The sequence below is a fragment of the Martes martes genome, assembly GCF_963455335.1.
Source record: "Martes martes genome assembly, chromosome: 3".
NCBI classification, from domain to species: Eukaryota; Metazoa; Chordata; class Mammalia; order Carnivora; family Mustelidae; genus Martes; species Martes martes.
In genome coordinates, this window is record NC_137890.1 from 156,023,703 (window position 1) to 156,166,263 (window position 142,561).

Genomic DNA, 142,561 nt, shown 5'->3' on the forward strand with positions numbered 1-142,561 from the left:
CATATGGAATGGGATTGGTCTCTGTTGCTTACCTTTTCTTTTGAAATGGGTCACATGTTGCAGATTCCTCTATATAAAGCAATTTTGAAAAGGGTCCTGAACATTGTGAATGATGTATCCTGGCTATTGTGAGTGATAAATTGTGGCCTCTCAGAATTCTGTTCTGTTTCTCTGAGGAGTAGGATTGTCTGGGCTAGCTAGTTTGTTGGGGGGGCGGGGCAGGTGGTGTGGGTCAACTCACATGGCAAATCCAGTCCCTCCTGAGGTGTTGAACAGCTTGCCCAAGGTAATGCAGCTAACAGATGCTGCCTTTAGATACCTTAAGAGTGAAATATAACTCTGACAGGGACTATTTACTTCTCTAAATTTTTTAAAAAGATTTTATTTATTTATTTATTTATGAGAGAAAGAGAACAAGCATAAGCAGGGGGGAGCATCAGACTCCCACCGAACAAGCCCAATGCAGGACTCGATCCTAGGACCTTGGGATCATGACCTGAGCCAAAGGCAGACACTTAACTGACTCAGCTACCCAGACGTCCCACTTCTCTAAATTTTCCCCTAAGCTTAAAACTTCTACCCTGAAACAAACACTCCATTAGCTTCAATTTTTTTTGTTTTTTGACAGGAAACCAGAACTTACAGGCAGGTCCACAATGAGTGTTATTCATTATTACTGCTTTTTGCTTGCTACAGGCTTGTACCTTACAGATTTGAGATGCCTTCTACCAGCTGTGGGAGCGCGGTAGTCCTGCTCCTGGTGGAGTCCCCACCTGGGTCCCTGGATAGATGGAGCAGCCTTACCATTGCCAGATGAAATTCAGGACACCCCGTTAAATTTTAACATCAGATTTTAAAAACCCATGCCTTTCTAGTGTAAGTTATTTGAGACAGACTCACTGCAGACATAAGTGAAGACAGAGCGAATGAGAAAAGGCAGGGCTATCTTTTCAGAGCTGATAGCGGTCACTTGCTTTATAGCAAACCCTCAGAGGCAGGCGGAAGAGTGGGGGAGCTTAGGGGGAACACGGGGAGGCTTCAGGGGTGCCCTGATGGGAGCCTGGGGAAGCATGAGGCGGGCTAACTAGAAGTGGGGTGTCCCTATGACTGGGTGGTGGGACATATCTGGCTCTCTCTGGTTGGTCCGAAGTTGGAAGCAGGGACAAAAATTAGGGAAGCTGGGGCACCTGGGTGGCTCAATCATTAAGCGTCTGCCTTCGGCCCAGGTCATGATCCCAGGGTCCTGGGATCGAGCCCCACGTGTGTCTCCTTGCTTGGCAAGAAGTCTGCTTCTCCCTTTCCTACTCCTCCTGCTTGTGTTGCCTCTCTTGCTGTGTCTCTCTCTGTCAAATAAATGAATAAAATCTTAAAAAAAAAAAAAATTGGGGAAGCTCTCAGGTATTAGTTAAGTCCTGAATGTTTGGGGCTAGTCCTTAGAGTGGTTGGCGTCTGGCTGCCTGGACGGTTGGAGGAAACAGCAGGGTGCCTTCCTGGGCCGGTTGCTGTGGATGAGAGCTTGGTTTCCTGGCAGGCTACGGGTCAGACTTCTCCTTCTATATATGGTCTGACCACTGTCTGGGTCTTCAGTCTCTCATTTTATTACTTGGGACATACTTACACTAAGTGACTCTTCAGAGATGTTTCTCTAAGCACCCAGGAATGTCAGGCCAAAAGCGCAGAGTAAAAACGGGAGAGACCAGTGGCCGCTGGGGGGCTGGATTCTGGCACTTTGCCCTTGATGTTGACCCTACGGACTGGTGGGGCGGGCACGTTGGTGCCTGCCCCCGTCATGTCATGCTCTCTCTGGCTGCTGGAGTTGTCTTTGCTGATGGGCCAGAAGAGCCGAGGAGTTAACATGCCTGGGTTTGGGCAAGCTGGTGTGTCAGCCCCCAGCTCCCTCTTTTTCAGAGACAGTTTAAGCCCCAGTTGGCACCAATGGCTACCTGCTCTTGGAGCATCCTTTATTGGCTCCCTTCTCTTCTCAATTCCCGACTTTGTCATGGAGCCTGTTTCTGGGGAGTCCAACTAATGACAGTGGAGATCAGCTAACCCCAAATTGAGGTCCCTGGAGTTTTAAACGTAGGCCATCCTGAGCGAGGGCTAGGACTGTGGACTAAGCAGAGACGAGAAGCAGCGGGGTGGTGAGCGTGGGGGCTGCCCTCTCATGGGACCCCAGGGCTGAACCTGGATGCACATGGGGCTTGTTCCCCAACTGCTGAGGGGCTCGATTCCCATTCCCCAAGGAACAACTGTGAAACTTCCTCCCTTCCCAAGCGGCTTGGTGACAGACCCCATCCCCTGAGGTGACCCCCACCTCTTTGTCCCTTGAAATGGAAGGAGCCTGACTGGCCCGGTGATATTTTTACAGATTTGCGGGGGGAGCCTCCTTCCTGGTTTCCTGCTTTTGGCTGTTGTTGGTAGGTGTCACAATCAGCATCCTTATCTTCTTCAAAACGAATAACTCTTTCCCAGGGGAAGTGTGCAATGACAGTTTTTCACTTCTGGGGTTGATTTTGCCCCTCCCCCCCCCCACTTTTGGCGGGTTGGGGGGTTAGGGTCAGGGTTAGGGGGCGGGGAGTCCCAGCATCCAGTGGGCAGAGGTCAGGGTTGTGGCACAGGATGGCCCCACAACAAAGAAGGACTCCAAATGAGCCCCAAACTGCCCTCTGGGCGAGCAGCCTTTGTTTCTTTCTGGTTCCAGATGTCTCAGTTCCCCCAGGAGCTAACCTGCAAGTGGGGGCTGGTTCGGGCCAGGGCTGTTCTTGCTTTGTCTGCGTTATCCATGGCTGAAGGGGGCTGGGGAGAGCGGAGGAGGACGGGGGGGGGGGGCGGGGGGAGAGAACTTGCGGGGCTGGTGTGGATGGAGCCTGGAGGCCCCCTGCCACTCCTGACAGTTTCAGGCCACTGTTCTCCTGTCCTGGGTGTCATGGGTGTGGCCCGTGGGACCCACGAGGCCAAAGTCATGCAGGTTGTCAGATCTGGAGCCAAGACAGTCCCCAGGACCTCGGGAAGGAAGGAGTCACCTGGGAGAAGGTGTCGTGAGTGGCAAGGACTCAGCAGCTTCCACACAAGTAGATCCTCCAGCAGCGGAAGTTGAAATGGAAACATGAACTGTGTGTTTTTTTCGGATCCTCACCGTGGCTCCCACTGACGTTTGTTGAGAGTGTGTTCATGGCCAAGGTTTTATATCCCCTGTGGGTCTTCCAGTCCTCACAAAGACCCCCTAAGGCTCATGCCAATATTCTCCTCTTTTTACAGATGGGGAAACTGAGGCAAAGCCAGGTGAAGTGCTTGGCCAAAGTCATATGGTGGGTCAACGGGGCAACTGGGGGCTAAACCCAAGCGGTCTGACCCCAGACCTCGAGATCCACACCACCACGGTTATGGACTTACTAGATGCTGTCATGAAATGTTTCCCCAGCTAACTCCTAAAGGAGATTCATGACACAGGCCTGTCGTCCATGCACCTCTTATCCCACGGCAACATAGCTGTTAGCCAGCGTGTATGCTTCTTCTTGAAGCCAGGACTATTACCTTATTCTTCAGGGGGCCTCACAGCCTGGCATGGAGCCTGGCCCCTTTTGGCCCCATTTCGGCCCTGTGGGCTCTGAGCTGCTACCCATACTGAATGCTATTTTAAAATAACCGAAGCAAGACAAACGCTTTTTGGGGATATGCTCAAAACTAGACAGGAAAATTCTGTTGACATCCTGTGAAGTAAAATATGACTATATACATAATCCCAAGGACGCCCTCTCCTGCCTGCCCCTCCCCCACTTCCCTCTCCTTCCCAGGGTCCCCGCCAGCGCTACCATTGGGAGCATGGCTGTCACTCCTCCTGGCATCTAGTGGCAGTGCTCACCGCACCCGCCCCCCCGCAGGCTCTGGCCAGGGAGAGGCAAGGGAGGCACAGAGGGAGGGGCGTGGGGGGGGGCTTACGTTCAAGGTTGCAAGTTCCGATGAGCTCCTGAGAGGGAATGCCCCTTACCTTTTGCTCCAGGCCCCTGCTGTATTCTTGACCTGCCTAAACACATGAGCAGCACGTCACTGTCTGCTTGAGTCCCTGTCCCCCCACCGCCCCCCTCCCCGCCGCCCAGTGCCTGCAGAAGGAAGCAGGGGCTGTGAGTCATTTTCCTTGGTTAGGAAAGGAGGAAGAAGCCAACTGGGGAAGAAACAGAAGTGCCGGAGCCGAGTCTTACTTTGGACAGGGCGATCCAGAACTTCCTTGGGGCCCAGGCTGCTGGGTGGTGACCAGGATGGCCAAGAGGTCCTGGATGGAAAGGAGGGCCGGCCAGGGCTGCCCTGGGAGCTGTGGCCAGCTGTCTGCGCAAGGACTTCCTCGTGTCCCTGAGCCCTGCTCCACCAGCTTAGGCAGTCCGAGTAGCTCAGGTCCGTGTAGCTAAAGCAATCCAGCTAGGTCCCTGGCCTCAGCTGATTACCCCCAGCCTCACCTAGTTCCTCTGGCCTCAACTAGTCCCTCCTCCTCCCAAACTCCACAAGCCCCCTGGCCTCAACTAGCCATTCGTTGGCTTCATCTAGCCCAACTGGCCTCAGCCAGATCCCTGTTGGCAAGGCTTTCCCATCCGCACCTGCCCCTCATTCCCGTCCTTGTTCAGTCATTTTCTGGCCCACAATTGGGGGGTTGGGGGGAGGGGTGCTTTTTACCCACCACCTTCCAGGACATTCCTACAGTCCCAGAAGGCTCAACTCAGCACCCTCCTTCATCCAGGCCTGGACCTTTTCCCTCCAGCTTCCTCAGGGTGATCTCCCCAGGGCCCTCCCACACCCTCTGGGCTCCCGCAGAATGGGAGAGGCTCCTGCCAATGTTCAGGGAAGCCTACACCAGGCCAGGCCGAGTCTCTGCGAGCTGAGCTCATGAACCTGCTCAACCACACCACCACACGGAAGGCGTCCTTCTCCCCATTTTAGAGACAAGGAGACCAAGGTTCAGAAAAGCTGAGTGCAAAAAAAAAAAAAAAAAAAAAGCTGAGTGCCCAGTATGAGATTATATTTTTAGGACATGACAGACAAGATGTTTAAGCTCCATTCCGTCCGACCCCATAACTCAGGATAGGCCAGCCCTTCCCCTTGAGGTCCCCCTTAACAAGCGTGCTGGTCCCCAAGGCCCAGCACATGCCATCAACACCTGTGCGGCTGAGGGAAGGACTGAGCTGGGCACACCTGGGGCACAAGCGCTCAGCCAAGCCCCCCGGGACTGGTCTGCGGTGACCTGAGAGAAGGGGTCAGTGCAGACCAGCCACCGAATCAGCAAAGAACAGGAAACAACCTGTCAGCTCTGTTCTGGAGCAGCGTGGATTTCCCAAAATGGGACCTTTTTGGGTGGGAGATGTCCTTCTTGGACGGTGGGTGGGGGCGTCTGTGGGAGTGAGACCAGGCATTTGCATTATAAAGGTCTCTTTCCACTGGAGTGCAGGCTGGGACCTGCTGTTTGCTGCCTTGCAGGAAGCTTCAAGGCCCTCAGATGGCTGGATCTCCATGGAAATTCGTTTGCAGAGAGAAAGGAGCTATTTTGAGGACAAGCGAAGATGAGAACCTGTGGGCTAGGGTTAGGGAAGGTAGCTGTGGGAGAGAGCTTTTCTGAATGACTCACTAACTTCCCTCCGATAGAGATGGGGGAAAAATGGCATGGCAAAAAACCCCGGAAACCCAGGAAAAAGAAGGAGCGGCAGGGCTGACCCCTTCCCTGGGGGAATGGAGCTGTGGCAGCAGGTGTCCCCGCCACCCCCACCCCTGCTGGGCTGTTGGGGAAGCTGCTGGGGATGAACCGCCATTAGGGAACGTCCCATCCAGGATTACACCTCCCCGTCAGCATAACATCTGCTGTTTTAGCCCGTGTTCCTATAACCGTGCGAAGGAGGAAAAAATTAAGGAAAAAACAGCTCAGAGGGCGAGGGAATTCCCCTTTGGGGCAGGGGGCACTTTTCTAGGAAAGTGTGTTAATCAATCCGCTGCCTCCTCGTTAGGGAGCCTGGGGCAGACTAGCCGAAACAAAACAGAGGAAAATTACCTGAGTGATAAAGAGGTGGGGGTTTCTGGGTCCCCATGTCGTCCCGCCATGGGGTGGGGCAGCTGTTTGGCAGGCCAGGACTGCGAGCACAGCAGACGCAGGGGAGAAAGCTGGCTGGAGTGGTCCCCAACAGTGCTGGCAGGCCGGGGCCCAGGGAGAAGGTGGTCAAGGACCTCAAGGTGGGGAAGGGGGTGCGGGGCTCAGCAGTTGAAAGGATGGTCTGTGGGAAACCCATGAGGGGCACAACATTTGCTCAGGCCACTAGAACTCACTGCTGATGGGGAGTCCAAGGTGCACCTCACAGTGTTGGTCCTCACCTCACTTCTGGGAACCCTCCAAAATGGTAGGGAGGGTCCGGACATCCATTCCAGGTGGGGGCCTTAGCTCCAGCTTTATATTCTTCCTGGCAGCGGGCCGCTGCAGGTAGCCCCCCCCGCCCCCCACCGTCCTGGCAGCCAGTGGGTTCCCCAGGAGCCCCAGGTATCATGCCCAGGTCTTCAGCCATGGGGTGATGGTTACAGGGTGGGGGGTTTTACCAAAAGGCTGTCTGGGTGTCTCCAACTGTCCTTCCACCCCAGCCCCTGGCCTAGCGAGTCAGCAGGCGGGTAGCTGGTGTTTCTGTGAGGAGCAGGAAGTGTGCCTGTGGGGTGAGGGGGTCCCATCTGAGTGCAGTGAGGAGCTGCAGTCGCAGCAAGGCCCCTGCTGCAGGGCTTCGACTAGCTCGTTCCGTGGCTGCTAAGAACACCGCTCCCTTGAGCTCTCCCTCGAGTCCAGGCCTGGCGCCCGTGAAGCCGAGCAGAAGCTGAGTGGGCTGAGGTGGTGGGGACAGCAGCCCGGGCCAAAGCGCCCTGGAGGTGGGGCTTAGCAGCCCCCACACTGGCCCTCTGGGTGCGGGCTGCTCCTGGGCCCACGGGCAGTACAAGTCACTCCTGAATGCTGGGAGCTGGAGACCCACAACGTGGGTGTTGTTTACATGTGTTTATTGTCTCCAGAGCAAAGCAGCGAACACTTTATAAACGCCAGGAGGAATGTGCGCTGAGGACAGCAGGTGGTGATGGTGGTGCGTGCGTGGGAGGGGCGTGATGACATCATCGGAAGTTGGCTGGCCACATGGTGCCTTAGAGTCCACGAAGCTATGTGGCCTTTACTGCTGTTCCGGGTCTATGCCAACCGCCCCCCCTTTTTTTAAAGATTATATTTATTTGGGGCACCTGGGTGGCTTAGTGGGTCATGATCTCGGGGTCCTGGGATAGAGCCCTACAAGGGGCTCTCTGCTCAGCAGGGAGTCTGCCTGCCTGCTTGTGATCTCTCTCTGTCAAATAAATGACTGGAATCTTAAAAAAAAAAATTTTTTTTTTATTTATTTGACAGAGAGAGAGAGAGAGCAAGAGAGGGAACATAGCAGGGGGAGTGGGAAAGGGAGAAGCAGGCCTGAGCAGGGAGCCCAATTCCGGGCTTGATCCCAGGACCCTGGGATCATGACCTGAGCCAAGAGCAAACGCTTAAGGACTGAGCTACCCAGGCACCCCCTATGCCAACTCCTAACTGGCTCTACGAAGTCCCGTCTAGTCAGGAGACCAATCAGCCCATCACCACCACGAACCCCAGCAACCTTTTCCTCCCCTGCCTGCTTCTGCAGGCCCAACAGCCTAAACGTCTATGGCTGAATGTCAGGGAAAAAATGACACACAGCTGGGAGCTGAGTGAGAAAGGCACATTTATTGTTCACGCAGACAGACACACACGGGGATGTGGGGTGCGTACCCATTTTCCTGCACTCACACTTCTGGATTTGGTTTCCTATGCTAATTCTGTATGTCAAAAAGCAACATGAGAAAAGACATCGCCAATCTACTCTCCTAGTAACCAAGGAAGCGGGGCCAAAAGCCACGGAGTTTGGAAAGAAATGCCTGCACTGTTCTGAGAGCCAGAACCGAGAGGCCTACCTCCCTGGCAGCCGGGCGGGAGAGCTCGGCTTTCAGGAGCGACAGCAGAGACTTTTCTATGAGCACAGTAAGTGTTGGGGGGTTTGGCTCCAACCGTGGCCTGGTGATGGCTGCCCACCTCGAGGAGGGCCCGAGAGCCTCTAGCACAAGTCAAAGCCTCATCTCTCCCCTGGAGCAGGAACTGATTTTCCTTCTCCTTCCAACTAAAGAACTGAGAAGACGGAGAGAGCCCTTTTCTCTGCACCAGCTCTGCTACAGCCCTGGGGCTTTAGTTAAAGCAGTTGGCGTCACTGAAGCTAGACAAGGCCAGGTTTGTTGTACCCTAAGTTAACCACTCACTCAGCTCCCTAGAGCCCGAGCCCTGTTTCACTCCAGGAAGGCACTGGCCTTCATTTTTAATGCTTTGTCCAAACCGCTCAGGACACACACGTTCTGAACTGGGCGTCCGGAAAGTGGTTTTGATGGGCTGAAGAAGATCCAGCTTGTGTTTGTAAAGCACTTAACACAGTACCTGGCACGTGGTGAGCGTTCCAGACACATAGCAGTTATTATTATTAATATTATTATTATTGTTTTATATCTCCACCTGCGAATCAGCGCTTTAGTTCCGTTCTTCAAAATGATGACCGGAACAAGGCTCATGGGTCCCAAGTACCAAGATCAAACTGGGGGCCCAGGTCCACTTTCCCTTCCACTCTTAGCACTTGGTGCCAAGTTTCGCAGTCAGGGCACTCTGTTGGCCACACAGAAGCTAGGCCCTCTCCTGAAAATTAGGAAGCCCTGCACCGGAAGCTAGGTAGGAGGAGCCAACAGGGGGTCCTAGGAGAAGGTCCGAGTGGCTTCACGCTGTTCCTCTGGGCTCCGGTCTTAGTGGCAGCTCACCAGGGTCTTTACTGTGGGACAAGAACAGAAGACCGTCAGTGCCAAATTCTCCACCAGGCCAGACTGAACTAAAGGTGCCCACGTCCCTACACCCGTGGGCTAGATCAGGCTTCCTTCCACATGGTGGAGGGAAGAGCCAACCCACTGTTCTAAGTGCTTTCCATATATTTCAGTACATACGCACATACATCATATGCATATGTGGTAATTACAGTATATGGGAGAAATAAAATATGCGATGTAAAACATAATAGTTTATATGTAGGTTATAACATAGTAATAATATATGAAATTTCATCCTCCCTATAGACCTATGAGGCAGATTCCATGAATAACCCCCTTTTTACAGATGAGTAAACCGAGGCTCAAGGCACAGAGCCAGGAGGTGGGAGAGCTGGGATTCAAAACAAGACAGTCTGGCTCCAGTGGGAGTTTGTAAGCACTCTCAGTTTTCCTCAAAAAGAAATCTATTTTATAGGAAGGAAGGGGATGGTGCATCTGAAGTCTCTAAAACATTGGGAAAATTTTAAGTATTAATGGTGATGATGATAATGCAAGGTAAATGATCTGGGCTGTTTACTTAGGGAGCCCCGAGTTCCTATAGGGCAGACACGGGAGGGATCAGAGAGTTTACCCCAGCGCCTCATTTAAGTCTTTCACTGTAAAAACAGGGCCTTCGGGGACAGACAGGCTTGGGTTCAAATCCTGGGATCTGAACAGGGACCTGGCTGTCATATCACAACGCATGCACGCGCCCAGTGCAAGCCCCCGGGCCTGCGGGGGTCTCCCATGCACGCGCTCACACGCACGTGCCCCCAGCGCACCTGCATGGCCGCCCGGCCGAGTGGGGCGTCCTCGGGCCGGTGCTTGCCGTGGTGGGGCAGCTCTGCATTCTCGCGGTAGTCCCGGCCCTTGGAGTGCTGCAGGTGCAGGACGGCGGGGCTCTTGACCGGGAGGGGCGGCCGCTGCGCCGTCGGGGGCGGGGGCGGGGCCTGCGGGCTCAGTTCCGACCTGGAGGGCTTGATGGGCCTCTTGGCGGGCACCTGGGCGTGGAGGCTGGCGGGGGCCTTGGCTTTCCCCTGGCTCTTGTCCCCGCCCGCCAGCCGGCCCTCGGCAGAGGACGAGCAGGTGAAGGAGCGGAGCCGGGGTGTGGGGCTGAGGAAGGGCGTGGGCGTCGGCTTGCCTGTCCCCTTGGTGCCCTCGGCCTCCTGAGCTTTGGGGAGCAGGATGCTGGGTGACGCGATTCCTGGGTCCGGGCAGGGCAGGACCTCCTTCCTCAGCATTTTGGGCGATTCCTGCTCTTTCCTGGGAAGCGGCTTAGGGAAAGAACTCACGGACCCATACAGCGGGTTCTCAAACATCTCTGGCTTGGTCAGCTGCGTGTCCTCTTGAGGGGAAGGTTCTGCGGAGTTCTTGCCCATGTCGCAGGACCTGAGGGTGGCAGAGGGGAGACACGGAGAAGCAGCACATTTGACGAAAGGCTGCTTCATCCAGAGGGGGTTTTCTTTTGGGGTGATCAGAACGTGTGGAGCCAGAGGGAGGTGGGGGTTGCCCAACTTTGTGATTGTACTGAGTGCCACCGAACTGTTCACTTTAAAATGGTTCCTCGGGGCACCTGGGTGGCTCAGTGGATTAAGCCGCTGCCTTCGGCTCAGGTCATGATCTCAGGGTCCTGGGATCGAGCCCCGCATCTGCCTCAGCATCCCTGCTGAGCAGAGAGCCTGCTTCCCCCTCTCTCTTTGCCTGACTCTATGCCTACTTGTGATCTCTCTCTGTCAAGTAAATAAATAAAAAAAATCTTTAAAATGGTTCCTCTTGGGGCGGGGGACAGGCCAGATTGGTGACGGTTATTAAGGAAGGCACTTGTGTTGAGCACTGGGTGTTACAGGTAAGGGGTGAATCACTAAATGCGACTGCCTGAAACCAATTACACTGTCAACTAACTAGAATTTAAATAAAATTTGGAAGAAAAAAAAGCACCTAACAGTGATTTTCTTGGAGTTTCATATAAAAGACTTCTTTCAATTTTGTTACAGGAATTTCACTTCAACTAAACAAAAATAAAAAATGAGAGGAGCAGGTACTATGTGGCTGAAATGTTGATGATCTCACAGGTAAGCCCACTTCTTGCCTTGACCGTCTCCACCGTAAAAACTGTTGACACCAGAGCACTAGTTAGCAAGGGGGACGTCACTGAAGATTTCGCAGGAGAAAGGGGCAAAGGAGTTCACTAACGTGCCCAGTACCAAAACCACCTCTTCTGTCCTTGTCAGAGAAGCCTGCCCTCCACAGCCCCTGCCCCTCACGGCTGCCAAAAGACCTCCTCTCCTGGACTCCCCCCTCCCTGTGGAAGGAATCCACAGCTTCTATGTTGTCTCTAGCAAATTCTATCCTGATTCCCAGGAGAACAGAAGCCTGCAGGGGACCAGACCCCCTCAGTGACCATCTGTGCTCTGTGAGGGCCCCAGCTCAAGGAGCCCCACTTAACAGACAATATCTGTGCTCAGGGGCCCCGTGCTCCCAATTCACACGGTGTTCTTCACATAGTCCTCTCCCTGGAGAGCTCCTGGGGACTGTGCTTTCCTTCCTGTCCTCACACAGACTGGGAAAGAAAAAATGGTGGTCGTGCTGAAAATCCAAGGGAGCCTGGAGAGAAATGAGCCAGCACCAGGAAGAGAAGCCCACGGCGAGCCAACAGGCCTGCCTGACGCTGGCGGCGCAGGATTTCCAGGCTGCAGCTCAGAGGAGGTAAGAGCTGCTTTGTTTATGTGGTTCCGGAATTACTGCTGCTCTGATGCGAGGCGATTTCCTGCTGAGTGGCTTATAACCAGGAATGGGAACACGTTTTACTTTCTGGCCAACAGCACAGTCTCCTGGGGGGGTGTTCTGGGTTCTGCTTTCTGCAGAAAAAAGGGAAGCAGGTCCCTGGGAACCCACCGCAGTGTTCCGGCAGTGACGCCTCTTACTGATGGAATGTGCGCTGAAACACTGTTGCAAGTTGCTGACCAGCCAAGGCTAATAGACTCTTTGGGGACTAGGCGTGGGCTCAGGGGACAGAGGCGTGATGTCATCCTCACCCAGGTGCCAGTGAGACGAGAGGACGTGGGTGTGGGGGAGGCGAGCCTCAGGGACATGCCAAAGGGAGCTTGACTGTAGACTTGGTGTTTTTGCTCATTACTCTTTGGAAAAACCTAGAAGCAGCTATATAACCAGAAATGTTGGGGCCTTTGAACGAAGACTTTGGAAAGCTATCCCTCCACGTCAGGCCACCCTCTGCATCCCTGTCTGGATCCTCAGAGACCTTTGCTATGAATTAGTGTAGGGAGGAAAGTGCAAGAAAGTCTAAGTAGCACTGATTAGAAGTTTCTGATGAAGAGGCAAGAAGTAGGAAAGGAAAATGCATGGCCTGATTCCTGGCAGCCCAGTGAATGAGACCAGAGGATCAGGGGCAGTGCCAGGAAGAGGTCCCGTGGTATAAGCATTTTGGTGATTCCCAAACTCCTTCTCTAGGAAAAGAGCAGGGAGATGGAAGCAAGTTATCTCTTCTGTCTGAGAGGGGAACTTCTGTCGCTGAGGGAAGTCTTGGTGGGGGTGGGGGAGAGCGGGGGCGGGGGGAACCACACAAAATTTAAAAAGTTCCTGACCACAGGTAATAAGAACCAAGTCCCATAGGAGGCCATGGCTGGGGAATGAGTGTACCAATATCCAGGACAGAGTTAATTTTTCTGGTAAAATAGCCCCACTTCTCAGATTCCAGAGTCTTCCTTTTGAAAGCTTCTAACCCCTCTGGGGCCTCTTGCCTAAGAATGTCCCCGTTCTAAAGCTGTCACCTGTGGAACCAGAGGGGACTCATTTCCACCCAGTTCCATGCCATGTGCTTGCCGTGTGCAAGTCATTCAGCACAAAGATACACTGACTTTGGGAAGTTACAAACATTTCACTTCAAGAATCTCCTTGTTCTGGGACACCTGGGTGGCTCAGTGGGTTAAGCGTCTGCCTTCAGCTCAGATCATGATCCCAGGGTCCTGGGATCGAGTCCCACATCGGGCTCCTTGCTCAGCAAGAAGCCTGCTTCTCCCTCTGCCTGCCATTCCCTCTGCTTGTGCTCTGTCTCTCTCTCTTTCAAATAAACAAATAAAATCTTAAAAAAAGAAAAGAAAAAAAAGGTGCTCTTGTATACACTCTCTTTCAAATGAATAAGTAAAAAAATCTTAAAAAAAAAAAAAAAGATGTTTGACAGTGCTTCCTTCCCTCACTCCTCAGACAAGACCAGCACTGAGGAACACAGTGACCTCACAGGAAGCAAGGTCTGGAGCAGTCCCCCTTCAGTCATTCCAAAGACAGAGACCAAGGAATGATGAAGCTAGTGATACCTGGTCCATCTCCCATCACTGTTCATTGGGATCTGCACTTTTAATTTCCCAGTTACGCGGTGCTTACTGGAAAACTCACAGGGCTCCCTCTCTGGCATTTCCATGAGGTGCTCACAGATGGGTTCACTTAGGATGTGGCCCCTGTAAGAAGGGGCTATGGCACTGGCTGCCTGGCCTACCCCCCTACCCCGCCGGCTCCGTCCTCCTAGCTCATGCTGCCCTGACTGGTTCTAGGTACAGGTCAGCTTTCTCTGGGTTCCTGGCCTTTCCCCAAGTTTCTCGGCCAAACCCCTCCTCCTGCAGGCCAGCTGCTCTCCTGCCCTTTGCACTCCCCCATGGCGGCCATGTTTTCTGATTGGCCCCACAAGGAGGGATGGAAAGGTTGTGAATGGGAACAGGAACCTTGCAGCTGAAAAGGCAGAGGAAGGAGGAAATCCCCACCTGTTCCTTGAGAGACTGCATGAAGTTTCACTAGTTACAGAAATGTATTTTCCAATAAATATAGTTTTTATGGGAAGCTGTTTTGTGGCGGTGGGCGGTGGGCAATATCTTTAAAATTTTATATTTTTTAAAAAGTCTTTCAAATTTATACTAATAGGGTAGGACATGGAGATTCCCTAGGCATTTCTCAAGTACCTGCTGTGTTCCAGGCCCTGAAGAGGAGTCGATGGTCACAGTGGACACACAACCCTACTACCCTCATGCAGCTTCTAGTCTAGAGTCGGGTTCTCCGGTGGTGAAAACCCAGAGAAGGGAGAGGGCTTGATAAAGAGGACACTTACCTTGACTCCTGTGTCCTGGGGCAAGGGACCCGCGTTGCTGTCGAGGATGAAAACTTCTTCGGGGATACGGGTGGCTGGGAGGGTGGCGTCGGGGGGCTGTCTCCCCTCCCGGGCCCCAGGGAGGAGTCCTTGAGCGGCTGGTCATAGCTCCAGGCTGTGGGCTGCTGGTCAGGGGACAGGGACTGCTTCATGTGCCCAAAGGGTACCACCCCAATGTAGTTGGGGTTGATGATTTCAGTGATGCTGGAGCTACCACTTGGAGGGACCCTGGTGGGGAGAGACACCCGAAGTCACACCCCAAAGATCCCTTTCCTCCTCCAGGTCAGCACCATGATGACAGTGTCCTCTGAGGTCCCTTGGGGCACCCCAGGCCCTCTGCTACTCCTTCACTTTTTGGACACTTTTGACTGATTGATTTATACAACAGAATAGTTACTGAGTGTCTAATAAGCAGCAGGCCTCAGGCTGGAAGGGAATATGGGCGTTACCAAGGCAGGCCTGGTCTCTGTTCTCATGGGATGCTTGATGGATAGAGGCTGGTGAGGCCAGGCTGAGTGGAAGTGGGGAGGGCAGGGCAGGGCTGGGGGGTAAATGAAGGGCTCCATCTGGGATATGTCAGGTTGCACATCTATGTGAGCATCAGAATGGAGATGGCCATGCAGGCATTTGGAGAGGTGAGTGGGAGGTCACAGAAGTTAAGGCTTGAACCTCAAATGTGGGGGGGGGGGTTCAGCCTAACGCCGTGGAGGGGATGGGCCGGCCCCGGCGGAGGTGACAGGAGTTTGGGTGCAAGGGGTGGGGCAGGCATGAGGGAGAGGGCTGGCAGGACAGGTGGTCTGGGGACCCAAAGGATGGGATGAAGTTGGGCTCTACACCAGTGTTAGGGATTTCGCTTCGGCCAACTGGCACCAGTTGCCCCGGTGCCCCCTCAGCAGGCAAATTGCCATGGAGCCCGTGACCCCACCATCTGGCTTGATTCTAGGGCTTGGGACCACATCGGTGAGCCAAGGTGACCCTGCTGTTGGGGACTGCTGTCCCCTAGGCATAGACACTTTAATGTCTGCATTATTTCCAGTGCAGGCTCTGTCAAGAGCAACCTGGGTGCATTTTCCTCAATGATTTTTTTCATTGTAACAGGATGGGGCTCCTTGACCACAGAGCCATGCCTGCTGCTGTCCCTGGTCCCCAGGAGACATGGAAGCCATTCCCTCCCTTCAGTGTCTTTCTGCTAGGCTGAGGGTGCTTAAGTCAGGGCTGCACCAACTTTGCCTCAGTTTCTCCAGAATCTGACACACACCAAGGGTTCAGCCAATGTCAGTGAACTGTTCTTTTTTTTTAAAGAGACAGCGAGAGCAGGGGAGGGGCAGAGGGAGAGAGAGAATCTCAAGCAGATGCCACGCCCAGCGCAGAGGCCGTCGTGGGGCTCTATCTCCTGACCTCGGGATCATGACCTGAGCCGAAATCAAGAGTCAGACGCTCAACTGACTGAGCCACGCCACATGGGCGCCCCCCGAACTCCTTTCTGACATGGAAGCATCTCCCAGGCCTCGCACAGGCACACCCACATCCCTGGAGCTGGGCGTCCTAGGCCTGAGCTTCCGTTCCCTCTTCGTCCTTGGTTTCTCTGCGCTCCATTCACCCTCTCCTGGGTCCTGGGTCCGCAAAACCATGCTAGTTTGTAGGGAAAACCTGGCCGCTCCCCCTGCTCTACCTGTTGGCAGGTTCCCACTGCTTCATGGGATCGTGGCTGGTGAGGCTTTTCAGGGACTTGGGGCCACTGGATTCATCTCGCTCAGTCTTCACAAAGTCTGCAAAGAAAGAGCCAGGAAAGACCCCGTGAGGCCTGGTGCCTAGTTTGGGCAGGATGGCAGCCGAAGCTGGACAGTGACTAACGGCTGGCAGGGCAGTGGGCTAAGCAAGATCCTGAGGCCTCACGCTCATTCGGTGATTGACTTGTTATGTCTACCATAGTTGCAGAGGGAGGAGAGCTAGCATGTGCGACCCAGAGTTATCATTTCATGGGACATTTTCAACTTGTTGGTGTCATAAGGGATAGGCAAATATTTCTTTGTGGATCCGAATAAAACCAAGAGAAGCAGGGGCTCCAGCAGAGCATTTGATACCAAAGCCCACCCAGTTGAAAGGAGGGGCAAGGAATCTGGAGCAGACTCCTTACAGAGCATGAAGCCCGACGCGAGGCTTGATCTAATGACAACCCTGAGATCGTGACCTAAGCTGCAACCAAGGGTTGGATGCTTAACCGACTGTGCCCCCCCAGGTGCCCCTCAAGCAGAGAGGTTTTAATTCACGGATACAACTGCAGACAGCATGTTCCTTTCCGAGTCTTAAAATTTTAGGCAGGATGCTGAGAAAATTAAATTTGAGTCTAAACACTTCCTCATGTTCCCTATTAGTAGGGTCTCTGGGCCGTTTTAAGACTCCCCAGAGGATCCGTAATGGTTCTTATCTAAGAGATGAGGCCTCTACACCTGCCTACTGGGAATCAGCAGGGTCTCCCCTGGGGACAGACAGGAGCTGACTTCCCCAAGGCTGGAATTTCACAGGGGGTAAGGAAACATCTCCAATGAGTATTTATTCCCGAGTGTGGCTGCACCGGTGTCATTTCTGAGAGTCACGACAGACACCTCCTAATGGCTAGCAGAAGGAAGCAGGTATTGTTTTGTAGGACACAGAGATTTGAGGTCAAGTCAGAAGAGGTGCTGGGGGGCTGGTTGGTGTGTTTGATGTGTCAACCAGCCTAGAAGGCCCAGAAGCCCTGGGAAGCACCATGAGGGCAGGGTGTGCACAAGTATGTACGTGTGTGAGCTGCACAGCACAAGGGCATGAGGAAGAACAGGGGCCACACAGGAAATTCTGGAAATTCTCAATCTCAGCTGTAGCCAGTGCCTTCGCCTATAGCCTAGAAAGAGCTATTTGGGATCGGGCAGGTTTCCTGTGTCATCTTATCCTTCGATGGAGGCACTAACAGGGAATGACAAAGCCTAAGAGTCTAATCAAAGACAAGAGAGAGCCCCTGGAACATTCACAAACTTCACATCCTTACAGATGGAAGGTGACTGGGGTCTAGGAAGGATGATGTGCAGATTGTGGGCCGGTGTGGTTCTACAGGGAAATTCTGGAGTAAACCCAGAATTGGGCCAGATCGCCTCTCATACCCCTTCCGATGCTAGATCTCTATTCTGAGGCCACAGCAGAGAGAACAGTCCATGGCTGGGCTGAGAGACAACTCATTTCACCCCAGCAGCACTGAAGAGGGAGCTGGGGAGTGGTTGTGCCTACTTACCGTACAGCTTCTCCCTCATCTTGCCTTGGGAGGTCTGCAGCTTAATCTCCCCCCGGAAGTGGCCCGTCATCTCTCCATGGTGGGTGAGGGGTGTGTAGATGGGGAGCTGAGTTTCCGTGGCCTCTAACCGTAGAGCGATGCAGCCCTCGCCTGGGGAGGTGGGCACAAGGGTCACGTCAAGAGCCCGCCTTTTCATAGGAGAACCTGCATTCAGCCTGTAAATTTAACTCCCTCACCCCAAGATGATCCTTCGAAACAATGTCCAAGGCAGGGATTATCGAATTAACCTCTTGGAGCAACTCGGGAAAACATTTCAAACCTTACAGTGAAATGAACTACATGTGGATTAGTTGATGTAAAAAAAAAAAATTAATCATAGAAAATCCAGCAGAAAAGCAGACTTAGCTACTAATCTGATTGCGGGAGGGGAATGATAACTTCCCAGGGTTTGAAGCAATGTAAGAAATGGCAAAACAGACTGACAGATAAGAAGATACAAAAGCTTAAAACTTCGGCACAAAGGAAAAAAGGAAAATGGGAGAGACTGACGGCTTCACAAAGAGGGTGTTTTACCTGAAGCCCATGAGGAACGTCTCAAAATCAAATCCCAGCAGATAACTGGGCACGTAACCCAAGCAGGTATTTCACACAAAAACAATTCTAGGTTGATTTCAAGACACGGAAATGAATTCAGTCTTCCCAGCCATCCAAAATGCAAATGAAGGCATTTCATCAGGGACTCTCTCACAGATAGGAAATTAGCAAAAAGTGGAAGGAAGGGAGATACCCAGTGCCAGCAAGGATCTGGGGACCCCTAACCACTTGGACATGGCAAGGTCACCACGGCAGGACACAGCCTTTGCGGCAATCAGTTGGATACTGAGTGTCAAGAATCACCAGCCTCTTTATACCCTTTGACCCAGCACACATGGGAACTTATCCTCAAGCAACACTCCAAAAGAACTAAAGCTGTAGCTGAAGGAGGATAACAAACGCTCACAAAGTTCCATCTCAGCTTTACTGATAACATGAACAGAAACAGCCGGAAAGAAGCCCATGGAATATTAGGGAGCCATTAAATGCCGCCATCATGGAGGCTGTGTGGGAAGAAGATCCTGGAAAATGTGTCTCACCCAACCTGTCTCTCACTGGGTGAGGGAAGCAGAATAGAAAACGGGATCCCTAAGATGGTTATAAATATAGAAATCTACGTATGCCTTTGTATGAGGAAGTATGAGATCAAAATAAAAATGGTGGCTGTAAGTAGGGGATGAGACTGTGGGTTGATCTTTTTTCTGCTATTATTAGGATATGCTGTTTATATGAACAACAGGACAAAAAAACAGAGGAAGAGAGTTTTTGAACAAGAAAATGGAACCATCCTTCCTGTGTGCCTGTGGCCTGCCACCAAAGGTTTAAACACCTTGACTCCAAACAGATCCCTTCTCTGGGGTGCCTGGGTGACTCAGTGGGTTAAAGCCTCTGCCTTCGGCTCAGGTCATGATCCCAGGGTCCTGGGATCAAGTCCCGCATCGGGCTCTCCGCTCAGCGGGGAGCCTGCTTCCCCCACCCCCACCCCGCCTGCCTCTCTGCCTACTTGTGATCTGTCTGTCAAGTAAATAAATAAAATCTTAAAAAAGAAGGAACAAGTATATCTACATATAGAATAATCTGGGAACACATTGTTCCAGATCCCTTCTCTGCCCGGGTACAACGGACAGACCCTCCCCAGCCAAGGCCAGTGCAATCCCTAGGTTCTGGCCCCCCCTGCCCAGGCTCAGAGACCCTGTTCCTTGTGCTGACCAGGAAAGGGTAGAGGGCAGGATTCTGGAGCTGGGTTGCCTGGGTTCCAGTTCAAGGCCACGTCAGTGGCCATATGATCTTGGCCAAGTCACTTCATTTCCTCACCTGTGCAATGAGTATAGCAACCGTACTTGTATCCCAGGGCTTTTGGCAGAGCCTAAACAGTGGGCAGCCAACATACATGGGCACCTTTTGTGTCTACAGCCTCTTCCCATGTCCTGGCTTCCCTGAATCAGCATTAAGCACCTTCAAATTCTTCCACCAAAAACGAACACCCTCCCTGGACCCAGATTCACATTCTTGCCTGTCTTATGCAAGGAGCTGCTCCACCTGGCACCTGCCTCCAGCCACTCTCTGGCCACCTGCTCCTCTCACCCTCGTGTTCTAGTCACACTTAGACCGGCTGAAGACAATGTCACAAAAGATGATGTCTCTCTAGTAGGATGGCTGGTGTCTGCCCAGTAGGGGCCCTAAGCAATGGCAGACAGACCTGGGTTCAAACTAGGGCTCAGCCAATTACTCCCTGTGGCCTTGAGCAAGTCCCTTAACCTCTCTGAGCCTCAGTTTACCCACCTACTGATGGGGAGACTAGTATCTGCTTTACAAGACCTTGTCAGGATCAAATAATCCTCAGTAAAGCACCTGGCCCAGAATCTGACACAGGAAAGACCCAATAAACAAGAGGTGTCGTGGCTGCTGGCTCTTCCTCCCAGAAGCCCACGGGGCAGGAAGGGTGACTGACCAGTATCTGTTCCTCTGGCAGTGGAAGAGGAGAGGATGGTGGGCTTCCCTCGATGGAGATGCCACTGCCTCCCTACATCACAGGCCGCCAGCTGAGAGTAGGTGTGGCGCCGGCGGCGGCCGACAGCACCTGTCCGGGGACCCTTACCGTAGGATTCGTCGCTGTCGGAAGACTTAATGCTAATCAGGATATGCTGGTCCAGCAGGTACTCGGGGTCAGAGATGATGGGCTTCAGCTGCACAGGGAAGGCCGCAGGGTTAGAGCTGCCTGCTGGGGGACGGGAAGGGAGAGGCTGCCAGCCCAGATGAGGGACATGCCTGAGCAAACAGGACTGCAGGTGTGCTTAGTAATCAAATTTGAATTTCTGCTTTCCATGTCCAAGATAGTAGGAAGGAACCACACATCCACCCTCCCCAGGATGCAGGGTTCACTTCTTCCCTGTGTCCCTCCAATCATACTGCACCCCAGGAGAGAGCTGGACCCCAAGTGTGCCCCACCCCCACTACTTCCCTCTCCTCCTTTCCCCTCCTTTGCATACCACAGCATCATGGGGGCGGGGGCCAGGCTGACAAGAAAGAGGTAATGGGACCAGGAAGTGGTTCCAAATGCACTCCCCACCCCAGGTGGCATTATAGGCGGTACACAAGGCCTGCCCAGTAAACGGCAGGCACAGATCCCGGGTTCCAACCCTGTCCCCCTCCTCCTGCGGCAGCAAGGGACAGCTGGCTCCCAGTTGCCCTGCCGGTCTGGCTCAGGGCACATTTGTGTCAGGTTTTGCACAGGGGAGAACCTGAACCTCAGCAGTGTAGGGCCACACCCGTGCAAGCACAGGGAGGAGCTTCATGTGTGCGCTATCCCCTAAGGCTGGTCCTCTCACTGACAGGGATGCTGAGGGGCCTGATGAAGAGGCCATACACTGCCTCAGGCTGGCCTTTCCTTCCCATCCAGATGCCAAGAGACCCCTTGTGCCAGCCTCTGGGTGCCCTGTTGCTGGACAGGACGGACTCTATCTCCATTCCGAAAGTTCCAGAACAAATGACTGGAAATCACCGTGGGCGCTTGCAGGCACTCTCGGGTACCTGAGCCACAGCAAACGCTCAGTTCACTGACTTGTCATGATGACTGGCTCAAAGTTAGACCCGGGCTGGGCACTGCAGAGGCAGGAAAGGCTGCCCTCTCAGGCAGCAGCAGGAGCAGGCTGGCGGATATCTGACCAGAGAAGGTGTGTGAGGGACGCAATCACCATAGTGGGGGTGAGGGTAGAGGGCAGGGAGCCTTGGTGGGACTAGAGAGGGCACTGAGAGGGCGCCGTCAAGAGACAGACGTGTGGAGGATCAGGGAGCAGTGGGGGTGAAGACCTCGCGGCACATGAAGCGGGAGTGAGGAGGGGGCCTGGATGCTGAGGAGCCTGGGCTTGTTTCATGTTAACAGCTGGGAGTTGACCAGATAAAGAGGGGGATGCCAGGATCAGACGGGCATACTAGAAAGATCCATCAGGCCTCAGCAAGAAGGCAGGTGGGATGGAGACCCCCTGGGAGAAAGCACTGGGGTGGAGAGGAGGGACAGATGCAAAAGGAGTAGCAGGGGTAGGCAGCGGTGAGGCTGTGGGTCAGAGGTTCCTTAGAGTCCCCGGAACCAGACCGGGATACATGCGCGATGTGGACAGGGAGGCTGCCATCTTTCCCAAATTGACCCAAGGAGCAAACAAGCCATTTGGTTGCTGCGTGGGGCTGCTGAGAGAGGAGGAACAGAAGGGTTGAGTGGGTGGGTGGGTGGGTGAGGCGGGATGTCACCCTGGAGCCCAAAGCCTCCAGGTTGCAGGTAACCTAAAAACCCCAAGGATGGGAACTTCTGACCTAGGCCCTGGCCTTGTGGAAGACCCGAATTAGAAGTGTTCCCACATTAGGAGACTCTGCAATGTGGGTATCTGCCTTCTCATGTGTGGCCCAAGCCTGGGTTCCAATCAACAGTGCCACAGTGGGTAGCCCAGCCCCCAAAACTGCCCATGTCCCACCCCAGCCTTGGGAGAGGACGGGTCCTTCTACCTGTTTAAGGCCATTTTTAAAGCTCCCCTTGGAGCTCCCCTCTGAGGGAACCTTCCAGGAGAGCCCCTGGGGCCCCTGGATATGTGACATATTTGCCTGGCCGTGTCCTTTCATCTGCGAACCCCTCCCTCGCTGTGCGACCGAGAAACAAGGTCCTACTCCACCGCGCACCGAGCACAAACACTCGGGGAGGCCCCCCATCAGTTCAACATCACAAAAGCTGTTCGGGATCCCGGGGGGAAACCATTTTTTCTTTTTGGCAAGAAAGATGAATGTGTTCCCACTAAGGTCTGTCTGTGCGTTTTCGATTCCACCCCCTACCATCATGGGGTCATGGACACATCAAGTTCTTTCTGAATCCAGTGTTTGGATAGGAGCCAGTGGACTCCCACCTTTGCGCCTTCACTTGATCCTCCAAGTTGGGGCTCAGCAGGTAAAAGGACACTGCAAGGTGGCGGGGAGGGGCCAGGGTTGCAGAGCCCAGGGCCTGTGTCTGTCACTGCAGCTGTGTGATGGTGAACCAGCCTCTCTGGGATCTGCCTCAGTTTCCTTCTTTGAAAAGTCACATGGTCGGACAAGCCCAGCTCTAGATCCCTTCTGTGATCTATTATGGGTACCGAAATCCATTTAGGAATATTGGGGCCCCTGGGGCCAAGCTCTGCCTGGCTACGTCCTGTTCTTGATTTACCTTTGGAAGGGTCTCGCCAAACTTCACCACCAACTCCCCTTCACTTCCTTCTTCATTTTCTCCTTCTTGACTCTTGACAAAACCTGTCAGAGGACAAGAAGGCTGGTTTTCAGAAAACAGAACAAGAGCCAGACAGAAAAGCCTCCTGGGGTCGCCCCATCCAGACCAGTGGAGATAGTCCTCCCTCTTCTATCTGTAGGGGCCACTCCTGTTTGGGAGTCAGGCTTGCGGGGGACTCTGTTTTGGTGCAGGGGATGGTCATTTGCCAATATGGTTGAATTATTTTTAGGAAAATCTAAGAGATTCCCCTCCTTTTCAGCTCTTTTTTTTGCAACAAACCAGGCAACAAAGAAATCATCACATCACAGGCAAAGAGATTAGGAAACATGACAGCTCGTCCCACGCCACTCAAGATAGCAGCCTTTTGAAATGCTAATTTGAGCTTCCTAATATGCTGTTTCCATAGAAATGTATGCAAATGTCTTGATAGTTTATTAAAAACACCCGCATGAAAATCCATCATTTTTGGAAGTGCCTTGCCCCTGCTTGGTGACCGGGGCCCTAGAAACTTCATGGAAAATGTGGGTCTGTCGCCAAGACTGAGCCCGGGTTGGGTGGGAGGAGCCAGGGGAGGGGAGGGGGGCAATACATCTGGATTTCTGGAAGCAGTCGTCATCCCATCACAAAATGCCTCCTTCGGTGGCGCTGATTCGGCCCTGCACCCCCACCTCCAGACCATTCAGCAAAGGGAGCTGGAAACCACACAGATCTCGCCATGGAACAGCTTTAGACAATATGCCTACAAATGTCACCCAGAAAGGGTGTTTGCTAAACACAGTTTGTGCTAACTGCTGCTGGCTGGGAGGAGGCTGTCCATCTCGAGCTCGTCTGGGGACACCCCAGACAAACAGAGAAAGCTGCCCTGTCCCACAGAAAAGAGCACAGGACCCCAGGGGAAGAACAGGCCCCCCACTGGCCTCCTCGTGCTCTGGACCTTCGCCCAGGATCCTCTGGTTGGGTCAGAGCCCCAGTTGTGGCAGAGGGACCCCCAAGTGGGTTACACTCTGCCCTGAGGGGCAAGGAGAGGATCCAGTGGCTCAGTCACCTAGACGGGTCCACACGACAGTGGCTGTCCCTGTCTCTGAGGCTGCAAGGGCAGCATCACGGGCCAAGGGGGATGCCCCCTGGTAACTGAACCCCTGAGCACTTCCCCCCAGGCCCCCCACAAGCCCATCTGTAAATCCTTCCCAGAGAGAGAGAGAGAGAGGGACATGGTGCAATGCACCGTCGATGAAAAGGCACTTACGAGAGAGTCCTTTCTGCCCGGCCAACGGCAGCTCAAGGCCCACTTACTCTCTAAGCAGCTCGAGTGGAACTCCAGGTAGAATTTGGTCTGGGACTTGGTCTTCAGCGTGGCGAAGCACCTGAGAAACTCAATCTGCCCTTGGCTGTCGACAGTGCCGGGGCCTGGAGTGGGTGACAAAGGGATTTGTCTCCACGATATGCCCAGACACGGAGCATTTCCAATCAGCCCTCAACACCAGGCTCCAAGGAAGGCGAGGTCTGGGTGAAGGCGAGGTTTTCCCTGAATCCCACTACCCACCCTGAGCATCCCTGATGATGGGAACGTCCAGGCCGCGGAGATCTGGGTGGGGAGAGCGAAGTCTTCAGGGAGCCAGGAGCCCGACTCTCAGCTTTGCCGCTGAACAGCGGGGGCCCTGGCAATGCCCGTAACCTCCGTGCCTCAGTGTCCCCATTCGTTCTGCCTGAGAGAACCTGTATAAAGGCTCAGTGCCTCGATACCTAAATCTGTCTCGTTTCTAAGTTCAGGTAGCAAGGGATACCAGCTCTTCCCTCCTCAGGCCGACTTCCCGCCACTGCTCATTTACCCCCGTTCCCACCCTTGTGTCTGGCCCGTCGTGGGATTCGCTGACAGGATGCATTGGCGAGCGTGCTCAGGCTGGCCCTGAGCACGTCCCGGCCTTCCAGGTAAACTCCAAGCCACGCGACAGCCAAGACAGACGTTCCCGTCCTCTCTTCCACCCAGACTTTCCTTCTTCCCTTCCTTCTCCTTTCCCCAGCTTTATTGAGGAGGAGCTGGCAAATGTAATTGTACATATTTAAAGTGTACAACGTGACGATTGACACGTACACTGTGAAATGCTTACCAAGATCAAGATAATTAACACATCCGTCACCCACATAATTAACTGGGGTTTTTTTTTTTTTTTGGCCTTTTTTTGGTGTGGTGAGAAAGCTTAAGATCTGCTCCCAGCAAATCTCAAGTGTACGATATTGTATTACTATTATTATTACCCAGGGTCATCATGTGGACTATTAGCTCCCCAGAACTGATTCATCTTAGAACTGAATGTCTGTACCCTTTGACCTACATCTCCCCATTTCCGGCCCCACCTCAGCCCTTGGCAACCGCCATTCTCTCCTGTTTCTATGAAATTGGCAGTTTTTTCCAAGATTCCCCATATAAACATACACCTATGGTATGTTTTGTGTCTGGCTTATTTCACTCAGCTTTCCTCCATTTCCTTAAACCCCACAGCACCGAGGCTGGGTTCCACTTAGGACGATGTTCAACCAACGCTCGATCCAGGTAATGGGTGTTTGTGAGCACCGTCTGGCACTGAGTCCCAGTGGAGGGTGGGCAAGCCTGATGTGCTGAAGGTCCTCACTGAGGGTGTGATGACATGAGCCACCCCATTCATGCTGCAGGAGCTCAGAGAAAGGGGAGATGGGTGGGAGCCCAGAGAGAGATGGAAGGTTCTAGAAAGACAGTGCCCAGAGCTAGCACCAGGTGGTAGACTAGGGGTTATGTGGAGAGGAGAGGTCACACTGCCAGAGCAGACATTAGACCCAACAGCATGGGGAAGAGTGTGCTAGAAGACAGTATTCTAGCCTCCCCTCTAACCCTCAGGGCATGAAAGAAACAGCAATACAGGCTTTTCCTGCCTCCATTGCCCACCCCCCTGCACTGCCCCTCAACCTTCCTCAATTAGCCTGGACTATCTGCTGAGCACAGAAGTGTGGGGTGATCAGAGCAGGTGACAACATGGCTCCCCAGTCACCTAGATCCAGGCTGGGCATGGCACAGAGAACACCAGGCCCTTGCTGGGACGAGCAGGGCCTGGTGAGCAGGGCTGAGCTAGGTTATTTGAAAACATACCTACAAATCTAAGTATTATTTACTCCAGCATTTCTCAGACTCAGTCATCACATCCCATCCTTACAATGTTTACCGTCTCCACCTACCACGCACCCACACTAATACTGACTTAATATTTTCTTTAAATAGACTTTTTGAACTTAAGTAAACATATTTAAATAAGAAAGTACCTCACAAGACTAAGTGGAAAACCAGCCCTGCTCGCCTTACACAGAAGAGACAAATGTGAAACGTATTACCAATAAATGCATTATTACCGATAAAGGTTCATCCATATCCCACCCAGAACTGTCTTTGGTGGCAGACACACCACACCCTGGACAAACACTCATTTACTCAATTTTAAAGACTGAATTAAAACCGAGGCTTAAAGGCCGACATATTTGCCAAAGAGCCCAAGAACACGCTCTGCTCTGAAATTGTGATAGGGCTTAGAGGCGAGGAGGGCTCCTGGTTGGAGTGTGGACGTGCCTGGAATGATGAGCCTCCATCTACCGGAGACAATGGCCTGCTGCAACAAGAAGGCGGGAGCGCAAGAACCAAGGGATAGATGCTGCCTCCCACTTACCATTCTTGGAGACAAACTGGGAGGTGACTCCTGCCTCAAATGTGGCGAAAACAGGGCTGTGGTCACTGGTCATGATGTCACTGGTGCTACCTGCAGGGGAGGGAAGGCATTTCTAAGCAGGGAAGGAGAAACCCTTCTGGTCAAACCATGGATGGCAAACTCATGGCAGAAATCAACCTCTATTGATGGAAGCTTCCAGAATTTTCACGGTTTTGCATGTTCCCCTGACCTTCCACAACCCCGCTTAAAAGTCTCAGTGGAAGTGTGTGGCACTCTCTCCTCCACAGCAAAAATGTGCCTGAGCTAGTTTTTCTTAGAGACACATGAGTTTTTAAATAGATCATGGGATGTGAACCGTGGAGACTTTTCTGGTCTTGGCACTTTGTTGCACAGCTCATGGCCCAAAGCAGGATAGAGATTTAGGTCACCACAGTGCTTCCTAGGACTGGGAGAGAGTAGAAGGTGAGAAAGGGTAGACATGGAGTGTAGACACTTCTTTTAAGGAACATGTGGCTTGGAGAGAAGGCAGCAGGGCATGTTTGGAGGGTGTATGGGAAGGAACGTTCTAGAGATACTGAGATCTTATAATAGAGCTTATGAAGGAGCCATGTGCTTATAATAGAGCCATGTGAAGATGTCTGGCTGGGTACTCAGGGCTGGAGATTTCTCTTTGTGTTTGGAGTCACGATGTTAGATGGAAGCAAAAGCCACGAGGGTGTCTGGGCTCCCCAAGGGAGGCACACGGGATGCAAGGCCAGGCCACACTGACCAGTAAGGGCCAAAGAGAAACAGCAGAGGAGACCAAGAAGGCAGTAAGACAATTGAGATCATTTTCTATAAACCTCCTATTGATCATCAAGAAAAAGATAAACAACATCCTGGCTTTCAACCAACCAAAGGAGATAGGAAGAAAATTCTAAAAGGAATACAGATGGCTAAGAAACAGGAAAAAATGCTCACTGGCTCATGACCATCAGAGAGACAACTGAAACATCGAGTCAGAATGAAGGAGAAGAAGAAGGAGAAAAGCGGGGGAGGAGCTGGGGCTGGAGCAGAGGACCCTCACTTCAGAGGGTAAAACAAGGTTAGCCGGGAGAGGAGGGGGAGGACATCCCTTCTCTGAGACAGGAGGGCAAAAGGTAGGAGAGGCACCAGCCTAAGTCACGTTTGGATGTGGGCAGGAAGAAGTCAGGGAGGGTCCAGTGGTGCGTGAAACAGGAGAGGATTGGGGTGGAGGGAGTCTACTGAGAGCTATGCGGTGATGGAAGAGGGGGGGTTCCGGTGAGAAGTTAACAGGTGGACAAGCAGGGTTTTAAAATGTTCTTAACCATATTTTATGTCAAACATAAAGCACTAGCACTATGGTGCCTGTGCCCTAAAAACTAGGAGGGCGACAGGGACCTTGAGGTAACCTCTGTAACCATAGCTTGTACGACCCCTCCCACAGTGAGTCTGGGCCTAGCTATGTGACTTCCTTTGGCCAACAGGACATTAGCAAATGTGAGACAAGCAGAGACTCAAGAAGCTCTTCCACATCTGGGACTTGCAGATGTGGGATCCCTGGGACCCGGAAGAAGCCTGGACTAGTCTGCTGGATGATGAACAACACGGCCAAGTTACTACCAACACCCCTGCTGACAGCCAGCCAACCAGCCGGCCAGCCCCTCATCTTGGTGGCGGGGGTGGGGGCTCCTGGCCTGACTGTGCCCAGCCAACACCAAGCAGAACGGAGATGAACAGACCCAAGTTCGACCCAGAGAACTGTAAGATGTCAAGTTTCAGGATTATTTGTTACGCAGCCATAGGTAACTGATATACACTATTTATGCCAATCACCGTTAAGACCCAAGCTCCTAGTTTACCCCGCTTCCTGAGCTTTGGACATTCATTCCCTTCTTTCCCAATTTCTTGCTCACCCCCAACTCATTAAACCCTTCCACTGCATCTTCTAGCATCCAGGGAAATATCACTGGCAAAATTCCCTACATTTTCAGCTTTGCTTTCATGTTCTATACCCAGTCTTTCCTGGAAGATATTGCAGCCTCTCGAGGGAGGGCTGATTTTCTGCTCCCTCCCTCCTAGGTGGGTCCAGAGCAGGAAGGTGTGTCCTCCCTGCTCCTCAATGCCACTTCCAGAGCAATCTCCCTCTGTTTTCTTAAAAACCTTCACTGGGGGGGCGCCTGGATGGCTCAGTGGGTTAAGCCTCTGCCTTCGGCTCAGGTCATGATCTCAGGGTCCTGGGATCGAGCCCCGCATTGGGCTCTCTGCTCAGCGGGAAGCCTGCTTCCTCCTCTCTCTCTGCCTGACTCTCTGCCTACTTGTAATCTCTATCAAATAAATAAATAAAATCTTTAAAAAAAAAAAAAACCTTCACTGGGGAGCTTTTGTGAATGCCAAGTTTAGGTTCAAAAGGCAGTAATGGTACAAGCCAGCATTTTCCCCTGAATCTCTGCAGAATGCCTGCTGCAGAAGGCATCTGGTGGAATCTTCCAGAGATGAGAACTGGTAGGACTCATGGAGTTGCAGGATATGGGAAAGAAAAGCATCGCTGAGAAATGGGATGGTTAACGGTGGGAGGGATATGGGCCTTTGTAGGTCCAAAGGCTGTGACTAGGGATTTGGGATACCTTTCTGCCTATCTAAAGATGTGACATTTGTCTTGGGAAGTCACTTCTGGGAGATAGAGCTCAGGTGCTAGGAGAGGGCACGTGCATGCCTTCCCAGGGCTCTCGTGCTGGTCCCTTCTGAGCAGCAGGAGGCATGCACACACAAAAAAGGAATGGACATCAGTTCAACTTGGTGGGACCATGGTCACCTCCAGGTCACCTGACTGGGGTCACTGGGACTTCTCCCATTTTACAGACAGACAGACTGGAGCCCATTAGTTCCAGGCACCCGAACCTCCCAAACTGCTCCTCACCGTAGGACTGACACACCACGTGCACCAGCGGGTAAGATTTCCAGAGGACTCGGTCACACCAGGAAGGCAGGTTGTACTTCATCTGGAAATCAAAGTCATGAGCTTTGTAAATGCCTGTTAATTCTCTGTATCTAGAAATCAGTGTAAGAAGAGGTTGACTTGTAAACTCTGTAATCCTTGAATTCATGTGCTGTTGGGTCATTAGAGATTTGCCCTATAGGTGGCCTTCAACCCGTTTCATTTGCCTTAAATCCTCAGTCCTGAGAGATTGGGTTGAAAGTGCAAGTTGTGGGCTTCACCTGGGTCAGTCTGCCCGCCCACCCACCCACCTACCTGCTGATCCACCATCCATCCATCCACCTACCTGCCCATCCACCATCCATCCATCCATCATCCATCCACCTACCTGCCAATCCACCATCCATCCATCCATCCACCATCCATCCACCTATCTGCCCATCTACCATCCATCCATCCAACCACCATTCATCCACCCATCTGCATATCCACCTATACCCATCCAACCACTCAAACAATATGTATTAAGACAAGCCCTCTCCAGGGGTGCCTGGGTGGCTCAGTGGGTTAAAGCCTCTGCCTTCAGCTCAGGTCATGATCTCAGGGTCCTGGGATTGAGCCCTGCATTGGGCTCTCTGCACAGCAGGGAGCCTGCTTCCCTACCCCTTCTCTGCCTACTTGTGATATCTGTCAAATAAATAAATAAAATCTTAAAAAAAAAAAAAAAAAAGACAAGCCCTCTCCAGGCTACAATGGAGAGCAAGATGCTCATTGGGGTGATAGACAAGGCAAACTGACAATATCCTTTATCCCTTTAAGTTCTAGCTCTTTCTCTTCTGCCTATAAATATAAAGGTACTCATTCTAACAGAGCCTACTCCTCCCATCTCCTGCAGTTACTTTTCTCTTTTTCCCAATTTTCTTTCCAGAATGTTCTACTTTCATTGCTTCTACTTTGGGACCACCCATTTCATTTTTTAAACTTGAGGTGCAACTTACATATAAGTATATAGCTCGAGTTTTGATATTTGTACACACTCATTTAACCCCAACAGAGAGAAAAATCTCCCTCACCTCAAAGGTTCCCTCATGGTCCTGTGTCCATACTACCACCTTGCAGAGGTGAACATGATCATGCCTAATGCCTCTCCTGACGCATTGTCTAACCTTGAACTTACAAATGGACTCGCTTGGTATATATTGTTTGATATCTGGTTTCTTTCACCCATGTTGTTCCCTGAAGTTCACTCGCCATCTGGCTGTGGTTGTATTCCACTGGATGTACACACTGCATTTATCTAGTCTACTGTGGACATTAGTAGGGCTCTTCCCAGTTTTTGGACGTTGTGCACGAAGCAGCAATAAACATACTCATTTCTCCCTTATGGTGAACATAAGTACTAATGCCTCTGGGGCTCCCCCAAAGTGGAATTCCTGGGTCCCAGGGTAAGCACACACTGTTGCCAGCCTGTTTCTCTTAACACTGCAGTTCTCAGCACTGGCTGCCCCAGGAAATTACGGGAGGAGCTTTGCAGATACGAAAACCACGGCCCATCCTGGGTCTCTTGCATCAGAGCCTTGGGGGATGAGGCCCGGACATCCGTATTTCTGGAAAGCTTCTCCTGGCTCACCTGCACACACTTGGTAAAGAGCCAGTCTCATCCACCCCCAGGCTGGATTTCACCCAAGACTATGCAAACTGCTCTTTTAAAGTCCACCCAACCTTCTGGACCACATATCCAGCTCTTTGTGCAGGGCTCACGCACAGGGAACATGTTCTCCTAGACTCACATTCCACACAGGTGACCGCTAATCCTGACGGTCTCTCACCCCTGGCTTCTGTGATGCCCAGCTGCCTGGTTGGTCTGCCCACCACCTACGATAGCACTCCTGGCCTGCCTCCTTTGTCATGTCTGCCTCCTCCTCTCACCTCTGAACAGGGATGGCCCCCAAATCTGCCCACATCCCTTCCCTTTGCCTCTTCCACTCACTTCCTGACAACGTCATCTATGCCGGGTGGGGGGGCAGGGTGTCCGTGTTCTCGGTGCACACGATTCCCAAATCTATGACCCAGTCCTGGTGTCTCTCTCTAGCATCACATAATATTTTCAATTGCCTTCTGAATGTTTCCTGAGGTCTTCCTCCAATATTATACGGTAAGTCTGAAGACACGCTCTATGTTCTGATTTGCGCTTTGGTCCACGGCAATCAGATCTATTAACACGTCCTGCTTTCCTTTGCTTCTGCTTTATGTGCTCCCAGTTTTGACTCAGGCCCTTCTCAGCAGGACCCAGCACACGGCCTCCTCAGGGGTCCCCGGCACCCTCCTCACCCTCTCCACAGACGCAGACCCACCTTCTCTGCCTATCGCTGCTGTGCTGCCAGCCCCCAGTAGAACTTTCAGTGGCTTCCCTGTTTTCCAGCCAACAGGTCAAAACCTCACCCTGGCATCTAGGGCCTCCCTCCCTTCAGCTCAGCCTCTATGTCCCCTGATACTCAAGTCAACCTGGACATGCTCTCAGGGTCCCCACATGTCCCCATGGATCTGCCCAGATGGTGCCAGAGGACCATAGCCACACAGCAGCCTGTGGACGCCCCGCAAGCAGGTATCTTGCCCTGGAGGTCTCTCAGTCTCCTTCCTCTACAGCAGACCTGGATCTTCTCTCCTCCTCTGTCTGGTTTTCTCTGTGAGTCCCTGCCTTGTCCTGGCACCACCCCCTCATGTGGCCTGACCCTCCCTCCTGCACTTCTCTGCTTGCCCTGAGTCCTCAGGCAACTTTCTGAACTTGGGCCTCCAGCAGCCCCAGAAGCTCACCATTCCACACCTCTAAGCCTCAGGGCTTCCTGAGAGTCCCCTAGAATTTCCTACCTCCGTATCTGTCCCAGCAATTCTTCCAACTAGATCCGCCCCCCTCAGCCCTCATCCTGTCCTCTTATTGATAGCCAAGCTGTCCCTCACAGCACCACAAGTGGGCCCTCTTTGAGAAGACTCTCCTCATCTTTCCTTGCCCTAATGGTCAAATCCTCATTAGGCTCCTCAGTGCATCTGGAGACCTCATATTCCATCTCTGATTAGTTAGCTGTGTGTTTGTCTCATCTTTCCTTCTATAAACTCCTTGGGGCTCCTCTTTGATCTCCTACCACTAGGAGAACATCTAGCTCATCACAGGTCATCAGTAAGTACCTGTTGAACAAGAATGAATGAAAGCTTTATTGCAGCTTCCCCCCCAAACACTGTTCCATGGAACCCAAGGAACTTCATAAGGTAATAATTAGTGTTCCATGACTAACTGAGTTTGGCACAGAAATTTCCTTGTGGAGAACTATAATGCTCATAAACCTGTAAAGGCTCTGATAAGTCCTGCAGTCAGGGAGCTTGTTTAATGATGATTTACTTGGCAGATTAGCAAATAGATTTCATCACAGGACTTAAAAAAAAAGCTTCAGAACCCAGTTAAAGAAATCCTTTAAATCCTCTCAGACTCTTAGACTCTCTGGACAGAAGGGAAATTCTGTATCAGAGTCTAGTGTCTTGCAGTGGGCAAGTGTGGTTGCCTACCCTCTCCTTCGAAGAGGTCTTTTGCTCAGTGATGCAAATCGACACGTGATCTCTAATTCCCCTTCTTTTTTTCCTGTGGCCTAGTGGATCAAGATGCCCTTCACATCCCGTTCACCGTCATGGGAACGGACGCAAGAGGGGTGATGTGCAGGGGGCTGGAGATGGAGGGCCAAGGTGATGCCTGTGAGGAGAACTCACCCCTGTGGCCTTCTGCTTAGTGTAGGCGTACTTGTCCCGAGTCAGTCTTTCAAAACGGTAGGTGGGCGCGAACGTGATTTCTTCCTCCTCTGAAAACCAAACAAAACGCTGGTTTCTGCTTTGACTCCCCAAGTTCCACATGGGCGACATTTCTGTCTTCTTCAGGCATAGTCCTTCCCCTCTCCACTGAGGATATTCAGGGAAAAAAGGAGACAGCAATGGCTGGAGGGGGCCCAGGAGCAGAGGGACACATAGTTCTTACCAAAATGCAGGAAGACCTTTTGCTCCTTCCTCTCCATGAGTAGCTGGTCGTGGGACAGGAGGTCTGCATACTGCTGCTGCTTGATCTTCTGGACGATGGCTTCCGCCTCCTGGAGCAAGGACATGGCCAGGCCCCCAGTGAGACTCCCCACCCCTGCCGACATTCAGGAGGCCCATTACCACCTGCTGGCCCATCGCCTGGGACCCAGAGCCCCAGAAGCTGCACCAGACCCTGGTCCCGGGGCTGCCCGGCTGGGACGTCTTAGCACTTAACTGTTTTATAAGGAAAACCCTGCAAAAGTCATCAAACATCAAACTTGTACCTGATAGTACAAGTTTTGGCTGGTTTAGATTTGCAGAGGACCCTTTAACTTTTTCTCTGACCTCTAGTATTATTCTTATGAACACTCCACGAGCAGGTAGCTATTTCTATTGTTCTCTGTGGGAACTGAGGCAGCTTGCTGTGAGGCCAGGGAAGGATCTGAAATCCCAGCCCCCTGAATCCGTGGGCATCGGCAGGGAGGCGCCAGTCCCCTGGACCCCGCGGTCCGCCCTCTGCTCTGGTAAATGCCCTTGGCAGACCTCCTGCTGAGGGAACAGCCACCACAGCCCCACAGCCCGTGAAAGGTTGGGATTTGTGGGGTCCCTGTCCAGCTCTCTCCCATACACTGCAGGGAGCCTCTAGTGAGGGAGGGAGTGGTGGGGAGGCAGGAGGGGCACAAATGGCCCTAAGCCCTTCTTCCTCGGTCTCTGCATAGCAGCTGAGGCAGCAGGAGTGAGTGGCAGGCTGCTCGGAGGAACAGGAGGGAAGGGGAATGAGAAGGTCTGGGTTCCAGCCCAACTGTCTGTGATCGGCAACCGACCCCAGGCCATTCCTTAGCCTGTCTGTGTCCCAGGGTTCTCGGCCCTCGGTTTCTGCCGTCCTCCTTTCTCCCCACACAGGACGCAGAGTGAAGGTTCTACACCCCGGTTAGGGATGTACAACCTGTGACCAAGGTCTCTGCGCAGACTGCACGGCTCTGCTCCCAGGTCTGTCCACCCTCCCTTCCTAGGAACCCTCTGCTCTCCCTGAGAGAGCAAGGCTGTGTCTGTCACATGGGCCTTTGGACTGCTGCTCGGCGGACCATGCCTGGGCACCTGACGAAAGCAACGTCTTCCTTAGCTGCCCAGGAACCCGCCATCAAGACAGAAAATTGGGCCGGTCTCCTCGAGTACGTGGGGACCAGGTGTGAGCAGAGGTTAACTCTAAAGGCAGGGGTTCTACAACAGAGCGGCATCAGGTCCCAGAGGGGGCATAGTGGCCTCGGCCCAGCTCGGTTTGGGCCCCCGTGTCCCCGTGTCCCGAGCTAACTTGAGGGAGCCTCTGTCCCGTGCAGCCCTTGTCCTGGGCAGGCGGCCCCTTACCCAGGTGGGCAGCTCCACGCGGTAGTTCAGGTCCCCGAGCCAGAAGAGGTGGGTGAAGCGGTGAGTGATGTTGAAAGGGCTCAGCTTCTTGTCCCCCAGAGCCAGAAATCGGAGAATGCTCATATAGTTCTGGTTTCGCCTATTTCAATGAAGAAGTAGCCGCCTAGCATGGGGTGGCTGGTTCCCTACTTCGCCACCATGGTGGGAAGGCGAAGGGAGTCGGCAGCGGGGAGAGGGGGTGGTGGAGATGTAACTCTGGGCCCCTGGCTGCAGCAGACTCCTTCCGTGTGCAGGTGGTGCAAAGGGACTTTCAGGTGGAAATGAGAGCACAGGACAGGGGCCCCCAGAGCTTCCATTCAGCAGGGAACAGGCATCACAATTATTCTAGAAAGAGGTCTTTGTGACCAGGCCCAAGGGGCTTTCATCTGTAAAGGGTGCCTGGAAGGGATGATTTCCCTTTAGAAATCATCTAGCAGATCAATGACATAAGAAAGCATGTGTCCTGTCCTCCCAACAAGATTCACCCACATGAGCGGTGGCTCTTGTGCCATAGGTGCGGGTAAAGCCAGGGCTGCACGTGGCTGTGGCATTTGGGGAGGTGAGGTATCTCTGGGCAGATGAACCTGTTACGTGCTCTCGGGCAGGGAGCTCCATTACCTGAGTTTCTTCTCGCTTCCGGAAGTCAAGTGGCTGTTAACAAATCCCAAGGAGGTTCCGTTGAACATAAACGACACCCCCACGGCTCCCTTGTTCCCTAAAGGGAGAGGAGAAGGAAGAAGTGAGCACAATAGGCAACCTTGGCCAGGGGCGGGAGATCAAGGTAGAGCACGGTTATTCCTTAAGAGGAGATCGAGAGAAGCGCAACAGCTTCGTCTGGAGCGAGACTCAGCAGTGGCAGGGACTCGGGGGGTGGGGGACATTCCTCCAGGACCAGAAGAAAATGGGGTAAATGGCCTGCATCCTTGGGAGTCCTCCACGGGGAAAGGATGGAGGCTGCTGGTCTAAGTCATCCTGTTGTCCCCGTCTTGGGGTCTCATCAGTTACCTCACAGGCCAAGCAGGCAAGACCACCGAAAGCAGCCAGAAGCTTGGGGAAGATTTAGACAAGGGAGCCCAGGGCTAGGTGGGCTAAAGTCCCCCCAGCTAACCAGGCTCCTGGTGGGACCAAAAGCCCCACCGAGACCACCTCTCAGATTCTGAGTTTCAACCTATTCTAGACTAGTGGTTCTCCAAGTGTGTTCCCCAAACAGCCACAGCAGCACCTGGGAACGGTTGGGAGGGCAAATTCTCAGGCCCTACCCTGGACTTGCCGAATCAGAAATTTTGGAGGCGGAGCCCAGGAATGTGGGTGAAACAAGCCCTCCAGGTCAGGGGTAGGCAAACGGTGGCCCAATGCCAGGTGAAGATGATTTTTACATTTTTAAATAGCTGGGGGGAAAAAATCAAAAGAAGGTTTTGTGACACATTACAACGGTATGAAATTCAAAGAGGAGCCCATAAATAACATTTTATTGGATCACAACTATGCCCAGAGTTAAGTAGTTGCAAGAGAGGCTGCATGACCTGTAGAGCCTGAACTATTTCCTGGCTGGCCTTCTAGAGACAAAATTTGGCAAGCCCTGCTCGAGGACATTCTGACACACAGAAGTCTGAGAGCCTGCTCTGGTCAACAGCTTGAGCATATGCACTGGGCACTTGAAACATGGCTGGTCCAAACAGAGGAGGGCTCTAAGCATACAGATGCACCAGAGTTATGCCTCAGTAAGAAAAACACAATGTAAAATAGTTAATAATTTTTATATTGAACACCTACTGAAACTGTAATCTTGAATAAATGATGTTTGATTAAATGTTAGGAAAGGACCTCAAAGATCATCCATTCTCCCTCCTCTGTCATCCACCCTCCCTCCTCGGGACTGGGGCCCCTAGCAATGATGGCTGGTCCTGCTCCCCTGTCCTGGGGCGGGGCGAGGGGGCCTTACCTTCTGGCTTTCTCCCCATCCTGCGATATGACCTCAATTTAAATCCCTGCCCACCACTTTGCCACCGGGCCTGGGACAAGTTAAGGAACACCACTGATGCCTCCAGCATCTTGTCTGTGAGTGGGTCCAACAATGGTCCTTGTCCTCCCCACCCCCACGGGGCATTTCTAGTAAATGGGATAATCTCACAGAACATTTAGCTCTCAGTTTTACACATGTATGTTCTCAAGGTCTTGGCTCTTCTAGGGATTATGTCTGCCAGCATGAGCCAACCAGCGTTCACTGGGCTCTGTCCCATGTTAACCATGGCTGGGAGCCATTTGGAGGGAGAAGAGGGGAAAACGGCAGCCCCAGGGTTGGGGGAAGGGAGGAGCAGGTACATGGGATGTGAGCAGGCTGCTGTCTGCATAGTCACTTGTCCAGTGCCTAGCACCGTGTGGGGGTGGGGGGGGGGTACACATGGTCAGCTCGGTCACAATGTCACGATGAATGAGAGTTGGGGGAGCAGCCAAAGGTGAGGTCTGGCTGTGGGGTGGTTTTGTCTTGTACTGGGAGGTCTGAGTACCTTCCATGCTGTTGGAAAGGGGCTGGTGGCAGGCAGGCGGGCAGCCCAGGCAGGCTACAGCAAGGACAGACAGAGGTTCCTGGGCAGCAGAAGGGCGTGGGCTTTGACAGGGCAGCTCCCGAGAAGGAAGGAAGGGGGCAAGTGGGTGTGGACGCGGGCAGTTTGCAGTTTGTCAGCAGAAAAGCTGAGAGTTCTTCACATCTGACTGCAGCAAGTCTTCTGTTTCCTGTTGTCTTGGGGACTCTGTCCTGTCCCCGACTTCAACCACCAGAAACCACTGGCCTCGCCGTCAACCCCGCCCATGGCCTGCGTGGTGCACCTGCCCACACACACTCACAGCCTTGCACACGCACTCACAGACTCACACATGTGCTCACAGACAGACCTGCACATGCACTCACACACTCACATATATGCTCAGAGACCTGCACAGGCACTCAGACTCACACATGTGCTCAGACAGACCTGCACACCACTCACAGACCCACACGTGCTCACAGACCAGTACATGCACTCACACGTGCGCTCAGACATACCTGCACATGCACTCACACACATACCCACACACGTGCTCACAGACCTACACATGCACTCACACTCACACATGCCCTCAGACAGACCTGCACACACACTCACACACAGACCCACACACGGGCTCAGACAGACCTGAACACGCACTCACACAGATGCACATGTACTCGGACTCGAACACAGACTCGCATGTACACTCAGAAGCAGAGCCACACGCACACTCACGCCCAGACAGGCTTACACAGAGACCTGCATGTACACAGACACATGTACTTGGATTTGCATATGTAGACTCACACACACACACACACACTCACAGAGTCACACATACAGACACACAAGCATTTCCACCCACACCCACACAGGCTCACACTCAAGGCACTCTTGCCGTCCTCTGCTCTGAGTTCAATTCTCGGAGGTGCCATGATGGGTCCCCCAGCTCCCCGCTAATGCCAGGATTTCCGCATCCAACCTGAGTCGCTCTTGATCTACACCAGGGTTCCCACGGGCCAGATGGAGCCCCCACCTGTGTCTGTAAGCAAAGCTTTCTGGAACACAGCCACTCGCATTCCCGTTCATACTCTCTGAAGTTCCTTTTGTGTCGTGGCACGTGGCCCACAAGCCTAGAATATTTACTGTGTGGCCCTTTACAGAGTGTCTGTCAACTCCTGTCCTTAGTCCTTGATTCTCCCGGTGGGAGCCTGCAGGCCAGCAGTGCTGGTGTGGACCCTGGGTGGGTTGAGGCTGGGGGAGCCCACCATCTGGGTCACCTAGGACTGAGGGGAGCCCAGGAAGTGAAACCCAGGAACGTCGCGGTGCACAGGAGTGTAGCCCCCTCCCTGCTCACCCAGCGTGTTGGCGATGCCCGTCTTCACGTTGTCAGTGCAGATATGACTGATACGGTTCTCATGCTCAGGCTTGGCCAGCACCACAATTCGGATATTCCAGAGGGTGTGGATGGCAATCTGGTGGGGTTGACAACACAGTCACCCTTGGCCAGGGCACAGTGCTTGACCACAGGGCAAGAGATCTCCCCCAACTCTGACCCCCAAGATGGAGGACCCCATTTGTAATCCCTAAACTTCAGGGGAGCTTCTAAGGATACCCCGCAGATCAAACAAAGTATCTTAAAGATGAGAGCCAGGACAGGCCACATTTCAATGAAGGGTGATCTACAAGCAGGGGCAAGGACAGTGATTTTCAGCAACACCCACGGACCCCCATCAATTTCAGAAGCCCCAGGCGCTCCCCTCCAGCCCTGGAAGGTAGTGGTGGTGGTGCTGGGGAATGACCACAGAGCACCCTGGGCCTCTCTAGAAGGTGAGAGCTCACAGGCTGGGCCCACCCTTGCCCCTGAGATGCTCCTGGCCGGCCTCACAGAGGCCCACTGCCCCGGGGTCCCACCCTGCGCCCTGGCCAGCTGCTCACTGTTTTAAAAGTCATGCTGGTGATTTCCTGCAGGGAGTGTTTGAGTATCTCCAGCCACTCCTTCTCTCCCAGGGGGTCCTCCTGGGTACCGATCACATAGATGTCATGGGGGATGTAATCCGCGGAGTCATCCCGTGTCTTTCCCTGCCCCTTGGAGAGAAACCAGGACGTGATCTTCTTGGGAGGGGGTGCGTTACCTTCAACAGCAAAACCCAACACCAAGTGAGTCAAAGGTACATCAGGAGAATTCAAAACACAGGTGGGGGTAAAGCGTGTGGGGCAGGAGGGCCACCCCGTCACGGAAAATCATTTGGGCCACCCCACGAAATGCCAGAGATGGAGAATTAGGTACTATTATTCCCAGGATGTCAGGAAGGGTCAGAGCACAGTTAAGTTTCTCTTTAAAGAGAACGTGAAGTTTCAGAGACTTGAAGTACCCGAAGAGTCCATATGGTGACTTGAACTAGTTGCATGAGACCATGAGACGTCAAACACCGTCCTAGCCTTTGCGACTGACTGAGTGACTGAGACCCTCCTCCAGGAGTTTACAGCCCGTTGGCAAGGACAGCCCAGCAGGCCGACAGGTTTGGGAGACAACGGGGCTTCCTTGCAAAACAGAGAGATCTCAGCCGCAAACTGAGAGCCGAAGAGACAGGAAGAGTGTGGACACCTCCTCCATTCTCATTTCGAAAAATGAGTCAAAGCAGCTTAATGAAGATAGAGTGAAGGATTTACTTCTCCTCAGAACACCCCTTCAAGGTTGAGTAAACCTCTCCCCCAGAGAGAAAACCACCTTGGCCAAGAACCCAAGTAACCTGACGGCAGCCGCTCTGCTCCCCGCTATGGTTCACAGTGGGAGCGAACGCCCTAGGGGCTGGTGGTCTCTGCTTGGGGAGACCCTCCCAGCCACCCAGTGTCTTCCGCACTGTCTTCTGTGTGAAGGGCGCCCCCTCCAGGATGGACTTCACTAGGTCCAGCCAACTCTAAGACCCCCATGCTCACAGAGGGAAAAACAAGGGCAGTGTACCCCCGGGCATGAACCCCTGAGAGTGACAGTTGATGAAATCAGGTGGCCAGCAAGAAACACGAGAGGACAGAACAGGATACGGGACCCCAGGAACACCTGGGCATGAGTGCCTGGGGAGGGCTAGTGGCTTGCGGAATCGGGCTCAGGTGCTCTGGTTCACTCTCCAAGAGTAGCAAATTACGTTCTCACTTCCAGACCACTCCTTGTCCCCCCCTTGAAGGGCTGCTGCTCACCCTCTGCCTTGCTGCTGGCTGGCTATCTGCTCTGTGAGAGGATGGGTGGGTCTGACTCTGATCTGGACAATGTGAGGTCAGAGGGACACCCAGTTAAAGTCAAGTTTCGTATGAATAACACACAACTATTAGAAAAGGTATGTCCCGTGCTGTATCCGTTGAACTAAAATTCAAATGAACTAGACATCCTGTATCTACTTATTTTTTTTCTAGTTGAATACTTCCATGAAATAATTATTTAGTATAATTTATATTTAGTGTGATATATCTGATATGTAAATATATATTAGTATATAAGTATACAGTATACGGTGGGTCCAATATATATTTGGTGTATATTTAGTACTTATTTCTAGCTGAATTGTTACACTATTTGCTACAACTTATATTCAGTACATTTATTAGCATAATACAGATCAGTATATAAATACATGTAGTATATATTTAGCATTATCATTTCTAGCTAGATACCAATCCTCAAAAAACTCCACTGTTTACATGAAATTCAAATGTAATTGGGCATCATCTCTCTCTCTTTCTCTCTCAATACATCGGGCAACCCCACCCAGGGAGGGAGTTCTTTCTTCCAGGCCTGAGGCCCCTTGGAGACCTGCCTAAGGCTGGAAGGTACCCAAGAGTCTCTTCACCTATATATCCAGACTGTACCTAGAACTTTCCAGTTTAGACAGGCAAAGTAACCCAGCCCAGCTGCTACTGGGGTATGAGAATCCCAGAGCTCACTTCTCTTAATCATTGTGTCAGCAAAAGTATAGAATTCCCTAGAAAGGAGGCTGTATAGATACGCTGGGAGAGGGGTGTTGGGAGGAAGACAGACGCCCCCACCCACCCATTTGCAGATGTCGGAGGCAGCAAAGCAGAACCCAAGAGGTAGTGGTGGGAGGGAGAGGGGGGTGGGGCACATATGGACCTACCCATGTTCCAGGTGCCAATGAAGATGGTGATCATGTCTGGCTCTGGCTGCTCCGAATGTTTATTCTTCATCTGCTGGAGAAGCTGGCAGAAGCCTTCTCTCTTCTAGGGATTGAAGGGCAGACAGACTCAGAAAGGCCTCTGCCTCCCTGCACATTACACTTTCAAAGGGCTTGGTCAGCTTCAAGAAAACTGAGAGCAGCGCAAATCAGTACGAACTTGCAGGAGCGCAATCTGGAAAGAGGGTCCGAAGTCTTAAGGAAGTGGCTTCTCTTTGACCTTGCCACTCCTCTGAGGATCTGAGGCTAAGAACCACCAGCAACCACACAAAGGCCCAACCATTTTCATGGGGACTGTCGCATGCACTTCAATACCGAAAAAAAACTAGAAACAACCTTAATGTCCAATCCGAGGAAGCAAGTTAATAATTGTAGCACGGGTCACCGACGTGCCAGAATATTACAGGGTTCACAAGTTTTGATTCAGAAATACCTTCTCAACAAGGACAGATGCCCAAACTATATTGTTAGGAGCAGGAAGCCGGTTGACAAAACAGTATAAATAGAATTATTGCTTTTTTATTAAAAACACAAACAAGGGGCGCACCTGGGTGGCTCAGTAGGTTAAGCGTCTGACTTTGGCTCAGGTCATGATCTTGGGGTCCTGGGATTGAGCCCCATGTTGGGCACCCTGCTCAGCATGGAGTCTGCTTCTTCCTCTCCCTCTACCCCTCCCCTCCACTCATGCTCCCTCGCTCTCTCTCAACTAAATAAAATCTTAAAAAAAAAAACAAAAACCCACTTTTTGCTTATTTGTATTTGTTACTTTTTCACCAATGAGAACAGGTTACTTATTTAACTAAAGAAAATTTAGATCAAAGAAACCAAAAAGAAGAGAATACAGGGGGGTGCCTGGGTGGCTCAGAGGGTTAAGCTTCTGCCTTCGGCTCAGGTCATGATCTCAGGGTCCTGGGATCGAGCCCCACATCGGGCTCTCTGCTCAGCAGGGAGCCTGCTTCCTCCTCTCTCTCTGCCTGCCTCTCTGTCTACTTGTGCGCTCTCTCTCTGTCAAATAAATAAATAAAATCTTAAAATTTAAAAAAAAAGGAAGAAGAGAATACATGAAGGCTATCAGTCTCCTGAATGGTCTTCACCGGCCACTGGTGACCATTCAGCCACTGAATGGTCCTGGCTACCTGGGCATATGGGGCGGGGGATTAGGGGGCTGAAGCAGAGCAGCCCTCTCCGAGATGACAGTCAAGGGCAGACTGACCGAACAAGCACACACACATTTTAGGTTGTAACATATGAAATTAACAAAGTTTTACATCTACAGAGATGGCAATTTCATACCCTTCAACCTAAAAATTGCAAACCTCAGTTAATCAATCCCCTCTGAAGAAACCTACTCACAAAGATGTTACAATGACTGTCACTGCTGACACGTGGATGGCTCAAAATGCAGTGCCTCAGTTTACTGCCGTGTCTCAATCTTTCTGAGCTGGTAGCAATGGGCAGAATTGGTTTTTAGATCTATGTCCATGTACCCAGAATGTCTGTCCAGAGGTTCCTTCTCTCCACATCCCCCACCACCAGCATCTTTGTTTCTCCCAGCCTCTTCTCTGTCATTCCTCCGAGTCCTGCCCACCCCCAGCCCCGGCCAGTTCTGGGCACCACCTGGCCTCCTGCTGGCCTCCCAACAGCCTCCATTCCCCCACCCCTGCCACATCATCCATGGTACAGGTGAAAGAAGGAAGGTTCTGGCACTTGATGGGGGCTGTCCCTGTAAGTCTGAACTGGGAGCCCTTGTCCCTCAGCCTTGCCATGGAGCTATGCCTGACCAGCTAACACCTGATGTGATGAGAGCCCCTTGTGCACTTCCTGGTGTGAGCCACTTATTAAAGGATAAAGAGTAAGGCCAAGATGGAGGGTCTCAGGCCCTGGTTGGCATGTCAGAGGGGAGTGATCAGATCACAGAGAACACGGCCTCTGGCTATACAGAGACCCAGTGCAATGTCCAAAGACCCCAAGTATTTCTATTGGCCCACACCACTTCCTGCTTCAAGAGCCACTCCTGGTGGGGCATCTCACTCCTGCAGAGTGGGGCAAAAGGTAGCCATGGAAGGAGTGCTGGCTGGTATTCAGATTTAAATCTGAGGTGCCCCAGAGGGCTTGTGTCCAGCCCAGAGAGGCTAAAAAGTCTTCCAGTGGGGATCAGGGCCGGATAAGACACAAGTGATAAAGGATGGACCTTCTCGGGGGCGGACAACGTGGCAGAGGCGGCAGCGGATGGAACCACAGCTGTTCAAATCCCCACTGACCCAGAACGTGTCCCCTAACTTCCCTGAGACTGGTTTTCCCAGGTGGGAAATGGATGGCGAGAATTGAGCAAGCCAATGGTACAAATTTCGAGGCACAAGCAAGCCTCCAAAGACATGTGCCCCTTACTCCTCTCCTGGCCCATTTAAGTAGTTTTCCTCACTTACTTTGGAGTCAGCAAAAACATATTCTTTCCGCAGGGTCTTCTCCTTCTCTGTTTCCACCAAAATCACCAACTTGTTCAGGAACTTCTGAGACTTGATGAGCTGTAGGACTTAAGAGCAATGAAAGTTCATTTACTCATTCATCGACTTATCACCCAATATGTAGTCTATGCTATATTCTGGCACCTGATCATCAACAATCCGGACTTCTCACCCCCAGGAGAGGACCCAATTTGTGCCTAGTATCCTAGATCCCTTTGCTCCTGGCTGTATTTCCAGATAAGGGCTCGTGCTTGGGAAGGGTGGTGCCTGGAAAAAGTCTGGCCAGAGCAGCGTGAATTTCATTTTCCTGTCTCTGCTTTCTTTCTCTCCTCCTCCCCCCTACCTCCATTCCTTCCTTTTTCTTCCTTCCTTCTTTTGCTTTGCTTTTAGTTCATATCTAAATCAAAATTGTTTACTTCTACCAACAATCAAGACTCAAGCTGTTCTACAAGATTTTTTTTTTTTTTACAAATAGTATCGCCCCAGTTCCACCTCTCTCCAATGTCCTTCTACCTACAGGCAATTACATTTAACTCCTGTCTCCCCTCTCATCACCCTCTCCTCCTACCAATATATAATTTCGGTCTCCCTATCATCTTCCAGTAATAATATCATTTTGGTCAGGTAATTATTCAGCGTGCTATGATTATGGAAATGCTACTGACAGATAAGCCTCAACTGCTTCTCTTTTCCTACACAACTTTCGTTTTTTCCTGGAGTTAATAATTGCCATGCTTTTTCATTGGTCCTAACTATCTTAGTTTATAACTCTCTTTTCTGTGTAATCAAGCACTTTCATCAGTTTTACCATCCTGAGGAAGCCTCTCCCAGAGCCTCTGGGTCCTCTCTTCTCTGGACTGGTGACCCTTAAGTCTCATGCACAGCCCTTATCTTAAGTCCTTCCCTCCTCATCATTCAAGAATTCACCTCTCTTGTACTGGATCCAATTTCTCAGATATCATGTCTTCTTCTTTCTTGTTTAATGCCCACATTTTGGTGAAGCAATATCTCTAGTAGTTTTCCAAGAAAGGGAAATGGATAACAAATTTTGGAGGCCTTGCAGGCTTGAAAATCCTACCCATACACCTCACGGACAGTTTGAAATAATTTTCCTCAGGACCTTTCCTTAGGAAAACTTGCCCCATCTCTACTTTTTGGCACTGCGCTGAGAAACTCAATGTCATTTTGATCTACCTGTCTGCATAAGAGTTAACCTGGAAAGTCTGACTGCCATCCTTGGAAAAGATGCTTGTAAGGTGGTTGTTGGTTAGCATCTGGGAATTTGGATTTGGGGAGGGTCCCCAGCATCTCCTGAACTGATAAGAGCAGCTCAATATCCCTAAAACTGTCTATACAAACAGTGTGGTTTATGTTGAACATCCACTTTCCTCCTGGAAGTCTGAATTTCAGTACGTACCAGGTAGAGGGTGCCTGTGTGACCAGTCCCCATGAAGAATGCTGGGTGCCAACTCTCTAATGAGCCTCCCTGGTAGATAACATTTCACATGTACTGTCACAACTCATTGGGGGAGCAATTAGGCATGCCCCGTGTGACTTCACTGGGAGAGGTCTCCTGGAAGCCTGTGCTTGATTTCCCCATGGAATTCCTCCCATGGGCCTTTCCTTTTTGCTGATTTTGCTTCGCATCCTTTCACTGTAAACATCATAGCTGCATACTTTATGCCGAGTCCTGGGAGTTCTTGGTGAATCGCTGAGATAGTCTTGGGGAGCCCTGACACAGTCTGTAATCTATCTTTTGAAGATCTTAGGATCTTTTCTTTGACTCCAGTGTTGTAAGACTTTCCAGTGTTGTGTGTGCCTCATAGTGGAACAATTTTCTTCTGTCATGCTGGGCACTTTGTGGGCCAGTTTCAACTTGGAAACTGGTGTTTGGTTCTGAGTTTCTCTCATTGTTTCCATTTTCTCTTACTGCCTTATTTTGGTATTGGATGTCTTAGACTGGTCTAATTTTAAATAATCTCTTCTCTCCTATTTTCCCTCTCTTTATCCTTTTGTTGTACCATCTGGAACCTTTCCTCAACTTTATCTTGTCACCCTTCCATTCTGTTTTTATTTTTAAAAAATTTCTGCTGTAATGTTTTAATTTCCCCCTTCCCTACCTTCTTCCTCCCCTTTCTTCCTTCCTCCTTCTTCATTTTTATTTTGTTCTCTGAATGCTCCTTTTAAAATAGCATTCTGTTCTTGTTTCATGGTCCAATTTCTTTTAACCTGCATAATTTGCTCCCTCCATTTTTTTTGGTCTGTTTCTTTTTTTTGCCTTGAGCCTCACTACCCCTCCCAGGCTTCCCTTCAATGTCTGGTGATCCTTGGCTATGTGTTCCAATGGTGACAGTGGGGGTCTGTCAAGCGAGGCTTCTGCCGATGGGTGGTCTCATGGGCTGACTCACAGGGAAACCCCTGGGCTGGTCACGTGCTCCAGAGACTTTTCCAACCTCCTGCCTGCAGGGTGTAGGCCTGGCTGGCAGCATCCTGGCTGGGCAGGAATGAAGGTTATGGTATGAACCTTCAGAAGTAACCGTTATTTAGTCCTGTTTCCAGTGGGTTCCTCTGTCCTTACCAGCCCTGGTGTCCCCCTAGCCCTTTACCTTCTCCAGAAAACTAACATCCTTGAGTCTAATGAGTGAGGGGAAGCAGAGGGCAGGCTGTGAGGAGTGAGAAAGATCTGGTGGGTCTCTTTTAAAACAGATTTTCATCCAATCCTGATGTTTATAATCTCACCTTCGCCACTTCTGGGGGCCCCTGACAGTATCAATTCCTGTACCCTTTGTGGGTTCTGCGGTATGAGTCAGGTGTCTCAATTTTTCCTACTACATACTTAACATTGAGCCTTTTGGGTTCCTTTAAGTTGGTTATCATTATCCATCTGCTTTTCAGCACTTAGAATTTTGCTGCCACCTCACTCTCTTGGTTCCTGTGAGTTTTGCTTTTAGGAGGGGAACTGACAAGCATGTATGTTCAACCGCCATCTTGACTGGAAATCTTACCCAAGGGAAATTGGGGATGTCTTCTGTGCTCAGTAATCCCATCAGCCTTGTCAGCAGCAGTAAATAACCCAGGGGGTGATTCCTACTGCTGCCAACCGGATGCCCTGAGACTCCCTAGTCTGCTACTAGGAGACCACGTCTCCTTCCTTCTGAACTTCTGTTTTTAGCTTGACCCCCATTTGTAGGATTGTGAGGCTGCTTCCAAGATGTGATATCGTGCTTGGTCAGGATTAGTATTCTATCAGGGCTGGTTAGGGGCCCACTGGCCCCCACACCGAGCTAAATTAAACTAGAAGCTCTTTGTGGCTCTTTTTCTTGCAACTCTCCACCTCACCCACGAGCAGGTATGAGCCGTCAAACCTTCAAGATGTTCCCAATGCCCAACGTTCCCCATCTCAAGCCACTACCACCTCTTGCCTGGTGACTGCAAAGGCCTCCTAATTGATCTGTCTCCCCACTCCCTGCCATAATTTTTTCTCAGCACAGTGGCCAGAGTTCATTTTAAAGTGGGATCATACCACTGCCTTGTTTAAAATCTCCTAACAGGGTTCACTGCACTTAGAACATCCTCGGGACTCACCAAGCCCAGGACAGGTGCCCAATCTCTACATCATCCGTGCTTCGGCCACTCGAGGCTCACTCACATGACAAGCCTGCCCCCATCTCGGAACCTCTGCCCAAGGGTTTTTCTGTGGTTTTTGTGTGGCTAGCATCTTCCTGACAGGCAGATGCCGGCTCCAATGGCCGTCCTCCATCACTGTCCTAACATCCTCTCTACATTCCCAGCCTAGAGCTCCTCACTCCCTGACACTTTCCTGGCTCACGTTATCTGTGTACTTGGTTATTTTCTCCTTGACTCTTACTTGCATGGAACCTCCCCGAGAGCCAGGACCCCTTTGCATCCCCAGGGCCTGGCATGTTGTGACCGCTCAGTGAGTGAATACGTTATGATTTCCTCATACAGCTGCTGGCTTTTCCTCCGCATAGAAGACCTCAATGCCAAGCTATTCAAGAACATGGGGACAGGAGCAGGGAAAGGAACTCCCAACACCTGCCATCAAAGATTTCCTCCAGATGATCAGCACTTACAATAACCATGATTGGAAACTGATTGTGCCAGGATGGGCTAACGGCGTGCCTTATGCCACCAGTGCTCGTGAGGACCCTATAGGAATCCGTCTGATGGATGTGGACACAGAGGCTCTGAATAGGTAAGCCACTAATTCAAGGTCACACCATGATCAAGCTGCGAAGGAAGTGCGGGAATCCAGTCTACCCAGAGCCCCTCACTGCAGAAGCACACTGCCTCCAAGGCTGGCTATAAAGAAGACACCCTGCTCAGTTGGTTAGGCGACTGCCTTTGGCTCAGGTCATGATCCCGGAGTCCTGGGATCAAGTCCTGCTCAGTGGGGAGTCTGCTTCTCCCTCTGACCCTCTCCCTTTTCATGTTCTCTCTCTCATTCATTCTCTCAAATAAATAAATAAAATCTTTAAAAAAAAAAAAAAAGAAGGCACCCAAACACATGGCCACTTGGACTGTGTTTCTGCATTGGCCTTGAATTCATTTGTTCATTCATTCATTCATGGATTCACTCAGTATATACTGACCGGTCACATACTGTGCCCAAGTGCTGTTCTAGACTCTGGGGACTGATTTAGCAGATAACAAAAAAGATCCACCTCCTGGCCTCTGTGGAGGCCCCATGTTTTTGGTGGGGGGAGCTGGGGATTTATGAGCAACGCTGCAAGCACCTTAGTCCATTGGCAGTCCTTGAGTATGCACCTGCTGAATACCAGGTCCCGTGCTAGGTCTACAGATTGCAGAGCATGAGAGATCAAAACCCGGTCCTCGTGAGGGAGGGGACTTGGGGACAAGTAATCATGTCCTGATGTGACAGAGGCCATGGCAGAGGGTGAGCTGGGCTCCACAGCCTGGAGGGAGGACAGGAAGCAGGCGGGTGTCGCCCGCAGTCTGGGTTGGCAGGATCTGGGCATCCACTCTCCTCTTTTTAAGGGCTTGTGAACCCCCACTGTACAGTGTATCTCGACTCGAGCTGGGGTCTCTCAGGGCACCTTTTCTCCAGCTTGGCTCTTTCACCCGTCCCTGTTCTGATAGCAACTTTCACACCATCCAGAATTCCACAAAGGAATATATTCACCCTCCAGGCAGTCAACCCATCATCATTGCTGTCCATTCCATAGAACATCTCCAACTTTTACTTTGGCATTCAGGGCCCTGTCCACATCTGGGACACCATGCCCCACTGCTCCTCCCTTTAGGGCCACAAGGGACATGGGATTTCCCTAACAACTCTACTCCAGCACAGGCCATTCTCAGTCCCAAGGCCCTCCCCTATTTTATGCTTGATGAACTCCTATTCACCCTTCAAAGCCCTAGACAGAGCCATCTGTGGTATAAAGCCTTCCTACACACCCCACAACAGAGCTAATTCCGGGCCAACCTCCCATCTGACACACAGTCTAATACATGCTCACAGGTCGACTCTCCCTTCTACAACACTACATCTCTGGAGGGCTCTAACTTAGGGTTGGTCCATGGAAAATACTCCAAAGAGAAAATGTCCATTGAATTAAACTGGCAAGGATTCACAGTGCTTCCCAGTACCCAGGAGGGATTTCTTGCAGTTCAGAAACCTTGAGCTGGTTAGAGCAGTCAGGCGCTCTGGCACTCTCTCTCCTCATCCTCGGCTTTGGTTTCCTCTTCCACCCCTTTCAGCTGTAACTCATTCTGTGTGTGACGGGTGAGAGGAAAGCATGGCTCTAAGTGGATCACTCTCAACACATCATCTCTTGCCCCATTGCGGCAGTGGATGAGGCAGCTGTCTCAACACTGACCTCAACTATGCATCAACAGGACAGCTGGTCACTCTCCAGGGTCTACGGACTTCATTTCCTGGTCTCTCCTCGCTGCTCTGTGCTGCCTTACCTTGGAAGGATCATTACAGCAATGATGGTGTTTAATTGAGCACCTACTACCTACTGTGAAGTTTATCTATTTAAGACTCAGGGCTGCCATGACAAGAGTCAACAACACCCTTTTGACAAGAGTACACTGAGCATCAGAGACATTTGGGCTCTAGACCAGGGTCACAAGCAGCAAAGCTGGGATACGAGGCTAGACTCTTAACTGCCTCCCTGTGCTATCTATGCTCCTCCCCTCCCTGCATCCCACCTCCTGCATGGGGCTGGTCCCCAGACTCCCTCTCCACCTGCTGCCCTGAGAGCATCCCTCAGACTCTGGGGCCACCGCCCAGATGGGACTTGGCAGCAAGAGGCTGCAAGATGGGCCAGGTCCCTGAGGGTAGACCTCCAGTCCCTGGCCTCTGCCTGGCACTCTGCCAGGGGTCAGTGCTACGGTGGGACACAGAGGGGGTGCTCTCATATGGACTAGCTCATCTACTTCTCATGACAAGCCTAGGAGAAATCCATTATGATGATGATGATGATTCCCATTTCACAGATGAGGAAAATGAGGCCCAGAGAGCTTAAGTAACCAGGCCAACATGATCCTGCCAGCCAGTGGCACAGCCTACCTCTAAACCCAGGCAGCCCAGCCGCCAGGGCTACCTGCACGCTTATCCCTGTCTTGTGAGGCCCCAAGCTGGCACTGAGTATCTGGTCTCCCTTCCCGCCCCTCTGGAGGTCCAGCCATACTGGACATTATTTGCAGGGCTCGGCTGTCAAGCCAGTAGCTGCCATCTGAATAGACAGCCCAGGTCTGGCGTTCCTGATGGGGTGAGGCTGGGGCACATGAATCCGGGGACTGTGGGGGGGGCTCCTAGTGGGGAGGTGTATAGTCACAGAGAACAGCCCCCCAGGGCCAGGCCTTTAAGCTCACTTCCCCAGGGTCTGGTAGAAGGAGGCGAAACGTACAGGAAGGCCTCGAGAAGGAGGGGTGTGTGAGGTGGGCCTCAGAGCTGGCTCGGGGTTCCATAGACAGGGTGAGGGGAGGCGGTGAGAGCCTAGCGCAGCGGTGCATGTGGCTGGCAGGACTCCTCCTCCGGCTGTTCTGTGACGAGCCGGTCCACGAGAAGCAGCACAGCAGGATGAGAGCGCCATGGGGGCAGGGGTCTTACTCTTGTTGTGGGGGTAGAACTTGTCCTCGGAACCGTCCTTGCCCTTCTTCATTATCAGCTTCCCAGACTCAACATCAACTTTGAGCTGCAGTTTCTGAGGGATCCCCAGAGACTCCGACTTGACCTGCAAGGAAGAGCGGGGTGGGGTGATGTGGTCATCCTCGCTCTGGGCAGGCTCAAGAGGCCGGCCTGGGAGCCCCTTGCCTGTGTGGCCGGGAGGCCCCTGGCCAGTCCAGCCCTGGCATCCCAGGTGGTGCCATTGGACTTCAACCTCTGAGCGTCCCTCGCCCTAGAGCCCAAGTCCACCTATCTACGGGCATTCCCCCGAGAACCACGATACTGTGCGAAAGACCCCGGCTATGCCTAGTACGCCCATCGGCTGTTCTACCAACAGGTTTGGTGCAGGGAGCAGGTGAACTACTGGAGAATAAGTCAGTCTCACCTCCATGTGACAACACTCATTCATCTGATGTGCCATCGACTTCCCAGAAAGGATGTTAGTAACAGATTTCGGTTCCTGGGCATTGTTACAACTAACCATTGAACGTTTACTGATAATAATTAGGAAAAAGACAATTGTCTAGCAGGTACACTCAGAAGCTCGAGACATAAATGTGGAATTATCATCAGGGCCAGAAAGGCCTTTGGGTGGGGGGCATCTTGTCCCATGTTTCTGAATGTGGGACCAGGGCTGGGCTGCCTACCTACACCAGGATCTCTGTGGATTATTAAGAAAAACAAATTTCTGGGCCTGAGCTAGGAGGCTCTAACTCAGTCACTCTCAGGGAATTCATGGGAATTATATATTTTTCCTACTTCTCCCTTGAGGCACTACTTTGCAGCCAGTTTCAGTGCGGGGGGCGGGGGGTGAGGGGGTGCTGTCTGATGTCACTCACTGGGCCCATTTAGAGAAGGACACAGTGTGCAGCGTCTTGAGCTGAGAAGCCCTTCTCTGGGGAGCCTCTCCTGAAGGTTGCACAGACCTGTCTGGGTGCCCATTCTCCACAGGTGGCTCTGCTAGCCACCACCCTCAGTGTTGGGCTCCTTGCCCTTGGACAGCTGAGCCAAAATCTGTCCTTCCACAGGGACAAGAATGGTCCCCAGCCTCCAACTGTGGAATACAAGGACACAGACACTTACCTCAAAGGTGACCGGAGGGATGAGGGAACGCCGGTGGGGAGACTCGGCTCCTTCGTGCAGCAAGGCCTTGACCTGTGGATGTAAACACACAGGGCCCTTCAGGCGGGGAGAGGCAGGGAAGGCAGATTCCTTTGGAGGACAGGGTCAAAGGGAGCCTACAGCCTGTACACTTGGGCATTGTCTAAGCAAAGAGAGGGCCAAAAAGAAGCCAAGAGAAGCTGCAGGATCCCCCAGTACCTTATCTTCAATGGAGGACAGTAGACTTGTCAGTTGGCTGAGCTTGGCCACCATGTTGACTGGATTGGCCTCACCAGGCACCTGGGGAAAAGGACAAGTAAGGACAGCAGTCACAGAGTGTCAGCCACGGACAGGCACTCTGCTGGGCCCTTTCCACACTCCAGCTCATTTCGCCCTCTCCGTACTATGATAATTCCCCTTCGCAGACAAGGAAATCAGAGCTATCTATAATCACCTCAAGATTATAATGGCCAAAAAGCAAACCTTCATTTCATCTCCCCTCTTAAACCTGCTTCTCCAACTGTTTCATACCTCATCCACTCAGGTGCTTAAACAAAGTTCGAGGATTGGCCTTGATCGTGACCTTTGCTCCCCCTTACCTCAATTCTAGTGCTGCTTCTCCTCTACTTCTAAAATACAGCCGTCTCACTGCTGGAACCCATCACTGGGAGAAAATTATCCAGACTCCTTGCCCTGCCCTCTAAGACTCTGTATGATAACCCGTCATCCCCAGCCACTCCCATCCTCACCTCTGACCTGCCTGTGGCCTTGACCTTACACTCCCTGAGCAATTCCCAGAGACACAGAGGTCACCTGGGGAGACCACACTAGCAAAAGCAGCCATGAGGGCATCTCTATCAAAGCATCCTGCTTTGTTTCTTATTAGTCACCTTGGTCATGCATTTGTTAATTGTGTCTTTCCTGCTGGAACATGAGCCCTGTGAGAACTGGGACTGTGGGGATGGTGTTCAGTGCTGTGACCTGGGTGCTCATAATAGCGCCTGGCCAAGAAGGTGCTCAGTCAAGTTCAACCCATACAGGAGTCCAGAGAGCCGAAGTTACTTGTCTGAGGACACATAGCTGGTGAACGGCAGAGCAGGACTTGAATCCGTGACCGTCTGGAGACCCAGTCCACAGTCTCAAGCATTCACTCCCAGAACCAATATTTACAAAGCATCTACTCTGTGCCAGGTGAGTGGTCACACATGTGGAATTAAGGACACCATCCCTGCCTTTCAGAAGTTGGAGGATAAAATCAGACACGTGTATGGAACAGAGTGAGGGTTATCGCCAACCCCATGAAGTCCCTTTACCCCAGCCCTTGCTTACTTAGTAAGTCAGCCAGGCTACACTTGCTTCTGACCTCAAATTTCCACGCCTTCCCCCACCACTTGAAAGTACTACGGGTACTAGCCCCACCAGCTACGACCACCCCCAACCACCACCCATCACCCCTCGCAACTGTCCTAGCTTCGTCAACACTTCAAACACATCAGATTTGCCAACACTTTCTCCAATTATTTTGGTTTTGCCCTGCTGCTCAACAAAGCTCACAATCAGCCTGTGCTTATTATCATCGCTTATCATCCATGAGTGAAAAGCCTCGAGGTATGGAAAGGAAGGAGATATGGAACGGAGGGAGAGACAAGGGTTGGGGGGGGCGGGTGGAACAGACTGGCTGGTCAGCGGTGGGGCAATTCAGGATCCCTTTGCTTTGGGTGGTTTTTCTCATAAAGAATTGAAGAGATCACAGATTCAACCTCTTCTTTTCCCTCTCAGACACTTGGAATTAGTGACCCACTTGCCACCTGGGGCAGTCACCCGACAGTTCGAGGCTGGTATCTTGCCCTCTCCTCTAAGTCTGTGTCTTATGAAGAAGGTTTGGCAAAAACTTAACCAAGTGTAAATGAAGTTATTGACAAAGAGGGAGCCTGTTCTTGAAACAAAAGTTATTAGCATGATGGTGAAGCTTTGCCTGCCGGTCTGTCTCCCAGTGGGAAGAACATACAGAACCGGATGTGTTCTTCCATGATGCCAAGCACGTTTTAAATGCATCCATTCATCTAATCCTCGCGGGAATGGATTCTTCTAACCCTTGCTTTGCGGAGGGGAAACTGAGTCAGAGTGGTGCATCAACGTGTCCAAGGTCACACAGGTCACACAGCTACTGTAGACCTGAGACCTGAATGTAGATGTAGCCCCGTGGTTCTCAGCTGATGGCAATTTTGCCCACCAAAGGGCATTTGACAATGTCTGGAGACATTTCGGGTTGTCACAGCTGAGGGGACGCTAGTGGCATCTAGCCAGTAGAGACAAGAAGCTGTTAACATGCTACGATGCACAGGATAGTCCCCCACAACCAAGAAAAATCTGGCCCCAAATGTCACTCAGGTCAAGGCTGAGGATGTAATTCACAGCTTAGCCTAGAAGTGAGTGAACTGGCCTGAATGTATGATACCTGTGAGTTCCCATAACCGGTCCAGTTATTTTACTTCGGTTTTTAGTTGCCCTTTGAAAGGGAGGATGTGGGTTCCAAGGTTAACGACTCTTTCTCACATGGGGCAGAGCCATGTCTCCCAGCCCTTGAGGTCCGCAGTCATGGTTGATAACGTTGCATTTGCCCCTCCCCTCAGTTCTCAAATTCCACAAGGGGGCCCGGGGGTCACCAGCCTGTGTCGCCGACCAGACGGGAAGGGCCACATGTCAGTGGAGTAGGGCAGTCAGTTGTCTCATACAAGCGATTTCACTCACTCTTTCACAGAACCCTGCGGTGGCAGACACGCTCTGCCCATTCCACAGATGCAGAAAACAAGCACCAGTGGGGGGTGGGGCCATTACTGCACTCAGCTGTTTCTCATCTAGGGGACAGTGTTCTTTCCTCGACCTCAAGCAGCCTTCCCACTTCCTTCTCAATCTGTGAATTTCTGAAGGCATCAAGAACGACCTCTCTGCGTTTTCTTTATGAGTCAGGGTCTCATAAGGGAGAGTGGGAACGAGAACCCTTTCTCTCCATCCATGTCTGATGCCACCCTCCATCTCGTCCCTGCTCGGTCTTGTCACTGAAAGTAAACACCAGCTGGCGGACTGGCTTAACTCTCTGGGGGCCTCACCCTCTTCTGATCTGTTTCAAAGATGTGGGTGTGTGGTCTTCTGTTCAAACTATTTAAATGTTAGTGTCTGGCAGGGCCCCTGATTTGCCTAGATTTGCTTTTACTTTCCCAGAAATTAACGTCTCATGGTTCACGTCAAGGAAAGCAAAATTACCTTTCCAATTTCTGGGTGAATTTTTAAGTTGTACAAATAGCACATAGACCTTTTCTCAGTTGAAAATCCTTTAGCAAACAGTCTGGTCAAGCCTGAAGTCTCTCTCGGCCTAGCCTCTTCTCCCTCATCCTATTCCCCCCACCTGGTGACCAGAGGAGCCCTTTGGGTTCCAATCTTTCTGGTCCGATTTCCACACATGTATCATTTATTGACTGTTCTGCCATTTGTTTTTTTCTGCCCCCCCCCCCCAAGTATGCCTTGGGGAATCTGTCCACATCAGTGTGCCCACCTTAGAACAGAATTCTGTGGCATACTTTAACCAACTCCGCATTTGGGTGGTTTCCAAGGTTTTTTGTGTTTTTAGAGATAAAGTCACAATAAACATCTCTGCCCCGTAGACAGCTGCCTACATATAGAACTGCTTGCTTGAAGGATGTGTGCGTTTAACATTGCCACTGCAGGTGGACAAATGGCCTTTCAGAAAACCCCCCTTTTTAATCTACTCCCAGCCACAGAGCAGAACGGTGACCCTATATGAGTCCCTGACCCCAGAACCCGAGTCATAAGGTTGAACTTCTTTTCATGTATATATATTGGTCATTCCTATCCCTCTTCAGTAACACAGCCTTTCTTTATAACCTCTCCCCATTTTAAAACTTGGGTTTTTCCTTCATCATTTGGAGGAGGCTTTGTTGCTGTTAATATCTTCATCCTTTGTCCCTTATATCTGTTGCATGTACTCTCTCTGGAGATACCGCTTTTGCTTTTTTTACCTCTCCTGGTGACAATCTTTGGATGCACACAGCTTTGCTCAGTGGATGACTTGGCCTTGGCCCCTGCCAGACTGTGAGCCTGTTGGGGGAGGGGCAAGGAGCACTTTCGCCCTGCTCTTTTTGGAACAAAAGGTGGGATCAAGCATTTAGGCACCTCACGTTCTTCTTTCCCAATAGTTTCCCATGAGCAGTGATTTTAAAAAAAGGCCCTTCCCGGCTTCCCTATTTAGCACCTATTAGTTTCTGCTGATCGGTGTGTAATTTGAAAATTTTTTTCCTTAAATCAAAATCAGGCAGCGGGGAAATGCCTTACTGGAGGAACAGAGTTTTGAGGCTCCCAGCCCCCCTCCCATGTTCTGGTGGTCTAGCCAACTCTGCGCAGGAGTGCACAGCAGAGGGCGGGGGCTCCCTTCTGAGCCCTCGGGACTCCTGCTACCTTATCCCCCACCCCTCACCCCCACCCCAGGTTTATCAGTCTCGTCTTTCCAACCCCGAAGCCTTTACCTGAGGCCGTGGACGGAGACCAGGGGAAAGCTGCTGGTCAAACAACCTTTGCAGAGACTCCAAGGAGGGGAGGGTCCGGAGGACTTCGCTGGGAGCAGGGGACAAGGTGAAGGTCAAGGATTAGTCAGGATCCAGATGAGGCATCGCAGGCTTTAGCTGGAGGCACGGTCACACCCGATCTGGCGAAGGCAGAGATCCTCCCCAGAAGGACAAGCCCAGGCAAAGATCCCAGGCCTGCCAGTGCTGGCCCACCCCCACCCCAGCCCCCCGCCCCAGCCCCCCACTTCTTCCCGTCCCCCACCCCGGACCGAACTGGAGTCGTGATGCGTAGACCTGATTTACCCCTGGTTAGCCAGACTCGGAGCCTGCAGGTAATTGGGACCTAGAGTCAAGAAACTACTTTGAAATCACTGAGTAAGCCACGGTTCCCGACCTTTGGTGTTTATAAGAATCGCAAACACGTCGGAGTGTTAAAAATGCAAATTTCTGGGCCCCAACCAGATTTGGTCTGGAATCTGCATTTTAAATGCGTGCCCCAGGGGCTTCCTGTGCCGGTGGTCTGAGCATTCTGGTTCAAATCCCCTGCTCCATACTGAGGTGGACACCTGGAGAGATTTTTCAATGTCTAATTCATCCACGACTCCCACACCAGAGCTACCCATTCTTTGTTCCCTTCAGTCTTTCTCTATTGTTTTCACATTGGTTTATGCTCAGCAGCAGACAATTTTGAGTTCTATTTCTCACTTAGGATTTCACCCAAAACTTCATGTCTTTACCTGTTTAACATTCTGTCGGTTTCCAAATATTCTATCGAGAAAATGTCCCAAAATGAATTGCTAGATATCTGGGTTATTTTGAGATCTTGGTGATTACAAATAAAGACTGCTCTGAACAGATTGTCCCTACGGCTTTTCTTATTTTCAATTACAATTTTATGATGAGTGATGGTGCCCAGTCATGGGCCTCAGGTACTGTTTGAGCCTGCTCATTCGAGGTAATGTCTTCCTTCTTTCTATGATCTTCTCCTCTCTCTTTTAGTGGGTGTAACAGTGCATTTCAGTATTGATACATTGACAGAATGTCTTTAATTTATTGTCTTTAAACATTTTTCTACATGGTTGGTTTCTACTATATTTCTCTATGTGTAAACTGCTTGTGTCCTTTGTCATTGCCCTGTTGGAAATTTTGTTAGAATTTTTAGACATTGGTATAAACTTGGCACACTGCTTTGCTTTATATTTAATCTAGATGTTGTAAGGATTTTTTTTTCCACTCTGTTATTGTCATCCTAGGCAGGCTGGATCTCATTGTAAAATACCTGGTACCTTTTTATTGTTCAATTTTTCATCTTTTCCTTAGTAATTCTTTGCTTACCTTTGTTAAGAATGTTATCATCAGCAATTATTTGCTCATTTTAAGTTGGTTTCTCACTTGCTTTTTTAGAGTTATATATGGGTTTTTCTTGTTGATATTATACATTCATTCTTAATTTCTCATCTAGAATTTTTTTTTATATATATGTAGTGGAATTAAGTTCATCTTTCTCTGTATTGCTATTCAATCCCATTTAACAGTGCTCACTCTTTTTTCCATCATTCCCTTGGACTAGTCCATTGCATAAACTCTTCTTGAATATGGAAGAATTTGTTTTTAGGCTCCATACCATTCATTTAACGAAAAATCCAGAGCTCCTAGCATGCACCAGGCAATGTCACTGATTTCAGATTTAGGATGTCTCACAGCTTGGGGGGTGGGGGGATGGTGTTATAGCCTTCTGACTTTGAAGGAGGTCACACATGGCTTTCCTTTGGGGACCAAGGATGGGGGGCAGGGAGCTGACTTGCAGGGCAGGGGGAGTGTGGGGCAGACTGGGTTCTGGGTTTCCCCACCCCCTCCGCCAGAGCTCCAACATCGGTGCACAGTGACACTCCCTTTAAACTGTCATTGTCAGAAAAGAATTCTGGGTTAAAAACAAAAAACCAAAAAATTCCAAGGCACTAATTCAGAATACACTCTAACATCAAATAGATCTCCCTCGCTGTTCTCCTTTTACAAAATGTTATCCTAAAAACACAAATAGACATACAGAAGCTGAATCCTTAGGGCTAACAGTGACGCTGGCTTTCCTTGTATTTTTAAGCTTTGTAAACATTTAAGAAAACTGACTGGCTCCCAGATGTGTCTAGGGGTGTTGGTTAGGGTCAGAATGACAAGTGACATATTGTGACTTCAGCTGGAAGGCTTCAGAAGAACTGGCCTTGTCATACAGAAAGGATTTGTCTGGGGACATGGAAACCATGAGCAGGGTCCCTGGAAAACCTGTCCAGTATCAGGTCATCAGCACAAAGGAAGCCAGGGGACCAAGACTGAGAAGGCTGTGGTCCTGGGGTAGGTCACACCCCAGAGACAGCTCATTAGGGGCTCAGACCCACTGTCCCAGCCTTCCTAGAGTGAGCATCCCGTCTCTGTCCTATTCTCAGCAAGTTGGCGCATTTCCCCAAGCTTCCCATTCAATATCCAGCCAGAACATCCAGCGCGCCCCAACCCAGAGCTCCAGACTCAGAAGGACTGCTCTGACTAGATGTGGTTTTCTTAACTTTTGCCTTCTCTACTCTTTGCTTCCTTTTCTCATCTTTCTTTGGCAAAAAATTTCCACACAGTGTGAAATTAGGTGATAAAGGGCATCTCTTTTTCTTTTGTTCAAATGTTTAATGGAATGACTGTATTGTTTCCCTACCAGGTGTAACTGGTTTTACATTGACATCTACTACATTAGTAAGAAGGTACCCTTTTATCCTTTTTTTTTTTTAAGGTTTTTTTAAAAATTAGAAATGACTTTTTTGGGGAGGCCCATGGGTGACTCGGTCAGTTAAGCATCTGACTCTTGATCTTGATCTTGACTCAAGTCATGATCTCAGGGTGGTGGGATAGAGCCTCGGGTCAGGTTCTGCGCTCAGTGGGGAGTCTGCTGGAGATTCTCCCTTTCCCTCTTCCCCTCTCTCCCTTCTCTAAAAAAAACAAAAATGCTTCTTTTTTCTTTTTAAATCACAAATCTGTCAGGATGCCTAGGCAAATGGTTCTTTCATTTTTTTTTTTAAGATTTTATTTATTTATTTATTTGACAGAGATCACAAGTAGGCAGAGAGAGAGAGAGAGAGAGAGAGAGAGAGAGAGAGAGAGAGAAAGGAGGAAGCAGGCTCCCTGCTGAGCAGAGAGCCCGATGCAAGGCTCTATCTCAGGACCCTGAGATCAAGACCTGAGCCGAAGGCAGAGGCTTTAACCCACTGAGTCACACAGGCGCCCCAATTCTTTCATTTTTTAATCTACTAAATTATGGTGTTTTCTTTACATTGACTCTTCTTTGAAGTGAGTTCTTAGATAAAGGCTTAGATAAAGCCTCTATTTTTCTTTCTTTTTTAAGAATGCTCCATGCCCAAGGTGGAGCCCAACACGAGGCTTCAACTCAGGACACTGAGATCAAGCCCTGAGCAAAGATGAAGAGGCAGACACTTATGGGGGGTGCCTGGGTTGCTCAGTGGGTTAAAGTCTCTGCCTTCGGCTCAGGTCATGATCCCAGGGTCCTGGGATCAAGCCCTGCATCGGGCCCTCTGCTCAGCAGGGAGCCTGCTTCTCCCCCCACTCTCTCTGCCTGCCCCTTGTGATCTCTGTCTGTCAAATAAATAAATAAATAATCTTAAAAAAAAAAAAAAGAGTCAGACACTTATGGAACCATGGAGTGGTTAAGTGGGTTAAGTATCTGTCTTTGGATCAGGTCACGATCCTGAGGTCCTGGGATCAAGCCCTGAACGGGGCTCCCTGCTCAGCAGGAAGACTCTTTCCCCTTCTCCCACTCCTCCTGCCTGTGTCTGTCAAATAAATAAATAAAATCTTAAAAATAAATAAGTAAACTAAAATTGTAATTGTCTTTTCTCCTATTTCTGGTTTTATTTTTACCATCCCAACCCTCCCTCCCCGGCTCTTTTCCTTGCCAGTTGTTGTTCTTGTTTATTTGCTCAACAGAGATTTCTTAAAGACTCTGTTCTGTTCACTGCTGTATCTCCAGCCCCTGGAATAGCATGGGGCGGCATGAATCCAGCACACAATCTTGGTGCGTGAATATGGAATAAACAAAATGTTTTGGATACTGTGCTGGGTGTGGGAATTATCAAGGCAATGAGGACACAGCCCATGATACCTTCAAGAGACTCACAATCTGGATTTAGGTCGTGTGTTTGACTCATTATTGTCCTCCCTTTTCCATATTGGAGCATCTCAGGCTATGGCTTTTCCTCCAAATCATGCTTTGGCTGCATTACAGAATTCTGACAGAGGTTTGATTACTCCGTGCCCCCCTACCCTCCCAACCTACCCACGTAGGCTCTCCTTGTGTCAGTTCCTTCTTTAATTCAGCTGCTATTTAGGAGGTGATCTAAAAGCATCCAGGTGGTTGGGTGGTTGTGGCTAGTGTTCTTATTTGTTTCTATTTTCGTCACATCGTGTTCTGGGCACGTAGAAATGAACACTTTCACTTTGGGTGTATTCATATCCAGCTGCTCAGGAACCTGCTGGTTTCTTCTTTTGAAGATCACCAGCACTCTAAGATTTCAGGGGGAAAAAATTCTCGGATCCTCATTCAAGTAAACCCCTGTGATTAGAACACTTCCACAATTTTTTTTTTTAAATCTGCAAAGACTCGATGTGCTCCTGAGTGACACCCAGGTTCAGTTAATCCCAGGTCTGTTGTCTTCTCCTTGGAGATACCTCCTTTGGAATTTATATCATCAGGCCGTGGGAATAACATTAAGTATTGTAATTTTTGAAAGAAATGGTGCTGTTTGTAATTATTTACTTTCTGAAGTCATCTTCCCTTGTGTTTTAGAAACTTTATCAGAAGAGATATAGATGGTGCTGTTTGGTTATTCTGCTAATTGGATCTTTATAAGTCTTCTCAGTACCTGGATTTAGGTCCTTAACAAGTCTGGGAAACTGTTTTCTTATCTATATTTCCCAACAATTACACATCATTTTTTCCCCTGCTTTCTTGAGAGCCCACCTGCCAGATCTTAGTTGAATCTCTATGCCCTCTTTCCAAAAACTATCCATTTTTTTTTATTGATACACATTCTTCACCTGTGCTTAGTTAGCTCTCCAGTGTCTTCTATAGATACCTCTCTGACATTCTGCTCTGTTTTGTGACTTAATTTTCAGATTTGATTTGAAAGCTATGGGTTGGTTTTTATGGCCTCCAATGTAGCAGTTATAATGCCAGTGAAGTATTTTTGTTTTGAGTTAATTCACCTATTAAAATCTTAACCAAGGGGCGCCTAGGTGGCTCAGTCAGTTAAGCGTCTGACTTTTGGCTTCAGCTCAAGTCATGATCTCAGGGGTCATGAAATCGAGCCCTGCATTGCCTCTGTGCTGGGTGGGGAGCCTGTTTGGGATTCTCTCTCTCCCTCGGCCCCCCATCCCTGTTGCACACGAGAGCGCTGTCAGGAAAAAAAATAATCTTAACCCCACTCTCATTAATAGATAAAGTATTCTCTTCCACACTTGGACATTTTACTTTAGAATTCCACCTGGGGTTCTTCTCATTTCTCCATTTCAGGGGTTACCAAATACTTCCACACTCTGGGGACTTTGTTCTCTCTTTTTTTTTCTCTGGAAAATTCTCTGTCTGGTTCTAGAAAATATAACTCAGGCCCCAAATCTTGGTTAAGCCTTTGTGCTGCAGACATTCAGACACACACAATTGGTGTGACATTTGACAGGGGAGGCTCTTGAACTGTTTCTCACTCCTCGGTTCTCTGTGACCTTCCCAACTGGGGACGTTCTTGTTGGGCCAGGTGGTCTGAGTGGATGGACACAGTCACCTCTTCCAGCTCCTCCTCCTGCACCCCACGTCAAAACATCCAGTCTGGGCCCCATCTCCTTTCGCTTTCCCCCTGTGGTGACATCACCCCACTCATCTCTCGGCTTGAAGTGCCAACTTCAGGCTGATGAGTCCCAAATTGAGACCCAGGCCTGAGGTCTTGGGGGTTCAAAAGTTCTAGCATAACTTATGGTTGGCAGTTCAGCTGCTGGGTTGCCTCAGAGCTCAGACGAAGACCTCCCCCAGCTCCACACCCTCCTCCTCGACCTCTTGTTTTTTAGTAACTGGCATCATCACCCACTCGGCTGCTTTCACCAAAACCCAGGGGTCACCCTTCATTCCTCTTCCCCAGACCCTGTATCCACACAGGCAGCGAGTATGGCCACTCTACCATCCACACATATGCCAGGTCACACCACTCTCAGCGCCTACATGCCCACACGCCCTTGGGTCATCACATTTAACTAAGATCTATCAGCCACTCTCCTGTGCCAGGCATTGTCCTCAACCCCGGGACTCAGCAGGAAGCAGAACAGACACAGATCCCTGCCTTCCCTGCTCATGAGCTGCCCACATGTCACAACTCCCAAGTTTGGAACTACTCTCCCTGCATTGGGTCAGCCTCCTGAAATCCATGCTCCACCGCCAGCTTGGATCATGGCACAATTGTCTAAAATCTCTAGAGTCTTGTGAGGTATACATGTGGTGGCTCCTGCCTGACATTGCCAGATAAAACATGGGACACCCAGCTTAATTTGAATTTCAGATAAAGATGGATCGTCTACTAGTATAAGTATATCCCAGCTGCACGTGGGATATACTTATCCTAAAAAAACTTTTTGTGATTTACCTAAAACTCAGACTGAACTAAAATTCATCCTGGGTCTGGCCCACCCTATGCCTGCCTCTCCCCAGCCTCTGCTCCTAACACTTTCCTTCCCTCATTATGCTCCAGCCACACAGACTTTCTCTTCTTTGCAGGGTGGCCTCATTCCTGCTTCAGGACCTTTCTTCTTGACATCTGTCTGCTACAGTGCTAGATGGCTCCCCCTTATCCCCAGGGTCCCAGCTCCAACACCACCTCAGAGAGGCCTCCTTAACCCACAGAGGAGACTGGGACCCTCCCACCCAATGTCTCTGTGACTTGAGCCTGTTTTATTTTGTCATAATGCTTATCAAAATTATCTTTATTTACAGACAATCTACTGTTGTGCCCTTCACTAAGACATCTGCTCCGACAAGGTCTAAAGGAACAGAAATCTTGTGCATTGTGTTCACGACTATATCCTAGTACCCAGCACAGAGTTCAGAGGAGGCCCTCCACACCTATTTGTTAAGTAAATAACTGAAGGAATGAGTGAATGAACTGAACCCCTGTTCCAAACAAAGTAGTTTGAAAACGACAAGTTCATGGTTAGGGATTGGGAGACAGAATTGCTTCTAGGTCAGATTTTCTAAAAATCTCTAAAATTTCTAAAAGCCCCCAGTTAACCAATCTCCAAGCCCGGCTATGCTTTTGCCTATAAGGGTGAGGACAGACAGGTGTGCAGGGGACATTACAGTGTCCCTAATTCTAGCTAGAAGTCAACTCTCCCGTAAGCGGAGATGTGGAAGAGCAGCAAGACAAAGGAAGCTTTTCCCAGGAGCACAGAGAAGTAGGCCACTGGGGAAGCTGCTGTGTCTATAAAATAAGGTGTCCCGATCCAGTAGCACAGGTGGGGGGCTGCAGAAGTACCCCGTGAGTGGGGGAGGCCAGTGGAGAGAGACCAGGAGGGATATTTCCTCCCAAACAAGGAAGCAGCAAAAACGGGACGTCCATCAGAACACAAACAGCTCATTCTGTCTTCATGAAACTGTGTCTCTTAAAAAGAAAGTGCCGCGTGTGTGTGTTTTCCCTCGTGATACATGATTTATGACAACAGCATCAAATGGGAAAATAGCTCTCCAAGGAAATCTCTAAAAACGATGGCTCCAGGTCCAGTTGGCTGAGACGGTGTGAGCTGAAAGCCAATTCGCTGAAATGAGACCTGACTGGCCAATTCGATGAGTGCTCCATTTACCAAGGAAATTATTTGTTACATTTACCAAACGTACGGATTGCGCTTTTGAAGGAGGAAAGTTCAATTGGATCACTGATGATGAAAAATTTGTTTTTGCATATTAACTAAGCCAAGATGGATACGGCTGCAGAGAAACTGACAAGAGAGTTCTGAGGCTGCTGTACATTTATAATAAAATACAAAACTTTATATAGTCTGAGAGAGTCTCGCCCACAGAAAATGCTATTTTTCCAACCAAAATGTTGACCCTTCATTTATGACGGGATTCTTTCGGCTCCTTAGGATTTCTCTCAGATGCGTTTTGAATGGGGTTTTCTATTTTCAAGCACTTTTTTTTTTTTTGGAAAATACTCTTATTTATTTATTTATTTATTTATATTTTTAAAGATTTTATTTATTTATTTGAGAAAGAGAGAGACACAGCAAGAAAGAGAAAGAAAGAAACACAGCAAGAGAGGGAACACAAGCAGGGGAAGTGAGAGAGGGAAAGGCAGACTCCCCACTGAGCAAGTAGCCTGATGCTGGGGTCAGTCCCAGGACCCTGAGATCATGACCTAAGCCGAAGGCAGACACTTAACAGACTGAGCCACCCAAGCGCCCATTTTTCAAGCATTTACAGTAGCCTTTTGTCAATTCTTCAGATAGCACTGTAGCCTTAATTTTGCCCTTTTCACAATTAAAATGTAAATAAACTTGAAGTTAATCTTAGTTTTCAATAAGGTAAAATGAAAAATTCTAAAAATCTAAAAGACATCGGAATTTCTACCAATTGGTCAATTCAGTGAATTCAGTGTCGGAAAATGAAAGTTTCGGTGCATTAGCTTGCTCTACCAAACTGCCATCCCTGGCATCAGACTCCCAAGCAGAACGTCGGCTGCCTTCAATTTATTTCCTCTTGGAGCCTTCGTGGACTTGTCCAATGTGCCAGCTGCAGCAAGAAGGCAGACTTACTGCTGGATCTTGAGCAAGTGTAAAAGGGCCAGCCCTGTCCTCCTACTCACCCCCTCCCACAGCAACTGGCCTCAAATTTACTTTAGTTAAAAAAAAAAAAAGAAAGAAAGAAAGAAAGAAAGCCACAGCTCGAACACCAGGAAAACAAAACCTTGCAACAACCACAAAGATTTCTAAGCCCTGCCAACTGCCCAATTATTCTGAGGACATCAGAGGCATCTGGAGAGCCAGGCAGAGGGCAGGGGTCACTCTAATGAGCTGCTTCTCTCGCTGGGGACTGTCCCCCCAACCCCCCGCACCCAAGGGAGCCGCCTGACCCACAGAGCCATTACCCATAAAGCTCCTTGCACAGGAGCGTGGTCAGTTTCTTCAGATGAGGGAGGCTGCCGGAGCCCGTCTTCACGAAGTCAGAATCCAGGGCGAGCTGAGTGCTTAAATAATCTTGGATGGCTTTAAGATGCTCTTCTGGAAGTCTGAAAATAAAAGAAAGAGAAACATGCCTCTTCTGTGCCTTTGGCCACAAACACCAACCGTGAAAGAAGAAATTTTCGTTGTCAGCGTCTCCGGTTGAGACACTGTCCTTCAGGAGAACATGGGTACGCTCCCGGATGGTGCCCCTGGTCTCACCGAGGGCTAGAGAAGTGGTCCGAGCAAGATTAAATAAAGGATGGGGAGGAAGGATGCCTCTTCACCCACCCATAAAGGCTTTTTCCCAAGCCCATACTTGGAAGGAAGGGAAATGCTTATCCTTTATGAAAGAGACAAAGCAACTTGAGAAACGGTCAGCAGACTTGTTTCCCTATCCCATTTACTTCTAAAGACAGCATCTGGAGGCTGAGGGATGCTTAGTGGAGAGATGGCAAATGGCTCTAGGTCACGTACCAACTCCAAAGTCATGGCCAAAGGCCACCTGGAGCTCTGTGCTGAGGACGTTCTGAGCTGTCCTGGGGTCCATGGGGAAGTCTGTGTGGTGAGTGATGGGCTCGGAATATGGTAGTGGGCCCAGGTGGCCTGCCTTTGCTCTCGGGGCTCTGGCCCAGCCCCTTCGGTTCCTGGGTGGGCGAGGCACACGCAGGCAGGGCAAGCTCACTGCGCACAGTGGCCCCCAGGGAGGCAGAGCCCAAGTTGGATGGCACCAGGGCTGTCTCAGAGGTTTGATGGTCCCTCTACGTTCTCTCGCCCGGCACCATTTTTTGTTCCAGGTAACTGTGAGTGAGTCTTTGTTCCTGTAGTGACTGCAATCAGAGTCACAGCAACTATTTCCTGGGCACAACCCTACACTTACTCTGCTAAGCACCTCGTGCCCATTTCCCCTTTGGTCCCCAAACCAACGTTAGGACACAGCTGTTATGATCCTTCCTATTTTACAGACAAGCAAACTGAGCCAGAAGGTTGTAAATCTACCTGGGTGAAAAAACTATTACAAGCTTTAAAAATCTTTGCTCTAGCTTTGACATTTAATCAAGTTGGAGCTGGAGGACACAGGTTTTCCCCCCAGAGGATTTCTGAAAGAATGAAAAGCTCCTGCTCTCCAGACTGGAAGGGCCATTGGCCATTTTGACTTCTTTAGATTGAAAACGATTTACATGCCCATCGCCTTCCTAACACTGAACGTTAATCTATGTTCATTCTGGGTCTTGACGTTCTAAAAATCCAGTTTCTGGGGTGCCTGGGTGGCTCAGTGGGTTAAAGCCGCTGCCTTCGGCTCAGGTCATGACCCCAGAGTCCTGGGATCGAGCCCCGAATCGGGCTCTCTGTTCAGCAGGGAGCCTGCTTCTTCCCTTCTCTCTCTGCCTGCCTCTATGCCTACTTGTGATCTGTCTGTCAAATAAATAAATAAAATCTTTAAAAAATAAAAATAAAAATCCAGTTTCTGCCCAAGTCTATTTCTGAAAAGGACAAAGTTGCTCCTATAGTATTAACATACGTATTTTAACAGTTCTAATGACTACTGACTCTTAACTCTGAGACCATGAATGCTTGCTGCAGGAAGCTGTCTTTGTTAAGACGTTCATTGTAGGAGAGCAGTGACATAAAGATGTGAACTCTGTTCATCAGAGAAGCTTGATTTCCTCCAGCAGTCTTGCAATAACTATTAACTACCACCTAACTGATTATATGTAATCAACTTGCACAAAAGACCAGGCAGGTTATCTTACAATTAAGAAGAATAATCTAGGGGCCCCTGGGTGGCTCAGTCAGTTAAACATTTGCCTTCAGCTCAGATCATGATTCCAGGGTCCTGGGATGGACAACCTCCAAGCTTCCTGCTCAGTGGCGAGTCTGCTTCTCCCCCTGCCCCTCCCCACTTGTGCAAGTTCAAGCACATTCTCTCTCTCTCTCTTCAAACACAAGGCAGAATCTGGGTTTGTCAGGACCCAGAGGAGCACTGAGGACAAGCACTGTGTCACTGCTACCCTTATCCCCAACACCATGCTCCATTTACTTATGCCAACCTCTGGCCAGAGGTTTTAGGGGGTTTCCACTGCTGTATATGAGATGAGGAGCCCGAACAGGGAGAGCACACAAGCCTCCACCTGCCCCTGCCCTTCTCATGAGGCTGCACAGAGGCTTGGCTGCCTACCTCGTCCTGCCCCACTGAGCCTGGAGGCCCCAGAGAACCCCCGTCCCTAGAGAGGGATGGCGGGGGGGCAGAAGGAAGGGGCAGATTGGGGCACCAACTGAGCATCCTTGCTTATTTCCTTTGCTCACGCTCTAGAGCACCTACCCCTGGAGAGAGGTGGAAACTCAAGGGAACTCAACAATGGGAAGAGTTGAATAAGGGTTTGTTATTTACATATGTCTATAGGGTAATCATGGCAACACACCCATGTCTTCAAAACATTGGCTACTTAGCTATTTGATAAATAACCCAAGTATTGCAAGGAGTGTGCATAGAAAAGGACCTGGTGGGCCTAGAGAAGAATCAAAGGATATTCAAAGTGGAATTATAAAAACACCAGGTATCTTAGCAACCAGCTGGTTTGTGTGTACTTTCAGGCATTTCCTTTGTATTTTGCCAAACTGGATGGTAGGAGAGAAGCCCTAAGCTGGAGATGTTGCATTAACCAACCCCCCAACCCATTAGGATATTCTCGGGGTGGGGGGGTTGCTTTTTCTCACAAAGAAACAACAAAAAAAACCCCACTTTTTAAATTTTTAATGCACGGAAGTCGCTGCATACTAACTTATTAAGTCATGCAACACACATCTGGAGGGGGCCTACTCTGTGCCAGGTGACGTGCGGGGCGTGGGGACACAGCCCTGCTCACGGAGCTCCCTTTCTGTTGCAGCCATCCCCCTGCCCTCTCTCGTTTTCAGGGCCTGTGGTTTGCAAGACAACTAACACCCCTTCCGGGTGACAGTCCCATGCGCCCCTCTCGGGCCTGCTCCGAGAGAAACAGGAGTACACAGCAAGAAGCTGCCAGACCCCCTGGGCATGGACCAGCAGGAGCCAGGGTGGGCCTACCTACGGGAGTAGATCCAGAGAGCTTGGGATCAGAGCAAGGAAAACCTAAAGTAGCAGAATGACTGCATCTCCCATAAAAAAGGAGCGCAGTGCAGTGTAGACCATAGTCTATACCACACACGGAAATACTGTTCCGGCCTATTTCTGGTGACAAGGAAGGTGGCCCCCCTGGCAGAGATCCCAGAGCAAGACAGGGCTGAGTGGCAGGTCCAGGCTACAGTGTAGGCCCCTCCTGGCCTCAGGCCATCTGCCTCAGTAGACCCCATGGCAGTAGAGCTATCCATAATGGGGAAGGATGACACATGAAGTTCTCAGCAAGCCCCAGGAAGGGGATCCCAGCAGAGGCCCCTTAGCCCAGGAGCAGGGCCACATCTCTGTAGCTGAGAACTCTAGGTCATTCCAGAACGAGCTCCTGCCGGGGAGAGCAGCTGAGCCGAGCACCCTGTGCCCAGGCAGCAGAGGGGTGACCCGGGCCTCCTCAGAGCTAACGTTGGGAGCCCGTGGGCGGGTGGGCAGGTGCTCCAGAACAAGCTGTCCTAGCAAGGAGGTGGCACCCTCGGGAGCGAGCACAGAGGGAGCTGCCCGGGGGTCGTGGCACTGAAGGTCGGCCTTGGAGAGGCCCGCCAGGTGGGAACTCACCCACTGGTGTCCATGCTCTGCAGCCGCTGGAACAGTGTTTCCGAAAGGCTTGGCTTGCTGACCTCGGTGGCTCTCACATTCTCGCTGGAGAGGGGGACGTCCTTGGCCTCACACGGCCCAGCAAATAAAGGGATGTTCCTTGGTGGCAGCTCAGGTGGAGACAGGACACCTTCTACCCAAGGGAAGAGCAATGATGCCATTTGGTCCAAGCACTAGCTTCTCTCAGAATCCCCCACCTACCAAGGACTCCCTGGTGGAGGGACCCCTACCCGACCTGTGAGGTCCATCCAGGCCACTGTGCCCAGTCATAGACCCCATCTGTGCCTGCGCTGTCCCTCACGTCTGCTCTCCTTGACCAGATGGGAAGCCGGCTGATGGCAGGAACCTTGTCTTAGTGGTCTTTGGCCCTGGGGTTTTGTTTGTCCCATGGAGGTGCTCGGAAAACACGGGCCAGCTGGGCTGTTGGCCTTGGACAGGTGGAGCCAGTGGCCCCAGAAGGATGTCCAGCTTTCAGGGCTGGCACAGGGGCCCTGGAGGGGGCAGAGGCCCAGTTCCTGAGACGGGGGGAGCAAGTGTGGGGAGCAGGCAGGCCGCAGCCACGCTGCTCCCCTCTCTCCCACCCTGGCCTCCCTTTCCTCTGCTTTCCCTCCAGCCTCTGCTGTTCCTTCTCTCCCCGCCAGACCCTAGGAGACAAATAAAGGAAAGTGAGGGGCCCCCCTTCACGCAGAGAACTGAAATAGAAAACAAACAACTTGAATTCGGCCCTGGAGAAGGGACTCCTGCCCGCCTGCCTTCAGACTTCTGTCCTGCACACATGACCAGTGGGCAAGGGTGCTGAGCCTCTTGGGTCCACGACCTCCTGCCCCAGCCTCTTGCCACCCCAAATGGCCATGCCAGGGTCCCTGCCACAGGACCGCCTGGGGACGTCCTCTTTAGAGGACAAGCTCTTCATGTTCCCCCTGGCCTGAGGTTCTTGCAATGGTGTGAGTGTGTTTTGAGCCCTGTGGGGGCCGGCAGTGCCTTGAGAAGACATGAGCCAAATCAAACCCCTTGGACCAAGGGGCAGGATGGGGGTGACAGTCACACTGGTCAAGTTAAAGCCGACAGCGGTGCCTCCTTTGGGGAAGTGGAGCCAGTAGTCACAAGACTGGGCTTCTCTTCCCGGCCCTTAGGGAAAGTTCGGGGGCTTTCTCTAGATGCCTTCCAGAAAGGCACCATAGCCAGGCCAGCAGGGGCGAGGGAGGGCAGGGCATCTCTGCAGGACGGCTTCTCGGCACCAAGACCAAGGCTTGCGCACCTGGGGACAGTGGGGGGACATGTGGCCACGGCACAGAGCCAGTGAACGACCCAGGCCCCCACGGCCACATATCAGCTCTGGCAATTTCGGAGCAGGGATGAGAAGAGGCAGGGGCTGCCTAGGTCCCTCTCAGCCTCCACGGAGCTCTGGTCCTTTTGAAACTCTCTGCTTGGCCCTCATGTCCTCCACACAGAAGCCGGGCCCTCAGCGTTCGCCCTCTGCCCAAGCAGCCGCTGGGCTTCACATCCACTCAGAAGGGGTCTCTGGGAAGGCGGGAGGAAGGTACACCGGGCTGGAGTGGCCCGCAAGGAAGGGAAGGGCAGGCACCAGCCCACGAGGACCTTGGCGTGTTTGGGGGCGACCCTGGGGGGGGGGAACCTAACTGTTTCTAGTCCCTGGGATTTAGGAGGAGCCCTGACCAGGTGAGGGGCTCAGTTACATATCTCAGGGTTTCTGTTAGGAAGGGAACTTCTGAGGGGAGAAGGCCGTCATCCAGGGGGGTCCAGCTACTGTGCTCTCCTTTGCTGGCCTCTTGTTTAGTTGCTCTGTGACCCCCACTGTTTTAAGGAGAGGCTTGACTCTCACATAATTTCTAGGGGCCTCTCTTCCCCTTCCAGTTAGGTACAAGCATTTCCTCCTTCGTTCTCTTTACAGTGAAACGCAGCTGATGACTTTGGTGAGGACATAGCCGCATTTATTGAGCGCTTCTTGTGTGTGAGGCTCTGGGCTCTACATTCGGTCCCTCCCGGGACGAAACCTTGAGAGGTAGGTATTGGGTTTAGTGTCTCTTTAAGAGAAGTCTGTGATTCAGAGGGGAGAAGCAATTTACCTAAGGTCACACAGCTAAGAAGCTGGGGGACAGGAAGTCCAACCCAGGTCTGTCTGACCCCAGAGCCGGCTTTCTTTGTCACCATGTCACCCTCTCTCCCTCTGATAATCAGACCCACTTAATCTACAAGCACTTGTGCTGAAACACCACAGGACTCCCCTCCTCCCACCCCGTGCCCCCCTCCCGCCTTCCCTTCCATCTCTTCCTACCCGTTTCCTCCTCTGGCTCATCACCAGCTTCCTCCTCCTCCAGGGGCACGGGGTACTGCAGGTGGGTCACCAGCCCCATGTTTTCTTTCTTGTAGAACTCGATGAGCTGGTCCAGCTTGGTGAAGAACCTCATGGGGACCCCTTCGGATGCCTGAGGACAGAACCCCAGACTGAAGTACATTTCAACTGGCTGGGACATCACCTAACCACAGAGGCCATCTGCAGCAGAGACCAACAAGGCTGAGGGAGTGACCTCGATTCAGAAAAAGCCCTGGGCTCCTACGCAGTGTCTGTCCACCACACCCACACCCTCCCATCCTGTAGCCAGGAGCCCAAGGCCAGTCTGCAAAAGGCACAAACAGTTTTAAAGATTCTTTTCCTTTCTTTTTAAAAAAACTCTTATTTTATTTTTACTTATTTAAAGATTTTTATTTGTTTATTTGAGATAGAGCAAGAGAGTGCATGCAAGCACAGGCAGGGGGAGCAGTAGAGGGAGAGGGAAAAGCGGACTCCCCGCTGAGCAGAGAGTCCGATGCCGGGCTTGATGCCAGGACCCTGAGATCATGACCTGAGCCGAAGGCAGAAGCTTTAACCCACTGAGCCACCCAGGCACCCGCTCTTTTTTTTTTTTATAAGATTTTATTTATTTACTTGAGACAGAGCGCACAAGCTGTGGGGAGGGGAAGAGGGAGAGCGAAAAGCAGATTCCCTGCTGAGCAGGGAGCCCAATGTGATGTGGGACTCCATCCCAGGGCCCTGAGCTGAGCTGAAGGCAGACACTTCAGATGCTTAACTGACTAAGCCACCCAGGCTCCCTTCCAGCAAGAAATTCAAGGTGCCTCCTGGCAGCCAGCCCCACCTCACTGAGGTTCCACCCACTGAGGCCCCGCCCCATGGAGGCCCCGCCCACACCAAGGGGGTATCAAGCTGCAGGGCAGGATGGGAGAACTGCAAGGAGGAGACTCCCCTCACGGATGATGTACCCTCCAGCTCCTAACCCAACATACCCCCGAGCCCTGTCCATCCTCCCTGTCTAGTACCTCGCCTGCTTCTCCTTGTGTTCCCTGTCTCAAGGAATGGTACCATCGTCTCCCTACTGGCCTTCGCAGAACCCCAGGAGCATCTTGGATCCCCTTGGAGGGATCCCTCTGGCACAGAGGGCAAAGTGGACAGTGTGGCAGGTATTCTGCCTCACAGAAGAGGCTGAGTGGGGTGGCAGCCCTGGGTGGAGGGGAAAGTTATAGCTGGGCTCCAGGGAGGAGCAGTGAGCCTGGGGCAGCTAGATAGGAGGAAAGGATCAGGCTGTTGGTGGGTACAGGGATGGGACAAAAGGACCCCCCCTTCTGGATAGGGCTTCCCTGCCCTCCAAGGCCAGCGGTCCTGGTTCTTCCACTAAATGCCTGATTCACCTGCATTTTCATCACAGCCATGTCATCAATGGCAGTTGTACAATTTTATTTTTTCTTGGTTTTTTTAAAGGGATATCTACACCCCACTTGGGGCTTGAACTCACAACACCAAGATAAGAATCTCATGCTCGGGGTACCTGGGTGGCTCAGTGGGTTAAAGCCTCTGCCTTCGGCTCAGGTCATGATCCCAGGGTCCTGGGATCAAGCCCTGAATTGGGCTCTCTGCTCCGCGGAGAGCCAGTTCCCCCCCCCCCCCACCGCCTGCCTCTCTGCCTACTTGTGATCTCTGTCTGTCAAATAAATAAATAAAATCTTAAAAAAAAAAAAAAAGAATCTCATGCTCTACCGACTAAGCCAGCTAGGTGCCTTGGCGGTCATGTAATTTTAAAATGAGTTGAGAAGGTGCCATCATTGGAGCTGGAAGCCAGAAGTCCAACTGCTCCCCTGGGGGCTGCCAGGTGCCTTCTCGCTGAAGGGGCTGGGATGATCACATGTGGGAAAGAAGGCCAACAGGCAAAGAGGATGGGGCTTGGACAGTCCACCAGGTCGGTGAACACACAGGGTCTGGGCTTAGTGTGGCTGCACCGTCCTGACTTGCCCACCTTCAAATCAGACACCTGTTGCTCCAGCGTGGTTAGGACTGGCATGAGAGGCTGGGATAGCGCCTTGGTCTGGGGGTCTTCAGGGCTCCAGGTAAGTGGGACTGGGACAGCAAAAGAGGCAGGATGACCCAGGCTGGGACAGACCCAGACTATGCAAAAGGACCAGGACTCAGACCTGTCCCTGAGCCCCTGTTCCTGGTGCTTAACCCCAAGTTGTAGCGAGGATGCATTTGCCTTCAGAGAATCCACCTGACTTTCACCTTCACACAGGGCTCTCCACTTGGTCTCTCTGTCTCTCCAAGTGTGTTTGTGTATACATACGCACAGCATACATGTAAATCTCTACATGAGGCTACATATGTGTGTTTGACTCTGTGGTTTAAGCTATTAGGTAAATGTATAGGGCTTAACAACTTTAAAAAAAAAAATTCTTTCCAATAAATTCCCTGTTGTCACAAAGCCCATGTTAAGCAATCTCTTTCAAGTATTATTGAACCAGAAATATTTGAGCAACAGCAGCCAGGCCTTTTAAAAAGTAACCAGAATAGGTTCAAACCCAAAAGTGAGGAGAATTACAAAAATAATTTGACATGACCCAAGATCGATGAATTCAATTCCATTAAAGCAGCCGTGATAAGTATCATCTTGTCAACGAATTTACAGCTCATGGATGACAAGCCATTAGGCATATGGGAAAAGGATATGAAACCATCAAAGAAAGTCAAAGTGAAACAGCTCATGTGTGGGTCTGAAAGAGGGTTCCCAGCCAGGAATGCGTGTTTGAGGCCGCCCATCGGACATGGGAATTTAAGATACACCGAAACTAAGACCCACGTTATTACGTGTAGACCTGAAAAGCTAAAACAGAACTAGAACATGCCATTCGGTGTGGACACCTTTTATTTCGGAGATGTTAAGTGTGAAAAAAGCAGCATCTTGGACTTGATGAAATATGCGGTGTCTTAAGCTTGCAGAGGAACAGGACCCTTGACCATGAATCTAATCCCTACAGATCCAGCAAGCTAGGAGGTGGATGGGGGAGACCTGGGAGCCAGCAGCAGGTGCTGGGAGCCGTTGGCGAGACAAAGCTGCTGGACCCTGTTTGCGCTTGGACTGTTCACAGAGGCCAGGGAGTCAGGGCCTGGACAACCAAGGGTGCTTTTAGGGTCCCCGGGTCCCAGGAGGGTAGATGGTGAGGGTTGAGTCCAAACCTCAAGAACGGTGGGGCAGCCTGTCTTGGGGGGACAGGCGGGCAAGCCAGTGCCATGGCCAGCTACTGAAAGGCACTGCCTGGGGAGGAGTATCTTCCTGCACCTCCCCCACCGCTCACGAGAGGGACGTACCCAGGAAATGATGGGCCACTCTCCAGAAGGCAGGGTCTACCTGTGTAGGTCCCACCTGGAATGAAGACTCACTGTACACGCGGGGCTCAACAGGCAGCATGTACAGACGCAGAGGAAATGGGGAAGGCCGGGTGCCAATTAGACAAACTTAGGGTCTCTTTGACCCTAACTTTGAGGAGCTCTTCTCATCAGTATTTGCTCTTGGAACTAAGATTTGAAGGGGTTTGCAGAGATGCCTTTAAGAGCTTATGTTCAAAGCACATTCGAGAATAGAAACAGGAAGAGAAAAAGGTCAGGGTGCCCAGGGTTATATAAGTTCTTGAGGTGGCCTAGGCTTGGGGTGGAGTGAGGGCGTGAGGGAGTAAAGGAGTGAGAGGGTGATGGGGTAAGCAGTGTTTGGACAGGCAGGGAGAGGTCCCACCCGGCCAGGAGAGAAAGGAGAAGCCCAGTGGGGATGTTCTCATTCCTAAGCTAGACCAAGAAAGGCTCTCTGATAAGATAGGGTGGCCAAAGGGGCAGGGTGGGGGGCCAGCAAGGGTGCAGGGCTGCTCAAAGGGCAGCCACACCTGGGGGAAATCTCACGAACCCGGCCAAGTCAATGCCAGGAGTAGGGTTTGGGTGTTGGGGCTTCCAAGGAAATGGGGCCTTGACCATGGCCAGCAGGAACCCCGAGGGCCTTTGGGGTAGGTGTCTGGTCAAGCCCATGTCCACTTACTATGTACCCTGTGGCCAGGGGCCAGCTCTGCTTAGTGCTTTACCCCCAAATGGGGCTGCAGGGCCTGATAATTGGAGGGTCTCAGCAAGAGTGGCTGGATGGACTCGCTGTGGGGAGTCAGGATGGGAGTCGGGGGAGATGGTCAGAGAGGACCCTATGTAGGTCTGTGACGGGTGATGCAAAGAAACGGCGTGGATGGGTGCTGGCAGTCGGGGACCACCCTTCCCATGATCCTGGACCCCAGCCCTCATGGTGCCTTTTCAACAACTTCCAAATGCAAAATGTTGACAAGAAGATTGTTGTACGTATCAGTCAGGTCCTGGCAGGAACCAGATGTCATGTTACACCAGGGGATCTGGGGATCATGTCATGGACAGGGTGTAGGGATACCAGTAAGAGGGGAGCAGCGTTCCAGAGCCAGCAGCAGGAGAGAGTTACCAGCCTGGGAGCAGCACAGCAGAGGGGCAGACCCTGGAACCCCAGGAGGGCTGTCTGGCAGAAGCTGGGGCCTTCTGTGGCTGCTGGGAGGGGGAACTGGCCACGCTTCCAGGGAAGGGGGGCTGCCCTCCAACCTTAACTGTTGGGGCCTCCAGACTTTGTTCCTCATTCCGTGGCCACTGCCTTCCTGAAGAGATTTACCAAGTCATTTTGAAACAGAGAAACCCTGCAGCCCCACGTTACACTTGCACCGTGAACGTGAGCCCCGTGCACTTAGAGACCCTCCCCACGGTAGGGCCTGCGGACAGCTGGATTTCTGCTCTGCGGCTACTCTCCGACCATCAGGAATGAGCTCCTTCTCTCTTTAGCAGACACCTAGAGCACATCACAGACAGCTCGATTTTAAAAAAGCGAGGAGCAGCATTTCCTCTGTTAAGTCTGCCTGTCGACTTAGATATATGGGCCCAGAACAATCGGCCTTTTGGGATTTGTGGAATCGACGTGAAATTAGGTTCGTCACCAAAAGTCACGCAGAAAAAAACATGGTAGGGCTTAGTTCAGATTGTGAAACAAGAGACCTTTCTCTTTTCCTGTCTGCATCAAGATCTCCAGGTGTATGGAAAGGTTCAGGCGCTTTCCAGCACTAGCATTTCCACAAAGCCTTTCCCCACCACTCCCAGTGGTGCCTGCCTTCCCACAAGTTTCCAAGTCCCAGAAGTAAAGGGATCCTGCTTGGCTTTGCCTCATATGGTCCTTGAAGCCCCTTCAAGGGCAGTGACTTGCCCCACCACCGTTCTGGGAGACGTGGACAGTGCATACGACAGGCCTCACATCAGAAGAATTGAAGGAAAGGCCCCTTCACTCTATTGTGTGGCACCTGTATTCATCCAGGTACAGAATCCTGGGGAAGGTCAGAGTGAGGGAAGACGGCTGGCCCCAGTCCCAGCCCCAGGGCTCCGGAAGATACCATCACCAAGGTCTTCACAACAAAGGGCAGCGAGCGTCTGGTCTGTTAGAGGTTCAGGGCTGTGCACTCTGAGAAATGGGGTGTTTCCAGAAATAGCTGTGACTTTCAGACACCCTGCAGAGGAAGGGCAAGCAGGGCAGGGAGGCCAGAGCACAGCACTGGACAGACTCAACTTTCCCAGGGGGCTGCTCTAACTTCAGCACTGTCTGGGATCTAAATGGGGAACTGAAAGAGGTCTAGGCGCAGGAGGTCAGCGGGGGTGGGGGAGGGGTGGCGAGGGAGAGCTGAGCAGGAGCTGAGGGGGTCAGGCAGGAAGCTGCTGCTGTAAGGCACCCTGTCCTGAAGCCCCTGCCAGCCTGTGTTTGAAAGTAACAAGTATATACAATCATGGTGGGCATTTTACAAATGATGAAAAAGTATTAAGCAGTGGAAAACAAAAACAAAAACTAAACCATGCTCATTATTCCACTATGGCAAAGCATTTCAAGTAAGTTCGATGAGGAAGTCACTAGAAGGTCTGAAGCACAGTGCATTTGGCTGCCATGAAGAAATGGCCAGGAGGGCCTTAAGGTGGCCGGTGTCACTGTTTCCATTTTCCTGGGGAGGGTGGAGGGGAATCTGAGAGCTTAGAAGTAGGGGTGGGGGCAGAGAGGGATTCAGCCCAGGCCTCTGAGCCCCCCCAGACCTGGGACTCCCATATAACCACCGAGGCACCGAGTTGATGGAACAGGGTCAGGGTGCAGGCTCTGTGTTCTAGAACCTCACCTCCCAGCCCCAGAGGCTTGGGAGCTCCTGAGGTCCAGCACTGATGCCCCCTGCCCTGTCCTCTGCACACTGTTGTGGGGACCCACCTCCTTCCGGCCCTGCCTCGGCCCTCCCCTCTCCCTGCCAGCCCCTGAAATGCTTTCCTCAGCTCCCCTTCTGCCCTCAGGTGGTTCTCAATCCTTTCCACCTTCTCCCTCCAAAACCTCTTTCTAAGAATTGCAGACCTCAACTTGGACGAAAAAGGGAGAAGACGAGAAGACCCAGCTCATGGGTCTCTTGGGCCTCTGGGGACTTGCAGAGTTGGGATTTTGCTCTAAGGGTGACTTGGAGCCACTGAAGGCATTTCAAAGTGCGTACGCTTGTGCAGCGTGCGTGTGTGTGTGTGTGTGTGTGTGTGTGTGTGTGTGACTTAATCAGACATGTATTTTTGGAAATATCACTTTGGCTGTTGTGCAGGTCAGAACAGAAGTGGGGGTTACTGGCAACCCGACTCTGCACTGGGGAGGTGCAGTAGAGGGAGAGGGGCCAGAGCTGGACTGAACAGTCAGGGAGGGGCCAGGGAGGACACCCCAGATCTTTGGTTTTAACGATTTGATTAATGAGAGAAACAGTAGGGACAGGCAGGTTTGGAAAGTGCTTTGGAGGCCAGCTTGAGATCTAGAAATCCTTCTTCAACTATATGGCCTAGGAGGGACCCCGGGATGTGTCTGCATAAAAGCCGATCAGTCTGCCCCTGTTCTTCCCTCCCCTTCTCCTCTTCTCTTCAAAACCTGTTTCTTGGTTCGCTTCCTTTCCCTGCTCATCCTCTGAAGGTCATGGGGCTCTGGGGGCAGGGGCCAAGGAGGTGATCAGCAGGCAGAAGATGCAGGCGGGAACTTAGAAGGAGGCCTAACCCAGGGGCCCAGGGGCAGCAGAGCGGGAGACTGGCTAGATCCAGGAAAACGTGCAAATGCAGAGAAATAAGGAGAAATGGGAGCCAGGCTTCGTCCTGGGAATGTAGTCAGGCTAGAATGAACTGTCCGTAGTGTCCTATTGGATGGGGACAGATCAGGGGACACTCGAGGTACATTCACCTATACCCAGGTAAATATGGATGCATGTGTGAGCATGCACGTCTGTTCCCCACACGTGTCCTTGCTCTGTCCACTGACAGGAGCCTGAGAGCCAAAACAGATGCCCGGGTTGCCACAAGCACACTCAGAGCTCAGGTCTTGGTTGCTAAAAGCCACTTAGCTAAAAAGACCCAGGTTCCTGGGAGAGAAGGCTGATTCCGAGACCTGGCAGGAAAGGGATCTGGTCGGCCTAGAGCATCCATTGGCCCGGGAAGAAAGGAAATGCTCAGAAAATGATGACGATTATGTGAGCACCATTTGAGCACCAAGATGAATAGTAACAATAATTATAATTCACAGAGTAAACGAGCAGCTGATGAGTCCATCCTGATGTGAACACATGAGAAGGGAACGCTCTCCCTCACAGGAGAACGCTGACTGACAACCATCAAAGGGATGATGGACGTCGTCGCCGGCCGCCCAGCGTCACAGCAATGAAGGACTCAGGCGAGCGTGGACAGATGCTAAAGACTCAGACACCAGCGGGAGCAACGTGGAGAAGTGGGGTGTCTACGCATCTCAAAATGTCCCCCCACAAAACAGTCATTTTAAAGGCAAAGATAGGAACTATGCAACCTCAGATTAACTTACCCTCATCTACACGGTGGCTACACGAAAACACTTTTTTGAGCTATCCCCAATAATTAAAGAGTTTCAAAAATTAGTTTATGCAACCTAGCCCATTGAATTAACACACACACAGACACACAAGCATACACACTCCGAGGAGAGGGGCTTCCAAGGCATCTTGCCTAAGAGTGTCAGGTTTTTTAAAAAGTGGTATAGAAATGTTCCTGCTCTAGAGACGCCTGGGTGGCTCAGTCAGTTAAGCGACTGCCTTCGGCTCAGGTCATGATCCCAGGGTCCTGGGATCAAGTTCTGCATCAGGTCCTTGCTCAGCGGGGAGCTGGCTTCTCCCTCTGCCTGCTGTTCCCTCTGCTTGTGCTCTCTTGCTCTCTCTCTGACAAATAAATAAATAAACTTTAAAAAAAAAAAAAAGTTCCTGGTCTCTATGCTTCTGTTGGTTTCTGTACAAAGACTACATCTTGGAGACATCTTTGATGCTCAGATAACTGTAATGATACTAATGGACCAAGAATAGAAAGACAAACACAGAGGGTCACGAAGCACAAGTGGATGGAGGAGGCAGGGGCGGGGAAGATTGGCTCGAAGTGGTAAGGACACAGCTCCCCATGGGGCGCCCTGTGCCAGGGGCAGGCAAGGGGTCCCTCTGAGGAGGGGGCTTCTGGAACCTCTCTGGCACTTCCTAGGTGATGCCCCACTCCCCAAATGGAAGACACTGAACTGGGCCAGGTACGTTGGGTCTGCTGTCCCATGTACAGTAGATCAAGCATCACAGGTGGGTGCTACTGCTCCATTTTACAGCTGAGAAAACAGAGTCTCAGGTGGTGAGTGACACGGTCGGAAGAGCAGCACCCGCGGGAAAGCTTGAGGATGGGAGGTGGTGGGTGGGGACCCATGGACTTTCTAGCTAGACAAGAGGGAGGACACCAGACACAGGGAGCTGCCAGCTTGGGGTGGAACCAGGTGGTTAGCGATTCTCCGATTCTCAGGCAGGCTTCAGCCTCCAGCGGCTCGGTGGGTGGGATGGGTGGTGTGAAACCCGGCGCGCGGGAGGAGCTCGAATCCTGGTGGCAGCAGGCCTGCCCTCCGAGCTGCGGTGGGCGGGGATGGGGGGTGGGGAGGCTGGCATCTGTTATCCGTGGCCACAGTCCTGTCTCCACTGGCCTGCCCCCCTGCAGGGTCCCCCAAATCACATGTTTGAGGGTGTAGGAAGCATGAAAGCCAACACTAGGCTCCTTCAGGGTCTCACATGTGCAGAAGGCAATAATGTGGCAGCTACGAGAGGAGGCACGAAGCTCCAAGGAAGAAAAGTGGGGATTGCCAAGCCTGCCCCAGCCCCACACCCACCAGCTGTAGCCAGTGGGATGTCAGTGCTCCCAGCTCGCATGCTCGTGCCATGCCTCACCCCTAGCTCCCCAGCAAGCACCAGGCTGCCCACTGGGTCAGGTTGGCCTGGAACGGGTTGTGGCGGCGGGGGAGGGGCGCTCTGTCTTACTCCCAGCCTGGGATCTCCCATCTACCTTGTTCTAACCAGTCCCCACTTCTTGAAGCTGGGTTCTTTGGCTTTTCTCTTGCCTTGTTTCGGGCAGACTTCCCAGAACGACTTGGCATGGATTCTGCTCACCGCCAGTCTGCACTTACTTCTAAATCCCTGATGCTCAGAGCCAACATCTCCGTTTCTCAACCTATGCCCCTTCCCTGGGCTTGTACCCCTCCACCCATCCAGTTCCCTGGTCCTGCCCCTCTGGCTCCTCCTGCCAGGGAAAACTCAGATGCCAGATCAACATCCCACCCCCCTACGCCCTCACCCCCACGCTTTATCACTTGTGAGCTGGGATCCCCACTGGGATCTGAGATCGTGAGGTCGCAAATCTCTGCCTTTCACTCTCAGCTATCTGTGCAGTGGGAGCATGCCCGGAGCCCTCCTCACAGACTTGAACGGCTTAGAGAGTGCTTTGAACCTCTCACATCAAAGCAGCTGCAGGCTAGAGGGCAGAGAAACTGACACCTCGAGCTGGTACTGAAATGACAGCTCTAGATGCGCCCTCTGAGGTCTCTCCTGGTGCTACCACCGCAGGAGCCAGGGCGCGGGCAGTGAGAGTGCTCCATCCGCCGGCTCGTGGTCTGGGTGTTCGGATCGCGGCATCCCCATCTGGGGACCTCAAGCCCGCAGTGAAGGCCCTGGGACAGGATGGGTCCCTCGTCAGCAGTCACGGCTGACAGCTAGAAACACGGCACCACACCTGGCATCTCAGTGAGGTTGTCAGGGAAAGCTTTCCTGCTTTCTCCGAGAGCTCACATAAATAGAAGCCTGGGCTTCAGACTTGGGGAGGAAGGAGAACTGTTCCCTGCTCTCGGGTTCATAGCCACACCCTCATCATGGTGCCTCACAACATCTTGCACTAGCATGTGAAGAATTTACTTCTTTGCCCACTGACGTTGGGTTTGGCCACACAACTTGCTTTGGCCAATGCAACGTGGGCAAAAGTGCCAGTTCTAAGCTCAGGGCTGAATGGACAATGTGGGGTTCTGCTCACCCCTCCTGGGTCCTGCAATCTGCCATGAGCTTTGCTGCTGAAGGCTTGACCCTGCAACCTCACCTGATTCTCCTCAAGCCCTGGAGCTGTCTCCCTCTACAGAGATTCAGGAGAGACAGGGGAGGGCTCTACACTCCCGTGCCCACCAGAGGTGCCAACGTGTGCCTGGAGTGCATGTGCAAAAGCCCAACTCTTCACCTCCATGCGGGACAAACCATGAGGTGTAACTCATGCTTCAGAGCTCCTCGGAGGATCAGGCTGGGTCTGAGACTTCGCCTGGCCCGCACCTCTGCTTGGCTGGCCCATCTCTGGCCTGCATCTCCCAGCCCCCTACAGGTTTCTCCTGCGAGCTTTTCTTGAGCGAGTTGCTGGTACTCAAGGTCAAGGTCTGCTTCTGGAAGATCTTGACCTGTGATGCTCAACTGCCCTAAACCGGTCCTTGTTCATCTTGAGCCTTCCCTCAACAGCTGATCCAAGAATTCTCCCTCAAGCCCCTCTACCCAAGTCCCTTACCAACAGCAAAGAATTTGGACCTCTCCCCCCCACCCCCCACTTAATGGAGGAGCTGATCAGACTGGAAGCCCTTCGCTTCCTCTTCCTCCCACAAACATGGCCACCCATGAGGACCACCACACCTGTCTCTGCTTCCTCCCTCCTCTCTTCCCTTGGGCTCAGCACACTCTCGGTGCGTAAGCTGCTCCACTTTCTGCACAGACAAGTCCCAAACCCACCCAGGCAGCTGGGCCTCTGGTCCTGTGTGTCCCTGAGCCAGCTAGACAAAATGCCCTAACGAGACTGAGCATACTCAGAAACTCAGCATTCTGGTGACAAAACGCATTGCGTATTATCTGAGTGCTGAGAATGAAGGCAGGAAGGGACAAATAGGTTTCGAGCACCCAAACAACTTTCCTTGAGCTTCTGTTGGCCTTCCCATTCTATAGAGGAAGAAACTGAGGCTCAAAAGGGCCAAATGCCTCGCGCTGTAAGTGGCACCACATGACCTGAGCCATGTCTCGGGTCCCTTACGTGAGGTTCTAGGCTCTTAGACTCCGAAAGGGGACTGTCCTCTGATTTTTCTGCCTGTGTGTTCTGGGATCTTTGGTAGGAGGCAAGTCTGTTTTGAACTCCATCCAAAAGACCTTATTTACTAGTGGATATTATACATCTAAGCCCTCTCTCCCTCCACTCCTCCTTCAACATCTGTGTTATATAAAGAATCAAGGAGACCATGTTGCCATTCTGGAGATCAGTAGACACAATTCAGGCAAAGTGTATGTGTGCTGTCTATGAGCCAGCATCTTCACACCCGCACATATGCCCTCAGGCTCACACGGGGCCACATATTCGCATGGCCATCACAGCTTCGAGGTGGCGGAGATCTGGGTGCGCCCATCACTGGGAGAGTGGAGAGGCAAAGCTCAGTCAAGGTACACACGGGGTGTCACCCAGCAACCAGAAGCAAAGACTTCATGTGTAAGATGCAACACGGAACGATCTTAAAAAGATCCTTTGGTGAAGAAAGTAGAAAGTACATAGAGAGCTATGATATCATTTCGGCGAATTAAAATTGCACAAGAACAACAATGTACATTTGGTAAGAATACATTCAAATAAAAAGACACCCACCCAGGGGTTGTCCTATTCAAGGAAGGGTATGCGAGTGCATAAAGGGCAAGAAGGGACCAAAGCAGTGGGTAAGACAATACTGTATAGTGAGAATGCACTGCGGTTTTGATCATGGAGCCTGATAGCAAAAGATGGGTTCTTCCCTGTGTTGTGGCCTTTCTGATTTGACCTGAATTAATTACCAAAATCCCCTGCATCGCAGTTTTTCTCTTGGTCAAGTGGAGAGGAAGAACTGGCAAGGAGAAGTAACTGTTAATTAGAAAGCAAAGGGGCCTGTAAGTAAAAAGCACAAAATCTGGAGCCTGATGCAAGTGAAGCAGGCAGGATGGGAGGCACTAGGGAGAGGTGGGGACTGTGGCACATTGGAAAAATGTCCTTTTGAAGGGATCAGCTTCACTTATATCCAATTCTATCCGCATGGGGTAACACAGGCTTAAAGTTGCCAGAACTTCAGAATATTCAAGGAAAGGTAAAAATCCAGACTCTTGGATGAAATCTCAGATTTTTTAGTGCTTGCAACTCGTCTTTAAAACCACCCTGCATCAGCTACAAATTCAAATCTTAGCTCCACCACCAAATAGTTGTATGGCCTGGGATATGGCATTTAACTTTCCAATCTAAGCCAATTTTCTTGGCCATAAATGAAGATTCTAAGATCTCCTCGGCCTGGCATTGAAATGAGCCAAGCCCAGGGCATGGCTCTGTCAGTAAGAGCCCTTATCATCATGGAAAACCTGCTGTGTTGAATATGCTAATATATTATCAGCTCCTATTTTCCAGGTGGGTAAACTGAAGCTCAGAGGAGTAGAAAATTAAGTAGAAGAGTCAGGTTGGGAAAAAAAAAAAAATCTTCCCCAAATGTGATTTGAAAAAAAGGAATGGGTAAAACTGATAAATAAGGTTTTGGGGATTAAAAGGGCTCTACATAAAGCAGAAGCGCTTAGTAATCTGGCTGACCTCTTTCAAGCCATAGGAGTCTCTAATAAGGACATCCACTTGCACAGAGGCACTCAGACCTCACCGAGCAGTAACAGGTGCGTATTTATAATACATAGGCCAGGGGCCTGTAATACACAGGCTGCTGGCTCATCACAGCTGTGCTAACTCATCCTGGCTCAAAACTCAGTTCTTCCGGAACCCCAGGAGCTGGTTATTAAATGTGGCCACTGTGGTGGGAGTACTGGTGAAATGTATTTACACCACAGGAATTGGCAAACACTGCAAACCAGGGCGTTGCTTTCTCCCCTAGAGAACTTGGCACCAAATGTTTGCCACTGCATGGGGTGCAGCAACACTTACAACTTTGGCAAAATCCTCCCTTTCATTCTGAGAGGCCTCATGTACACGCTTGCCCTTCCCACCGCACGGCGAGATGCAGCGAATGAGCCCTCTGGTGCTCCCTTTCTGGGGGTGAGAGGCTTAGTGCAGTAGACAGTAGGGGACGGGCGGTCCGGGGTAAACACCCTGCTCTGTAGAGGAACTGAAAGTCACCGTTTGTAGGCTCCTGCTGCTCTAAGGAACTGACAGAAGCACCCTTACACCATGGCCCAAAGCCCCAGACAAAAAAGGGGAATGCAGCCCTACCTGTTTCAACAGAATCCGAGCCTTCCCCAGGGGAGGAAGTGCACTCTGTGTGGGGACTTGACCATGGGAGGGCAGAGCAGAGGGGACAGCCAGATGCCTGCGGGCAGGCCAGGCAGGCTGTGATTTTCACAGTGGGTCAGGTGGCTTCTTCTGTCATTGACACTTTAGTGAGCTTTGTATCCATTCCAGACAAGATTCTAGATCAGATGACGAACAGCATGGTTTGTAAGAGGTACCAAAGCAAGTGGCGATTCTGGGAACTAGCAGGAGTTCATCGGGAAAAGACCAAGTCAGGTGAACCTGGTTTTCTTATTTTATTTACACAGAAGGCCTATATATGGTTGTGAGCCTAATGAATTAGATCACTTGCATCTGAGAGAGATCACAGCTCTGCTGCCTGTGGAGGCCAGCCGGGTGGTGTAAGCAAGCGGAACAGGCTGGGACTGAGACAGGAGGAAGAGGTGGGGACTTTGTCCCGTCAAAGGGAAATACCACACCTTCCGAAAGGGGGACACTTACCCTGGGGTGATGCAGGTCTAAACTGCTCAGGTCTTTAAATTTTTCAAGGGACACTAAGAAATTCAGAACACTTTATAAAGTCTAGGAATTTCTAAAAATGCTCTTAGCTGGTTCGTAATTTTTAAAAACACATGTCAGCCAAAAAGAACACAAAATCCAACACGGGGTGGGGGTGTGTACCAGTTTGTGATCTTTGCTATAATATATATAGTTTCAATAAAGCATTTTCTCTTATTCATTCATGATTTTTTTTTGGTCGAGATCTGCATGGAGGAATATGGGCGAGGAGGAGAGTAAGCCTCCGATGGTCAACCTGGATGTGGCCTCTGGTGCTGCTGGGCTCTCCCTCTCATTTACACCAATGATTCAAATTAGGACCCAGGAGGTGATCTCACCCATGTGTGGCTACCTCTAAGCTAGCAGGAGTCTGGCTCAGTTATGCTGGGTGCTGGACGCAAGTGGGTGGAAGCAGAGGTCTGCGAGGTGGGGCAGTGGGTGAGTCACATGGAAAGCCCATTGGGCACTGGCCACCCGGTTTTACCCAACTGCCCATCTACTCTGCCACTCCAGTTTCAGCCCTGTTTGGTGGATACCCTTCTCCCGGCATTCCCACTGTATTCCTTGTCTTTGATTTGCATGCTCATAAATCAGAAGCAAGACAACAGCAAGCCCCATGGCCCCGCCATGGACATCCCTGCGGGTCCCCGCCAGCAGGGGACACCCGAAATGGCTCCCATCCCGCAATCGGTCCTCTCGAAAAGAAGAGATGTGTCTACATTACTTGCAGACAAGAAGGTGTACTCCAATCATGTGGCCTCTCTAAAGGCCAAAGAATACATTAAAGAAACAATGAGAACTCACGAGATAATTCCGAAACAGAGATGAGAACAGTCCCCAAGCACCACGGCTTCCCCAGACACCAACAGAGCCCAATCAGAAAATGCCCTGGAAAAGACAGATTCTTCCTGCCAAGGCAACTAACCTCCATCACATGTAAGAATGTAAGATATAAGAACCATACTGAGAAAATGTAAAAGACAGCATAAAACAGACATCAAAGGAAATCTAAGAGACGACTGGGTGGCTCAGTCGGTTAAGCATCTGTCTTCAGCTCAGGTCATGATCTTGGGGTCTTGGGATCGAGTCCCACTTCCGGCTCCCTGCTCAGCCTTGCCTGCCACTCCCCCTGCTTGTGCATAGGCTCTCTCTCTCTAACAAATATATAAATAAAATCTTAAAAAATATATACAAAAAAAGGAAATCTGAGCAAACAAAAGGGATGCTATGCTCCCAAATGGAAGGACCTGATAGGGCAAGGTTGTCACTTCTTTTCTAATGAATCCATATATTCAATGTCATTACACACAAGCCCCAACAGATTTTTTAAAAGAACTTCGCAAGCTGATTACAAAATGCGCCTGGGAAAGAAAATGCATGAAAAGCCCCAAGAAATGAAGAGAAGAGTGAGCAGTAGGAACTTAGTCCATCAGATGGGAACACCCGCAACAAAGCCAGGTAGTGAGGATTTTGTGTGAATTTAGTGTGCGATAAGGTGGTTGTTGTGAAGGATGTTTTAACGTACGGTGTGGCTTTCCATTGGGAGGATGGGCGTATAGTTCCTACTTTTTTTTTTTTAAATTTATTTATTTGTTAGAGAGAGAGAGAGCGAGCGAGCACAGGCAGACAGAGTGGTAGGCAGAGGCAGAGGGAGAAGCAGGCTCCCCGCTGAGCAAGGAGCCCGATGTGGGACTCGATCCCAGGACGCTGGGATCATGACTTGAGCCGAAGGCAGCCGCTTAACCAACTGAGCCACCCAGGCGTCCCAAGTTCCTATTTTATAACAAATGTAAAACATAAAGAGATAAAAGCTTATCATGAAAGTGTTAGGAAAAAAATAACATCTTTCCTGGATAAATAATATTGAGAATAATTCATAAAACCCAGAATCCATAAATGAAAATATTTGACTGCATAAACACTGTTAAAATTCCACATGGCAAACGAACCATAAACAAAGCTTTAAAACATGACAGGTCAGGAGAAAATATTTACATCATAACTAACTAATCCCCCAAAATTAACATGCAAAACATACAAAGAGCTTTTTTTTTTTTTAAACCAGAAAGATTTTTTTTTAAGGGAAAAAACTAGCAAAGACTATAAATAGGCAAGTCACAGGAAAAGAAATACAAAAGGCCAGTGAACATATGGAAAAATGTTTATCATGAAGGCAATGTAAAATAAAATCCTGAGATTGCATGTTTTGCCCACTGCGTGGTGAAAATTCAAGACCCTGACGATGTCTAGTATTGAGAGGATGTGGGGACATGGTTGGTGGGCCCCAAGTGACATCGGGTGGGAGGGCCACTTGGAAGGGGTTTTTGGATGAAGAGGGTATATGTAGGATGAGAACATGTACTCCTTCATCCTACTAATACCGTCTTAAAGAGAACTTGCAGGATGTGTCACAGAGGGCTGCACGAGCCCGCTGATTGCGATGTTGGTTTTTTGTGCTAAGGCAGACACCTTCGGCTCAGGTCATGATCCCCGGGTCCTGCTCCGTGGGGAGCCTGCTTTTCCCTTTCCTCCCTGCTGGTGCTCTGTGTTTCTCTCTTTTTCTCTCTCAAGTAAAGACATAAAATCTTAAAAAAAAAAAAGAAGAAGAAGAAGAAGAAGAATAGAAAAGAAAAAGACAGGAAAATAAGAAAGAAAGGGAAGGGGGAGAGAACAGGAACAACTTTCTACATGGGTCTTGACGCCCAGGGAAAGGGGCATAAGGAACTAAAGGTAATTAAAAAACAAAACAAAACAACCAACAGCTAACTTCAAAATTATTATTCTTTGTGTCTGGGGTTTTATATTGGGATGATCACAATGTCTGGAAACTCCACAGAGATAGTGGTCACACAATACTGTGAACCTATGAGATGTCCCAGAATTGCTCATTTGGAAACGGTTCATTTTCTGTTACACACAACCCGCCATGGCTCCCCGCTGCCCGCAGAACAATCTCCGAATTCCCCAGCCCAGCGTCTAGCCCTTCCTCTGTCAGGTCTCAGGCTTCCTTTCCCCAGTTTCTGTGGGGGCTCCCGTGGGAGACCTGCAGCTGCCGCATTTCTGAGCCCCAGATTTTCTGAGACGATCCCATTTCCCATCGCAATAATTTTAAAATAAAGTCAAGAAGTGAAATATTTAAGAGGAAAATAATTATTACGGAAGTGACACCTCAGCCATGGTTAAAACAATTAAAAACACTCAGACTAGCTTCAACCCAAGTACTTGTCCACGTGTGGCCAGTGACCACCTCATCCCCAGAGCTAGAGAATCTCTTGGGTTCTACCAGCGAGGGCACCAGCACACCACCTGTTTCTAGAGCCCAGGGAGGAGCACAAGGAAAACGGGGTAGAGGCAGAAGAAACACCTGTAAGACCATTCTTTGGCCAAAGGGGGTGCGGTCCGAAGCCTTCTCAGGACGGGTAGCAGTAGGGAGATCCGAATGATGGTGTGAGGACTCCGAGCCACGATGCTACTATTAACATTATCATTCCTCTCTGTTCCCAGGCAACATTTCCAATAAAATTCATTTTTCACATGAAAAAAAATGAGCTATAACTGACATAACATCATATTAGCTTCCTGGGTACAACATAATGACTCGAATTAGACAGGTATATATTGCAAAACAATCACCACGATGCGTCTAGTTAACTTCATCAACACGCAGTTACAAAGTATTTTTTCTTGCAATCAGAGCTTTTTGCCATCTACCCACTCTTTGAACAACTTTCAAATATATAACGCCCAATCATTAATTACAGCTAGCGTGTTGTACATTATACGCCCAGGACTTACTGATTTTCTAAGTGGATGTCTGTACCTTCTGACCACTTTCACTTTTAAAGGGAACCACAGCGCGCTGAAAATCGTGCCGTTTGAAAATCGTGCTGATTGGACTTGATGCCGCCCGTTGTCAAATTTTTGCAAACTTCTCCCCGGGATATCAGAGTCGACTTTCAAAAGAATGCTTTCGTGAGTGCTCCAAGGACTTCCCACAAAGTCTTTAAGACTATTTTTGAACTGGCAAGTACGGTATGGGTTCTAAAGTTAAATTTTAGAGAAACCTATTTACATGGACAGTTTCCCCAGAAGCAAGGCTGTGTTCGGTGGCTGGGGATTTTATCTCTGCTGAGTATTTTCGGTTTGAACTTCCTCACCCCCACTTACTGTTTTGCTAAGGGAAAAAGCAGAGATAATAAATACTGACCTGCAAGAAACCCTCTTAAGGCATTAAAGAGAGAGAGAGAGAGAGAGAGGGAGGAAAAGAAAAAAAAGAAAAGAAGAGTTAGCCAGATGAGTGAGGGAGGGAGTGGGCATGGCCGGGCTGTGTGAGCTGTGGGGCCTCACGCTCGCTGCTCTCAGATGGAGAGGCCACTTATTTTCTCATCTCTCTCAGGCCCTGTGATTTATCTTTCTCCTCCTTCCTTTGTGACCATTTGCACCACTGGGGTGCGAGTGTGTTCACGCCTCCCAGCAGGAATACATCCTTTAGGTGGGAAGTGTGGGATTGGGCTGAGGGATGCAGAGGGCTGGAGTGGGCGTGGGGACCCGGGGGGAGGGTGGTGAGACCGGCATATGCTCTGTATCCTGGCTCCTTCCTGCTCAAGACGGAAGGGAGGGGAGGTGGGGGGGCAGGGGGTTGCTGCTGGGAGCCCCTAAGTCCTCCTCCACCTCCAGGATTCAGCAGTTGCCTCCAGAATCATCATTTCCTTCTGCTACATGCAAAGAAGGAAGCCCATGTTCTCCTTCTCTATGTCCGTTTCCCCTTTTTCTCTCGCCCCAAGCAAAGGTTCTATATTTAACAAAGCTGCACACTTGGAACTCCTCGCCGTGAAGAATGTAACCATGTGGTTTTTTGGTGCTCTTTGGAGATAGATGGTGTCCATAATCGTGCAAGCTTATCCATACTAAAAACCTGTACCAATCATTATCTTTCAAAACCCTTCATGGCTTCGCTGGTCCCCAGATCAGGGGCATTCTCTACCTCCCCTTTGCTGGGAGCTTGGGAGGGATATTTTTATCCTTAATTACACAGTCCTGAGATGATCTTCTTTCTAGTTTGCTTCATTTTTCCTTGTGAAACTCTCGAGGTAGTTGTTGGGAGACAGAAATGACAGCTGGCAGACAAGTTCCACATCCTCAGCCTGGAGAGGAGCTGCCTCGGGGAGGTGCAGCCTGGGGCAGCTCCCTGATTGACTCTGCTGCTCGCCCCCACACTCCCCTGCCGCCTTCCCTTAGTCCCAGACCCAGTTCCTGCTGCTCTTGCTGTAGAGTCCGAAATGGCTGCTCTCCTCTCCTAAACCTTGGTCAATGTCATTGTCATGGAAGGCATCGTAAAATTTTAGTGCACAGAGGCCTCTGGAGGTCTCCATTGCACTCCTTTCCTTGCAGAGATAAAGAAATGGAGGCCTTTCCTCCCTCACTCATATTACAAATTTACCCTTTCGTTCAACCATTTAGCAAATGTTTATTGAGAAGCTCCCATGGGCCATGTGCTCTTCTAAGAGCTGCAGACGCAGCTGTGAGCAAGAAGGGCAAGGTCTTAGCTCCCCTGGGTTTCACATCCTCACAGTGGAGACAGATGACAAATGAGCGAGTTAATAAATAACAGATAGTCACTGTGGTGGGCGGAACCCCCTCCAAGAAGTCTACAGCCTGATCCCTGAATCCCAGAGATATGTTTACGGCATTGGGGGGGTGGGGGTGGGGTTAAGATGTAGAAGGAATTAAGGTCGCTAATGTACTGACCTTGAAATAGGGATAGTGTTCTGAATTATTCAGGTGGGCCCAATCAAATCCTGAGCGTCCTCATAAGGGAAAGAAGAGAGTCAGAACCAGAGATGTGGAAAGGGGAGAAAAACATTCCTGGCTCTAAAGATGGAAAAACGGGCTATGAGCCAAAAGGCAAAGACCGATTTCCTTCCAAGTCTCCAGAAAGGACCACAGTCCTGCCAATCACCTTGATGTTAGCCCAGTGAGACCCATTTCAGACTGCCGACCTCTCAAACTGTAAGATAATACATTTGTGGGTTTTTAAAAAGATTTTATTTTAAACTAATCTCTACCCCCAATGTGGGGCTCAAACGTTCGATGCTGAGGTCAAGAGTCACATGCTCAACCGACTGAGTCAGCCAGGCGCCTCACTTCTGGGTGATTTTTAAATCACTACATTTGCAGTAATTTGTTACAGCAGCAAAAGAAAACTAATATATTGCTGACAGTGGTAAGAGCTATGAATAATGAATAAAAATAATAAATAAAACAGGGTCATAGAAGAATGACTGTCAGGGCAGGGGAAGTCTTTAGATAGGGAGACCTGGGAGTAACTTTGGGGCAGTTAGCTACATGGTAATCTAGGGGTTAGAGTCCCAGGCAGAGGGCAGGGCAAGTGCAAAGATCCTGGGGCAGGGAGGAGTTTGGTGTTGGTAGGAGTGACTATCTCCTTGATACCTTCCCACAAAGGGAGAGCCATTCTGTTGTCTGGTTTCCAGAGCAGTCAACAGTTTTTCTGGCAGACTTCTGAGCAACCTTGAAGTCTACTTGTTGTGAATGTCCAGTTTCCCTCTTTAAAGCCAGGGACTATGTCCTTGTGTCCTGTCCTTGTCCCAGTATGAGGTGCTATGGCCTCTTTCCAGGATCTTAAGAGTGTATATTTACAAGAGATATTGGATCGTGGAAAACACAGTTCTTCATTTCAAAACTTCAGAACCTTCCCCCCCCCAAGTCACAATAGAGAATAAATGTGGTGGAGAGATGGGCAGGCACTCTGATGGCCATCTGCCCCCTAGGGACTCTTCACTTGGACCGTCAAGAGCAGCTGTAATGAATGAAGGGACTCCGAGAACTTCCTACCCTCTAATGGTGAATCTCTTTGTAAAAATGACTAATGGTGGGGCACCTGGGTGGCTCAGTCTATAAAGCGGCTTCCTTCGGCTCAGGTCATGATCCCTGGGTCCTGGGATCGAGCCGCTCAGCGGAGAGCCTGTTTCTTCTCCCTCTCCCTCTACCTGGCTCTCTGCCTACTTGTGCTCTCTATCTCCCTCTGCCAAGTAAATAAATAAAATCTTTTAAAAATAAAACTTAAAAAAAAATGACTAACGAAGAAATTAGGATTTTTCTATCTCAAGCCAATTCCAATTGTTCAATGAATGGTTATGAATTCTCTGTCCTATGTCAGGCTCTAGAGGAGAGAGAGAAGCGAACAAGTCCTCGCTTGTGTTCCCAAGGCACCCACAGCTCACGGGGGTGGGGAGGTAGGGGGAGACAGACACAGAGCTAAGGGTCACCCACATGGGAAGGGCATGGTAGGGGGAAGAGGGGAAGTGCTAGGGGAGCACAAAAGAGGGAGTGATGATTTTTTGGAGGGATTGGTTGGGTCATTCATTTCCTCCCACTTGAGGGGAGCTCCTTTTGCTATGGAAATACCTGAAACACCTCTGCTTCTAGATATACAAATCTGGGGCCCAGGAGATAATCTTGACAATTTCTTGTCATCAGTCTCTAAACTGAACGTCTATCCCATAAGGGCAAGGACAGAGTACAAGGTTGACTAACTATTGTACCCCCAGTGCCCTAACCAAAATATGCTGAATGAACAAGCAGATGAACAAATGGGAAATCTCTGAGCTAAGTCATTCTGGAATGACAAGTCATTAGGGACTATGGTCAGGAGATAGGGCTCTAGCGCTGACTGGACTTGGCTTGAGAGTAGGGTCACCCTGAGCTTCATTCGAGAAGGTTATAGATTCAAATGCCATACAACTCTCAGCCGGTTCCATTGCGAGGGTCAACCTTAGGTGGCCAGGAAAGCCAAAGTCAGTAGCCAAACATGGCGGCAACAGCAGGCTCAATCTGGCCTTCCAGGCAGATGCCCAGGTTGCAGGGCACCTTGGTGACTAAGAGCCAAGCAAGGAGAGGTAGGGTGGCCTGGCCCTTAAGCCAGAGCATGGCAGATCAAACAACATCCCTATCCCATCGCTGAATACTTGTATGAACCCAGCAAACAATGTTAGTCCCTTAGTGTCCTTGTATTTCAGATGGGAATAATGGTAATGATACTCCTTTCTAGGATTCAGTTAAAGGACATAGATCAAGTGGCTGGCTCCAGGAAGGGCTCAAGAAATGGGGGCAATGGTGAGAAAGGATGAGAAGGTAGGGCCCAAGGGGAGTAAGGGGACCCTCCCTTGGATCCATCCCATATCCCCAAGGCTCTCTCTTCCTGCTGCCTCATGGGACCCCAGCCACCAGCCCCTGCCCTGACCCCCTCCTTCTGTCTTCCCACTTCTCCAAAGCTGCGCTGACATAAGCCCAATGAGCAGACACAGGACCATCACAGTTCTCGAATCAGTTCCCCATCCAGAGAGGACAGAGAAGCCCAGACTCAGCACCTCCTTCTCCTCTCTGCTCCTGGGCTGTAATCTGGCCAATCAGGATGCCTGGTCGCTCATTCTCCTTTCCCAGCCCCCTAGACTGTCTTGTCGCAATCCCAGGACTCCTGAGTCTGTTTTGTGCCTCCAAGTGTGCGGACTTTCAGCCTCCCCTGCACCTGGCACCCCCAACCCTTGCCAGGCCTCGGCTTCTGCCTGGGTGTTGCTGAGCTAACTGGCCTCCGCAATTCTCTCCCCTGTTCCATGTCATTGCAAAATGGTCATTTACTAAGCCACATGTATGTCTAGCACTGAGCCATGTGCTCCACAGAAACCAACTCCTTCCATCCTGGAAACATGCCTATGAGAGAAGGACTACCTTTACCCCAATATTTCAGAAGAGGAAACGGAGGGTTGTCAGAATAGGACCTGGAGGAAGCCGCTGCTGCAGGAAGTAGGAAAACACCAAGAGAAGTATCTCAGGTCCTCACAAGCATAAGGAAGGCAAGGCCTGTAAGAGCCAGGAGTGAAAACCCGCGAGAAGAGAACGGAAAAGACCAACAGACAACAGGGCCAGTGAAAGAGGGAGACCAGCCAGGTCAGGCAGGCTTGGAGCAGAATGAAAAACTCAGCGGTGAAATTCAAATCCACATGGGAGGGAGTGAGAGCAAAGCAGAGACTGGGCAGCAGGGGACCCTGCCTGGAATGTGGAGGAAACTGGCCAAGGCATGAACAGCAAGGGTGAGACGTCAACAAACAGATCAGGCACGTCCCATGGACACCCACTGGAGGGCTGCTAAGTGTGGCAGGAGAAAAACAAGTCACCACTGTTGTAGAAACGTGCAGCTCTTTCTACATGCTTATGGGTGGCAGCAGACACCAGCTGTTTGAGAAATAGTTACCAAGTGGCCCCCCTATGCCAGGGACCTTTCTAGGACAGACAGTAAATAAATCAAGGAAAGCAGGCAGTTACAAGCGTCAAAATACAGCAGGATATGGGGATGGGGGCGGGTAGACATTTTTATGGAGTCATCAGGGAAGGCCTCTGGGGGGAGGCATATTTTCTTAGAGGAAAGAATCCCTTCTGTTGGGTGACTTTAAGCGGTCTTTTGCGTATGTGGAAGCTAGACCCAGAACATCACCTTGAAAGGCAATGCCGAGCAAAGAGGTTAAACCATCAATAGGAAGCAAGTAAAGGAGGTGCCTTCCCAGGTAGAAATGGCTGGTGTTTGGACTTTCTGTGGTTACAGTGGGATAAAGGGACACTGAACTCCAGGATGTCTGGCACAGAGATGCAGCACAAGGAATGTTGGGAGAACATTCGGAGAAGTTTCGGAGAAGGAAGAGTCAGAAGACCACAGGGGTCTGATCATGGCTTGGGGGCGCTGGAGGCAGTGAAACTTGATGTTCGATTTAAAGTTTTCATTTACTGCTTTGAAATTCCCCTAGGACAGCCCAAACCTCTGCATGTTGGGACACTTTTAGCTGCAGGTGACAGAAAACCCCGATTTAGTTACTTGAACAAAAACGAATGCTCTCACAAACAAGAAGACAAGAGGCATGGCGGCGATCGTGTGGGCTGATTCTGTCCAGTTCATTCAGTGGCATCCTTGGGGACGCGGGTTCATGGCACCTGTCTGCTCGGCCCTCCGCATACTGGCCTCCGTCCCCAGCTGCCTCCCCTTTGGCTTGCGAGATGGGAGCGGTAGCCCCAGCTGTTCCACACTATGACAGCTTCCGAAGGTAGAAAAGGGGCCATTTCATCCTTGTATCTCTTTCTAAGACAAATAAACTTTTCCCAGAAGCCCCACACGGAGCTTCCCTTCACATCTCCTTGGTTATAATTACATCCTAGTCTCGTGCCCGAGCCTACCCCCCAAAGCTGGTGTGGGCCCCATGTGACTCTGCTTTGGTAGCTAAGAGGACATGGGTCCACTGGTGGGGGGCGGGGCAAGGGGCAATGCAGACCAGCAGGCTTGAAGCAAGGACCGGCAGGGACAAGATGCGCAGGGACGGGCGCGGAGGGGAGGGCGGAGAAAGCAGACGGTCATCTGGAGGTTCCATTGTCAAATAAATAAAATAACGACAAATAAAAGTTGGAAGAGTTGGATTAAACATGTACTCCAGGACCGAACAGAAGAGCAGTCTGAGCCGAAGAAAGACCCACGTTTGGAGACGGAACGGGCTGAACACATTTTCAGGAACTACCGACAAAAGGAAAATGACAAGGGTAGGAAAAAAAACTCCCACCAGCTTCAAAGCAGGAAAAGAAAAGGAAAACAAACAAACAAACAAAAAAACCTGGTTCCGTATATGAGAACCAGCACCAGGCTGGCCTTGGATTTTGTATTTGGGGCTGGTTGTAACAGCTTCTGAAGGCAGCAGAGCGATGCCTCTGGAGAATTTGGGGGAAAGAACAGCAACAAACTTGGTCCTCAACAATTTTTATCTCCACCAAATTCCCTTTTGAAGGCAAAGGAAACTGGGGATGTTTGGAGCTGCCCGTGTTCAACAGCAGATACAAATGAAAAAATAAAATTAATTTTAAAACTGTGCAGGCTTCTAGGCCATGGCCATCGGGCACGAAGGGACTGCTGGGTCCCCGTGGTCCCCGCCCAGCCCAGCGCCCTCCACATGGCCGGGGCTGAGCCTGTCGTGCAGGGCAGGTGGCCCTGCATGTCTCCTGTCGCCTGCACCTTCGCAGCTCCGTCCCGTTGTGCAATGTCAGGAAGTGTGTGTGAGAGCCACATCCTTCGCCCGGGCGGCTCCGTCGGAATCTTTACTTCACTGGGTGACCACTCAGAACAATAACAGCTGCCACCCTCTTCCTGAACTTAATAACAATGGCTCAGCCCTTTCCCTCCAGGACCCTTATGACAACAGCTTTTAGAAAGTTGTTTTGTTTTCTGTCTCCAAAAGCCACACTTGCCCCGGTGACACAGCCACTGTCCCCCCACTGTCAGGGACCAGGAACTGAGTCATGAGCCTCTCGCCCAGGCGGCTGGAGCCTCTGGGCCTTTCCTCTAAATGGGGAAAAAAGACCGAAAGAGTCTGTGAGGCGGTTTCGAACTCCCTCTCCACCTCAACGTGCTGGAAAGCTTGTGCGTGTTCCTGTCTTAAACACTCAGTATCCTGGACGCAGTCTCAACCGTGAGAAAAAGACAGGAAGTTCACGGCGAGCCCTGACGTGATGGGGACCAGGGACAGCTTTTATTTTCAGCTTTGTTCTTCTTGGTAGGAAGGATGTCAGAAAGAGAGCAAGGGTTGAGGGGTTGTAGGAATACAGCCGAAGGGCCCTATTGACGTGGGTTTGGGGGCAGTCCCTTCTGTGACGTGTCTGAAGGCTGCTGTTCGCGAGTCTCCTGCTGGAGTCTGCTCCCACCCTTCACACTGGTCCTTACTCTCCCAGGGAGGAGGGCCATTTCGAAAGGCCCAGAAGCCTAACAGACTCCGGAGAAGGGTCAGTTCCCTTTCCAAGTCAGAAAAGGAGTTTACAAGAAACGCAACTCTGAGCATGGGAAACTCAGGCCTGAGGGGTGGAGCGGACCTGTCTGCCCCTGGCTGCCCACCCCCGAGGACCAGAAGGTTCTCAGGATCGGGGGGCCAGAAACGCTGTTGACCCACCAGCCCCATGATAATTCTGCAGGCTCCTGAGGTAACTGAGGCAGAGAAATCCACAGCCCAAGGGGCAGAGCTGAGAGAGACTGATGACCACAGCACCTGCCCCCTTCTCGCCACCCCTAGGCACTGCTTAGAACCTTTGAGAATACTGCCCCCACCATCACCCACCTCTACCCCTTCCTCTTTCTCTTCTCATTCATTTCTCTTTCCTTTCCTTTCTCTCCATTGTCTTCTTCCCCCTCCCTCCATCTCGTTGTCCTCCATTTGTCCTTCCCTCCCTCACCTGAGCAGGAGGTAGGACTGACTTATGTGGGTCAGCAGATGTGGTTGTTTTATTTGACATGTTTCCTCCCAGTGAAGAAAGACGGTAGTGGTGGAGGTGGTGGTGGGTCCCCCCTGCCAGTCACTCACCCGGGTGGGTCGTAGGCTTTCCTGCCTTTGTTCCAGGTACCTCACTGACCAACCGCAAGGGCCAGAGGCCACTTTTGACCAGAGGCCATTGACAACCGTGGGAAGGAAAGGAGGCCTCTCTCCCTGAGAGGTGACACCTCCCCGCTTCTATACCGTCCTAGGGTAGAGTCCACCCTTCCCAGGAGTCCAACACCCAGCCAGGTCTGGACACGCTTTCTGGGGTGGAGGCCTGGGGGTGAGCTCTGCCTTCTGCAGGCCTCAGCTACCTTCATACTCACAGCAGGGCAGGGGAATGAAGCTACAGCCTTCCCTCCCCCTCTCTGATTTCCACGAAGTCTGAGAAAGGTGGAGAGAGAGCAAGGCCCTGGGGGGTCAGGATCGCTTCTCTTCCTGACCCAAATGGGGCGGTCGTGCGCCATGACGCACAGACCCACCGCCTGAGGTCCTTCTGTGACGATTGGAGGTGGGGTGGCCCTTTGGTTTTGTCCAAACAGACAGAAGCCCCAGTGAGAAGAGCGGAGGGAACTCAAGTAAGAAAGCGAGTCAAGCTGCCGGTGCTTTCTTTGGACAAAGTATTCAAGCCAGATTCTTATTTTAGGGGCCCCACACTGGTGGCAGTAAGCAGGCTCAGGTGTAAGGAATGAGTTATTTAGAAACTGTGGCTCGGCTCAGAAAAGAGTATGAGGTTTTGCCTCGACATGAAAAGAGGAACCAGGGTTAAAAATAAGCAACAGTGGGTCAGGACTGAGAGCCGGTCGGATCTCTGATTTCACCTCCTTGCACACGAGCCTCAGCGTGCTCCTCGGGAGCCTTGTATTCTGCGATCTCAGGAAGGCGTCGCGTTTTTCCGGGAAGGTGTATCCTTGGAGGGGAGGCTTCCACAGACTGCCCGGGCCCCACAGATCCCTGCACCCTGGCTCCCTGCCGTGGGCTACCCAAGAGGTCACAGGCCCAGGGCTGGGCTCCGGAGCCCACCGGTCCAGCAGGGCCCCAGCTTTTCTACGAAGACTGCCTGCCCATCGCCCTGGTTGAGTGTGGCCTCAGGTCACCAGCTCTGTCCTCCTGCTCTGACTGTGGGGGTGGGCAGCTGTTCGGGCACCTGGCTGACACGCCAGCCTGTGGCCCCTGAGTGACCCGTGCAGAGAAAGCTGTTGGTGGCTGAGCCACCCAGATCCCCCCTGGGGAATGGTAACTGAGAAGGACACCTGTCTCGGGGAGAAGAACAGATGGGCAAAGGGGGGCTGAGGCATGGCAGGGAGCACTTGGAGGCCCTCTTGTCCCAGGCCAAGCCTTCTCCCTCACAGGCTGCCCACTCCTTACAGGGGTCAGCCAAAGCAAGTCTCCATTCTTTGATACCCCGAAAGCCTGGCGAGGCCCCAGAATCTGAAACCACCGCGGGACAGGGAGCAACTCCCGGGAACGCACAGCCATGGTGACAAGAACGTGAAGGTGAGAGGGGGACATGCCAGACTCAGTCAGTGCCCGTTTGCAGGCCGTGGGTACAGCCATGCGCACAAGAAGCCACAAAGTTATGTCTTTTCCAGCTCAAGGCCTAGTCATACTTGAAGTCGTCTTCACTTTGAAGGAATAGAAGAAACCACAAGGGGAAAAAAGATCAAAAGCGTTGACCAACTTTTAACTTAAGAGAGTTGAGACTCCTTTCAGCAAACCGCCTGTCAAGGGTGCCAACCCGGCCAGGAAAGCTCACAGCATCCTAGACTCACAAAACACCGCGGAGGCTGTGGGGGCCCACTGCCTGCCCCACACAGGACTCTGCTCCGGAGAGACCACCATGCCCACGACAAGCAGCTGCCAAGGACCTGAAAGGACAGTCTGATGTTCGGGGTGCCACCATTCATCCCTGGTGACAGGGCTGAGACATGTGGGTGCCCCAGACGCGCTAGAAACATCCAAATGGATATTCTTCAGATCCCGGTGCAGACACCCACAGGGAAGGATGAAGCAGCCCAGAGCGACTCAGCCTGACCTCTATCGGGTGGGGCGACACCAAATGAGCCCAAACTGGCATCTCCCAGAAGCCCCTGCCTCAAAGAGCCCCAGCTGCCCGGGCAGGCAGCTTTGAAAGCCCTGGTGTTGGTTTAAGCACCCCCTTAGGGTCTCATTCTCTGACTTAGTGGCTCACTGAAGCAATTCCTTTGGCCCCTGTCGTCTTCCCAGGGGTGTTCTACTCCACAGGCCTTCTCCTCCTTGACACATTTCCAGTGACAAGTGTCCCCAACACCTTTCTGTTGTCCTGCCCTCAACGGCATCCTAGCTCTGGCCAAAATGCATCGTTCCCTTCACATTTTGGAATCCGTGATCATGCCCCACCTCTCCTCCACTAGGACTTTCTTTTCAGCTAAATCCCACAGGCCCTGTGGCTGTCCTCCATGACATGGCATCCGAACCCTGGCCCATCCCTGCTCTTTGCTAGGCACGTGGGTGCATGCCTTTTTTTGGTGCCTCTGACCACGGTCCAGAGAACGGAGCATGACTCCTCTGCCCCCACCCTGAGGACATCTCCTTTGTTCTGACACCACCCCCCACCCTTAATGCAGCCAGATAAAAATAGCTCCCTGGGCCTCCACACCACTCAGTCTTCATGCATTGTGGTCACACAGAGCCTGTCGCGTTTGTCATGCAAACTATGGGGGGTGGGGGTGGGCTTTTCAGACTCAGACTTGGAAAGACTTGCTGCAGCTGATTCTTTGTTAACGTTTAATGGCAAGTTTTACACACTTGGCCTCTACACTGTGCCACCAGGTGCCATGAGCATCAGTCAGCCTTTGGCAGAACAGGTGTCTACAAATGGAAAGCACTGTTTTGTGTTGACCCATAGGGCGATCATCTAGGCCCTCAGACAAAACTGGTCTCTTGTCCTAGAAGTTCCTCTCTTCTCCCTCCTGGACCACCGACCCTTACTCTGTTGAGCTCACTGAAGAAAATAAGCAACAAGCTACAGTCCCTTTCCATTGTCTCCAGGCGCCCTTCCCCAGTGGAGTGGGGTCTCCGCTTACCCACCAAGCCACCCCCACCCACAGACTTCTGGGGAGAAAGAGGCTTAGCCGGGCCCTCATGTCCATGTGTTTGGGGCACATCCCTTCTTTTCTGTCTTCTTCGTCTCTGTCCCTTTCTCTGCCAATACCAGCTCTAATCAGGGCCAGATGTCCAGGTTGACAAAGGGCTTACCTGGACAGTGAATTTATCATCTTCATTGGGCAGAATCCTGTACGTGTAAACACAATTCCGGTATCTGAAATAGACCAAAGGCTTCGTTAGAACCCATGCGAGGGAATTCATTTCTCTGGGAACTGAAAAGACAGGAATCCCTGACATGGCTCGAAGAAGCTGGGCATGACTCTGAACTTTGGAGCTGACCATGGAGATCAGCCATGACATCAAACAGCCCCAGTCTGAGGACCCTTCCCTCTGCCCCCTGCCCACCACTCAAGGAGCTCCAGAAAAAGCCATGTGGGGTCTTCTGGGCATGATTTACATGGGCACTTGACAGCTGTGTGGTCTGATTTAAAGGAATCTACCCTCAAGACATAACTTCAAGAGTATTTAGCCCCTCCAGGGTATCTGGTGCTTGACTCAACATTTGTATGTATTCTTTAACTAGATTTTATTTTATTTTATTATTATTATTTTTCAATGTGGGGCTTGAACTCATGACCCTGAGATCAAGACCTGAACTGAGATCAAGAGTCAGCTGCTTAACCAACTAAGCTACCCAGGCGTTCCTCTTTAACTAGTATTTAAAATTACACACTAGTTTAGGGGCACCTGGGTGGCTCCGTCGTTGAAGCATCTGTCTTCATCTCAAGTCATGATCCCAGGGTCCAGGGATGGAGCCCCGCCTACTTGTGATCTCTTTCTCTGTCAAATAAATAAATAAATCTTTAAAAAAAAAAGAGAAAAGTAAAAGAAATGTCTCCTCCCCCTTCTGTTGAGCCCTGCTTCTTCGATTTACTACTCTTTTTTGTAAATCATCCCAAAACTCTTAAATGTACACTCAAACTTATATATATACATATCTTTTTAAGTGCACATAATATCACCGTATATATGTTGTTCTGACATTTGCTTTTCCCACCGAAAAACATATTTTACAGGTCTCTCCAACTCACATCCCACCATGCAGTTGTATGATCATTTATTTGACCGTCCCATGATAACGGTTAGGTAATTACTTTTAGCTTTTTACTCTCCTAAACGGTGTTGCAGTGAGCCTCTTAGCGCCTACACCTCCTGGGATGACTGAAGTCACGGATTCAGCCTCCCCATCAGTGCGATGGGGACCCTAACAACCCCGGCCATCTGTCGCTGCGTCCACTGAGTGAGTTAACGTGGGAGGAGCATTTAGAATAGTGCCTGGAACAGGCCGGACCCTGCACGTGCTGACATTTACTAGCGGCTGTGGGGAGATCACCACCAGGAGAAGAGCCGCACGAAAGACGTGGGCTTTGTGTTTTGAGAGAGACCGACAGGACTGACGATCGCCGCCCTGCGAGGCTGTCTGTGTCACTTTTCTCTCCCACTAACCGGATATGTCTGTTTCCCCACGCCCTGCCAACAGGCTGCTATCAGACATGTTAATCTTTGCAAATCTGAGAGGTTAAAGAAAAATGAGTACTCACTTTAATCTGCCTCTCTTTATGAGAAAGGTTGACTGTGTTCCCATGTTTCACTATTCGTCTTTCTTTTTCCGAGAATTTCTTTTCATGTGTTTGGCTTACTCTTATTTTTTTTTTTTAATCATCTTTTGCTTATTTATCTGTAAGACTTCGATACACGCCGCAATATATTTTGGAGTTATTTATTGTCGACGGTGTTTATGGATTTTTTTTTTTTTTAGGCTGTGGAGAGATTTAATGATTTTATGTGGTCAAGTTTTACAATCTTTTTTTGGCTTTTGAACCAATGGATGTTTCAAGAAAGTTTTGGAGAATATTTTGGGTAATTTTGCTTCTACCCGGCTCTTCATTTCTTGCAGGGAAGTTTCTTTTTCTGTCTTTGTCTCATCTCTGAATGCTCATCACTGTGTACACTGTCCTGTGTCCAGAGCCTGAGTGGAAGCCACTGCTGGCTTATTTCAGAGTCGGCAAGGATGACTCTCTAGGGCACTGTCACCTCACCTCCCGGAGATGTCCCAGAAACGGTGAACCGCCCAAGGACCCCCATCTCCCCCTTCCCCCCTAGCCTCAGCCCCCTTTGCAGAACCCTGGGGTAGCCCCACCCTGCCAGGCCCTTATCTTTCACTGCTTGTTCTCATGACACTTCCGCTGGTAGATATGCAAATGAGACCAGGCCCAGAACAGTCTTTGTTGGCTGAGGGCAAAGAAGGGGAGCAGGCCCCAAACATCAGCCTTTCAACAAAAAGAAGAGGGTCACCAGGGGAGGGGCAGAGATAGCTGCACACAACAGGAAGGCCTTTTAGTTAATCAAGTGTGGCAGACAAGCCCTTCTGGCTTTTTTCAGAGAAGTTCTAGGAACACTGAAATGCGAAGGGGTTCCAGTTCCATGTGACTCAGACAGATCAGAACTCAAAAGTGAGTACAGTAGGAAGAGAGGACACTCCCCCTTAGACAGTGACATCTCAGCAGCCACCACACATGGGGCTGGACACGCTGTCCCTGCGGCTAGGTCAGTTCACAGTCTGGGAGGGAAAATGTAAAGCATCACCACGCCCGCCACGCCCCCGCCCCCGGGAGATGGGCAGTTCCAGACTGCATGGGGGGAAGGGGGCTCTGCAGGCAGGTGGGGGGGCTCCCCAGCCCTCCCCCACCACTCCTCAGCAGCAGCACTTCGCTCTGGTCCCAGATGCATAAAATGTACAAATACACACACACACAGACCGAGAACACGCATGTATACATGTACATACGGGTGGGTACACACAGATGTGTGACCTACATGGATACACACAGGCGCACAATCTTACACGTGGCGTGCTTAGTGAAAGGTCCACAACGAAATCCTCTTTGACAGCAGCTGCCCTACAACGTAATCCAGACGGCACACGAGGACGGTCTCATCCAGCCCTTCCTCCTCTTTGTGGGGATTTAGTAACAATTTAGGGGGCTAATCCCTCAGGTCCTCGGTTGCTACTCCTTCCAGGGACTGGGTTGCCTTTCAGGGCAATCATGTCAGGAAGAGCCCCCCCGGAGACCCAGGTACGTGGGACGTTGTTCCACTCTCAGGTGAAGTGGGGCTGAGAGCAAATTTCCCACATGACTGAACAGCTGTCAGGTGACAACAGGTGCCCACCCTGTCCTAAGTGGGAAGATGCTTCCTCTGAGCAGCACATTTCTAGAGCAATCCTAATACGCTTTGGGAAGGTCTACTTGAGCACAAGAGGGCAAGCCAATGGAAGCAGAAAGAAACACTGTGGCATTTTTATTCTCTTGGATACCTATGACTATTTCTACATGACTACTCCGGGCCAAGTGAACACTGACAAGTGGGCCCAGAAATATCTTTTACCATGGTGAGCCGCATGGAGGAGCGGGGGTAGAAAGGGACAGAGAAATCAAACTCTAAAATTCAAGAACCTGGGGCGCCTGGGTGGCTCAGTGGGTTACTTCGGCTCAGGTCATGATCCCAGGGTGCTGGGATCGAGCCCCACATCGGGCTCTCTGCTCAGAAGGGAGCCTTTCTCTCTGCCTGCCTCTCTGCCTACTTGTGACCTCTCTCTGTCAAATAAATACAATCTTTTTTAAAAATTTGAAAAATAAAAAATAAATAAAATTCAAGAACCTCATTAGCGTCTCTGTCTCGCTCTGTCAATCGGCTTAGTGTACTCTATAATTGTTTTTAAGCCTGTTTGTAATTCTTATTATATATCAGTTCTAATTTCTGGTGTTGTTTGTACTTTTTTTTTTCTTGCTTAAATGTTGTAGACTTCTGGACAAGATGGGGTGGGGGAACAAGGGGTGGAAACCCTGCATTCAAAAAGTTACTTGGACTGATAAAGAGACAAGGGAAAATGTATGTCAGCCCTAGGAACCAAGGGTGTTCACTACTTACCACCAAAACCTCAAAGAATCCAGCCAAAGAGAGTCAGAAAATGGATGAATTATAAGAGGCCATTAGTTCAGAAGAGAGAAGATGAGAGGAGGCCAAGTGGCCAAGTAAAAGGTGGAGGGGAGGCAGCCAGAGTGCTGTTGGGGGTCTGTTGAGTACCTTGCCCCTGCAGCTGGGAGTCCAGCACATTGTTCCTTGTATGAGACCCCTTGGACGAAGCCCACCCATCTGTGAGCCATGCCACCCCTCATCACTTACCTCCATCAGCTGGATCTCAGATTGGGGCTCCCATCCCCATCCCTGCTGGTCTTTTATGTCTCTGGGAAGAGGATTGGGGCAGAAACCCACTTTGTTCTCCAAAAGAATTTGTTCCAACTTTCCCCAACAGTTCTTTGTCAGAAAAGAAAAATCGCCAGACCTATGAAAACATTGCACCACTCGAAAGAAGGGCATCATTTTCCTAAGGACTCAAAGGTGTTCCTTCCATGTTTCATAGAATCACTGCACAAAGAATAAAAGACATTTTGGCAAAATCTGACTTGAGAACTCAGTCCACCATTGCATCTCCGGCTCGGGAAGATCGATGGTAAAGTCTGAGCAGCGTGAGACAAGGAAAAGCGGTCAGATGGGAAAACCCAGGAGTTCACGAGTCAGCACGGAACACCACAACCGAGGCGGTAAATAGCAGCTCACGTCCTGGAGAATGCCAACAAAGAAGAAAAACTTAAGAAAGTCAGTACAGCAAGAAAAGACAGGGAGGGAATATGAGAAATAGAGAAGACAGAGCTCTGTCCTCAAACATAACATAAGTAGAGGTTTCTGAAAGCACAGATAATTTTTTAAATAAAAATAAAAAACAAAACAGGTACTAAATCTAAGAGCATATGACTTGAAAAGCAGAAAATTAAGTGGCCAACCCTTGGGCAAATTGAATAAAGGAAAGAAAAAAATGTTCACCTTCTTTCTACCTGCCATCTAGACTGGGTCGATCCTTTTCCACCTGCCCTGTGTCTGGGAGATGGAGCCGTGTGGGCTGCCTCACACAGGTCTGGCACAGGCAGAGTGAGAGGAGCACCTGAGGGAGGCATTCGGTCCCCTGACCCCACCCTGCCTCCCGCAGAAGGCCTGGTGACAGCCTGTCCCCTGGCTCTTTAGGTACGGGAATGGGGTCCCAAGGTTGCTAGCTCCAGGCTGTGCTGCCTTCCCTATGCCTGTCAACCCTCTGGATTAAGCCATCTCTTCCCTGCCAGGAGCCCAGCCAACACAAAGAGGAAACAAAATCAAAAAGAGAAAAAGAAGAAAGAACAGTAATAAAAGAAAAATCTGAAAATTACAGAAAACTGTGCACAACTGTGTGTTAGAAAACTCAAAAAGCTCAACAAATGGACTGTTTTCTGAAAAATAAAGATAACTTACTGAAAGTGAAACAAGAGATAGAAAACAAGAATCAATCAACACCAAAGAAGAAACTGAAGCAAATATTTGAAAATTATCTCTGGGGACGCCTGGCTGGCTCAGTCGGTGGACCATGCAACTCTTGATCTTGGGGTTGTGAGTTAGAGCCCCATGTTGGGTGTGGAGACTGCTTAAAAATTAAGTAAAAATAAATAAATAAATAAATAAAAATGGTCTCTCTAAGTGGCTCTCAGGAAAAGCACCTCTGCCAAACTTTTTTTAATATTTCAAAAAAATCAGATAATAATGATGCCACATAAATGTCTCCATATTTTATCATTTCCATGGCTCTTAAACCTTAACTTAACCAAAATTACATAAATCAATCTCACCTATGAGCATATACACAAAAATTCTAAATAAAATTCAGAATACCAAAAATATTAATATAATCAAGAACAGAACAGTTCATTTTAATTCTGCAAAAGAGGTTAATGTTAGGGAGTTTATAAATTTAAGCTATTATGCCAGTAAATGAAATAAGAGAAACAGCATAATCATCTCAATAGATATTAAAAAGGCATTCGATCAAATTAAATACTTAGTCATTCAAAACTTTATAAAACCAGGAAAAGATAGGTCCTTGTTTGACATGACAAAGAACGAAAACTCACTTTTATCAAGCACTAACTTCGTGTGGATATTATATCAAGTCCTTCCCAGGCAGTGTCATGTTTGACTCTCACAGAACCTCCTGAGGTACATCTATTCTCTTCCCAATATCTTCCACTGCAATGTTTTAGAAATACTGGCCAATGTAATAAACTATGAAACCTTAATCAGAGTTATAGGTATCTGGAAAGTAGACCACAAAATGATCACGATTTATATATAACATGATGGTCTCTCAAGAAAATCCAAGAGAAGCAAATGAAAAACAGTTTGAAATAATGAGGAGTAAGTAAAATGATAGAATAAAAGTTAAATTTATAAAAAACTATAAATTCCCTGTATGTTCAGTTACCACAAAAGGGTAACTGGAGAAGAAAAGGTTTCATTTACAAAAGTAACAAAATTATAAAGTAATCAGATGTAATCCTAACGAGAAACAGAAAGGATCTATAGAAAGAAAACTACAAGATTTTAAAGAAGGGAAGGTGTACTTATCATTAAGACTAATACTAAAATATTCCTGGGATGTCTAGGTGGCTCAGTCGGTTAAGCATCTACCTTCGCCTGAGCTCATGATCCCAGGGTCCTGGGATCGAGTCCCAAATCGGGCTCCTTGCTCAGCAGGGAGCCTGCTTCTCCCTCTGCTGCTCCCCCTGCTTGTGCTGTCTCTCTCTGATACATAACTAAATAAATAAATGACTAATACTAAAATGTTCCTTTCCACAAGTTATATTATGGATTTCCTGCCATTGGAATTGAAGTCCCAACTGTATTTTTTCCAACTTGACAAAATTCCTAGCTGGTTCACCTGGAAGAACACTCAAAAACAACAGATATGAAAATCCTAAAATAAAATAACTTATAAAATTGTGGTGATGCATTTGGCATAAGAAAACCAGACATACATGGAAAAGGGTAAACAGGCAAGAAAGAGATATATAATACTTAATATACAGGGAAAGAGGACTCAGAAAAGGCATAAATCATTCAGTCAAAGTTTCTGAGAAAGATAATTGGTTACTAAAAAAATATACATACACCTTTGTCTTACACCATTCATTGAATCACTGATTTAATTCCAGAAAGATTAAAGTGTTCAATGTAAAAAAACAAAACAGAAATAAAATTCAAAAAAAAGCCTATCATTCCTCCATCTGTTTTTGCCAAATACCTTGCATGTGATATACACATTTGTTCAATCCATCCGCTGCCACTACTACGTAGCCATTCTCAGCCCTGCTTTTCAGATGGGGAAACCAAGGCCCCATAGAATTGCTGGAGGCTGGACAGGCACAATCATCCTTAGCCCGAGTCTATCAAGTTCCACAGACCCTGTCCTAGCCCTCCCACTTCCCAATGGGGACAAAAAAAACAACCAAACAAAACAAAATAGCCGTGCATGGACTCTTCACATTGAAAAGCAAAGGAGAAAAAAATCACAAAGGAAAAAGACTGATAGACTTCATGAAAATTTACAATCTCTGAATGTCAAAGAAATCATAAAGTTTAAAGGCAAACCACAGTGCAAACATGTGCAACAAAAGTGATCTAAGGGGCAGCTGGGTGGCTCTGTCGTTAAGCTTCTGCCTTTGGCTCAGGTCATGATGTCAGGGTCCTGGGATGGAGCCCCACGTCCAGCTCCCTGTTCAGCCTGCTTCTCCCTCTCCCACTCCCCCTGCTTGTGTTCTCTCTCTGTCAAATAAATAAATAAAATCTTTAAAAAAAAAGTGATCTAAGGTCTTCATGCAAACAGATACCAGAAAAACCACAGCTTCATAAGAAAAATGGCAAACAGAATGCACAGCTCATTCACCAAAGACAAATTACGAACGTCAACAGTCCTACCAAACGAGTGTACTGGGACTGCCATCAAGAAATGCAAAGAAAAAGGAACAGAAATGAAACGCCTTTCACCTGGCAACTTAATAATTTTTTTTAAGTGCAGTTATTTTTTTTTTTAAATTTTATTTATTTATTTGACAGAGAGAGAGAGAGAGATCACAAGTAGGAAGAGAGGCAGGCAGAGAGAGAGAGGAGGAAGCAGGCTCCCCACTAGCAGAGAGCCCGATGCGGGGCTCGATCCCAGGACCCTGGGACCATGACCTGAGCCGAAGGCAGAGGCTTTAACCCGCTGAGCCACCCAGGTGCCCCTAAGTGCAGTTATTTTTAAGTGCAAATATTCAGTCCAGGAGACTGGAATGAGGTGAGCACCCCTCATACAGCTGGCCAGAACAGGAAATGGAACAAAATTTCTGGAAAGTGATTTGTCCTTCTGTATCAAGAGACTAAAAAACTTTTCAGCTCTTTGATCCGGTAATTCCACCGCTGGGAATCTGTAACCAGAAATGTCACATCTGCACTGAGACCTTCATCACCATCATGTTTGTAACAACAAAACGCTGCTGGTAACTTCAATGTCTGACAATACAAGACTTGCTTCAGAAATTGCAGCACATCGTGTAATAGAATTTTGGCACCCGTTAAATATGATATTTAGGGAAAAGAATTTTAACTAACCAGGAAATGTTAGCGTTGCTAAAAAACACAAACCAAAATGACACGGTTAGAGCTAAATATATAGTACAGAGATTTATCTCTCTCTGGAGAAAGAGGAATGCAGAGAGAGTGAGAATATACACCCACAAATTAACAGTATTTATGTTGGTCTCTCGGCAATTGGGTGATTATTTTCCTTCTTTACACTTTGTACTCTTCAGATATTATACTTAATGCTGTATTTTTTTAAAGATTTTATTTATTTATTTGACAGAGAGATCACAAGTAGGCAGAGAGGCAGGCAGAGAGAAAGAGGAAGGGAAGCAAGCTCCCTGCTGAGCAGAGAGCCCGATGTGGGGCTTGATCCCAGGACCCTGGGATCATGACCTGAGCCAAAAGCAGAGGCTTTAACCCACGGAGCCACACTGGCACCCCTTTAATGCTGTATTTTTTTTCAGTTACTTGAAAGGGACACGGCAGTGCTCATCAGCAGATCTAGTTCTATGTGGCCCCCGACGCCAGCAATGGCCTCACAAGCTGTCTCCTCTCCGGAGGCCAGGTGCCTGGCGGGCGAGTGAGGAGGCTGGACCAGCGGACCGTTTCGGAGCCAGCCCTACCTGGGGTTATTTTTAAAAAGTAGCTGAACCCAAATTGTTTGGGTGCTGGTACTTGTTAAAACGATGTTTTTTTTTTTAATTTTTATTTTATTTTTTTAAAGATTTTTGTTTATTTGACAGAGAGAGATACAGGGAGAGAGGGAACACAAGCAGGGGGAGTGGAGAGGGAGAAGCAAGCCTCCCGCTGAGCAGATGTAGGGCTCAATCCCAGGACCCTGGGATCATGACCTGAGCTGAAGGCAGATCTTAACAACTGAGTCGCCCAGGCGCCCCAATACGATGTTTTTTATAATTAATGGACAAAGGGGGTGTGACGTGAGCATGGGAGAAAGGAAAGATCTGGTCCCCAGGACTGTGGGCTTGTTCTCCCCACTTCCCCTGGGACAAGGCCTGCTGCAGCTACCAGCACTGATCTCCACCTTGTCCACAACCTGGGCTCCCTCTTCAGAGCCTTAGGACTTCTGTCCCCTCAGGATCTCCCTCCTAAACGGAAACTAGTTAATCACTCTTAAGATGGCCGCCATTCCTTCTTGACTTTCTCTTCAATCTACCTGGCGCTTCTTCCTGGCATCCATGCCCCATACCCCTCTCTCCCTCAGGCTTCCGGGCACTCATCCCTGGCCCCAGCAGCCACTGGACACTCAGGCACCATTCAAGTGTTCTTTCTGCCTTATCTTTTTGAGCACTTCCTCCGAGGAGGCCCCACATGACAGCTCACTGTCTCCCGGAGGCTCTCACAGGCCTCCAGGAAGTTCTTGAAGTGACACTCAGGCCTGAGCTCTCCTCTTTCCTTCTGCTGTGGAATTTTCTTCACAGACAGCCCATTCTCCCCTGCATCTGAGATGTCACTACTCACTCTATCACTTGTACAAAATAATAGCTAGTGGATGCTTAGCGCGTGCCTGGCCTTGGGTCATATGCGTTGCCCACATTCTCCCATTTTACCCTCCCAATAATCCAATGACAACAACAGATAGACAGATAACTCGATCTTTTTAAACGGGCAGAGGACCTGAATACATATTTCTCCAAATAAGATAGAGAAATAGCCAAACGACATGAAAAGAAACTCAACATCATTGGTCATTACGGAAACACAACTCAAAAATCACAACAAGAGGCCACTTCACACCCACCCTGGGATGGTTATTACCAAAAAGACAATGACAAGGCTGGGTAAAGATGCAGGAGAATCAGAACCCTCACACACAGCTGACGGGGACAGAAAACGGAGCCGCTTCTGTGAAAGCAGGGTGACAATCCCACAAAAAGCTAGAATTACCATAGGACCCAGCAATTCTGCCCAAGACCACCGAAAACACGTGTTCACGCAAAAACTTGCACACGAATATTCACAGCAGCATTGTTCACAACAGCCCCCCAAATGGAAACAACCCACATGTCCATCAACTGATGAATGGACATGTACAGTGTCGTCTATCCACACAACAATTATTTAGCCATAAAAAGAAACGCTCAGGCTGCCTCACAGGTGAAACTAAACACATTGTGCTGGGTGAAAACAGCCGGACAGAGGGGTCCACATATTATATATGATTCCGTTTATAACCTAAGGACTGGGCATGTCACCAACAATGCGGGGTAGGGACAGGGAGGTTAGTGTCTCATGAATAGAACTCATACCAGATATGGTCAACCACAAAGGGCCTCCCCCTAAGGACGGTGTCCCAGGGCAGGGATTCGGGCAAGAAGAGCGGGCCTCCCCTCACTCCATCGCTGGGGCTAGGAGGAAGGCCTGGTCAGGGGCACCAGTGCCATTTCTCCACCATGCTTGGGCTCACACTTCAGGAGAGGGGAGTGCTCAACGAAGAAGCTCATGTGAGTGTAACCTGTCAGGTAGGCCAGCTTGCAAAACACACGAAAGCCAGAGCCTGTTTTGGTTCTTGAAGGGTTGTTCCGGAGTGTTGGGTACGGGCCCAGAAAGCCTGGAGACACTCGACTTTACCAGGTACTTCTGAGTCACGTCGCATAGAAGATGCCAGTGACCCATTCAACACACAGGCCTTCACAGGCACACCCCTCCCGCCTGCCTTGAACCTGGAGAGAAGACTGAAAAGAGTAGCCCTTGGACAAGCTCTTATGTAAAGGGGATTTCAAGAGCCCATGATCCTTTAGCTCTGGCTGCTGGCGACTGTCCGGGCCAGCATTTGTCCTCACTTTTTGTCAACACCAGGTATGAAAACCAATAGTTCTTTGCATTGCACAAAAATAAGCAATGAGCAGTGCAAACCTGACTCAAACTTTGGAAGGGGATTGGAGGAAGGGGGGTCATGCCATGCATTCTCACCACAGGATATGGCTTTACGCCTCTCCTGGACATCAGTGCCCTCCCACCACCCTTCTCTGTGCCTCCCCTTTCCAGGCCTCCCTGACCCCACACACACCCGGGCTGGCTGGCTCCCCTCCTTTTCTCCCTCCTGAGAACGGCCTGAGTTCAAGTCCTGACCCTGCCCATTATCAGCCCTTATAAACATGACAGGCCACCTAACCTCTCTGGGTCTCAGCTTCCTCATCTGTAAAGTGGGGATGACGGGAGTCCTTCCTCCAAAGGCCATCAGGGACAGTGAGTTAATCCACGTAAAGAACCTAGAATAGGGAGCCGGGCACACAGTAAGCCTTTAGGAGTCTTTTGGGTTATTTTTAGACAGAAAAGGTTAGCAACCCCCTTCTGTTAGGGGAAGAAGGCTTAAGGCTTACTCTACCTCAGTGGCCCTATCACATTCTGGTGTCCCAACAAGAAGAATGCCTTCTCCGAGGGAACTTTTGGTGGCTCAGTGTCCTTCTAGTGCTTCTTTATCCTTGGGGTTGTGCTGATGAGGCCTCGGTTAAGGCTGCCTGGTACGCTGTCCCTGGGAAGGCAACTGTGGCTGTGCCTGGGCACCTCGGGGGGCAGGGGGTTGTGTCCTGAGGAAACCAAGACCACTTCCCTGACTCGGCTGCCTGGATGGGGTGCTGGTTCCTGACCCAAAGGCTGCGCATGCCTGCTCCTCCCCCAGGAGGAAAACCAACCCTCTCTAGTGCACTGTGGTGGGAAGGCCACCCAACTGGGCTTGTGGTGTTCCCAAGGAGGCTGGGCCATCGTTCTAGTTCCGCCTATGCGGCCTGAGCAAGAGGAGGCTAACCCCGCCGACCCCAGGCCCCTTCCATGGAGGGACACCCCTACCCCCACATCCCCAAAGGTATATCTATTTTCTGCAGCATAAGCACCTGAAGGTAACAGTGACCCCATGCGGACGGGCCACCCTGGCAGGAGAGGAGGGTGTGAGCTTGATACGCCTTCATGTCCCCATCCAGATGGGTCGGATGCCCCCTCTAGGTGCCCTATAGCAGCTTTGAGTCAGGTCAGGGGAGGCTGACGCGGGCCCCATCTGGACAAGCCCGCCGTCCCTCATGTTTTCAAGCCCCTTGTCGCAAGATGGCAGAGCTAGACTCAAACCCCGTGGCCAGCTGCCCGGGGTCTTCCCCCTCCAGCTCTCTGTGCCCAAGAAGGGCCTCTGGGATCTCCCTCCAGCGGGGCTCTCTGAGCTGTGGAGGAAAGGGCTGAGCTTTCCTGCCCAGGGGCAGGTGGTATGGCTGACCTCTGGGGAGGAAATGTGGGTTTGCGAGGCCTGGGGTGATGGTGCACTCTTGTCACGTGGGCGGCCCTGAATTGCAGCCTTGTCTTTGGCGTCTCCCTCCCCCCTCCCTCCTTTCATTTAAATAGTCAAATCCTGTTCTCTTTCCTGGGCACCAAGGCCACCGGGGAGAAGGTGTACACAGTTCCTGGTGCTCCCGACACAGCAGCTTAGCTTCCCTGCTGTCCCCTCACTCACTGGCGGGCACTGGGGAGAGGCTCTGGCCACTGGGCACAGGCAGAAGGAGGTCTTGGCATGCCCGGCCAGGAGGTCTTTTCCCCTGGATGTTTCTAGAGAGGGAGGGCAAGCTCCTGGTGGCTTCCTTCTGCAGGCCTGGCTCCCCAGGATCCCTGCGCTCCTAGCTGACTTCCAGACAGACAGCACTTGGGAAACGGAGGAAAGCCCAGCTGCTTTTCACCCTGTCAGGGTTCCTAGCACTAGGAGGAATCCAAGCGCTGAGGTCTGGACCTAAAAGGGCTTTGAGAATGGGAGCTTGATGAGAAGAGCAGACATCTGTGGGCACCACAGGCACTGTCCCTAAGAAACAGACCCTGTATCTTCGCTGCAGCTCTGAGAGTAATTTGGTGCAGATGGGCAGAGGGGAGGAGAGAGGGAGGAAGGAATACAGAAAACTAGGCCCGGACCCCAGCCTGCCACCACCCAGCAGGGCAATGGAGCCAAAGGCCTCCCCTTTCAGAGCTCCTTCCACTCACTCACAGTCTGGGGCCGTGGGACAAGAGGTTCCCAGGGGCCTCTAGGCCCAGCCCTAGCTCTGGCTTGCCAGCGCGGAGTCAGAGACCATGTCTGTAACCTGTGCACAACCCGAGCACCCTGCCAGAGCACCCTGACCAAAGGGTCACTGCTAGGGTCCTGGAAGCTCTCAGTGGAAGGCTCAGCCCACAGCCAACACCCAATAGCATGAGCCTTCCACGAAGGTCCACAGGGCAAGAGAGCCACGGGGGCCCAGTGGATTCCCATCCTTTCCAAGACCCCGCTGGCAGGTGCCCACAGAGGTAGTGCCTGCAGGGAAGTCCTGGGTCCCTTCCCCTGAGTGCAAAAGTGGGGGTGGTAGGGGAAGTTGGCCTTGGGAGGTGGGCCTCTGGTACAGTCAGCGCTTGAAACCACTGGCCAGGTGCATCCTTGTCAGCACCCTGGCTTCTCTTGCTGTCCCCTGGAACCCTGTGCTCACACTCAGCCTGACAGCATTAGGAGCAGGGCAGCAAGGGTCCAGTTACCCGGGTGCAGCCTCTGGGGGCAGATGGCCCTGGCTTTGACTGTCATCAGTCTCTTAGCCCATCGGAGCCTCAGTTTCCTCATCTGTAAAGGGGACTGACACGGGGGCCTGCAGTTCAGGTTGCCACGAGGATGAAATGGAGTAACACCAAGACAAATGCTTACACTCAATGCTCAAAACAGGTCTGCGGTCAGTGACTTACTTCCCATCCTGCCTGTTCTGGGGGAACTTTCTGCAAGTCCATGGATGCTACGTGAGAGGAGCAGGGGGACAACCTATCCCCAGCAGTGCCTCGAAGGGGTGGTGAGATAACAGGCCTGCAAGCGTGAGGGCCTTTTTCAGACATGGGTCAAACGAGGGTGTTTTAAAAAGGAACCTTCAGCAAGTGGCTGTTTCCTCTGTTGTTAAGACAACTGGAGGTTTCAGCAATATCCCAGAGCTGGAAGTGGGGTGAAGTGGGGGTGTGGGGGGGAGTTGATGGTGGCCGAGAGGCCAAAATTGCCTGGGGACACAGCCCAGGGCTGTGGGGTGGAGAGAAGAGGCTCTCCCTGTCAGTGAAGGTGTCTTCCTCTGCTCTCAGGGCCCTGAACGCAAGTTTTGGGTGAACTGAGAGCGCTTTCTGGAGTGAACCCACCCCATATTCTGACTCCCCGAACAACAACTTCCTCCAGGGACCCAAAGCCTAGGTTCCAGAAAGGTCCTCTCTTGCAACATCTGTTCCTCCACAAGCGTTTCCAGGCTAGGCATCTTAGACCAACACCTGAGCTGACCAAGCCACTTTCGAACACAGGCACCCGCTTCGGATCCCTGAGCTTCCGCCTACCTCCCAGAACCTGGAGACCCCCCACCTGGCCCCTGGCACCACCGCCCCCGGATAGCGGGCAAGGGTGACCAGGTCCCTGGTGGTCCTAGGGAGCTCCTGGGGTAAAAAACCTGAGCTCCAAGGCCCAGTAGGGCCCACAGTGGGCCTCGGCTGCACCCACCAACAAATCTGGGCAACAGGCAAGACAGGTACACGCATCCCGTGCCATGAAGACAACCTGTCCCCGAGTGGGCGCGAGGCCCCAGCCGGCCTCCCCTCCCCGGCCAGGGCGGGCGCCACGCACTTACAGCACACACAGCGCGTAGGCCCGGGAGATGGACTCGCTGGCGCGCACGAGGAAGCTCCCGTCCTTGCCCGTCCTGGACAGCAGCTCCTCGGCCTTGGAGCGGGTGATGTTGCCGTGGTTCCAGCAGGGGACCATGGCGGGGATGGGCCTCCCGGGGCCGGGCCGGTGGCCACCGCAGGACCGACGCGCCACTGAGGGTCGCCGAGGCCCCTGCACTGAGAGCCGGAGCCGCTGTCTGTCTGTCCCTCTCGGCTGCCCCGCTGCTGCCACCAGCTCCCTGACCGACTTCCTGTTTCAGGAGCTCGGCGGGGGAAAGGAAGCCAGCGGCCGCGGAGAACTTCCTCATTGCGGAGACCAGCCGGGGAGGCCGCGCTGCTCCTTCCCACCCCGCCCACCCGCCTGCCGCCCCTGCCCACCAAGGCCGTGGGGGTGGGGGGGCAGCTGCTCTGGGGTGGGGAGGCCCACGGCTGGCTTCTGAAGAAGAGCGGCCTACCAGGTGTGGACCGGCCAAAGCAGTGGCCACCAGCGGCCTGGCCCGCTGTTCACGTGGGAGGGCCACGCCCGGGCTAGATCCCTCCGCCTTCGGGCCTACACTGCCCCAGAGCTGCTTCTCCGACCCCGGCGTGCGCACCCGGAACCTGGCAAAAGTGAGGGGTGGGAGCACGGTGGAGCCCCAGCCCCATGTGAGAGACTCAGGGCACCGCGCAGCCCTGGGTGCTGGGAGGACCTTGCGTGACACCACCGAAGGGCTCCAACGGCCCAGGTGACAGCTCTGTGACAACCTTAACCCTCGTCCCCAGGGGCCTGTGGGTGTGAAGGAGCCCTGCTCTCCAGGGCCGCCCTGCTTAGTGATACAAGAAGGGTGTAGAGGGCCCGAAACATGGACATTGCACAGGGTGAACACAGGCTGGGTTTTCACCTCTGGGTCTTTCCAAGATGCTGGGGAAACCACACTTCCCTTCCGGCTGGCCACCTGGCCAAGGATAAGCAACGGGTCTTCCAGTGTCCTTTACTTCAGCAGTGTGGGCGTGGCCAAAGAGACGGTGGCTCTTCCCGGTCTGGGCGTGACTGCACAGGCCTGTGGCTCAAAGGGGAGCTGACTCCCAGGGGCCACCACCCTAGACCAACACGTTCTGGGGGTCCCAAAGCGGACACCCAGTCCTGGGGTGCACTCAGTTCTTGGGTCAAGCCCGCCAGGGTGAAGGGTCACTGTGACCTATTGCATAAGGTGTGCTGCCCCCCAATCCCACACCCAGACCTTGCACCCCCCGCCCCCACCAAGACCTGACAGGAGACCTCCCTCCACAGGCCGGAGCTCAGGGAGCCTCCCTCCGAAACCCATAGCTCTACATCTGCATCTGAGCTGCAGGAGCTGCCAGACTTCTCTGTCAGCCCATTTCCTCTTTTCTACCTTGAGGAAAGTAGCTCCTAAGGGAACTCACCTGCCCTGCGGTGCCCCCAGCACCTCCCCTTGCATGGACGTACTCCCGCATATCAGGTGTTTCTGAACAACCACACTCTGATTCTGAGGCCCAGAGTGTGGCTCCTGGGCTCCAGGTGAAGTTCCTTCTGGAAATTCCAGCCCAGTGACCTCCCCGATCCTCTCTCCCATCTCCCCAAGTCACTCTGAGCTTCCTTTCCCCTAACCACTGTCCCTCCCCCGCTCCTTCCACTGGACCAGTGACTCAACTCCCAAATCCTCAGAACATAGGAAGTGTAGGAAGCGAGGGTCCTCTGGGCAGGCCCTGAGCTAGTCATGGGGAAATGATGGGGACAAGAGCTAGCCTCCACTCTCTGGCCTTCCAGAAGCCAGTGGATGGATCCTCTCATCACCCACTTAGCACCCGTCTTGCCTCCCTGCTAACCTCTGCCAGCCTCCTCATTGGTCTCAGTCTCGAAGCCCCCTGGTCTCTCTGGGGCCAATCAGGAGGACCCATCTGCAATCCTGGCCCCTCAGGACTTCGACAATTCATCCATCACAAATGGAAGACTGACTCTTCCATTTATAACTATCTTCTTGCCATACTCTCCAGCTTCCCGCCTTCCCTCTCTCAGGCCTCTAGCCCCACCAAGTCCTGCCTCTCAGCAGAATTGGGTGACCACTGGGACTGCTCTTGTCCTTCTCTCTGTGATTTCCCTTGGACACACATGACACATACATGACACATATGTTTCCCTAATTTTTAGGGCCCATCCAATCTCTACTTCCACCCAACCTAGTTGCCTGAGCCATCTGACATGGTCAGCTTCCTGGTCCCCCATCCTTCTGCTCCCCATGTTCGAAAAACTGCAATACATTTTTTGAAAGATTTTATTTATTTAAGAGAGAGAACACATGGGGCAAAAGGAAAGGGAGAGAGAGTCCTAAGCAGACTCCACACTGAGCACAGAGCACTCCAAGGGGCTCCATCTCACAACCCTGAGATCAAGACACAAGCGGAGATCAAAAGTGGGGACGCTTAACCGACTGAGCCCCCCAGCGGGAGGGCTTGGGAAACAGCAACATTTGGATCAGGACTGCCCTTATGGTGGGTGGGTGGGTGGGGCCTGGGTAAATATCTTTTGCAGGGACCATGTCTATATACACAATGTACTAAAAATTTGTGTTATAAAGTTGTGGACCCATGTGGGGTATAGTGATTTATCAATGAAGATTTAGAATAATGGCTAGAGAAGTGGTGATTTTGTATACCTTTTGTATCCAGTCAGAGCACTGGAAGAGTCTCTGTGATGTCCAGGCTCTTGCTTCCTGTCCAGATCCTGTTTTTTATGGTCTTGTGTTCATGGAAGCCCTTTGCTGGACCCCAGGGCTCCCCACAGCCCACCAGCCTGGGCGGATAGAGAGGTGTCACCCACTCACTCCTGCTGGAGAATAAGGGAGAGCAATGGAGTCACTAAAGGCAAAGGGAGTTGTGATAGTCAATTTTTGGTGCAACTTGGCGAGGCCACAGTACATAGATATTTAGCCAAACATTATTCTAGTTGTCTCTGTGAAGATATTTTTGGATGAGATGAGTATTTACTTATTTTTATTTTTTATTTTTTCATTATGTTACGCTAGTCACCATACAGTACTTCATTAGTTTTTGATATAGTGTTCCACGATCATTGTTTGTGTGTAACACCCAGTGTTCATTGCAATATGTGCCCTCCTTAATACCCATCACCAGGCTCACCCATCCCCCCATCCCCCTGAGATTAGTATTTAAATCAGTAACTCTGAGGTGCCTGGGTGGCTTAGTTGGTTAAGCATCTGCTTTTGGCTCAGGTCATGCTCTCAGGGTCCTGGGATAGAGCCCTGCATTGGGCTCCTTGCTCAGAGGGAGGCTTGCTTCTCCCTCTCCTGCTCCCCCTGCTTGTGCTCTCCTTCTCTGTCAAATAAATAAATAAAAATCTTTAAAAAAGTAAAATTTAAATCAGTAAATTCTGAGAAAAGCAGATTACTCTCCATATTGCCAGTGGGCCTCATATAATCAGTTGAAGGACTTACTAGAAAAGACCGAGGTGCCCCAAGAAGAGGGAATTCTGTCAGCAGACTGCCTTCGGCTTGAACTGCAGCCTCAACTCCTCCCTGGGCCTCCAGCCTGCCTGTCCACCCTGCAGATTCTGGACTTGTCAGTTTCCATAATCATAACGAGACAATTCCTTACAAAATAAATCTGTCTCATTTATGTACACACTCACGTACACACATCCTGTCAGCACTGTTGCTCTGGAGAACCCTTACTAACACAGAAATAAATGTTTGAAATCTGCTCACTAGCTGGTGTCATCAGAAGTAAATGTCCCCCCCCCCCCAAACCTGATAAAAAGGCATCTTGGGCTGAAGAAGGGGAGGGAGTGCCCACTCACAGAGGGCCGGGCTAGGACCAGAAGCCCTGAGCTTCCTGTCATCAAGCAGCACTGCTCCCAGTGTCAGGGGGCCCAGGGCAGGTGGGTTGTTCCCCCATCTCCTCTGTCCTGAGAATTTACCCTGCCCACATTGACCCTTCCCAAACCAAAGGTCAAGGACCTCAATAATATTATTGAGAGGGGGAAGGGGCTCACTCTCTGACCAGAGTGTAAGTAGCCCACCCAGTGGAGATCTCCTGAGATCTGGAACACCTCCAGACACAGCGAGGATCATCATACCCCCAACCCTCCACCAGGAAGGAAGGGTCCGGTCCCTCCTGCTTCAGCCCTCTCTCTCCCAGCCTCACCCCCATAATTTTCAAGGGCTGTCAGGATGCCTGGCTGCACCTGCCTGCCTTCTCACAGTGAGTCCCGGCTCTCCTGCTGCGGCAGCTTCAGGTTGCCTTTCTAGATCCTCTCTCCAGACCCCTGCAGACATGAATTCGGCTCAGCAGTCCTGAGTGCTGGGCCAGGTTTCTCACCCTGGGCGTAAGCCTCCCGGAGGCTGGAGCGCCGTGAAGGATGGGAAGGCAGGGTCTCTGTTCACAGCACACACTCTTTCCCCTGCAATCCCTGGTTTCAGAGCTGGAGCTCAGACCCCGAGTCACACACACGGGAGCGAGACCTGATCCGAGCCCCAGCTGGGACCCAAGATCCAGCATCCAATCCTCGTTTGTGTCTCTGGGAAGGGGGTAGTAATATCTCTGCTGAAGAGTGTCTGGGAGGTTCCTAAGTGTCTGGTGTAACGTGGGGGCTCTTGGATGAGGAAGATGAGGAGGATGAGGAGGGCCACGGTGGCCCTCCTGACTGATGCCTGGATGACAGAGCCTGGGTGGGACTCCAGCCAGCAGCCACTGTCAGTGACCCTGGCCATTGGTTTAACAACCCTGGTCTCAAAGAAGACAGGATTCTATAAAAGAGCTCTTCACCTACAACTAAAAATAACCTAAAATGGGTCAGATTCAGAGCCTGTGACTCCCCACCACCAGGGGGAGCCTCCAACTCTTGCCTCTGGCCCTGAGTTTCTGGGTGACCCTGCTCAGCGGCTGTCGATTTCCAAGAGCCCCGCCTCTCCTGTTCCCATAGTAACAAGGCCATCGGGGATGGGGGCGATTTCCTAAGGCCTCTCCCCCACCCCCCCCCCCCCCCCCCCGCCCAGGGCTGACCGAGTCCATAATTGTGCTCAAGGATTTCCTTCAGATACCAAAGGCCTGGCAGCTGCAGCTCTCCCCTTGCCAGGAAGTCAAATAGACCTGAACTGTCACCGGGAGAATGGGGCTTGATTTGGGGAAAAATTGGGTAAGGGAAAAAAATCACATCCACAAAAATAACTTGTGTCTTTCGCCAAGATTGTTAAGGACACAGGAACATATTCAAAATAAAAACACCAGCAAACCAATTTGAGGCCACAGTATGAATCCAACTACAGAAAAAACAAAAAAACAAAAAATGTTATCTTGGGAAATCACCGAATACGAAGGCTAGTGAGTTAGGTAGCAGATCCACGAGCAATCTTTTTCCTCCTTCCATTTCCCCAGATTTCCTTTGCGACCACATACTACTTTTCTGTAATAAAAATTAAATAAATAAAAAGACAACTCGGGTTCCAGAAGGCGTGGGTGAAATCCTTCGGGAAGGCTTGGCTTTTTGCGGTGAGCTCGTGGCCTCCCAGGAGATAACCTCCTCCAACACACAGCCCTCCGGATTCATAAGGAAGAGACAGACTTTTTTTTTTCTTTAATCCTTTCTTTTTAAGTGAAAAAAAAAAAATACACGCCCATAGTAAAAATTCACGGGAAAGTAAGTGTTCCTACCAGCCCAGACCCCCAGCCCCAATGCCCCATGGCCATCAACTTCATATTCTTGCAACACTATCTATGCTTGTGCAAGCATAATTTTGCAAGGCCTCATTTAAAAAAAAAAAAAAAAACCCTGTTGTGCAGCTTACTTTTTTCACTTCACAGTATTTCTGAACATTTCATGGAGCTTTTTTGTATCTACTGCATTCTTTTAAAAGCCAGAATACTATTATACCCCATTAAAGTATCATGCATTGTACCAGTCTCCTACTAGCGGACCCTGAGATTGTTTCCAATGTTTGCTCCTACAAAGCAGAGTCAGGGTATCTACCAGACAGGTCCCTAGAAGGGCGACTAGGGTCCAAAGGCTGTGCACATTTTTTGTTTGGGTTCATGATGCCATACTGTCTTCTAAAGAGGTCGCACCAATTGGTATACCTACGGTGCCCGGGAATTGGGTCTTTATATGTCCTCCAGCCCAGAGGGCAATTCTGATGTCCCATTTTAAGAAAGTGACATGGCTCCTACTTAGGAAATCGCTTTTTTAACAACAGTCCTTGGTGACCTGTGTTTCAAAAGGCTTCTTGATTTTCATCACAGGATTCATTTAAAAACGAACTGTCCCTTTGCATTTACAATAAAATTGGAATTTTTAGAAACTTGTATGCTCCCTTTCCCAGAAAGCTGCCTGGGTGTTTCCCGCAATGAACATGAATGTGTGAAGGGCTGGCCCACGGCCTTGGAGACCCCCGCGGCTTTGCATCTTTGTGGCACTAAGCCACACCTTGTGTGTAAAGCAAAGTACCCCAGTGATCTCGTTCAGGTAACCGCGTGGCCGTGGCAAACACCCCTTTCTGGTTCTCTGCCCCCAGAGACAGACCTGCCAGACTCTGGAGCCAGCAACTCTGGGGCTCTGCGCCAAGACATGGGCCAGCCCCGGTCAGGCTGCTGAGGCCACTCGGCTGCCACTGACACGTGCTGGGGAGGCCACTGCTCCCGCTGGGCCACCTCCAGCCTCTGCGCTAACCCCGCGCACTTCCCAACCCTCCCTTGGCTGGGTCTGTTACTGCTTTCATTTCCTAAGTGCATTTTCTGCCAACAGCCACCAGCTCTCTGAGGCAATTACACGTCAATTCCTTCCCAGCCTGTGCTCTGTTCCTCTTCCTCTTTGCTTCCACAGCCCTCAGTTCTCTTAACGAACGCTCCAGAACAAACAGCAAAACCATGCTGTTGGTTCCAGCTGCAACCCCACCAGGATCTTCTGCCCGCTGTCCTCTTGTGGACTTCCTCCTGTGTGGCCATCCCTGGGTGCCGGGAAGCTGTGGGTTTTGTTGACTGCATCCCTGCTGGCCAATGGGCTCCCCAGGCTGCGTGAAGATCACCTCTGAAATGCCCCCCACCCCCACATTGCCCTCCCCCGTGGCCTCCCCTCTCTGTGGGACTGAGCCAGCCTCCAGGCTGCTGGAAGAACATTCTTTTTCTAACCCTCCTGCCCAGTAGCATCCCTCCTCTTGGCGTTGGCTCCCCTCGAGAGGCACAGTTTTGCCTGCTCTTTGCTCAGAGTGTTTTCCCATCACAACCAGCCCCTCTCCTATCCCTGTTCGAGCACCACCTCCCTGCACCATCCGGGATGCAGCATCTGGCCCCCTGGGTCGCTCAGCTGCCACCACAAAATAGCACAGACTCGGGGGCTTCGGCGATAGACATTTTCCCACAGGTCTGCAGGCTGGAAACCCAAGATCAGGGGGTCAGGGTGTCCGGTTCTACCGAGGACCTTCTCGCTGGCTCGCTGATTGCTGCCTTTTTGCTGCCCCCTTTGTGGTTCTTCTTACCTGTAGGCAGCGCAGAAGGCAGATGGTGGGGGAGAGCTTTTTCTCCCTCTTCCTCTTCTTATAAGGCTATCAACCCTAGAAGATTAGGACTCCATCCTTAGGAACTCACTTAACCTTAATTACCTCCTAAAAAACCTATCTCCAAATACAGTCACCGGGGGTTAGGGCTTCAACAGGTGACCCTGGAGGGGAAGCAGTGCGGTCCATAGCAGTACGTGCTAAATATTGCTGAGTCATAGCAGAAGCTCACATCCACCTCTTAGCTGGTCTGTGTGAGACACTGGCTAACCTATTGGCATGAATCCCCTCATTCAATCCTCACAAGGCCCCATAAGGGCATCTTATTACTATCTCTATCTTACTGGCAGAGAGATCGAGAATGAGAGATGTTCAAGAAAGGATTCATCTTCAAGTTAGAGGCAGATCTGAGACTGCGGCTCATCTCTGCTTGACCCCAGAACCGCTGGGCATGCGACACACTTTGAGTTAGATGAGACCAGAATTCTGCACTGGACTCTGAAATTCTCAGGCCAGAGTCTCTGGCCTGTTCTCTGGATTGCTCCTCTTCTTCTCTCTGGAAGCGTCTTGGGCCCCATTGTTGGGAGTGGCACAGATGAAGGAGTAGCTGGGTTCCAGGCATGGGTGCTGGTCCCCTGCCCACAAGAGTTTCAGAATTTGACCCAGTTGCTGGTGGAACAGAGGATGGTTCTTACCCAACCCTCCATGTTTCCTGTTGTAAAATCAAGGAAGGGTGTATGATCACTTGGATGCCGTGCGGGGACCTCTGCTGCTTGTTAAAGCTGTCACCCTGCAAATCCCTTCCCACCAGGAGGTCCTCCTTCTCCTTGCAGCGGTGACCTGGTTGATCTCCCAAATCTGCGATTTCAAGCTCTGGTTTGCGATCTAGACTGCAAAGAACGTCCAGGTTCATCTTCTTAAAACCTTGGTTTGGTTTTTGGCTTTGCCACTTTCCTACCGAAAATCTTCAAATGGCTCTTGGCTGCCCCTAGGACAAAGCCCCAGATCCTGTACTTGCAAAGACTCCAATCTGGTCACCAGATGAGCCTGCCGCCCTTCTTCCCTCGGCAGGAGCGCTCCTTTTTCCACATCTGGAGGGGCATCTACTCCCACATCTGCCCACTGGAGCGGCCTCTCTCAGAATGTGCACACCCCAAATCTTGACCTCTGGATCTTGCTCCATCCCTCGGACCACCACCTCCCTCCCTTCCTTCAGTCGGAAGCAGCCCCTCCTTCCCTTCCCCACCTTCACACTCACAGCCCCCATCACAGGCTCTCTCCACCCTTGACTCTTCTTCCCACCCCCACCCCCTGTAAACCTCCAGCCAGGCTCCTCCTTGAGGTGGGGTGCTGACCTTCCCCAGAGAAACCCCCACCAGGCCGCCGAGGCTGGGCAGGCCTACTGCTCCCAACCCTCACGGCGGCCAGGCTCTTGTAGACGCGCCCTCCACCTCACCGCGCCGGCTGCACTGGCCCTGTGGGCTTCTTCACCTCCCCAAGCTCCTCAAAGCAGCTCACCCAGAAGGCAGAAGCCATCAAAAAATCAACCCTTCCCTTTTCTGCCCACTAACAGTAGACGGGCCTCCTAGGTCACGCTCAAATGCATCTATGTCGGCCTCTGTCCCCTCTGTTCTTCTGGGCTCCTGAATCAACTTCCTGGGACGGCTCCTGAAACCACCCCAACCCACCTGGATTTTCTCCCTCTCCTCCCCCTCACTCCACAAGGAAGCTTAAGATTTTTCCATCTTAAAAATAAAATCAACACCTACCCTTCCTGCCAAGGTTTCCCAGCCTTGGCTCTGCCTGTGAAAGGCCCCACATCAGGCCAATTAAAGGAAATCTCTCTGGACGTCTGGGTGGCTCAATCGGTTAAGGCTTCAACTCTTGATTCCAGCTGGGGTCATGAGTTCAGGGTCCTGAGACTGAGCCCTGCGTCCACTCCACTCAGCGTGGAAACTGTTTGAGATTCTCTCTCTGCCCCTCCCCTGCTTGTGCTCTCTCCAAATAAATAATCTTTTCTTTTTTTTTTTTAAAGGAAATCTTTCCAGAGGGTCCGGACACCCCCTAGCTGGTCCAGCAGGCAGCCAAACCTGAGAACCGGGCCCCCACCCACCTCCTTCTTGGCTGGGCATTGCCCTGTCTCTTTGCCTCAGTGGATGGTCTTTTGAACAAAATGTCCTCACTGTGACAACGTCACCACTTCCCTCTCAAACTTCCCTGTCAAGATTCCCTTCTCCCAGCATTCTCGCTGTGGCATGCCACCTTTCTGGAATTCTGACTGCTCCCCCAAGTTCTCAGCTTTCCTCCCTCCTACCCTGTCTCATCCCATCCTCCGATACATGACTGCTACCCCCACTTTTGTTCCTGGCCTTCTCTTTTGTCTACCCCATGCTCTCCCAAGGCACTGTCCCCACTCTGGCTTCCAAATCTGTCTTCCTAGCCTGACCTCCTTCCTGAGTCCCCTCCATATTCCTGCTGCCCACATGGTTATCCTATGGATACTTAAGACCGACCTCACTGGAATTTTCCGGTTTCACACTGAAAGCCTGTCTTCCATGTGGTCACCTACTGGGACGACTGTCCCCCAACCAAGCACTCAGTCTCCCATGCCAAAATCCAGCTTCATCCCCATGCCCTCTCACCATGCACATTTGATGAGTCACCCAGCTACAGAACCCTCCAGAATCCACTCTGCTCCATGCAGCCTCTCTGGCCCTGGCTTCATTTACCCTTGCCTCATTTGCCCCCTGTTCAAGAAGACTGTCACCAACCTGTCCTCCTTCAGGCTCCCCCCACCCCTAGCGCCACACGCACACACACACACACACACACACACACACACACCTCACTCTGTCCTCCAAATTTCTACCAAGCTCTCCTTCTGAGATGCAAATCTGTGTCTGCCTCTCCTCCAGGTCAGATCTCCTGATGCCTTCGCTCTATCATAGGATGAAAGGCAAGGTCCCCAGCATTCAAGCCATTCAAGACTCGTGCCTCACCTGCCTTACCGATCGTCTCCTCCCTGTCTCACTCACTCTGGGCTCCAGAATGACCAAATCAGTACCTTGATGTGTTCATTCATTCATGCATTCATTCATCCCTTCAACAAATATTGACCAAGAGCCTACCATGTACGTAGACACTGTCCTAGACCCCAGGGATGTAGCAGGCAACACAGCACACCCCCTCTCCCGGGCTTGTACTCTGAGTTGGGACTTCTCACCCTGTGCTATGACACTTGTTCACGGCTAACCTCCTCCCCAGCCCTCATTCTCCTTTGGCCAGGTGGGAAAAGGGCAGACTCAGGAACCTGACCTCCTAGCTTGACCTCTCACCAGCTTGTACGAGATTCCTCAAGTGGCTTCATCTACCGATGCCTCAGTTTCTTCCTCTGTACAATGAGGATGATAGTAGTAACCCACCTCCTAGGATTGCGGGGAGGATTATCCATGAACACTGGCAAAGGGAGTAGAATAATGCCTGGGGCACAGCCAGGCCCCAGGAGACATTTATTTTTGTTTTATGCCTTCATCTCGGTGCCTAAGCCATAACAAGCATGCAATAACTCTGATTGGATTAAAGAAGAAAAAACTGTAAGTAGTTAGCACGTTGGAAATTTGGTTCTCATTGGAAACCAAGAGGCCCGGTGTTCCCAAACCACACTCTCACTGTAAGATCTAGAAAGGCGGTACCTGGGTGGCTCAGTCGTTAAGTATCTGCTTAGGTTCAGGTCCTGATCCCAGGGTCCTGGGATCAAGCCACACATCTGGCTCTCTGCTCAGCGGGAACCCTGCTTCTCTATCTCCAACTCCCTCTGCTTGTGTTCCCTCTCTTGCTGTCTCTCTCTGTCAAATAAATAAATGAAATCTTGAAAGAAAGAAAGAGAGAAAGAAAGAAAGAAAAAAGGAAGGAAGGAAGGAAGGAAGGAAGGAAGGAGAAAAAGATCTAGAAAGAAGAGTGCTACCCACGGGGGAAATAACCCGAGTTGGTAAACAAGACTGAGCACCCACTGACCCAGAGCCTCCTTGGACAGAAAGGAGGGCCTGTGTGCTCAACCAGTGACCCTTTGGGCCTGAAGAAAAAGGAAAGGGACTGACAGTGGTCTGGATTCTACCTGCTTTTGCTGGGACCCTTGAGCTTCTGATCCAGGGCAGTGGGTGGGAGGTGAGCAGGCAAACAGGGGCCTGTGGGCAAGTCACCTGACCTCCCCCAGGCTCCTGCTCTACCTTCATCAGATGAACAACGTTAGACCAGAGAATATTCATGGAGGGCCCGCCCTTCTGACCTCTGTGATTCTAGAATTTTCGTATGTGTGTCTACCCCCGGTCTTTAACCTAGATTATAAACCATATAGGGAGAAAGCAGGAACCATGGCTTATGAATTAAGGAACGAACGCATGACTTAATCAATTGTTCTAGGAGCTCAAGTATTTAAAAATTATAAAAGAAGAAAGCCATTTCAAGACATTTTGATTCACAACAGAGGGTTGTACTTTATATTTGCAAACAACACATTCCAAGAGATTTCAAATGTTCATCTTCGATCAGTAATTCCTTTCAGGGGATTCAGTTTACAGAATAGTCACAGAGGAGGACCAAGATTTACTCACAAAGATGTTCATCCCAGTGTTTGTGTAACAGAAAAAAAGCAAAAGTAACTTCAGTTTCTAATACTCAGGAATGATTGCATAATTCAAGGTACGTTTCTTTGACATATTGTCTTTTGCAAGAATATAACATGGAGGCAATACTTGAGCTATAATGTCAAGTGGGGAGAAGAAGCCCCATCCTGCCTTGATTATGAAGCATGATCTCAGCAAATTTCACAGATAAAAGACCAGAAGAAAATGTGCCTCTGGTTAGTGGGATTACGGGTGGTTTTTTCCTTGCCTCTTTATATTTCCAAATATTTGGCATCTATTCCGCTGAAACCCTCCCCTAAAAACAGTACAAAAATGGAACTTGAAAAAGAGACACCTTGCCAAAAGTACAGTCAGCTTTCTCACCTTTTGGGCAGTGTGATTAAAGCATCACATCTAAGTACTGAATTTCTTCCTTTCTTCTTCACGGGATGGTGATTTGTGCGGGCGGCGGTGTGGTCCCAGCGCAGAAATCTCACAGCGCAGAGCAGGGGTGTGGACAGCTGAGCTCTCCTGACTCCTCTTGGCTCTGCATGAGTCTCTGCCTTCTTAGAAGGTGCCAGCTGGCAAGTCCGCAGAGCAGAGCTGCCTTCTCCCCACCCTCCCTGGGGAGGCCATGCCAGGCAGGGAGACCTGGCACCCAGGACTAAGGGCACAGACTCTAGAGACTGGCCAAGCAGAACTCCACGTCCCAGAACCTCATCGTACAGACCCCCTTGCACTTCTCCGATGGTCAGACGGGGACAGAAGAGACAACTGAGAACAGATGCGGGGGCACTGGTGAAGGCTCAGAAACCAAGTTGCTCTCCTGGCCCTGCCACTGACCTTGTGGCCTTGAGGAAGTCTTGGACCTCATGGGACCTGCTTTCACCCGCTTTCAACTGAGGAGGCTGGACTTAACAGACTTGAAGTTCACGTCCATCTCTACAGGCTAACATATTATATCTTGTGATGTGCGGGCTTACTTCTAAGAATGGACAAGTTCCAGTTACTCTGTGTGGCCACCGTGTTGATCTCACTGTGCAGGGAGAGGGTCTCTCCTGAGAGGGGCGGATCTTCTCTATCACCAACCCTGGGTTTAGCAGACCACCCTGCCTGCCCTCTCTGCAGGGCCAGCTCTGGTCCTTCCAAGGCGACCACCTGGGACGTGCCCCATGCCCTCTCCCCTCCCAGACCTCACGAGGTGATCGGAGGGGCTCCTGGAACTGTGTGTCAGTCTGTGAGTATGTGTGTGTCTCCATGGACAAAATTATAGTAAAAATTCAGTTTCACTAAATGTACTAAATATATCCTGGATTGGATCCTAGAACAGGAAAAGGACATTAGTAGAAACACTGGTGAAATCTGTATAGGGTCCAGAGTCTAGTTAACAGTAGTGTGCCAGTATTAATCTCCCAGTTTTGACAAATGTACCAGAGTTACATAAGATGTTAACATTAGGGGAAGCTGGGCGTAGGGTATATGGGAACACTCCATACTATCTTTGTAACTTTTCTGTAAATCTAAAATGATTCTCCCCAAAAAAGTTTATTATAAAAATTTAGTTCCAGAGTTCTACAACCCAATGTAATATACTGATTTGGACATTTAACTAGCAAATCTATTCAGTTCAACTTTTATTTTTCATCACGTTATAGCCTATGGTACGGTAAGGTATGCAAATCTTATGTGTACAGCCTATTGAATTTTCATGCATGGATTCACCCTCCTACTAGCACCAGATCAAACAACAGAATGTTTCCAAGCACCCAGACATTCTTTCTAGCTCTCCGTGAACAGCTCTCCTCCACCAGAAATAGCGCCTTTCCTGACTTACCATAGATTTGTTTTGCCTGTTTTTGGAACTCATGTAAACGGAGTCATCAAGAAGGTAGTCTTTTGACTCTGGCTTCTTTCATTCAATATACAATGCTGGAAAGCCATTCACGTTATTGTGTGCAGTAGTGGTTCATTCTTTTATTATTCTGAAATATTCCATTGTGTGAATATTGCCCAGTTCAGATACCCATTCTATTTTCGACTAACATTTGGATAGTTTCCACTCTGGGACTCTTAGGAATGAAGTTACCAGGAACATTCTTATACGTGTCTTTGGCAGTCAAACACATTCATTTCTCTCAGGTGCACACTGCGGAGTGGAAGAGCGGGGTCATAGAGTATTTATATGTTCATTTAATAGATACTATCAAACAGCTTTCTAAAGTGGTCATACCAGTTACACTTCCTCCAAACCTGCAGGAGCGTTCTGGTTGCTTTCCATTTTTGCCAATACTTGCTGTTGTCAGTCTTTTTCATTGTGATCATTCTAGTGGGTATCTCATAGTTTTTTAATTTGCTTTTCTCTGACGACCATGTGTTTAGCAGGCTTTATGATACCTTCTTTCATTAAGTGCCTGTTCAAGCGTTTTGCCCATTTTAATTAGTCTTTTTTTAATTGGTTTGTAGATGTTTTTTATATATTCTGGAAGCAAGTCCTTTGTCAGATATAAGTGTTGTAAATATTTTCCTACCATCTATGGCTTTTCTTTTCACTCTCTTAGTGGCATTTTTCAATGAGTAGATCAGTTCAGCTTTAACCAAATCAACTGTTATTTTTTTCATTCAAATCAGAAGACTTGTATGTTTGTATACATTTAGAAGTAGAAGGAACTTTAGAGACCATCTGTGCCAGCAGTTCTTGATCCTTATGCTCACTAGGATAACTTGAGGAGTTTTTGAAAAAACAATACTCATCTCTGGGTGCCACCACCAGAGATTCTGAATCAGTTGGTCAGGGGTGGAGCCCAGGCATCATCATGGTGTAAAAGCTCCCCAGGAAATTCTAATGAGCAATTAGAATTGAGACCCACTGGAACTTAGACCCATTGGAACTGAGACCCACTGACCTCTGTGAACGGACAGAATCTATGAGAATAATGTTCGGAGCTTGGCAGTGTCCAGATGTCCTATCCTATTCCCAACTCACATCAAGACCCTTAACTGATTGACTCTCCCAGGGTAGTTAGCAGAGGCCAGCTCCTGATACAATCTTCAATGGGTCTTTCTCTCTTAAAGCTCTCAGTTTGCCTGGGATAGTCCTGGCTGATGTCCATTGTCTTGGTATAATTATTAATAACATCCTCCTTTCACTCTCAAAAGTGTTCTCATTTGGATCATACATTATCAGGACTCCATACCTCTAAACTTCTTGACGTTGTGCTGCCCCTGGCTGACAGGCCCTTGTCCTCTCTCTCTTGGCTAGGCCTCTGACCCTCTGCATAGCTAACTTGCAGGGTTTAGAAGACAGCAGGTGGCTGTCTTTCCACCCCAGCAGGGGCTTACTTTCCACCCCAACAATAACCAGGCCCTATTTCCTTATCCTTCCAGCAGGATTTCATAAATCCCCCTAGACAGAGAGGTAGCACCCAGATAGGAGGCCAGTGCCAGGAAACACACCCAGAACAGAAGCCACAGCTCCAGCTCCCTGCACTGTGACAATTTCATTTAACCACTGCTTGACCACCTGGAGACATGGCTCAACTGCAAGAACCCATGACTATTGTCACTGATCGCTGCCACCCAACTATTAGACTGGTCTAATTGGTAAGAGGGGCTTGATGGGGGCAGAGGGCAAGTCCATTCTTCCACAGGGACATATGACAAAGGCCCCTGAAGACCCCAGAGATCAGAGATATGTCAGCCCCCTCTGCCCAGGACTCCCCTCTCAGGTTATCACCCTCATGACAACTGGGGAGTGGCCTTCTCCCTGCTCTTTCTGTATGGCAAGGACTACACAGGCACAGGATGCTCATCACTCTTTCTTCACCTCCACGTGGTGGCATCCCTGTCATCACAAAGACTGGATGCCCCAGAGCAGCTCTGTGCCACAGACACACATCCCACAGCCCAGCTCCTCCTATCCCCTTCATTCTTCTGAAATCTGAATTTCATTGTACCTTTGGCCACATCACCTGTACCAGAATCATTTCTGATGCCTTTAGTGGATTGAATGGTGGCTCTGAAAGATAAATCCATGTCCTAACCCTCAGAATCAGTGAATGTGACATGATTTAGAAAGGAGGTTTTGCAAATATCATTGAGTGCAGGATTATCCTGGGTTATCTGGGTGTGCCAGAAATCCAATGACAGGTGTCTTACAAGAGACAGAAGAGAAAACACAGGAGAAGGGGAGACAGCCACCCAAAGACAGAGGCATTAAAGGGAAGTAGGTAACCATGAGCTGAGGGATGCCTGGGGTCACCAGACACTGGAAAGGCAAGGAAGCGGTCTTCCCTAAGACCTTTGGAGGGAGTACAGCCCTGCTGACACCTTGATTTTGGACTTCCAGCCTCCAGAACTGTTGGAGAATAAATTTCTGTTGTTTTAAGCCACCAAGTTGGTATTGATTTGTTACGGCAGCTCTGGGAAACTAATGCAATGACTTAGATTAGCTGAGTTTTCCTTAACCTGCCTTACCTCCCGCAAAGCTGTGCCCCATGTTATCTCCTCTGATGCATCCCTGAGAAAACATGTGCATGTGTGCACGCGCGTGCATGCACACACACACACACACGCACGCACACACGCACACACATACACCCCTCTGCTAATTTACATCTTTGTTTCAGCCTTTCCCCAGGAACCTGATGAGCATCTAGGAATGGGCTGGACTCCATCATTTATCAAGACCCGCACAGAGATGGGGCTGGCAGCAGGCAGTCCAAGCCCTGCATGGTGACTGCTGTCCTCACCTTCCCTGTCGAGGGGCTGTGGGAAGCCAGGTTCCTTCGACTTCTGGGATGAGAACTGAATCCCTTCAAAGGACTAAAACATCAAAGGAGGAAAAGGGCCAGCAGGCAGCATCTGCACGCTCTCCATGAAGAGAACAAAGAGCCGGTCTCCAGAGCCCAGAGGGGCCACCATGGGCCTCTCCATCTGGAGCCCTTCCTGGACTGCACCCCAACTGGCTCACTGAGACGAAAACTCCCCCGGAAAGGCTTGTTTCAGGGTGAACATGAGGAAGATGACCTCTTCGTAATTAGCTGATTCATACAGACACCCAAACTGGGGTGACCCATCGGGGCCACTACCCATGCTCTGGAGGTCTGAGTAAGCACAGCTGCCCTTTGCCAGGAGAGTGGGCTCCGACCAGGTGTTGGGGTCTGGGAGTCCCTTGTGGAGGTACACACCCAGGTCAGCTCTCTGCTGCGGGTTGGTCGGGTGAGCATAGAGCAGCCATTTGTCTGAGGCTCCTGAGCCTGCATGGGGGTTGGGAAAACTGACGATGCTCCCATGGCAGCCATGGGGAGGCTCCACAAGCTTCTTTACGGGTTGGGCCTCGAAGTCGAGCCCCTCATTGGTGCTCTTGGCCTGGACCCTGGCTCCGAGTGGGCTTCTGGCATTCAGATACACCACCCTCTGCTTTGTGCCCCCAACTTCAGCCACTTGGCACTCCAGGGTGTCCTGGGCCACAAAGTTCCCTCTCATCCATGTGTGCCCATGGTCGTGGCTGATGAAGCAGAAGGCAAACGGGGAAGGCCTCTGGAGGGAGTGAAGGATCCGGTAAGCATAGGCGGGCACCACCAGACTCTGGGTGTCATTCTGCAACTGCAGACAGTGCCCTGGACCCACCGCAAAAGTGGCCCATTCCTTGTGGGCTGCACCGATGGCGGGGCCAGTGAGGTCTCTGGCAGGGCTCCAGGACTGCCCATGGTCCATGCTGGTGACCTGGCACAGCCGTGTCATGTTGACCCTGGTGTGGAGCTGGTGGTACTCGGACACCTGCCCGGGGATGGCAATGAAGAAGAGGAAGAGGGTTCCTGTCTTCTCATCATACAAGGGACTCGGGTTCATGGACCGGTGGCCCTCCAGCTGGGCTTCAGCCACCACCTCCTGAGCGTGCCACTGAATGTGAGGGGACAGAAAGGAGGAGAACAACTTTGAAATGGCCGATGCCAGTGCCATGGCCAGGAACTGCAGTGTAGGGGGAAGTTGGTGTATCTCAGAGGGTAAAAATCAAAGGTAACTGAAAAGAGCTCTCTGGACAGCACTCATTCATCTGCACAACGCCTCCACTGAGCAGCAGGAGCCAGAGCCCCCCTCACTCACTCTATGGCAGTGCCCTCTTCATTTGAAGAGCAACACACATTGCAGGGCACCTGCTGTGGGCAAGACCCCAGTGTGCAAAGATGATTCAGACATGAGCCATTCCCGGCTTCATCCCTCGACCTACCAGCCCAGTCCAGCTTCACATTCTTGACAAATAAAGCCCTGGAGTAATTACAACTGTTTTACCAGTGCAGGCAGAAGAAGACAATCACCTCCCGTTTCTACACATCAGAGTCTATTAATGCAGCCAGGGAAGGGCAGCACCATAGCACCAAGGACTCACACTGAGCTTCCACAGTCCCTGAGTCTGAGTCATATACACTGAGGCTCTGTAGTCTATCCCCATCCATTAACAGCTCTCTACCGATGGACAATCCTAGGGGTAGATAACTGTGCTGAGCACATGATGTCTGTTGTCTCATCTAATGCTAACCCCTAATTCCTGGGGGACAGGTGTTACTAAGTTCATCTCACACCTGGAGAATGAGAGGCTTAGATGGGGTCAATAAGTTGCCCAACACTCTACCCTGGTAAGTGCTGGAACCAGGACTTGACCCCAAGTCAAGTCATCTGCTTCAAACCACATGCTCTGGATAGCTACTGTATAATAACGACCACAAGGTAATGATAATAATAACATTAAGCCCTTCAAATGTGATAAGCCAGGCTTGGATGTCTTCATCAAAACTAACTACTTGGTCTGCATGCTAGAAACTCAAGACACAATCACTCTGACCTTCACCCTGCTCTCCAGGTTAATTTTACTAAAAGGATATGATCTCCCCTTCCCCAGTTAGGTAATACTAAACTCCCCTCCCTTAGGTTTTCAGGGATATAGGAAGTTTTCTAAACATTAGTTTCCTGGTTGACTTGTCCCTTCATGCAATAAAGCAGATGTCGCCACGACAACTGGACTTGTTCACAGTGATCCCATGTGAAATCTAGGTGATCACCTGGGGATACTTTCTCTGCGTGATCCCTGAGAGGTCTCTGGGTCCCTCTTGGGATTCAGTGTATCTCATCCCTCTGTTCTCCAGGCCTCAGCCATCTAAGGATAGAATGGTCCCTGTACTACTCCCAGGAGCACTTGTAGCCTCACCCTACCTTACCTGGACATGGTGGGTGGATGCATCATAGCTTCCTCTTCGCAAGACAATCAGCTCTGCGTGCTCATCCTTCTTGCTCATCCGCTTTTCCACAAAGGCCAGCAGTGTCTTGTGCTGAGGCAGGTAGAGCAGGGCGGGAATTCTGTAGGCATGGGTTCCAGACTGGAACATTCTCTCTTTCTGCAGGACAGGGAAGGATGCCATGGGGCTTGGGGGTGGGCACAGGATAAGAATATAAGTCTCTTGCAGTCACATCCTGGGATGGGGCCACAGCCATCCTCCCAGGCAGGTGCTGCTCACCCCATGGGCAAGCCACCCAGTATTGGAGTGGCCTGTCTTCTCGCCGCATGGGGTTCACCCCCTGTGGTTACATTCCAAGAGCCTGTCTACCAATTGTGTGCACACCTCCCAGGAATTCTGGCAGAAATCTGTCCATGAGACATCAGAGATAAGGTATTTGGAAAAGAGTATTTTGTGCTGTATTCTTATTATAAATTAACAAGCCTTCTTATGACAGATTTGCGATAACCTTCAACTGCTTTTTCCCAACCCAAGTCATCAATCAAATGCTTAAACTTGGGTAGGAAAGGAGTGCTTGCTGAGCAGTGCTCTGCTGTTGTCCAGCTGCCAGAAAATGACACATGAGAAGGTTTGGGTTTTTTTTTTTTTTTTTAAATAACTGCAGAGCCCTAGAAAGTTGCCTTAGAAAAAAGAAAAAAAGGTGGGGGAAAAAAAAAAGCCTTGATTCTCAAGGCTCTCCTCCCCAGGCTGCCTGGAGCTAAGGCCCAGCTGCACCCACCCTGTGGACTCCACCCCTGGGGCAGTGAGGGGACATTGGGGATGGAAGAAAGGGACTCCTAGTAGCTCATGTGGGTTGGGAGGGTCTTCCGGATGTGTAAGAAAATAAAAATAAGGGCACCTGGGTGGCTCAGCTGGTTAAGCAACTGCCTTCAGCTCAGGTCACGATCCCAGAGTCCCGGGATCAAGTCCTGCATCGGGGTCCCAGCTCCACAGGGAGTCTGCTTCTCCCTCTGACCTTCTCGCCTCTTATGCTCTCTCTCACTGCCTCTCTCTCAAATAAATAAATAAAATCTTAAAAAAAGAGAGAGAGAGAGAAATAAAAAAATAAATATTTGACCAACAAGGGCAGAGAGAGCTGGAGAAGACTTGGGAACTGTGGATGACAATGGTCTCCGTGCTGGGCCACCTGGTTCCCACTGCAGGGAGTGCTAGCTGCACACGAGTAGGGACAGGACTGCCATCTGAAAAGCACCAAGACTCTGGCTCTCTTGTCCTACCTGGGACACTCTCCAGGGCTGGCCCAGCTCCAGAGTTCCTGTGGGCGCAGCTGAGGCTTCCCAGAGACCCCCTCTGCCCACTCCTACCACCCTCTGCTCCCTTCCATGGAGCTGACCCCAGGGGACACCACCATCAATCTCCTGTCCTGGTTCCCGACCCCGGTTCCTGGGGACCCCCGCCTGCAACACGCTTTCAGGCAGGGGAGTGGAAAAGTGGAGTGAGCAGTAAGAAGCACACCTCTCCTCTGTATCCCCTTCCTCCTTCTTGCATCTCTTCCTACCATGGATATGTATCGCCTATTTAAAACTTAATTTAACATTTTGGAGACATTGTGCAATCTATCAGTATTCTATGCAATCCATAATGAGTATTATTGTTAGGCCAATCTGACAAAATACAGCTAAGATGGGCTGCACGGGGTAAAAATGTGTGATTGCCTCAATGTGAGTGGAGGAACTAAGTCTTCGTGGCAAGATCTGGACCCGCTAGCTGGACTCCAAGAACGCAGAGGTTAGCAGACATAAGCGCAGCGAGGTTGAAATTTTGTTATGAAATGGAGATGGGAAAGAATCAAGTATGATTAAAAATAAAAATGAAATGGGGGAAGAGGCCGTTTAACAGTGTTCCCTAGAAAACGGATCAAGGGTTTATTTAAGCTCTTGGGTATTTATCTAGGAGCGGAGTTGCTGGGTCACATGGTACTTCTAAGTTTAACTTTTTGAGCTGCTGCCAGACTTGTTTTCTCCATCAGTGGCAACATGTTACATTCTTGCCAGCCCCGTAGTAGAAAGGTTCCAATCTCTCAGGGACAGCTCTGCCTGTTGTGTCTTTTTGGTAACAGCCGTCCTACCAGGTGTCAAGTGCTATCTCAGTGGGGTTTTGACTTGCATTTCCAGATGACTAACGCTGGCAGCCTGTGCTCATTGACCATTGGAGGCGGATGTTAGCCTGGAGGTAATGGGAAGGTTTCACATTTGTTTAGGCAAGGGAGTGATCTAACCTGATTTATTTTTTTTAGGAAGTCCCTCTTCTGGATCCAGGGAAGTAGTGGGGGGCGCGGGTGGGGGAGCAAAGACAGAATAATTGAAAGAGGACCCAGGCTCTTAGAAATGGGGAAACAAAGGGGCGCCTGGGTGGCTCAGTGAGTTAAAGCCTCTGCCTCTGTCATGATTCCAGGGTCCTGGGAGGGTCCTGGGAGGGTCCTGGGAGGGTCCTGGGAGGGTCCTGGGAGGGTCCTGGGAGGGTCCTGGGAGGGTCCTGGGATGGAGCCCCATGTGGTCGTGGTCTAGGTCGGGCTCTCTTCTCAGCGGGGAGCCTGCTTCCCTCCCCTCTCTCTCTGCCTGCCTCTTTGCCTGCTTGTGGTCTCTCTCTCTCTCTGTCAAATAAATAAAATCTTAAAAAAAAAAAAAAAAAAAGAAGAAGGAAAGAAAGCAATGGGGAAACAGGGGAGCCTGGGTGGCTCAGTGGGTTAAAGCCTCTGCCTTCGGCTCAGGTCATGATCCCAGCGTCCTGGGATTGAGCCCGGCACCTGGGATCAAGCCCCGCATCGGGCTCTCTGCTCCCTGGGGAGCCTGCTTCCTTCTCTCTCTCTGCCTGCCTCTCTGCCTGCTTGTGATCTCTGTTTGTCAAATAAATAAATAAAATCTTAAAAAAAAATGGAGAAACAGCAAAATTAATTGAATGTGGAGGGCAAATTAGGGAGGAGCTGGGAATGCCCAGGTTAAAGGATTCTTTCTGAATTGATTTCCAGAGCGTCTGTGGCTGGTCTCCAGATTCTCTCCCAAGACGCTGCTCTCCTCTGGGGTGCGGGCAAACATGGTCATTCATACAGCAAATGTTTATTACGTTCCTCCCTTGTGCCCTGCCTTGTTCTAGATAGTTGGGATGCTTCGTAAATAAATGAAAGATCCCTGGACTTGGGGAGTTTGTGTTCTAGTTAAGTTTATGGTCGCATACCAAACAGTGCTCACTAGGACCCAGGCCTGTCTGAGCACTTGACAGGGACGGCCTTGTTTGACCTTGCAAATGCCCTGCCCTCTGAAAACCCGTGGGGCTGAGAGCCGGGCCCTGGGGAAGAGAGGCCAGCACGCAGGGGGAGGCCGTGGACACTTGCTAACCCAGTCCCACATGGGCTGCTTGTCTAAGTATTTGTCACACGTGTATGCAGAGCGAACACAGGCACAGGAGGGCAGGTGCAGAGGAAGAGGAACCGCTATGTGAGCTCGAGGGCTCCTCTCTAATCTCAGCAACTTAGCACCAGCCCAGACTGGGCCGCCAGGTGACAACACCGTCCCTGGCTGTCTTCGTGATCATCACAACCAATACGTACATGGCCTTTATGAAAGGCCAGCCCTCTTCTACTATATCTCTAAAGGTTTTTTGTAAATTGCATTCATACATTTTGATGTTTGTAATACAAATTACAAATGCACCCTCATTTAATATCCACGACACCCCCACGAAACAGACACTGTTTTTAGCCCATGGTACCGATGAGGAAACTGAGTTCACGAACCCTTATGTATCAGAGCTGGGACTCAAGGCACCTTCTATCTCCCTGCGGTGCTGGCTCTGGGACGAGTTCTGGGAAATGCCATCTTCCCGCACCTTGTTGCATTTCTGGTAGCCCTTGAGCACCTCGTGCAGGTGGCTGCTCCGTCTGCACCCAGGCCCGCCTCCCACCATGGCAGTGGCTTGACACCAACACAGGAGGAAGAAAACTGAATTAGGAGTCCAAAAATCAGATTCTAGTCGCAGGTCCCCTCTTTGTGTATCTCCAGGCAGGAACCCATGTCCCTGGTTTCCATCTCCCCACGAAGCAAGCAGGGAGCTGTAGGGGGTGACCGTGCAGGCACCTCTCTCCACTGGGAGGGTGACCCCTTGGGGGAGGGGTGGGCAGGGGCCTCAGTGCAAGCCCACCTTGGGCGCCAGCATCCAGGCAGTCCCCGGGGTGACGCTGTCAGGCTGAACCGTGAGTGGCCACCCTTATGTAGGTCAAAAATGGCTGAATAGCCACAGTTTCAGACAGGCCCCCTCAGGCGACCAGCAGCTGGTCTCGTGGTGCTCAGGCCCAGAGTGAAGTGTTTTCCACAAGGAAGCTCACTTCTCCCGCCCCAGTGCAGGAGGCTGGCTGGCGTGCTGCCATCTCAGATGTATGGAAACTGAGAAGTAGGTCAGGGAGGCAGGAGGTGACCGCCTTAAGTGGATGGTGGAAGTGGGTTGGTGTGAGCCCGGAGCTGCCAGATTCCAGAACCCCCACCCCTCACCACTGGGCTCTCCTATTGCAGGACCCACAGCTGAGACTCAGATCGGAAAGGAGGGGAAGAGGCATGCTTGGCAGCTTTTCTGAGAGAACTAGTCCTTGCTCTTGGGGTTAGTTTTAGGTGGAACATTGGTCTGTGGGGTACCATGTTGAAATGCCACCTCTCCAAAGAGCAGCCAAGTAAGCATGCAAGCCTGAAGCTTAGCCGGCTTCTTTTCCCAGGAAAACCCTATTTCCAATGGGCTCAATCACTCAGTTTGTGGCCAGCGCTTTGCGGGGATTGCTACCCCAGGGTGAGAGGAGCTATCTTGATCCCCCTACCAGTACAGGACCACAGACCCGCCTCCGGGAAGTTCAGACTAGCAATAACGTGAGAGCAGAATGAGCATTTTTCCTGAGCTGACCGACCGGAACCTTCTCCACATCTCTCCCCATCTGGCAGGGACTCTGGGCACCCCAAGAAAAGACTGGGTGCCCTGTCACCCTTTTTAGAACCCCGAGGTCTAAGACATTCCCAATATCGCCCCATCGCTTCATAATTACCTCATACAGAAGAGCTCTTGTTCCTGTTAGCAAAGGGACAAGCTGGTCAATTCCAAGAGAAGAAGTTCGTCACGGAGCGTGTTCCCAGTGGGATCCTGGCACCCGGGGCGGGGAGTCAGGGTGTGTGGCAGAGGCAGTGGGAACCTGCCGCTTCCTGACGGCGCACAGGGGAAGAATGAGGCACAAACAAGTCAGCTGCAGGAGGCTGCTGCCCTGAACAACTCCTCAGTCCCGCTTTAATTAGATATTAGACAGTAATCAACAGAAGAGCGCAGAAAGCTAAGCATTAATCATATGCTTGTAGATAAACAAGAAGGAAGGCAAAATACGTCTGGTCAAGCAGTATGAAGTTTATAGTTGAGCAAGCACTTCAAAGGACTTATCTAATTAGCTACAGGTGCTCTGCAGGGGGGAGATTATGGAAAAATGAAGCAGGCGGGGTCGGGGTTCCACCCTGAGCGAGCCGGGTATCTCTAGCTGCTCGGCTTCAAGGCCGTATATCGTCCTCTCCCCCAGAGGCCTGTGGCCAGTCCGTGTTTTTCTTGAGGCTCTATCTAAACGTGCTTGGTAACTAGTAAAATTTCCCATGGGTTATATTTTAAGTAATACATTGTTCTGAGGGACAGTTACAGGAACCCAGCTTCTAGAAGAACAGTGGGGCTCCTGCATTCCTCTGGGCTAGCCTTGGGTCCCAGGGCCTTCCTCCATCACTCCAGCGCCTAAATACCTCTCAGGGAGGCCCTGAATTCCACCACCCACTCATCTGCCAACGTGCTCCGGGGCGAGGCTGGTGTACAAGCCCAGCCTTGACTCAGTTAGGATGCTGGTACTCATTAACCGGGAGGAAGTCTGTCCAGCTCTCAGTACAGTCATAGTGAATCAGAATGAGCCATGAGCAGACTGAGTCAAGCCCGCTTCTCAAATGGATGCAGCGAGCAAAAGATGTGCAGGGCAGGGAACAAGATTCCGGGGGCCTGGGACAATCCGTAAGTGGAGGGAGGGTGGGAGGGAGGGCAAGAGCGAGAGCCATGGCAGACTCAGCTCCTTTCCCCGCTCTGCCGGGACCAGCTGGGAAAGGAGGGCCACTCTCTTGATCTCTTAGACCCCAGTTTCCTCCTCTGAAAAAATGGGAGAAAAAATATCACAGTAGACTCCAAGCTGCAGGAGAGCAGAGACCCTCCGTCTCATCTGCTCCTACA

The 142,561-nt window shown here is 50.8% G+C and overlaps 2 protein-coding genes across 2 annotated transcripts; both read right to left on the reverse strand.

Moving 5' to 3' along the window:
• Positions 1-7,727: 7,727 nt before the first annotated feature.
• On the reverse strand, positions 7,728-117,175 carry INPP5D (inositol polyphosphate-5-phosphatase D). Its single transcript, XM_080798803.1, has 27 exons — positions 116,887-117,175; positions 101,891-101,954; positions 72,045-72,195; positions 69,710-69,881; positions 65,934-66,074; positions 56,722-56,809; positions 52,400-52,480; positions 52,163-52,234; positions 51,023-51,146; positions 43,882-43,988; positions 41,399-41,501; positions 39,207-39,403; positions 38,626-38,743; positions 35,359-35,455; positions 34,702-34,840; positions 33,299-33,407; positions 33,037-33,125; positions 29,263-29,344; positions 26,343-26,432; positions 23,947-24,060; positions 22,594-22,676; positions 20,008-20,095; positions 17,316-17,465; positions 15,723-15,819; positions 14,012-14,278; positions 9,681-10,287; positions 7,728-8,867 (listed from the first exon to the last, which is right to left on the reverse strand). The coding sequence occupies exons 1-27, from the start codon at positions 117,018-117,020 to the stop codon at positions 8,865-8,867; spliced, it is 3,567 nt and encodes a 1,188-aa protein (XP_080654929.1). The 5' UTR covers positions 117,021-117,175; the 3' UTR covers positions 7,728-8,864.
• Positions 117,176-134,012: 16,837 nt separating this feature from the next.
• NEU2 (neuraminidase 2) lies at positions 134,013-136,462 on the reverse strand (the record flags this gene model as incomplete). The annotated part of the gene is made up of 2 exons (XM_080798780.1): positions 134,013-134,948; positions 136,262-136,462. 2 exons carry the CDS (start codon positions 136,460-136,462, stop codon positions 134,013-134,015), a joined length of 1,137 nt encoding a protein of 378 aa, XP_080654906.1.
• Between the last annotated feature and the right edge of the window lie 6,099 nt (positions 136,463-142,561).

What these genes read in the sequence shown, in the direction of transcription:
- INPP5D (XM_080798803.1), bottom strand. Translation starts at nt 117,020, where the DNA reads ATGGTCCCCTGCTGGAACCACGGCAACATCACCCGCTCCAAGGCCGAG. An exon ending in GTTCTACCCCCACAACAAGA is followed by an intron (nt 43,989 to 51,022) that starts GTAAGACCCCTG and finishes ATTGCTCTTAAG; the next exon opens with TCCTACAGCTCATCAAGTCT. An exon ending in CGACAGCGACGAATCCTACG is followed by an intron (nt 17,466 to 20,007) that starts GTAAGGGTCCCC and finishes CCACCTCCCCAG; the next exon opens with GCGAGGGCTGCATCGCTCTA.